Genomic DNA, 125754 nt, shown 5'->3' on the forward strand with positions numbered 1-125754 from the left:
TATTTTTAGCTGGTCCTTTTAGAAATACTACGGTTCTCACCACCATCTGAATAAATAATATTATTACTGTATTTCATTTGTAGGACAAATCTATTTTGATGTGTTCTAATCTAAGACATTAGTCTTTACGAGGGAAACAAGGTGTTCATTTCGGTTTATCACATGACTTTGTATATTTTGTACATGCACAGTATATGCAAATGATATTGTTAAACGTATATACTTACCAAAATCTACACTGGAGCTTCTCATAACCTGTATAAAGCATATACATTATGTTTCCATGGGCCATTAATAGTACATAGTTAATGACTTCAATATTTACAATATAGATTTCCCGAAAACAAAGAAAGATTAATTTTAACATGTTGATGGATATTGACTACTTTGATTTCAAATAATAAGCTTTTGAAAGACTGTTCTCTAATGATAGTATATAAATGAACAATCTGAAAAACGAAGGGTTCGTTTGCTTGTTTTTGAGACATAAGACATTGAAAAACCGGCGGGAAATGATTCTTTCTCGACTTTTTATACGTATATTATCATGAGAATAAAAGTAGGGGTTAGCGGACTGAAGGGGAAGGTTCACGAAGGGTTAAAAATATATGTTTTTTTTATTTCGGGCCAAAATATTACAAAATTCACATAGAAATACTTGTGATAATACTAGTAAGATATTTTTTTGGCACATTCCATTATACTTTATGAACCTATGATCCCTTAGATAAACAGTAATTGAATTTTAAGGTTAACTTTTGGAAATTTTTTTCAATAATTTAAATTGATTTTGGCATAATTAACCTTGGCCGCCATCCACGATTCAAATAGTTTCTATATTGATGACTTCTATATAAAAATTGGAATCTTTTAGTTATATTTTAGATCGAAGGTGGCGGCCAAGGTGTTTCTAATGCTTTTAGATCTGAAAATTGCACAAAATCATCTTTTGACAAAATGTCCAATATGGGCTTACTTTTCTGAAAAGAACTGATTAATTTAGCATTAAGGCTTTTGAATTAGATCCCTGTATGGCAGTGCATGGCTAGAACCAGAATACTTCGAAAATCTAGCAAACATTTGAAAACAAGAGAAGCAACTATCCTTAATCAATCTTGACATTATAAAGTCGTGTATTAGCCACAGGATGGCGAAATGATCTAGTCTTATATATTTTGTTCTTATATCGATCCCAGCAGTTCATAATCAATTTCAGATTCTCTTAATTGTATCGCGATCAAATTCTTCTACTGACGATATTTTCAAGACAGATAGTTATATTCCTGCAATTGTATTCTGATTATTTGCTAAAAGATTTTTTTCAACCATATCTTGATACGACAGATTAATCTAGATACACTAAATACTTATTATATTCAATAATGTAGCTAACACATTACCCCGCATTTTGTAGTCACATATATCTAGAAACACTATTCAGTATGATTGTGTCCAGTGTAATGTTTGATTTTCGCTGCACTTTTATTTACACTGTGTTAACTTTGAAATTATAGATGCGAGTTTAAACAATACCATGCCAGTAAGGAAGTTGAGATTTATACTTCTATATGCTTTGATAATTTACAGAAAATATTTCAAAATGATTTTACAAAACAAACACAGTTGTCCTTTTCTTTTGAAAAAAAAGAAGAAAGGATTGTCTGTCAGAACATGCAGAAGTATAGAAATGTCCATGAAAACAATATTTTTAAAACATTTCTAAAATCTTGACATTTGACAGAAGTACACAAAGGTATATGTGTTATCACATGTTTGCGTTATCTAGGTAAAAAATAGCTATTATTCAAATTTAACAAATCATCTCGGCATTTAAACTGTACTGTATGCCGTAAACGGAATATCTTGATTTGGCCTATTTAACATTTTTCATTCGAGCGTCAATGATGAGTCTTTCTTCAGACATAAAACGAGTCTGATGTACTAAATTTTAAACAATTATCTACGAGGAGCTAAATAATACCAATATGTTGATGCTGGAGGAGGTTTCTCCCCGGTTGGATCATAACCCAAGTAGTTAACACTTCTGTATTGACATGTATTATCACTGATATGATTAGAATTGTAAAATATTATTTTTAAAAAAACATTCAATTTTTCAAAATACCTAAGACTTTTTGAACACAAGAAAAGATGACCTGTATTTAAAAAATCTTTTAGAATGTACTGTTCTCAATACTATAATCAAACATGTTTTTGAGGATAATTTATTTCACTTTTAGTCTTTTCTGACCCAATTCGCCGAGATATAGTTTTATAATTTTCAAATTTAGTTAATGAAGTCAGACAAAGAAAACCTAGATCTAAGTCGCAAACATTAACAACTTGTGACAATAAAAGAGGGACGAAAGAAACCAGAGGGACAGTCAAACTCATAAATCGAAAATAAACTGACAACTGCATGGCTAAAAATGAAAACGACAAACAGACACATAATAGTACATATGACACAACATAAAATAAAGAATAAACAACACGAACCCTACCAAAAACTAGGGGTTATCTTAGGTGCTCCGGAAGGGTAAGCAGATCCTGCTCCAAATGTGGCACCCGTCGTGTTGCTTATGCGATAAGTGTAAGCTGGTTAACAGTTTTCGTTAAATTTGTACTTTAGTTGCCTTTCATCCTTCTTTCGGGTGTCCTTTAGTCTTTAAAGAAAGAACGCGCGTACGAAATTGAACGACTGGTATATACGATGACAAGGACACTGCTGGCTTAGATATTCTCACGAAGGGTATCACCAGCTCAGTATCCATCACTTGTAGGTGGACATACATTATCATCGAAATGGTAAGTTTTATAAATGAACTGTTTACAAATTTTGAATTATTCTAAATATTAAAGATTGTCCATCTAAGGAATACATGACCTGTTTTTTGCAAAACCTTTCAACATGTTTGGTTTTTAATTGCAGCTACTTCGATGACTTCTTTGTCTGCCTCTGATGTACTCAATATTAATTTTGGTATCTACGGTGATATTTGTAAGCAGTATGAATCTACATGAATGCAATTTGTTGAACAAAGACTACCTGAAATGTTTGGTTTTTTTTTTTTTCATTTTCGGCATCAGCAATGACACCGCATGTTACGAAATTATTCCTATATGATTCACATTGTTACACCAACATTAGCCACCGAAAGAGTTATTTTATACACCTTAAGAGAAAGAAATTGATGCCTGTTTTATTTTTTGTATTTTTAAGTATAAGCAGTTCAATAACATCTTTGAGACGTGTAAATCAGATTGTTGTATTAAATACATTTACCTGTCACAGAGTGTGGGGATTTTGTATCTTCCATTCCTTTACCGCTTTTTTAAGTTTCCTGAATGTGAGTGTTGATTGCTCGTGACAGAGGCATAATGCCTTGAATTTTAGTAGTTGTGGTTCAGTTTCTAAAGTAAAGAGGTCGTCCCATTCGGTGTATGGTAGGTGAAGATATCCTACCAATTGTCGAATCTCATTTACATTGGACAGTATTGAAAGCCGACGCAAGTGAAGTGCTGACAAATCTTCACTTAGAAAATCTTCATTCGTTACTGTAATAAAGGAATAAAACAAGGTATGTTTCAACATAGAAAGCAATTAATGTGATGATGACTCGTATTTCATCAAATGTTAATATAATGAAATATGCCATTGATGTTCAAAAATTATAATTGTATTTTCTCTTGCAATTTAAAATATTTTGCGTTTCAGGTCTCTATATTCAAAATGATTACGCCTTAAATGTCTTGAATCGAAGGATGCTAAAGAGAATTATTTACATGGTATGTGTTGGTGATGAAGAGCATGTGCAACCAGGTTGATGCTACTGTAAATAGATGTTTCATTACTCAGCAGCTGGGCACCACTAACTGACACCTCATTTTTAGTGTATTCATTATTCATTTATGTTTTAAAATTATTCAATGCATGTAAAATTTTATATTTGGTGCAAAATGTTTCAATTATATGCGTTCTTCAGTGCTTTTCAACTTCATAATGAATTCCCTTCAAACTGTTTTCGGTCGAGCGCAATTGAAAAGTCTTTTGTTAAACAAAATGTGCGTCTGGTGTAATGAACTTTCAGTTCGGTATATTTGATGTTTGTTTTCAATCACTGGAGCAATGCCGCTGTTGGTGGGTGTTTCATAGTCGCTGAGGTTTTCACATGTCATTTAGTAAGCATATTTGTGTCGACATCAAATATCATTGACACTTTCCTTTTTGTAATGAACTATCTTTTAATATTTCAAAATTATTCGAAATACTCAGATTATTTTCTTATGAATATCAGTTGTCCATGTCTTTTGTCAAAATTAAACTATTAACTAAGTAGCATGCAGACACATTTATTTCACCTCAAACTTATTTTTAAAAATACTACAGATTTTTGGTCATGAATACATGAAGTAGATTACTCGGAATGTAAACATTGATTATGTGGTAATCCGAGTGTAAGTTAAAAGAATAAGCATACTTATACATCTATGAGGAAAATGCAATTTAAAACAGAACAGTTTATTGCATACAGGAACACAACAGGAAAATTATTGATTAAAAAATTTAAGAAAGATTAGAATTGAACAAAATACTTTAAAATAATGTTAAACGTTAAAAGTGAAAACAAACGAAGACTTTGTTTCTTCCTTTCGCTTCCCTGAACAACTAGCAAATACATATTTTGTCAGATTAATTCCATTTGTATACATAAATTGATTTAGGAAAACAAATAAAACCATATCAAAGCAACATTAAATACTTGAATTCAAATGTAAACAAATACCATACGGATTTCCCATATCGCTTATTGCTTTTGACAAATTAAAAAGAACTTTTGAAAGTTCCGATAGAACAAATTCGACACTGTTAATGATACCAAATTAATGATAGAATCCTACCTGGACAGTTTTTTTCACACTTCGTCATTGTTTCCTTAAAACAAATATGCAAGTTATATAGTAATTTATTTATTTACTCAAAACAATACAAAAGATTGGAAACCCATCACAAAACTTTAAAGATGTGAAAATATTACACACAAGTCATAAGGCTTCCACCGAGCGTCATTAATTAGAATTATCAAAAATGTCTTTCATTTTCAAGAATCACCGTTTCTTGAGGAATAACGAATAGGGGGCAATGTTTACAGATACGATAACTCTCTATATACAAAACTACAGTCGATTTTATCAAAACACAGACAGTTGTGTTATGCTCTAGCAACTTTACCTGACCATATAGGAAAATAGGTATTTAGTCGGATCTTAACACGTACTTGTGATTTGGTTAAAACCGGTTTTGTTCAAAATATACGAAGAAATGTCGAAATGTTCAGGACTTAATTAAATCCGTATTTCGGTAGGATGGTGCAAGCATACGATTTTTATTGCGTCTTACACTTTGAGAAGCGAATAATCTTCAACTACTTTATTCAAATATTGTGTAAAAACGTTAATTTTCAGTGGCGGATCCAGAAATTTTCATAAGTGGGGGCCCACTGACTGACCTAAGAGGGGGCCCGCTCCAGTCACGCTTCAATGATTCCCTATATAAGCAACCAAATTTTTTCCCAAAAAGGGGGGCCCGGGCCCCCTGGGCCCCCCCTCTAAATCCGCCTCTGATTTTGAGCTATGAAAGTCAAGTGGTTCGAGTATTTTTCTGAGGAAGTTTTAAAAAATTGCAAAGAAATATTTTTACATTGGGTTAGCTTTCATTAGTCTTAACTATCTATAGATTAACAACTTTTGGTTATATTTATAATTTAGAATCATCATTGAAGGTGGGGGACGATTTCGCAGATAATTATTTATATTGATGTGCCATTTGTATGCAAGAGTGACACTACGTTGTATTATGTGCCAATTCGAAAAAGTTATGCGAGTATTCTCTCCCCTTAACAGGTTCATTATTTTATAATTAAGTTTAGGTTTCTGATATAATTTTGAATAATTACAAAATGTATCAATTCAATATATTTCAGTTTTTGTTATTGGTGTATCAAAAACATTGATGTACGAATATAATTTCATAAATTTGAAACGTTTAAAATGATTACGTACCAATATAAAGAACCGTTCATCATTTTTGAAAAAGACTATGAACGAAAATCGATTTATTTATCTTCCCTTGGTGACAGATTGATTGGGAAATGAACCAGCGTAATATAATGGTAATCACAGAGAAGGACCAGCAAGCAATTTTTAATTGTAGCTTATTCAACGTTAAAACAATTTTCCACTGTAAACGAATGTTACTTTATACAAATATAAGGACTTTGTTAGCTAAATCTGCAAATTTTATTAGATATTATGATTTTTTATTGCAATAGATTAATATGCTATATGTTCACAAAATAAACCGTTTCCAGTATTGTATTTTAATGATTATATAGTTATATAGGACACAAAAGTAAACAAATCCTCTAAAATATCTTTGATAAAAAAATACAGGTGTACAGATAAAGCAAAGAGATTCACCAATACGGTCGTCATGTTGCTGTTCGAGCACATTGTTATCCATGTATTCGATCAAATGTAAACGTCACAGTTATTTTTTTGTATTTTCAATTTAGGTTCTTAATATATAAAATACGATAGGGATGTTAACACAGCATACAGGTAAATGTGCAATTGCTGGATAAACTGAGCAATATTCGTACATTAAAGACAAATTACTGACTCATTGTATTTGCTTCGAAACAAGGGGAAATATCGGAGTCACGTTTGTCTTCTTTGCTCTAAAATTTGTACTAACCAACTTTTTTTTAAATGTACTAAATAGTTGCATAAAAATAATCAAAACAAAGAAAAAATGAAAGTGGGCAATATCTGTACAATAATCAAACACATTCCAATTATCAATCGACACTGGACATGTTCTTTATATGGGAGACAACTATAAGAAATCAGAAACGTTAGATATATTGTATAGAAATAATTCCTTTCAGGCTTGATCCACTCCAACGTTTGGGTTGTAACGTTTGAAATCAAATTTTATAATTCAATGTTTTTCAATCATATGATTCAAATTAAACACAAACGGAAAGGACGTGTGTTAATAAAACTCCTACGAAAAATGGTAAACATTGAGTTGCAGGACCACAAAAGAGTACTGAACCAACATACCAGTCAAAAAGATTGGATGCCTTATAACAATGAACGATCATCACTTTCTTATTGGACTTGAATTAAGACTTACACACAAAGATAGTATGCTCCTCGTGGGTGGGGAGGAGTAGTATCACGCTTGTTAGCACTCATTCCTCACAAAAACCTCCGACGCTGAATACTAACCCATTGAAATGAACTTTAATATATAGTCAGAAAATTCACTGTTATAATCTTAGACTTATTGCGGTTATTGCAAGATAGTTCAATGCTACAATTTAGGAATACACGTGTAAAGAATTGCGCTAATATTAACGTATACCTTTTTGCTGTACGGCCACTATTTTTGTGACGTCGCGTAATTATGATACTTTATGTTGTATTGAATAGAAACGTATAATTGCAGACGTAGTTCTATCTTTAACGCCTTAGTTAGCTTACGATCAAATACACAACGCAACGCAATAATCTACATTGGTGCCGTGACTTCAAACGGAGAGAATGGACATCAGCCGACTAAAATCCTTGAGAGAGGGGGATTTTGTGAGTAAAGGCAAACCACGAATTCAAATGTCCAACGAAATAAAAATAATCTATAGGCTAGGACGCAGACTTAGGCAAAACCACGAAAATGAAATGTTTACTTACTCCACGAAAATAAATAAATCCGATTAAAATTGATACAATCTGATCAAACAGATCATTTGTTTGCTTAATTAATTGAGATTTGAACGTAATTAAAGTTAGGAACTAGCGATCAACAAAATACACCTACCTATACAATTTCCAGGGGTCACCTTTCGAATATATTGCACCAATTATATTGCAAATTAAAACAATGAACTAAAGGCAATAACCCGGAGGGGAGTACCCTGTGGGAGCCTCTATCATAGGTGCTTGAGGACAGGATCCTGTTATGAGCCCCCCCCCCCATATATATATTATACCATATATATACTAATATACCATATTTTTACTCTAAATATGCATGTTTACTATCAACGTCGTGAATCTCGACTATAGAGCGAACTCGCAATCTCGTGATATTCCTTAAACAATTGCATTACACAATGCAACTTATCATTCAATAAAGTGCACAGGTAAATTAAATAAAATCTTGATAAAAGACGTGTTTTCATGATCCTAGCTAAATAATGTAATTATAAGTATTGAATGCTTTTTTTTGTAACTTTATAGGGTTGTAAAAGCGTTGACCGTGCGTACATTTTTATTATGAAGCGTAGAAGCGCTTCATACAAAATGTACTTCGGTCAACACTTTTACACCCCAAATGAGTTTCAAAAAGAAGCATTCAATTCTTAAATGCATGCAATAATTTTTGAAAAGTTGGACCATCATCCACAATCACAAACTCCCTGATCTTATTTGCTATTGTTCTATTATTTGTTTATTTGTCTTTTTTTTTTTTTTGGCCATGGCTGGTCAGTTTATTTTCGATCTATGATTCTGACAGTCCCTTTGGTATTGTTTGCCCCACTTCCAGCTAAGTGTAAATTTTTTCTGCATTATTCAAAAGTTTAACAGATTCAATCAATGTGAAACTTCATCCTCTGGTTTTCTCTATCCATTCTGGTTAAATTCCATAGAATGTATCATGTGAAAGTTCATTTATAGAGTTAATCTATATGTTTTTAGTGCTCGATCATTAATTAAGTTTTTTATTATCGAGGTAGTTTTGTGTACCTCTATTCCGCACAGTATTAAAGTTTGCATCAAATTATACCATACGTGGTGTAAACATCTATCTATTACACACTATATACAGGTTGTTTCAATCACGAGTCAGATGATAACTCTTCCTGACAGTAGGCAACCACAATGAAGTACAATTATGGCAAGTCTTATATCTGTCCTTGGCTTCCCAAAGTTATTCCATTGTTGTAAAGTTAGAAAGCCAAGTCAGGTTCTACATTGGTTGATACCGTAAATTCAGAAATTATTGCTATGTTTTTATTATTGCAAAAAATGCGACAGGGCTATAATCCCAACAATTTAAACTCGCAGTTTGAATTTTTTTTATATGAATTAAACAGGATTTTTCACAATATCTCAAATATTTAAGATTGCATTTCAGTTCAAAATGACAAAATTCAATAATAAATAATTACATTAGATGTATGTTTCATTATAATACATTATTCTGATTGGCTAACTAGCAATCTTGTGATATTCCTTAAACAATTGCATTACACAATGCACCTTATCATTCATGATGACACGAGGTCCCACAATAAAGTGCAGAGGTAAATTAAATAAAATCTTGATAAAAGTCACGTTTATGATCCTAGCTAAAATAATGTAATTATTGAATGCTTTTTTTTGTAACTTTATAGGGTTGTAAAAGCATTGACAGTGCGTACATTTTTATTATGAAGCGCTTATACAAAATGTACTTCGGTCAACGCTTTTACACCCCAATAAAGTTTCAAAAAGAAAAATTTTTGAATTAACAGTAGTCTAACATTTGATTTTTTTTCAGTTTTTTTAGTTCCCCTTTTGAATTTACCTCATGGTTCACTTTTTTTTTATATGCCAAGCATCACACTTAGGGTGGTATGGGTGTCTTTCCCCAACTTAATAACTAATGTGAATTTGCTTTTAAAATAATAAATTTATAAGATTTTAACTTTATGGATATTAATTTTTTTACAAGTGTTGGTTATTGCTGCTTGATTTTTAGTATTTTTAAATTGGCATTTTAAAGGGAGTTAACTCTGAAATAGTACATTTTTTGAAGGCATCTACATGGAATTTTTCTATTTTGTATTTTAGCCGGAAAAAAGGACAGTGACCCTATTTTTTCTTCTGATATTATCAAAGTATTTTTAAAAAGCTGTCTTCTGGTATTTTATTTTACAATTCTATCATTTGGTTTAGCTTCTCATCAAATAATGATGCTTTTTCCTGCATAATCAATACAAAATGTGTCATTTTGTCACAACCTGTAGTGTGAGAATATGCTCAATGACCATCATTTTATTATATTTTTGAACATGTATCAATATATACTACGTTTTGGCAAAGTATGAACAAATTCTATCCTTTTTAATTTAGACTTCTATACCACCTTAAAGTAGGTGGTTAACTTTGTTTGTTCCAATATTTCAACAGGTGCAATAGCAGGTTTCTATGATTGTCATCTTGTATCTGGAATATATCACCAGCCATTCAAGATGCAGTAGCATTAAAACCTGCTTTGAAACCTCAGGACTGACTTGATATTTCAATGACTGAGGTTAATATTCATTTACGTTGGTCTATGATGGACAGTTTTCTCATTAACAACCATACAGTGGCGGATCCAGGGGGGTTCCGGGGGTTAGAACCCCCTTTTTTTTGCCAATCAATGCATTTGAATGGGGACATATAGTTGGACCCCCCCCTTTTGTCCTGGGTTGGGAACCCCCCTTTTTAAAATGGCTGGATCCGCCACTGACCATACCACATTTCCCTATTTTATATCAAGCTTAGATGACATATCTAGCTTACAATATTTAATCATAAACAACCACCTTAGGGACGACATCAAAAGTTCAATGAAGGATAAAAAACTTAATTCACATAGTTTTTTTCACTGACCCCACCCCCCTCTTAACTTAATTTGGGAAAAATTGATTGACCCATATGGATATATGTAAAAATTAATGTCAGATAACCAAATCTTGCAGCCATTCAATTCCCCCACCCCCAAACTATTTGAATGAAGTTTTTTATCTTACATTGATCTTTTGATGTCGTCCCTTACAATAGACATGATAGAGGTGGAAGGTATCAAAACAATAGTCAAATTTGTAAGTGGAAAAAACAAATAACAATCCCATGGCAAAAATGACAAGCAACCAAAAGAGAAACAAGTCTACAAAGAAGGATAACAGTTTTACAACATGGACAAGAAATACTAAACTTCCAGCTTTGACAGTTTAACCCAAAGAAAACTATAGCTATGTACTGTACTGTAGAAACATTAATTTTCGTGGTTTTTTCCATCTATAAGGTTTCATGGGGATTTAATTTCGTGGTTTCCTTAAATGTAAGTGGTATTATATTGAGGTTAAATTTTCATGGAGGTTTTCATTTCGTGGATATATTCTTTCCAAAATAAATGAAATTAAAACCATCACGAAAATTTCTGCTTTTACAGCATATGCCTTAGGACATAGTTACTATATATGCTTTGTACATTGTTATGAAATGTTTCTGAATTATGAATAGTTTCACTTAATATTCAACAAAACTAATGAAAACATTTGCTATTGTAATTATGTTTTATTTGCTTTTGATGAGGATGCCTCTTGTGCATGTTGTGACTTGACCACATGGAAAGATTTTGGTTCCACAGAGTTAGCTGTCATTGTAACTTCATGTTCTATTTTGGCATTAATGGACTTTTCTAATCCCTGAAAAACAACAAAATAATTTATAGATATGATATTTTGATTTAAAATCAAACACTTCCTCTTCATCTCATTAATTTTACGAAATGGATTTTTTTCTACTAACTTTTGAAATCAAGGTTTAATTCTTTCTAGGTTCTTAAAATTTTGTCTGAATGATTTTTCTTAAAGATAAAATTGGTAATTTAAAATCATAAATATGCTGTTATAATTTTTTTGCATATCATTTTAAACAAGTGAAACTGCGAGCTACTGCTCACTGATGATACCCCCGCCGCAAGTGGATAATATTAATAGTGTAAAAATATGCAAGTGTTCGGTAAACAGGAAGTTGTCGAGTGATGAATCTGAAAACGCATCACACGGCATAGCTGACTTATATAAATCCTGAAACCAAATTTCAGAAATCCTTGTATTGTAGTTCCTGAGAAAAATGTGACGAAAATTTTCAACTTGGCTATCATGTGTAAAATCATACAAGTGTTCGGTAAACAGGAAGTTGTCGAGTGATGAATCTGAAAACGCATCACACGGTATAGCTGACTTATATAAATCCTGAAACCAAATTTCAGAAATCCTTGTATTGTAGTTCCTGAGAAAAATGTGACGAAAATTTTCAACTTGGCTATAATGTGTAAAATCAGACAAGTGTTCGGTAAACAGGAAGTTGTCAAGTGATGAATCTGAAAACGCATCACACGGTATGGCTGACATATATAAATGTTGATACCAAATTACAGAAAGGGTGGATGTGTAGTTCCTGAGAAAAATGTGACGAAAGTTTCGTGGGACGGACTGACTGACGGACGGACGGACTGACGGACTGATGGACGGACTGACGGACGGACTGACGGACAGACAGAGGTAAAACAGTATACCCCCCCTTTTTTAAAGCGGGGGTATAATAAAACAGTATACCCCCCCTTTTTTAAAGCGGGGGTATAATTAAAGATCTATATCTCTTTCATAAATAGCTCTGATTCTGCGTCCCTGTTTGGCTATACTTTTGATCCTTTTTAGTTCTGTCAACTTATTAACTTTTGTACTAAGTTTTGGATTTTGAATATTTAGGTCTCCAGGATCAGTGAAAAGACATTAATTGTATGAATCCGCATCTCGTCTTTTCACTTAAGTTCTTTGTTTAGGTTGTTGTCTTTTTGACACATTCCCCATTTCCATTCTCAATTTTATCATTAACTTTTACATACATGACATATATGTAAATTTCATAAAATTCCATAAAGCCAAAGGTTAGACAAAGTTGTTGATGTCCATAAAAACTTTCACCTCAGACAACCAAAATGTTGACCATACTGCCAACAAAGTCTAAGATTGCTATGTCTCGCTTTCGTAACTGGCACCTCAACTGATATGTTTCTTATGATGAAACTTATTCCTAAACTTTTCTTTATACCTTTTTCAGTTTTGCTGCTTCTAAGTGTCTTTTCTTTTTTGGAGCAATCACTTGTCCTGAAAAAAAGAACATGAAGAAGGTTAAAATTATGATCAATTTCTTGCATACAGATACATATTTATTCATAGATATGTTTGTATTCTCATTCATGCAAAGCTTTGATTTGTTGTCTATATTGTTGGTCCTTTTAGGTCATCAAATTGTATTAGCTATGGGTTATGAATGTTCAAATATTTTGGCCTTGAGTAATACATGTACTAAGAAATATTAATCATGTTAATTGTTAAAATATGCATCAAGTGCAGTAATTTAGTTAAAAACAAGATTAAAATATTTTCAACATGTTACAACATGTACAATATATATACCAGTGTATACCAGTATTTAAAATGGTGTTTTTGTATGTAAGCAATGGTAAGTGTTCATTCATTTCAGCATTAGTCAATATGGCAGCTATAAAACTCTTTGGATACAACTACAATGTAGGTCAATATATAGGACTGGTTTAGGTTGACACAATTTTAATAATATTTAAGGAGTACAACCATTTTACTTAAAGAGGGGGTGGGGGTGTTATGGTTTTTTGTCTGAGTCGACGCTAACATGTAACACTACATATACATGTAACACTCAGAAACGTGTCCTTCCCCCAAAACGTGTCCGATACTCCCAAACGTGTCCACATCGACGTCACTGAACTGCAAAACATGTCTAGTTGTAAAAAGGGCGTCAAAGCGTGTCATTTGTATTATTTAAACTCCTAAAAGTGTCAATTTTTAATAAACACCAAAACGTGCCCAATCCGTCAAACATGCCCAATCCCCCAAACTTGTCCTATGATATAAAGGGAACTAAAAGATTTTTACACTGATATTCCATAAAAATAAAGCTGTCCTTTTCCGCTCCAAAAAATATAATTTAATTCCGAGTTACAAGTTACGATTAGTGTAGATTCCTAAAAACCGTAAAGTGTAAATTCCTAATAACTGTTCACAATTCATTTAGGCCTAACGACAAATTCCCTGAATAATTAAGGTACAATCCAAGAGTTCCGGCAAATATTCTTCCGCATCTCATTATATAACTTATCCAAAGTATGTTGTCGTCCTGTCCATGCATGAAATATTTGCCACTGGACGTAATGTCTCCAGTTTGCATGTATTTAAGTGATGCCCGAAACTAAAAGTTCATAATATAAAACCTTACTACCAGTGTTAATAATTTTTAGAGCTTTTTTTCCATTTTTTGAGAGAATCAAATAGTTTCTTAGTGAAGTTATAAAAAAAAATCGGTCTTTTAATACTGGCTCTTTAGATTTTTAAGTTTAACTAATGTTTATCCCGAATAATTGTAAACAAATTTAGGCCCAATCCTTAATCACCTGTATGATAATAAAACTTATGTAAAGTATTTATTGTTAATATGATATCGTTCAAATAATGCATGAAATATTTGGCACTGGACTTCTGACTCTTGTTTGTATGTCTTCACTTTAGTAGTGATTCTGGAAATCTAAAATTTATTAAAATACCTGATAACCAGTTTATGATTGAATATCTTATCAGAACTGTTGAAAAAAGGAAGTCAATTCTTTTAAAATCCTACCGTGCAGTATTCTCAGATTACAGCTGATTTCCTAATGCTTGCGAAGTAAAACTTTGTTTGGCTTGCTTGCTTTGTTTGTGTAATTGTTAATACAAGCTTTGTAAATAAGATTGACATCTTTAAACAATATATATAGGCATAGTTTAACCTGAATATATTATATTTGAATTTAATTGGGTGTTACATTGTATCTTATGGTAAACGCTTAATGCAACTGAACAAAAATTGTTTGTACATGTTTGTGTGCTCTAAACTAGCATAATACTTGCAAGTGGACTATAAGCAATTTTTGTCAAAAGTCGATTTATAAATTATATGTTACAGATTAAATTTGCAATAACAACAGGCATTGGACCAACTAATACTAATAAATTACCACTTCATCAACTGTGTCCCCATAATAGAATTGCTGTAAACGTTATTGATTTTATTCATGTATTAGCGCTAAATACTTGAGACGTTTGGGCACGTTTGGGGGTTATAAAATCAGACATGTTTTGGGAATATTGGATGTTATGGACACGTTTAGGGAGAATAGACACATTTGGGGGAATCGGACACGTTTGGGGGACAGGACACGTTTGGGAGTGTTACATACATGATATAAGATATGGGGAAACCTAGTCCAAGATTACTGTGACGTCCAACAGCCAACGTAAGTCCCCTGACTGTGTAAAAGTTGCCAATATGTGCTATTGACATTTCAGGTGCCATTTGGTCAGTCTATGTGATATTCAGTTTTAGGGGGTACCGTGGGAAAGATGGAACAGTCATTGAGATAACAAAAATTAAAAACAAAAACAAAAACACATGAACACCCCCTTTTTTTCGATGGTTCCTAACTCAGTAACTGTCTGTGATCACCTCGGACCAAAGAACCTGGTAATTGCCGTAATACCTCCTTTTTTCAGCCCCAATGGTTTGTTCTGCTTTTTGTTCTTTGTCTTAATGCCATTTGGAAGTTTTTTTAATTTCGATTTCCCTTGCACCATCGTGAAAAATAATAACAACAATATTACTTTTTTGACGAAACGAATTTGAGTGTTTTCTTCTTCGTATTTAATTTTACTTGAACTAATTCTTCGAAAAATAAAATAAACTTTAACAAAAGAAAGCTGCTATTTTCATTATTTTAGATTTGCATTTCTTCAGGAGAACAAAATAGTAAATTTTCGTTTTGTATAATATTCCGTATTAATGTTGATGAAGGAAGAAGATATGAGGGTCATTCAGTCAAGTTTCTAGGGTAGAAATTAAGGTTTATATTACAAACATCAGTCAAATTAAAGCCATAACCATACAATGTCTAATATAACACAGTTGACAAATGTGTCAAGCCTAAAACTGTCAATATATATGTTAGACTCAGATCGACGTCCGGCCTCTAATCGACGTCCATTCCTCAAATCGACGTCCAATCCTCAAATCGACGTCTAAATTTGACGTCACATTCTGAAATCGACGTTCAATATGTTGATACTCTAATCGACGTCCAATGTGACTTCATGTAGTGTCAAAACGTTCGATTGAGCGTAGTCGTCTCTAATCGATGTCCAATATCAATAAGGACTTACACTAATACATAATTTCATGCTTGCATCACATCTGAAGATTGACCAATCAGATAATTAGATTGTGTTTATTTATTTGAATATTGGAGTTGAAGCGGTGGCAAATCCTCGGGTTTTACCATATATAGGTACACAAACTTAAAACTCAATTTATTTTTTGTTGAATCATTAAAATAAAATTTGAGATCGTTTTTTCAAATCTCCTTATCATACTAGACATGTGTTTTAAAAATCTTTGTGATATCTTTTACCGTTTGGTTTTAAATTGGAATTAAAAATTGTATTTTTCCATAGAGTTTGAGGTAAAATCCCGAGAATTTCACCTCCTAGAAATTTCAAGTGCCAGGATGTTCGAAAATATGTATAAACATGTTATGTAAGGTTCTTATGTCAACTTTTTCTACATTTATACATACTTTCCTTATAGATTTTTTCAACCCGAAAAAGGTAACATGCATATTAATATTTATCTTGATAAAAAGTTAAGCCAAGATCTACAATCTTTCCTATTCATATTAATAAATGACATGCATGCCAATGAGAAAACAACCCAACGACAAAGAAAACCAAATGACATCTAGAGAGCATAAGTCAGTCTTCAACAATACACAAAATAAAAAACTACAGCCAATTGTTTTGAGAGTATTACAAGTCGGACCTGTAGTGAAACATATACGCAAGAAATTGGCATTATGTTTTTATGTTGTGCTGTTACACAGCTGTTACAGATCTGTCTAGAAGGGTTAAGTGCGCACACGCATGTTTATCCCCGCCATAATCAATGCGTGTCTGTAGTCCAGTGGTTGTCGTTGGTTTATGTATGTCATATTTGTTTTTTCAAAATTGTTTTGTTGTAAATTAGACCGTATGTTTTCTAATTTGAATTTACATAACTCATGTCGTGGTCTTTTATAGCCTTTGCCGTATGGGTTTTTATCATTGTTGAAAGCTGTACGATTGCCTTAAATTGCTCACATTCACCTTATTTTAACTCTGTTGGGTAGTTATCCCATGGGAAACCATATCCTATCTCCTTATTTTTATGTAATCTTTAAAATCTAAAAAGTAATATCAAAACCTGTTTACATATACTTATAGTTAATGAAAATTTAACAAATATTTTTTAAATATATTTTATTTGTCACACATAATACATTTAAAAGTTTTAAGGTCTCAGCCAATATCGGTTTAAGGTCAATTCTGTATTCTGTTTTACCGGCAAAACGGACGTCAAAAGCTAAAAATTGGACGTCGATTAGAGAAGCCAAAAATTGGCCGTCGATTTGGAATGTTATTTTATTTTGACGTCCGATTTGGACGTCGATTTGATGAATGGACGTCGATTAGAGACCGGACGTCGATCTGAGTCTTACATATATTTTGAGGTTTCTACTGAGTACTGTCTGTTCATCACTGACATCAGATCATCTGGTTCATGAGCCTCCACTGGCACTGCAGGCACTCAGAATTGTATCTATCCACAGGGGCAGTAACAGCCAAAATAAAAAAGGTAGTTCCAACCATATGTCCCCATTCTAATGCATTGGTTGTTCAGAAATAATGGGGGGTTCTAACCCAACCCTAGATAAAAAAAAAAGGGGGGTCAACAATCATGACAATATATTCCCATTCAAATTCATTGATCGTCAAAAAAACCCAACCTTCTTGGATCTATGGCAAGCCAAAGTGGACAAAAAGGGCTATTTTCTAATATTAGAAAATCATTTTTTAATATTAAAAAATCATTTTCTAATATTAAAAAATCATTTTTGAATATTAAAAAATCATTTTTTAATATTAAAAAATCATTTTCTAATATTAAAAAAGAAAAACACTATTTATTAATATTAAAAAATGAATTTTTAATATTAAAAAATCATTTATTAATATTAGAAATTCCTTTTTTAATATTAGAAATTCCTTTTATAATATTAGAAATTCCTTTTTTAATATTAGAAAATCGAAAGTAATTTCTTATATTAGAAATTCATTTTCTAATATTAATAAATGATTTTTTAATATTAGAAATTCATTTTTTAATATTAAGAAATCATTTTTTAATATTAGAAAATCATTTTTTAATATTAGAAAATCATTTTTTAATATTAAGAAATCATTTTTTAATATTAGAAAATCATTTTTTAATATTAAAAATTAAAATCTTCATCATCAAAAAGTTTTGACTTGTTTTATATTCAATAACCCCTCATTGTTTACAAACGGAATTAAGACAATAATGTCCGAATGAACTGAAACAGATTTTGCTAAATGATACAAATGACAATAAATTTAAATGCCAAATATCATTGACCTAACATTAGCTGTTCATCTTAAACCGATCTAGTGAACTACTAGGGGACATTTTAGTGCCGACATTAAAACCCATTTCAACGTACGTTCTCTTAAGTTTTTGGTCGAGGTAGTTTTTGATGAAGTTGAAGTCCAATCGACTTGAAACTTAGTAAACATGTTCCCTGTGATATGATCTTTCTAATTTTAATGCCAAATTAAGATTTTATCCCATTTTCATGGTCCACTGAACATAGAAAATGATAGTGTGGATGGGGCATCCGTGTACTGGGGACACATTCGGATTTATATATTTTGTTAGAATGGGTTAAAAATGTTTCTCTAAAATGGGCATTGACAATTTTAATTTTCGATCGCTTGAATGGGTTTAAAATCTGTCCCTAAAATGGGTTTTACTTTGGCGCTTAAATGTCCATTTTTTCCGCTAAAATGTCTTCCGCCGAATAGTTCCCCCTAAACTGAACTAATTACAAGATCTTACAAGCTAATACATGTAAAATAAGCAAAAGTTTCAAATTCAGTAGACATGACTGAGGGGGTAGGGCCAAATAATCAGGCTCTATTTTTGAAGGACATTTTAAACCTAAAAAATTGTATCTAATGGATGTATTAAAGTCTTCGAACTATTGGCGGAAAGGAAAAGAAACAACAAATTTATTTTAGTGGAAAATTTTACAGTTACGCTGGTAGGAATCTGATCCCAACTAGTTTTGTAGGCAGATTCAGTTTACCGTTACGGAAGATGACCTTAAATGACAGGGCTTTGAGAGAGCAGAGAGCAACTTTTTATCCAATTGCTTAACAGAAAGGGGGTCGCCCCGATATTTCGGCACCCATTAGTCCGACACCCCAATAGTCCAACTTCAGCAGGGTGTGAATGGAGGTTTACAGAACAAGAGAATAATGGCAAAAGTATAAGAATAGAAAAATGGGCCAAAAAATGAGGTGCTAAAATAGTAAATTTATATTATGGAGGGAGTAATGGACAAAATGTACAAAGAATAGGAAAAATGGATGCAATTATACCCCCTTCCCTCCCGCCCTAATTCAGGCACTCATTTGTAGAATCGTTGACGAGTTATTTGAACTACTCTTTCTTTTGAGTATATTACAGAAACAGATAATACTAAATAGGAAATGTCATCAGCAGGGCAGTCTCTCATCATAAAGAATAATGTTCACGTAATTAGGTTTCGGATACAATCAAATTAAACTGTAAAAAGTGTCATATTTACCATACAGAAAGACTATTATTTCCATTCATCTATACTATACATACGAACTTTAAGATCGAAAACCTAAAAACAAAAAAAAACATTTTTTATGTTTATTTCGAATAGACAGAAAAAATATTACAGTCATTTCTTATAATAATTTAATTCTAAAATCCATTTTAAACCGTGGATAACCATGAAAAAACGTTGATGTCGTCATGGTCACATGACTAAATTATGTCCATTGGCTGATAACAAAATAACGTCAACCAATCAGAAGACGCGTTACATCCAAAAGTAGATTATTTAATAATACATGTAATTACATTAGACATTAAAATTTTGTTAGATGTATGTATCATTATTTTTTTATTTTTTATTTATTTTTTCAATAGTCAGGATTTAACATCACCCTTACAGCACCACCTGACTAAGGTGATACAGGGTTTCAACTATATAACAACAAAAGACTATTGTTTTATCAAGATTTACACAAACTGAAAAATAAATATTTTGAAAATCTTTTTTTTTCTCTCTCTCTCCTTCTTTCTCACTCTCTCTTTCTCTCTTTTTTCACAATCTCTTCATATAGAAATATCTATAGATTATTTTAAAATAGAAGAAAAAAAAAAGAAGGTTTACATGTGCTATGCATATATTACATGTTGTTTGCTCTGTTCCATAAATAGGTCAAAAAGATATATATTGATATAAATTTGGTTGTTAGATTACCATTCAGGATAAATAATTAGCATAGGGGCCCAAAGTTTTTCAAGTTCAAAAACTTTGTTGTATTTTCTTGCTGTATATAACTCTAAGTTATAAAAGTTTCTCAGTCTATTTTTTAATTCAATTGCATTTGGAAGCTTTTCTTCTAGCTTGCATTTATATATGTATTTTTTGGCAAAAATTACAAGAAAATTTAAAAATAAGCTTTCTTCTACAAAACCAAGAAAAAAGTTTTTTTTGTTAAAATCAATGTTAACATAGAAATTTTTCAGGCAAGCACAAAACAAATATAAAAAATTTGATGTCACTTGACAATCATAAAATAAATGTCCAATAGTTTCATCTTCACATCTACAAAAAGAACATAACTTTGTATCTTTGATTTTAATCTTATATAAAAATGTATTTGTAGGAATAGTCCTATGTAAAAACTTATATTGGAAATTATACAAATATGTATCTACAACATTTCTGAAGTATACAAAAGTATTTCTTCCAGTCTTCAAAGTTAGAATGCAGCTCATCCTCCCATTTTGAAAATTTTACAACTGGAGGATGTGCACATTTTACAATAAGATTATTATATATGAATTTGATATTTTTACTGCTAGTAATTTTCTCCAAAATTTTTTCCTGCGGAGTAAAATTTTCTAAGTCAGTATCAGTGTTTTCCCTAATACACTGTTTTACCTCCATAGGGATATTTGATATTAAACTGTAATAGTGCATATAATTATTTGTCTGAACTTTTTGTTTAATCTGATCAAATGTGAAAAAATCTCTTCTTTGATGGTCAAAAATGTGACAGAGGTTTTGCACACCGGCAACTCCCCATCTGTTATATAATGGGAAATCTTCTGTTTTCACAAAATTCAAGATATCCATCGAGAGACACTCCTTGACATCAGTTTTAACATGTGGTTTAGATGAGTGTAAAGCTTGAAAAACATCTTTCCAAAAAGGATTGCTAAGTTGATTTCCAATCTCTAACAATTTGAAGTTTTGTAAAGAAAAAGATCTTGCACCCCCAAATTTTTTCAATATCAACTTAAGAATATTTTGCCAGTCCCCATTCAAATTTGAAAAAAATCGCCTCACCCAACCGACTTTAAGATAAAAGTTGAAAGATTGTAAATGAACCATTTTCAAACCTCCCTCCTTTTTATCTGCAATCAGTGTATCACGTTTGATTTTTTCTGTTTTTCCATACCATATAAAATTAAAGAATAATCTGTTGGATTGACATATATTAGGTAAAGATGTAAGCAAATGAATCAATTTCGGAAGTGCAAGAGTCTTAACAGTAACCTTGCCAAGTAGTGTTAGCTTCCTATGCTGCCAACTTTTCAATAATTTTGAAATATCAATGATTTTTGCTCTGAAATTCAAACTGGGCATACACTCTAGATCCAAAGAGAAATTTAATCCTAAAACCTTAAAGTTTGAACAGGACCAGCTTAGATGTATCAGTATGTATCATTATAATACGTTATTCTGATTGGCTAAACTGCAATCTCGCGGTATTCTTTAAACAACTTCATTGACACAATAAAATGTACCACTCATGACACGAGATCCCACAATAAAGTGCATAATTTAATTAAATACAAACTTGAGAAAAATCATGTTTTCAGGATCCTAGCTCAAAATTTCTTTCGCGCTTCATACAAAATGCATTTCGCTCAACGCTTTTACACCCCAATGAAGTTACAAAAAGAAGCATTCATTTCTTAAATAAACTCGAACATTGGCGAGTTTAAGTTTATAACAATCGGTGATAATTTTTCTATGTAAAAAAGACTTTTGTAAGTTTTAAACTTCGATAAAAATGGACAAAATGTGCTGTAAGAATGAACTTGAACATTCTAAGTTCGATATCATTCTGGTGGTACATTTCATTCATTTGCATCGAAGTTTCCACCTTAATAAAGTCATGAAACATTTGCCACTGGACATAATACAAACAAATAACTACCAATCATTTAAAAATAGCCATGTGTATGTTCAATTAGTATGGCGTTCATTATCACTGGACTAGTATATATTTGTTTAGGGGCCAGCTGAAGGACGCCTCCGGGTGCGGGAATTTCTCGCTACATTGAAGACCTGTTGGTGACCCTCTGCTGTTGTTTTTTATTTGGTCGGGTTGTTGTCTCTTTGACACATTCCCCATTTCCATTCTCAATTTTATCTATTTAAATAAGCGATAATATGTCATCATCATATATATGTAATTGCAGATTCATGATACAACAAAATTTGTTTCTGTATTAAAGTATTTTCATTTGTGTTCTTTTATCTCTTAAACACAACTTATGGGTAGGACTCAAGCAAACAGGTCCGACTCCTCTTGACATTGACACTGTCACACGAATGTACCTGTATTCATTTTTTCTATTTACTAGCACATTTGCTGTTGTCGTAAACTCGTACACTCAAACAGGTTTCTTAGGGAGAACGCGCCAAACTTTACAAAGTTCTATTTGGTTTACCAGTTTTCCCACTATATATATCTTAAGAGTTGAATGTGTTAACTTTAAATAATTCACTATTGAATTAAGTACAAACACAGTTGCTTAAAGTCAAACCAAACTTATGTTCTTCTTACAATAATTCTGTACACTGAACCAAGCATACAAATCGAGTTAAAAGCATAATTGAAATCTGAACTTTCTTAATTCTCTACTTTGGGTGAGATACAAATTAAGCTGCGTATCATCATTTTAGTTATTTGACAAAACTTCACAAATGTAATTGAGAATGGAAATGGGGAATGTGTCAAAGAGACAACAACCCAACAAAATGCAGAAAACAACCAAAGACCAACAATGGGTCATCTTAAAAAAAACTGCACCCGGAGGAGGTCTTCAGTTTGCCCCTAAACGTAAATGTGTACTAGTTCAGTGAAAATGGACGTCATGTTTAACTTCAAAACATTTTTATAATTGGACTAAAATTAACAATCATGTATATATATATATATATATATATTTAGCGAAGCAGAGGTGGTCGTGTGGTCTAGCGGGACGGCTACAGTGCAGGCGATTTGGTGTCACGATATCTCAGTAGCATGGGTTCAAATCCCGGCGAGGGAAAAACAAGGAATTTGCGAAAGCAAATTTACAGATCTCACATTGTTGGGTTGATGTTTAGACGAGCTACTCAGTGTATATATATGAAACTTTCAAAGGCCAGAGGCTCCCGACTTGGGGTAGGCCATAAATGCGGTGAAGTTAAACGTGTATATTTAGTAAACATGCATTTGTTGATCTTGCGTGTTTTTTTAAAATTTCAGTTCATCTACGTTATAACGACAACAGACAATAAATGCCGGAGATAAATAAACTATTGTAAAAAAACAAAGAGGAAACATAACCATACAGCTGTTACACGTTTACTAATATTCTGAAATGAAAAGGCTATGTTTTGCACTGACCGCAACCCTAGATACAAAAGGTAAAACGGCACGTTGCAACTCATCTTAATTTCATGCAGCATTTCCTGAAATAGAAATAATTGATCTTGTATTCTTGATATTTGTGTACTTTATTAAACAATTGCAATACTGTGGATTCATTTATTTTCCAAGGCACCAATTTACATGGATTTTGGAAAACTTACGTATTCCCTGATGTCTATAATTTTGTGATTTTGCCGAAGTCTGCATACTAGCCTATAGAATATTTGCTTATTGTAATTTGTTGATCATTCAATTTCATGGTTCACCTCTACCAACGAAATACACGAAAATTGGAATCCAACGAAAAATAATGAATCCATAGTACTATTACTGACTATCTACATGATCTAAGGAAGCAAAAAATTCTCAATTTTAACTATATATTTTTTTCAGACTAAATCTTCATTATGGAGAATCTGGAAGGCAAAGGGACTGTAAGAAGGATTCAGTCGGAGGCTAAGTTCTCTGGACTTCCAACTGATCCATATAAAGCTCTAGAAAGATCACAATCGGCCAGAACACTTCTCCACGACATAGAGGATGAGGAGGAGATGACGGAGAAAAATCAGGAGTCACCACATCATAATGTGTCAGAATGTTCTAAAGTTTATTTGGATCTGTCACAACCAGAAAATTCAGAACAACGTCTCGCCAACAACATAGATCAGCATCATCTTAAGAATGGAAATGAAAAATGTGTATTTTTATCAGGAAATGAAGATTTAAACAATTACACATTGAAACACTCAGAATCTGATGATCAGTCTACAACAGAAAATTGTGATTGGTCTTCCAGTCTACAACATCTTACAGGTCAACTTAAGGTCAAAATTGAGGTCATCAAACAATGTGCAGGTGATTCTCTTATCCAAGCATTACGTGACATCAGTTTATTAGTGGAACAAGCTTGGGCCATTCCCACTTATGGTAGGGATGTAGCATATAGTTTATGTGACACTCTTCGTGAAGAACACGCTCTAGACATTGTGATAGGAAACTGTGCCTCTCAAAACAAAGAACTGATGAAGACTTCAGGAAGATTACTTGACAAAATTTTAACAACAAGAAATCGACAGAGAGTAGCACACTATGGACTAGAAATAGTGGTTAAAATGACCGTGGATGCGAAGGGAGAGTTTGATATGGCCAGATTTTGTACAGGAATATTGGAGAGTCTCTTCAAGACATCGGAAGAAACTTGTAGAAAGTTGACCGTCCTGGGGGGACTTGATGTTTTACTTTATTGGTGTAGAAGTAATGATCGTCTGACATTACGTCACTGTGCAATAGGTTTGTCAAATATGGCTTTGTATGGTGGCCCTGAAAACCAAGAAGAGATGGCAAAACACAAAGTCCCAGAATGGCTCTTCCCTCTGGCATTTAATGATGACGATAGTGTAAGATATTATGCCTGCTTAGCAATTTCTGTACTGGTTGCCAATAAAGAAATTGAATCTGCTGTATTACAATCTGGTACCCTAGATCTTGTTCTTCCATTCATTGCTAGTCACTCTCCCAGTGAGTTTGGGAGGATGGACCTGTCTCATCGTCATGGTAGATCTAGGGGATGGTTGAAACGTCTGGTTCCCTTATTATCCAGTAAAAGGGAGGAATCTGAAGCATTAGCAGCATTTCATTTTGCCATGGAGGCAGGAATTAAATCTCTCCAGAAAAAGACAGAAGTAAGTTATGTCTATATCATGTATATAAGGCCAAATAAAAATATATGTGTGGTTCCAGTAACTCTACCGTCCCTACATTTTCAGCTTAAAAATAGCCTACCCTAAAGATTTTATTGTCATTTTTCATTAAGCACTGTTAAAGTTAGAATGTTGCTCCCATAGACTCAATGTAAAAAAAAAACATAAAATAAAAAAAGATCCCTACCTACCCTAACTTTTTTTCAGATGTAACTTGAACCACACATACTTTTTTATTTGGCCTAATATGAATTGTGTTGAATAGAAATCGACCTCATGTCGTGTTATGTACATGAATGAGTCTTTGATTGGAACATTCAAACTCGAGATAAAGATGCAGTTTGGACTGTTTTGTAGGGTTCTTATGGCAACTCAATTTTCAAAACAGTTTAAAATTTTGCCATGTTTGCATAGAGATTTTCTAACTCGAAATAGGTCAACAGATATACTGATATCCTTTTGCATTTATTTACAAGACTTTAGCTAGTCATGCTAGTTGGAAAATAAGATGAATATAAATAACTTTTGATTGTCATTCATATCAGTTTAATTAAAATCAAATCTCTCATTTTAGGAAAAAATGTGTTATGACCCTAGAAAATACATACATTGATGAACATTTAAATTTATAGTTAACCTATCTCCACGAAATACACCAACATTGGTACCACACTGATAAAAAATTTGATAATGGAAATGGGGAATGTGTCAAAGAGACAACAACCCAACCAAAGAGCAGAGAATAGCCCAAGGGTCACCAATGGGTCTTCAACATGAATACTTAATTCACAGTAACATTAGATTCGTTGTTAGAATTTTGAATTCTAATTGAATTATGAACCAATAATTTTCAATAATGTTTTTTTCCAGGTATTTCATGAAGTAGGCGCTATACGTCCATTAAAAAGGTTAGCTAGTAGTCCAAATGCTACAACCTCTAAATTAGCTTGTGAAGCTCTAAGAATTATTGGAGAGAATCTACCGCACAAACTGACTGCACAAGTTCCTGTGTGGACTGTTGAAGATGTGAAATTCTGGGTGTCACAGGTACGTATACAACTCCAGCACATATATATGACAAAGACATGATAGAGGATATTCGCTACTCTGGTTTTTATACGACCGCAAAAATTGAAAAGTTTTTGGTCGTATATTGGTATGTTGGCGTCGTCGTCGTCCGAATACTTTTAGTTTTCGCACTCTAACTTCAGTAAATGTGAAAAGAAATCTATGAAATTTTAACACAAGGTTTATTACCACAAAAAAGGAAGGTTGGGATTGATTTTGGAAGTTTTGGTCCCAACATTTTAGGAATTAGGGGCCAAAAAGGGCCCAAATAAGCATTTTCTTGGTTTTTCGCACTATAACTTTAGTTTAAGTAAATAGAAATCTATGAAATTTTGACACAAGGTTTATGACCACAAAAGGAAGGTTGGGATTGATTTTGGGAGTTTTGGTTTCAACAGTTTAGGAATTAGGGGCCAAAAAAGGGCCCAAATAAGCATTATTCTTGGTTTTCGCACAATAACTTTAGTATAAGTAAATAGAAATCAATGAAATTTAAACACAAGGTTTATGACCACAAAAGGAAGGTTGGGATAGATTTTGGGAGTTGAGGTCCCAACAGTTTAGGAATTAGGGGCCAAAAAGGGGCTGAAATAAGCATTTTTCTTGGTTTTCGCACCATAACTTTAGTATAAGTATATAAAAATCTATGAAATTTTGACACAAGGTTTATGACCACAAAAGGAAGGTTGGGATTGATTTTGGGAGTTTTGGTTTCAACAGTTTAGGAATTAGGGGCCAAAAAAGGGCCCAAATAAGCATTATTCTTGGTTTTCGCACAATAACTTTAGTATAAGTAAATAGAAATCAATGAAATTTAAACACAAGGTTTATGACCACAAAAGGAAGGTTGGGATAGATTTTGGGAATTGAGGTCCCAACAGTTTAGGAATTAGGGGCCAAAAAGGGGCTGAAATAAGCATTTTTCTTGGTTTTTGCACCATAACTTTAGTATAAGTATATAAAAATCTATGAAATTTAAACACAAGGTTTAAGACCATAAAAGGAAGGTTGGGATTGATTTTGGAAGTTTTGGTCCCAACAGTTTAGGAATAAGGGGCCCAAAGGGTCAATTAAACTTTGTTTGATTTCATCAAAAATTGAATAATTGGGGTTCCTTGATATGCTGAATCTAACTGTGTATATAGATTCTTAATTTTTGGTCCCGTTTTAAAATTGGTCTACATTAAGGTCCAAAGGGTCCATAATTAAACTTAGTTTGATTTTAACAAAAATTGAATCCTTGGGGTTCTTTGATATGCTGAATCTAAAAATGTACTTAGATTTTTGATTATTGGCCCAGTTTTCAAGTTGGTCCAAATCAGGGTCCAATTAAACTTTGTTTGATTTCATCAAAAATTGAATAATTGGGGTTCTTTGATATGCCAAATCTAACTGTGTATGTAGATTCTTAATTTTTGGTCCCTTTCAAATTGGTCTACATTAAAGTCCAAAGGGTCCAAAATTAAACTAAGTTTGATTTTAACAAAAATTGAATTCTTGGGCTTCTTTGATATGCTGAATCTAAACATGTGCTTAGGTTTTTGATTATGGGCCTAGTTTTCAAGTTGGTCCAAATCAGGATCCAAAATTATTATATTAAGTATTGTGCAATAGCAAGAAATTTTCAATTGGACAGTATTCAGCAATAGCAAGAAATCTTCAATTGCACAGTATTGTGCAATAGCAAGAAATTTTCAATTGCACAGTATTGCGCAATAGCAAGAAATCTTCAATTGCACAGTATTGTGCAATAGCAAATATTTTCAATTGCACAGTATTGCGCAATAGCAAGAAATATCTAATTGCACAATATTGTGCCAAAGCAAGAAATTTTCATATTTTCAATTGGAGTTATCTTTCTTTGTCCAGAATAGTAGTTGAATCAACTTAAATCATTGCTTTATACAATATAATTATACAATGTATATTCACTTTTACTACCAACTGATAAATTAAAACAATCTTTACCATTCAGTGATAACAAGCACTTTTTTTACATTTTAATATTTTATGATGTATTTAAATGAGTAGTTATTGTTTCAAACTCCATTAGAAATTTGAATTGAGATCAGTTTTGGAATAAGGGAAAGGGGATGTGAAAAAAAAATTGGGGGATGGGAATTTTTTTCATTTCAGATTTCATAAATAAAAAGAAAATTTCTTCAAACATTTTTTTGAGAGGATTAATATTCAACAGCATAGTGAATTGCTCAAAGGCAAAAAAAAATTTAAGTTCATTAGACCACATTCATTATGTGTCAGAAACCTATGCTGTGTCAACTATTTAATCACAATCCAAATTTAGAGCTGAATCCAGCTTGAATGTTGTGTCCATACTTGCCCCAACCGTTCAGGGTTCAACCTCTGCGGTCGTATAAAGCTGCGCCCTGCGGAGCATCTGGTTGAATTTTATACAAATATTCAGAACCATTCAATTTATACATGTATTGTGTCATTAAAAATTCTGCCTTCAACATAAAAGATGCAATGTAAATTTAGATACTATGCGTTTGTTTTATTAATGCAAAAATGTATTAAACAATGTTAAAATCAGGTTTACAATAATCATGATAATCATAATAATCAAAACTCCCATTCCTAATTTCAGTAGAGAGTTTTCCTTCACAAAAGGTTTGCAATCTCATTAATTGTATTTCACATTTTTCCATTAATCAGTGATTTCACTGATTTGCAATAAATATCAAATGCACACATTATTTTTTTAATTCACAGATTTACTAGCATAGACCATTATTTAATTTATTATGAAAACGTAATAACACTTTCATGATCATAATTACATGAATTATACTATTCATCATGAAGAAAAATTGATAAGGAACTTATTTTTGTAGAACAAACTGTCAGTTCTGTTGATTTTATGTTTATAATCTCCTTTAAATGTTAATCATGTTCCCAAGACTATTTATTTCACGATTTTTTTCAAATATCAAATTTACTAACATTTTTATCTACAGAATGGATTTGAGGAATTTGCTGTTAATTTTGAGAGATGTAAAGTAGATGGTGACCTGCTGTTAACATTAACAGAAGAGGACTTGTCAGGCAGTCTGCATATGAAATGTAGAATAGCACACAAAAGGTATATGATTGTTTCGTTAACAGACATGACGAAAAGGGTTGTTTTGTTTCCCTATCAAAGGTAAGTGGTTTTCTCTGGGCACTCTAGCTTCCTCCAAAAAAAAAAAAAAATGGCCACCACAAAATAGCCCCAAAAGTAGCACTTAAAAGTGGCATTAAACCACTAACAATTAATCAATCATTAACAGAAAATGGCCACAAATTAATTTGGGTATATTTTTACATTAACAGAAAATGGTTAAAAATATCAAAAATATCAAAAAGGAGATTAAAAATCAGTTCTGGAACTCTACACTGCTATATTATATTGAGATTAAGAGGACCATTAAAAAAAACGGTCATAAACAAGTAAATAAATACAATTTCAGTTTGAAATTTGTCAAGTGTTTGCACGTATTTTATATCCTTAAATACATATAAACAAATTTTAATTTGCACTATATTTTGACAGATTTATGAGAGAATTAAAGAGACTTAAGATAACAGCAGACTATGCGTCCTCAGATCCAACCAAACTGGATGATTTTTTGATGGAGTTGGGGTCAGAGTTCAGCCAATATACCTATTCCATGTTACAGGCCGGTGTAGACATGCTTTATCTACCTGACCTAACTGAGGAACAGTTGGCCAATGATTGTGGCATTTCTAGTGGCATACATAGGAGTAAAATATTACAGAAAATTAGAGGTAAGGCAATGATTGTGGCATCTATAGTGGCATACATAGTAGTAAAATATTACAGAAAATTAGCGGTATGCAGATAGGGCTTAATCATAAAATTGAGAATGGAAATGGGCAAAAAGAGACAACAACCCAGACCATAGAGTAGACAACAGATGAAGGCCTCCAATGGGTCTTCAATGCAACGAAAAACTCCTGCACCCGTTTATGTTTATACAGCTTCATTTTAGATACCAGGGTCAAAGTTCAACTGTTTAGTTTTTAGATCCCAGAAATGCAGGTTAATGCATGCATAACAAATCCCTTGTGTAAATGATTTATGAATTTACCTTGTGCTAACAACCTTTTTCGACAATTTACTGAACAGGGATCATTTGTCCCTTAAGCTTTCTTCTATACTTATAGATTATCATTGATCATCTCAACGAGATTAGTTTTCTCGTTTGAGCCTGTAAGGATTAAGAATCTTGAGGTGAAATTCAAGAAAAATGTTACTATCATTTTCGACTGAGAGAGAATTCAAAACATTATGTGTCAAATGTTGTTATTTTCTTTTTTTTTAATGTATAAAAACTCAAATAGGTGATACTGAAATCGCTTGTTAAAGTAGCACCCCTGACTGATTATGGAGGCAATAAAAAAACATTTGTTGAAAAAAGAACAATAAAACCATGGTTAAACAAAAAAAGACATGTAATCCTCCTTAAAACATAACACAGAAATAAAGATTTGAGTAAAGAAAGTACCCTACCAAAATCCTGGGGTAAACTCGTGAGAAGAGAAAATATCACAACAATCAAGGAAATACATGGGAATACATGCAAGAAACAGATCGAAATCAATTATTTGTGTTAACAATTTAATAAAGATGTTTTAATAAACAGTTTCAGAGGAACAAAAGACAGAAAGTGACAGTGGAGATATTATTGATGGGCGCAAAGTGACGGATGTTTTTATAAGTTACAGAAGGGTAAATGGGTCCATGTTAGCAAGGTAAAGTTATTCAAACATGTGCTCCTTAATCTTGATATTGCTTGAGCTTCAGAGCCTAATTTAATCAGTCATAGATTCCTTTGATCTGTAGGCACATTAACTCTCATGCAGTAAAAGGGGTTATGGTAATTTTCTGTAAAATAAGTTGAGCATTCAACCGATGTTGGCGCAAAGGTTGTCTTGATAAGCTTACAAAAATTGGAATTAATGGAGTTTTGTTACTTAAAGAAAGCAGCAAGTTGTTATTGTTGGGGAAATGTTTGTGCATGTATCAGTTAGGGTGCCCCAACGGTTATCTTGGGTCCCATTTTATTTCTAATATCTATAAATGACATAGTTGGTGATTTAAAATGTGATTTTAAACTTTTTGCTCTAACAAAAATTATGATGTTATTATGAATATAGATGGAAGTTTGATTAATCTTTAAAAAGGAATATTAATAAGGCTCTTCCCCAATTAGCCTTATTTGGAGCAAGCTTCACTTTTCGTCTGTTTTTAAAGATAATACAAATAAATTTGATATTTTCTGACAATGTACATATAACAGGCTATTATTTGAACTTGGAATTATTTTTAATTATGGAATTTGTTTGATTTCTTGTTATTAAATTTTTTAATAAATTCCATGTTTATTCTGTACTGAAATGTTCTGTGCTGCGCACAACACTTTCTATTACAAAGAAAATAGTATATTTTCAATAGAATGTACTGTGCCGCACACAACACTATCTTACCAAAATACATTGTATGAAAAGTGTTATTAACCGCTCAAAAGATTATAATACTAAATAAACATGGAATTTATTAAAAATTGTAAACACAAGAAATTATGCAAATTCCATAATTAAAAATAATTCCAAGTTCAAATAATAGCCTGTTATATATTTTATATTTAGAGTTGTTGTCATGTTTTTTTTTCAAAGAGGCATCATTTTATATAAGGAAAGATAACTCTTGTATATTTTATTAAGCATAACAATAGTTGGACAAAATGATGGACTAGTATTAGTACTATTACATTTTAAATATGACAGATAGACAAGTTAATCCATATCACATAACTATAACTTCAAATGGAGGGATAATTAATGTTTCAAAAGTGCTTAATCCTGCTTTGTATTCTAAGTCATTTATTATGAATACAGAATTCTCTATTTAACCAAGAACATTTTATTTTCAGTTTATTGAAGGTATTTCTGCAGCTGAGGGGATTTACAGTATTTTTAGATATAGAGAAATTAAATGCTGGTAAATTTGATGAGGGATTATTGAGTAGCGTGAGGTCATCACGTAATTTTATACTTGTACTGACACCAAATGCTCTCGATAGATGTGTAGGAGATAAAGACAAAAATGACTGGGTTCACAGGGTAATGTATTTTTTGTTTTTAAATGCATCATTTTGAACGCATTAATATATCTCCAAGAGTTCTTATCTGTTTTGTGTAGTTAGAGAGCTAGGATACCTGTAGTAATCCTTGCGCCCAACAGATTACCGTGTAGTTAGAGAGCTAGGATACCTGTAGTAATCCTTGCGCCCAACAGATTACCGTGTAGTTAGAGAGCTAGGATACCTGTAGTAATCCTTGCGCCCAACAGATTACCGTGTAGTTAGAGAGCTAGGATACCTGTAGTAATCCTTGCGCCCAACAGATTACCCTGTAGTTAGAGAGCTAGGATACCTGTAGTAATCCTTGCGCCCAACAGATTACCGTGTAGTTAGAGAGCTAGGATACCTGTAGTAATCCTTGCGCCCAACAGATTACCGTGTAGTTAGAGAGCTAGGATACCTGTAGTAATCCTTGCACCCAACAGATTACCATGTATTACTAGTTTGGTTTTCATTGCTATTTCATTCTTGATTGATATTGATTGTTGAACTATAATTTTATTTTATTTAATTTTGAAAACAAATTAATTCTCTTATCATTAGAAATGGATGAATACATAGTTTTTACTGACATCACATGATAAGGGGAATTCCTAGTTATCTGTCATCTTGTAGGTCATGCTTTTTATAGCGTGCCTTTGTTTATAAGTTGACCTGTCACCTTCATTTATTGATTTTTACTTGGTTGAAATGCAGAGATCCTAGAAATGTAAAAATAACAGTCATTTAAGTATAACTCAAATGGTTCACCATAGTTTATTTAATGCAAAATACTGGTAACTATGTGAGTATTTGACAGAAAAAAAGACGTTTAATTGTTAACCCTTACCATGCGGATCCCGTCTTTTGACGGGTTTGACGTCGTCGTTCTCAGTGCGGAACCCGTCTTTTGACGGGTTACACTGGCAATTTTCTGACCTTTCAAAAAACCTTCAAATCCTCGCATAATCACAAAACTCCGAGTTTAAATTTGAATGAGCCATCAGATCTATATCCATTATTCAATTTGAACCATTTTAAGTCTTTATAATAAACAAATATACACTTTAATTTTACTTTCAGGAAAATAAATTGTTTTTGGCATGACGTAAAAAATCTAAAAATACATCTAGGGAAATCCTTTTCGTCCTCGCTCAATTCTTGTTCATTTGATTATCAAAACTATATGTCTGGGTAAATAGAAGAATATTTTGACACGTGTAAAAGTTCTTTTGTGAAAAAAATGGAATTATTTAAGTAAAAATATGAAATAAAACAGTTTACGTGAAATATGAAATTCCCGCGCACATGCCCCGCCCTTTCCTGTATTATATAAATAGATTTCGTCTAAAACCGTAAGAATAAAATATTGTCTTAAAGGTGAATATTAATTTATCGTTGTTATTTGATTGATATTTTGCAAATTTAGAAGTTTGGTGGTAAAAATACATAAATTGTATGGAAATATCAACCGGAAGTTTACTCGCTTGAGAGACGTTCCGAAAGAGAAAATGAAAGTTGCCGCACAGTTTGTTACCAACAATTTATAGTTTTCTTCAGTAACTCTATCAGTGTCCATGCTTGAGGATACACATTTCCCATAAAATTAATAATGCCTGAACACAAATCCATCTTTCTAGGTGCTGTTAATACCTATATTCCTCGAAAATCTTTGAAAACTTGGAATTCTTTTCCGAAATAAAAGAAACGTGAATCAAAGAAACAAAATGTGAATCCGTTGTCAAATCTATTTATCGTCTGATATTTTCCCATATTTATGGGCTTTTCAGGTATATTCAAGAAAAATAAATTGATAAATATGAATGAGTTTTGTTGTTTTTCCAATGAGTTATCCAAAATATGCAGCTATTTTTTTCTATCTTTTCTTTTTCGCAAAATAAAATAAAAAGGGGGCGTTTCTGTGTTTACTTTCTGATAATGGCAGAAGCCAGCACATCTATTGCTGAAAATATATGTGAACTATTTGCTGACACTGATAGTGAAAATGAAGAATTTGAAGGATTTACTGAAAATGACTTTGCTGAGGATGACCTAAATATTGACAATGTTTCTGAAAGAGATGATTTGTTTGATATTGATAACTGGGTTATGGGTGAAAAAAATCCAGAACTTCTACCTTTTACGCAAACCCCAGGAATTAAGTGTGACCTCCCAGACAATGCGTCCGTTTCTGATTATTTCTATTTATATGTCAATGAAAATGATTTTGAGAACATTTCTGAGGAAACAAACAGATACGCAAAGCAATATCTTGATAAAAACAATAACTTGAGCAGATTTTCAAGGTTTAGAAAGTGGACAAACACTACTGCCACAGAAATGAAGCGTTTCATTGCTGTAGTTTTTGCAATGGGTATTCTGTCACAGTCAGACGTGACTGATTACTGGAGTAAAAACCCTGTCACTTCAACACCATTCTTTCCGTCAACTATGCCAAGAGACAGATTTCTCCTAATGTCATCTTTCTTCCATCTTGCCAACAATGATGAGTATGTTGCTAGAGGTCAACCAAACTACAACCCACTTTTTAAACTTGGAACTTTCTATGGTCGTATTGTAAACAGATTTCACTCAGTTTACACACCTGGTCAATCAATTTCATTAGATGAAGGAATGATTCCTTGGAGGGGTAATCTATCATTTCGAGTTTACAGTCCTGACAAGCCAGTTAAATATGGAATCAAAGCCTACATGATCAGTGACTCCAGTAACGGTTATGTTTCAAAATTTAAATTGTATACAGGAAAGTCGGGTATCGGTCCAAGCTCAAATGGCGCGACGTATGACTTAGTCATGGATATGTTACGAGGCATGTATGAAAAAGGTTATAATCTGTATTGTGACAATTACTACACATCACCCCAACTATTTTGGGATCTCTATGGTCTAGGTGTAGGAGCGACAGGCACTGTAAGGTCTAACCGTCGTGGTATTCCACAATTTTTGAAAGACAAAAAACTTACAAATAAAGGAGATCTTTCTGTAATGAGTAATGGTCCTTTAAATTGTGTCAAATTTCTTGATGGAAAGGCTGTTTTTATGCTTTCGACTATACATAAAACCAATTTGGTCAACACACGCCGTCGTGACCGTGAGACAAATGATTATATAAGAAAACCTAGTGTTGTGAACTACTATAATAAATATATGGGTGGTGTTGATCGGTCTGATCAAATGATTACTTACATTAATAGTGTTGTTAAATCATTTAAGTGGTGGAAAAAGGTAATTTTCCATGTTCTTGCTATTGCTGTTCTAGATGCATACACTTTGTATAAAGCTGACCACCCTAATATAACACATAAAGCGTTCAGAAGACAATTAATAACTGAACTTGTATCTAATAACCCAATAGAAAGTGATAAAGTAGGAAGGCCTTCAAATGCGAAATTAGAACGCCTAAGTGAAAGACATTTCATTTCTAGAATTGTAGGGGTGGGCAAAAAAAAAAACATTGCACGTTTATGCAAAGTCTGCAATGAGGCTGAAAAGAACAATGTAAATATGAACAACCTACAAAAACGCAAACGGCCAGGTCATGAGACTTGTTACGAATGTAGAGAATGTAATGTTTCTTTGTGCATTGAACCATGCTTTAAGATATGGCATACACAAAAGGAATATGTTGCTGCTACTATTTCCTTTTAAAAGAATTGCTGTACAGGAGAGAAAAATTATAAGATAAGTGTATTTGCTTTGGTTCCGAATGTAGTGTTATGCTTTATGTTCAACTTGTACTTAGATGTATTTTATCTTATAATAATGTAAATAATAAAAAAAAAAATTTGTCTATACAGAAGATTGTTTATAAGTATTGTTATCTATTTTTCAGGAAATAGTAGCAGCATTAGAAAGTAAGTGTAATATTATACCTATAATGGACAACTTCCGCTGGCCATCAGCTGACCAGCTACCTGAGGATATGAAACAGATCACATTCTTTAATGGTATAAGGTAAGAAGATTTTCTGAAGATACAATTTTCTTAGTTTAATAGTATCAAGTGGTATCAAATAGAGCATCTTAGGTTTTTTTTTACTAATGTATTGTATAACTGGTTTATTTCGCTTGGTAATGAAAAATGTTATGACAGGTTTCCTTTTGAACTCACCTGGCCCCTAAAATTTTGATTTCTATTGTAATTTTGGATTAAAATCTTTAGGGGTTAGATTCAAAGTGTGAATTGCAAAAAAGATCAGTACGACCAAAATAACTAGTATGTGCAATTAAATGTTCTTATTAGCAGTCTTTTACTGTTTGACTAGTCATGCTAGTAATGTGATATCTTTTAAAAAAAAAATCAAATATCACAAAATTTTAATTAACCCATTCATTATAGGCATTCGTTTAAACATATTTATTCGTCATCTGTTTAATCTTTTGAAGTTCGTATTTGAGCTCAAAATGAACATTAAAAGTAAGAATTATGATAAGCAATAGTGTAAGTATACCAATTTTTCAAGACGTTTCGGCCATTGGCCTTCTTCAGTTCTTTATTTCTCCTCTTAACTACATGGCTGACATTACATTTTTCAATCATTTAAAAGATGTTAACCATGTAGTTGTGAGTAGAACTGAATTGAAGAAGACCAATGGCCGAAACATCTTGAAAAATTGGTTTATTGATACAATTATATAAAGTATGTTCCCTATTGGAATTTTGAAAACAACAATAGTGTAAGATTGAGGAAATATGCATACACTTCTCATTAAATGGTTTTACAATAACCTCAAAATGTATTGAGCGCCATTGGTGCCAAATAATGGTGGTCTGGGTACGACCTCTGCGTGGTAAGGGTTAATCCGTTTCCTTCAAATACCAACTCCAATAAACGATTACATAAATATAGCATGCAATGTTACAATGAACAAGAATAAATAAGTAAATGTAGAACAAACAAAAAAGAAAGGGGAAAAAAAAATTGAAAATAATGAAAATACAACAAAAGAAGAAAAGAAAAACACTTAAAATACTGATGAAATGCAACTTTGTCAAAATAGTGAATAACAATTTAACTTGTAAAAAGTATAGGCCTTCGCCCAAACAACATGAAATATAAAGAGAGAGAAAATATTGAGCTTTTGGTTTTTTATATATAACATATATCAATCATCATACTTGAGATTTCACATTTCAAATTTTTACCAAAATTGCAAAACTTTAGATTTATAGAAAAAGAACTCCCTATTAACCTTTTGTTTTTTTAAGCAAATGTGTTTATTCCTGATATTGGGAATAGGTAAGATTTATATTTGATATCTCATGGATGGCGTCTTCTTCTGTAGATGGATACATGAATATCAGGATGCCTGTGTGGAGAAGTTAGAAAGATTTCTGAGAGGAGAAGTCAACATTAGCAGTAAAAGAGCAGGATTGTTCCAGATGGGGTCATCTTCAGAGTTGTTACAACAACAACACCAAGCCAAATATAGCTCTAGTTCTAGTGAAAATTCTCCCAACTCAGACTGTAGCTAGTTCCAGATATCACATCTCAGAATCTTGTTTGTCCAAATTCTCCCTACTTAATATGTGTATGAATCTCCTAACCTCAAATTGTATCTTGTCCCAGCTCTCACACGTCGTAGATTTGTTTGTTCAAATTCTCCTAACTTAATATGTGTATGAATCTCCTAACCTTTAATTGTAGCATGTCCCAGTTCTCACACCTCAGAGAGTTTTTTCCCAAATTCTTCCTACTTATATTTATGTGTATGAATCTCCCAACCTCCAATTGTAGTTTGTCCCGGCTCTCATACCTCAGATAATTGTTTTTCTAAATTCTCCCTACTTAATATGTATATGAATCTCCTAATCTCCAATAATTATTGTAGCTTGTCCCAGCTCTCATACATCAGATGATTGTTTTCCCAGATTCTCCCTACTTTATATGTATGTGAATCTGCTAACTTGCAATTGTATTTAATGTGTCTAGTGTCTTGTAAGATTATTATCGATGGAGATATTTTAACCTGTGACAAAATATGTACATTTGTCTGTTTTTACTTGATAAGGAAAGAGATGGCTAAACAGATAACTGACTTAAGATGCATTAAAAATGTTTCCTTGTAGTTAAAATCTCATTTAACTTTTTTGAAGTTCAAGAAAGATGCAAACCATTCTAATTTTTTAACTGAATCTCAAAAGTATGAAAATATATCTTCTATGAAAGGATCACATTTAATTTATAGAAGTTTATAAGATATAATAAAATGCTTAATTGAAAATTCATAAAAGTTTATTTATAGAAATCTTGATGGTATGAATGCTTTATAGGGCCATAAAAAAGAATAGGTTTGTTTGCCCAAACCCTACCTACCTAGAAAAAAGCTGCCTACTCAAATTCTTTTATTGTCCTGATTTGAAGAAGTTTTTTTTTTAATCAGATAGGCATGAAGACTAATAAACATCCGATATACGTACATTTCTTTAAAAAAAAAAAAAAAAAAAAAAATGCCTACCTACCTACCCACTGTCTCAACCTTGGGTAGCATTTGGGCAAACCAAAATATTTTTAATTGTGGCCTAGATATACTCGTAACATTCCATGTGTTCATTTGTACAATGTGGTTTCATTATTATTTGTTGCGACCATTTTTTTGGTGGATTTTAGGGTAATCAAAAATCTAATTTAAATGTTGAAAAGAATAATTACTTATTTTCAATGGGAATAAACACAGATTTTGTAAAACGAACTAACATATTTTTACAAAAATGCAAGGTTTCCTTGATCCACAAAATAGTACCCTGGAAAAGAAATGAATCCATAGCAACTGTGTTAATTTTGTTGTCCAGTTGTTTTATGATACATATGTTTGTAAAGAATTGTATAGACTATTGTAGAAATATATTGTTTTTTTATGCTCCTTTAAACATTTCTCAGAAAGAAGAGGCATTGCCATTTGAACCTTTTAATTTCTGAAATTTGGACATAAATTTGAGATCTATAATCAACAGTTTTCTTTAATATTCATTTATAAGGCATATATTATGTAGAGGATTTTGATACAAAATTAAGTATGATGGTACCCAAAAATGGAGACGGTATAACGTCGTATGTTAAGAGATAAATAGGTATTATAGGGCAAAATATTTTTCCTTGTATCGTATGGAAAAACACCAAGGAGTCCAAACATTTGACACTTATTCCAAAACCTCACATACGGTAAGTACATCTTTAAGCCTGAGAATAAGTTATGTTTTCCATTGATATAGGATATAGTTTTATGTCAGAAATATATTATAAAGTAGGTCCTCTGTCTCATCCTAATTCAAATATTATTCCTGAAAAGAGAAGGATTTATTTATTACAGCCTTATATTGACAATTTGATGTTTTTTTGAAGCCTTATAACTGAGAAATCTCAGTAATTATTAAACAGGGTAAATAAAAACGAAAATATTGTGTACAACAGATATTTGTTTGTAATTTATGTTTTTATTCTGAGAAGAATAGTAAAGTGGTGATATTGTAACATTGTATAATTATTCCCTCATTTTATTATTATAAAAAGTGATTTGAAGGTGCAAATGATGACACCATGAAATAAGATACCCTTTGATTAGCAATTTTTTTCATTCACCGTGAAAATTGATGCAAACATAAATAAATTCATCCATAGTTGTTCATGTTCCATAGACAAATAGATTAAATATGACATTGGAATGAGGGAATATAGATGATGTATTATAAATGGCATGTGGGGAAGAAATGTTTGAGATAGATAGTTTCCATTGACTGGAGTTATTTCCCTTCGTCTTCATAGAGGAAGGAATAAAGTAGTCGATTTTCACTACACGAATAAAACCAAATGATTCCAAATATCTGGCAAAAATTCAAATACAGGAGGAGGGAACATCCTTCATAGTTGTTAATTTTTTTTTTTAATTTGAAGTATCATATGACTTTAAACAAACAAAATATGTTCAGAAAACCTGTTTTCCTACTTTTTTTGTGTAACTAAAGTTTTTTATACGACCGCAAAAATTGAAAATTTTTTGTCGTATATTGGTGTCACGTTGGCGTTGTCGTCATCGTCCAAAGACATTTGGTTTTCGCACTCTAACTTTAGTAAAAGTAAATAGAAATGTATGAAATTTAAACACAAGGTTTATAATCATAAAAGGAAGGTTGGGATTGATTTTGGGTGTTTTGGTCCCAACAGTTTAGGAATAAGGGGCCAAAAAGGGCCCAAATAAGCATTCTTGGTTTTCACACAATAACTTTAGTATAAGTAAACAGAAATCTATGAAATTTCAACATAAGGTCTGTGACCACAAAAGGAAGGTTGGGATTGATTTTGGGAGTTTTAGTCCCAACAGTTTAGGAATTAGGGGCAAAAAACAGGTCCCAAATAAGCATTTTTCTTGGTTTTTGCTCAATAACTTTAGTATTAGTTTATAGAAATCTATGAAATTTTAACACAAGGTTTATGACAACAAAAGGGAGGTTTGGATTGATTTTGGGAGTTTTGGTCCAAACGAATTAGGGACCAAAAGTGTCCAAAATTAAACTTTGTTTGATTTCATCAAAAAATGAATTATTGGGGTTCTTTGATATGCCAAATCTAACTGTGTATTCAGATTCTTAATTTTTGGTCCTGTTTTCAAATTGGTCTACATTAAGGTCCAAAGGGTCCAAAATTAAACTTAGCTTGATTTTAACAAAAATTGAATTCTTGGGGTTCTTTGATATGCTGAATCTAAACATGTTTTTAGATTTTTGATTATGGGCCTAGTTTTCAAGTTGGTCCAAATTGGGGTCCAACATTATTATATTAAGTATTGTGCAATAGCAAGAAATCTTCAATTGCACAGTATTGCGCAATAGTAAGAAATATCTAATTCCAAAATATTGCGCTATAGCAAGAAATTTTCAATTGCACAGTTTTTATGAAATATTCTTTGAAAATTGGAGTTATCTTTCTTTGTCCACAATAGTAATTGAATCAACTTAAATCATTGTTTTATACAATATACAATGTATAATCACTTTTAATACCAACTATAGAATTAAAACAATCTTTACCATTCAGTGATTACAAACACTTTTTTTACATTTTATTATTTTATGATGTATTTAAATGTGTAGTTATTGTTGCAAACTCCATTAGAAATTTGAATTGAGATCAGTTTTTGGAATAAGGGCAAGGGGGGTGTGAGAAAAAAATTGGGGGGGGGGGGTCAATTTTTCTCATTTCAGATTTCATAAATAAAAAGAAAATTTCTTCAAACATTTTTTTGAGAGGATTAATATTCAACAGCATAGTGAATTGCTCAAAGGCAAATTACAAATTTGAAGTTTATTAGACCACATTCATTCTGTGTCAGAAACCTATGTTGTGTCAACTATTTAATCACAATCAAAATTTAGAGCTGAATCCAGCTTGAATGTTGTGTCCATACTTGCCCCAACTGTCCAGGGTTCAACTTCTGTGGTCATATAAAGCTGCACCCTGCAGAACATCTGGTTTCATTTTGGCAGCTATCAAGCAATATAAAGTACACAATTTTTCTAAACTTTACCAAAAGTTTGTCCACCTAATTTTTAGAGTTGATTTATAGAATTTTGCCCTCTAGCACATAGACAAAAAGAAATAACTTGATTCAAATTGCAACAATGGAAAACTGTCTATGGGAAAAGATAAAAAGAAAATAGTGCAATAGTAGATAAGAAGAGTAACAAGTTGCTAAGTTAGGAGGCTTTTGTCTGACCCCTGCATGAGTTGCATGGTAAAAAGGGGGCTTAACCCTAGCTGAATTATATTTAATGTTATAGCAGTTTGTGATATCATTTATTGTATAGTGTGATCTATTTGTTAGAATGATATTTTTAACCCATCAGCCCTTTTGGCTGCCATTTTGGATTTGATTTTTTAAGTTTTTCAGCCCTTTTGGCTGTATTCTTAGATTTGTAATCAACTTTTGCAATGTTATTGAACAATTGTTTAAGATATTATTTCTAATATATGAAAGAATGTAAGATATATACATGTAGTTATTAGCGTTGTGTAATAGGTAGGCATGATTTGTTTAACTATTTTAACAATGATTAACTTGTTTTGAATTCCTTTATAAAATTTTTATTCTTGAATATCAAATTAGTCATTGAAAAATTAAGATGGACAGTTAATTTATAAAATCACTAGTATAAACCACCTGCAATCTATATCTTGCCATTTTGAAATCATCAGTAGTTTACATTTGCAACATTAATCAATGTTCTTATAGTTCATTTTATTCTGCAATTTTGTAATAGTGACCATAAATCACAATTCGGTGTAGTAGATATTCATTCCATGAGTTATTTCCCTTTTTTTAGATTATTTTATCTCCTTGGTTGACCTTTTTCTTTACAATTATTTGTAAATATTTCTTCAAACTTTTCATTAATAAGTTATACACATTAACAAAGCTGTTTGTTATAATAAATAAATAAAAACTTAAATTAAAAACATTAAAAAAAATTTGCATTTGTACTGTGTTTTAACTATAGGTTCGTTGATCATTACAGCCTCTAGTACTACAGTTCAAAACTGTTATTTTAAAATTTACACATTAAGCTTTTCCTTAAGTAAAACAAATATTTCATGTCAATTTAAAAAATGGTTACATTTACTATCGCTTTATATGAATTAAGTATTAGATGGGTACCTTGGACTTTGTAAAGGGTAATTTATCTAAGTAGCATGACAAAGCATATTTCTTAAGGGTCATCCATAATTGTCAACCATTTTCCAAAGTGTACAAAACGTACACTTGGGGGGAGGGGGTTAAAAAATCAATATTTTTACCGTACACTTTTTTTTATTTCCGAAATTTATTTCGTTTCCGTAGGGAAGGTCGATGTATAAAATTGAGAATTGCCTTGGGTGTGTTTCTCTTCTTATTTCTTCTTTATTATTTTCACTTGATGATATTTATTTGGATATCATAATTCTCCTCAATCCGGATTGAACGATTAAAAAAGATCAAATCATATGAAAACTAAATCTTTCAAAAATGTGAACTAGTAAAATTATTTAAACAAAAACTTTGCAAGTATTTCTCAGTACCCCTGATTGTCAATTTCACCTGCTTTATTATAGATCGTTATCGTTTTACTCTGTTTAATAAACAAAATCGATGGAAACACTAAATTCTTTGAATGTTTGATTTTGACAAGATGCCATTTTGTGAAAAGATTTTAAACTGGTCCTTCGATTAATTTCCTTGTAATGCATTCCAAAATAGTAAACCAGTAAACCGGAAATAAACTTATTTACCTTAGTATAAGCCTCCTTTAATTAGGAGCACCTCCATATGAAGTTTAACTATCCAATATATGTGTACATTACAGTATATATACTTAAACAATAATAGTGCCATGAATGGCAAATTTACAGGGACCTTTTAAATAGAAATACAGGCGGGAAATTTAAAAACTTAAAATGTTTTGAAACATTACACTTTTATTGATTGCTGTCTTCAGCTCCGATTCCCTCAACAACTGTCAGTCCATACTTTACCAATGCAATATAACCATGCATTTACCTTTCTTTGATTCTTAGCATAATTTATGTGCCCTTTTGTTAATCTTTTGCTTGCTCTATGTGCCCTTGTCACTGGAGTTACCATTCCCACTGTGTGATAGGGGAAACACTAATCTTTGTACTCTTTATTCTGACAAAACACAAGCATCACAGATAGATGTCATCACATAAAAGTCAGATATGTTTTGTTTTTTTTTTTCAATGCAAATTTCTATATTAAACTAAAATATAATAAACAGGATCTTCTTTTTATGAAGAATGATTGATTCCTCTCTTGAAATCTGAAAATGGTTGATGTACACTTTTTAAGGGAGGGTGGGGGTGGGGACTGAAAATGTGTATGTTTTGTACACTTTGGAAAATGGTTGACAATTATGGATGACCCCTTACAAAGATTTTGTGCAATTGGAATAAACAAACATTGGGTATTTTTTTCTGCCTCATTATTATCTGGTGTGCTAGTCTAAACAATGCCAAAATATTTAAATAATTTATGGAACTTTTTACTCTCAAATAATTTGTAATACATCCACAACTATAAAATCATGAATTGATGTTGCTAAAAAGATTCAAGTACACCTTTATGTTTAATCAAACTTTTCTTAACCTTTTTCGGCATTTCATATGTTGTTTTTTTAGGTTTCATTAATTTATGTGCCATAAAATTTGTTTTTTTAAAGTTTATTTAATATATTAGTTCTGATTTTTCTATTATTATAGAGATATATTTTGTTAATTATTTTTGGTTTATTTTTACGATACTCAGATGTTAGATACTCGTTACAAGATCTATACTCAATTTATTAAAAACTAGTCAATCAATTATTCATATTTTTCTACAAATTAAAGACATTTCAACTATACATAGCAGTAGATATAAAAAGTACAGTGTAACCTGTATAATTGGAACTCTGCTAGTTTATGGTTCTAAACACATGTTAATAATAGAAGTCAGGTGTACACAGGTTAATTTTGTTGTAAAGGTGGCACTCCCTTACTTAATTATAAAAATATTTGATGCATATATTGTTATTTGGTACATAGGCAAATTGTTCTTGTAAAGGTTGCAGCCCTAGCATTGCTTTATTATAATTAACTAATGCCACTGTTATATATTGTTTGTTTTTATGTATTTAATATTATGTATTGGAATATTTTAATTTTGTTTTGTTGACTATTGTATTTCTAAATAAACGTACTAATTTCTATGTGCACAACTCATTCTTCTGAAATAACCTAATTCAGGCACACTCCAGGCAAATGTAAATCCATAATTTGTAACTTTTCATGGTACTCTGGAAAAACTACAGTAATAAAAATGGATCGCAATGATACAGCAAATATGACTAAAAGTAGAATTAAACACCAACAATAAAATTGAGAATGGAAATGGGGAATATGTCAAAGAGACAACCCTACCAATTCAAAGACCAGATCTATAACAGCGAGAAAATCCTGCACCTGGAGGTGGGCCTCAGCTGACCAATAAATAAAATTGTGTACTACATGTACTTAATTTAAATGAAAATGGACGTCAATGAACAATAAAGAAACTCACAGCAATAGTCAATACACACAGTAGATCTTGAACTTAAAAGAAGTTTGAGCCTGATGTCAGAATAGGTAACAAAAGAAGCTTAACAAAATTACAAATGACTACTAAACCAAAATAGCAAAACCAAAATTGAGAAAACTACTCAACAAAGACCGCTCACTAAATCAGGGAACTATTTTTGGGAGGCTTTATCTAAATTTTGCAGAATTATTGTTTTTTTTTTTAGGAAAATGTGTATTTTGTCCTTAGTCAGAGTCCATAGTAACATAGTAATGCTAATCAGAAAATAATGGGTAGCCAATACGAACATTAATTTATTGAATAATTTGTGTGCAATGCATTTTGGAGTACACCACTGATCAAACCCAGTTTTTGGTGCGGTTTGTGTTGCTCAGTCTTTTGTTTTTGTCTGGCCTGCAACAAAAGTCATAGAAAGACATAGCGGTTGCTTTAATGGCAACAACGGCGCCAGCTCCTGCTTTAACAATCATTAAGTTTTCTGCCTAAGTCAGTTTAATATAAACTATTTGTGATAGATCAATGATATTTTATATGAAGTCGCATTTCTATCAATACCTATCAGTTTATTAACTATTTTGAGTCCTTGACCCTTAGGACATGGTCCAGTGACTTTGACTTAATTAGCTATTTTCAATGTTAAGTTTTTTTATGAATGTAAAAATACAGCACGTAAAATGCTAATGTGAAGCTTGAAACCAAATTTCAGGAAGGTTTTAAACACAGTCCATGAGAAAACACAACCATTATTTCCTACATGCATATAGATATAAGAAGATGTGGTATGAGTGCCAATGAGACAACTCTCCATCCAAGTCACAATTATAAAAGTACACCATTATAGGTCATTCAATATGAAAAAGCAGGAACAAATCTCCAGCTTAATGTAACAAGAGTGCACACACTGAAATGTCTCGCCTTCTTTACTAATCATTGAAATTATGTTGATAGTCCTAAGAATAAAGCTTTATTACAACTGTCACATAAACTTAACATTAACCAAGATAACTAAACAAAGACCAACGAACCATGAAAATGAGGTCAAGGTCAGATGAACCATGCCAGGCAGACATGTACAGCTAACAAAGCTTCCATACAACAAATATAGTTGACCTATTACTTATAGTTTAAGAAAAATAGACCAAAACACAAAAACTTAACACTGTGCAATGAACCGTGAAAATGAGGTCACGGTCAAATAAAACCTGCGCGACTGACATAAAGATCATAAAATATTTCCATACACTAAATATAGTTGACCTATGGCATATAGTATTAGATAAAAAGACCAAAACTCAAAAACTTAACTTTTGACCACTGAACCATGAAAATGAGGTCAGGGTCACTTGACATCTGCCCGCTAGACATGTACACCTTACAATCATTCCATACAACAAATATAGTAGACCTATTGCATATAGTATGAGAAAAACAGACCAAAACACAAAAATTTAACTATAACCACTGAACCATGAAAATGAGGTCAAGGTCAGATGACACCTGCCAGTTGGACATGTACACCTTACAGTCCTTCCATACACCGAATATACTAGCCCTATTGCTTATAGTATCTGAGATATGAACTTGACCACCAAAACTTAACCTTGTTCACTGATCCATGAAATGAGGTCGAGGTCAAGTGAAAACTGTCTGACAGACATGAGGACCTTGCAAGGTACGCACATATCAAATATATTTATCCTATTACTTATAATAAGAGAGAATTCAACATTACAAAAAATTTGAACTTTTTTTTCAAGTAGTCACTGAACCATGAAAATGAGGTCAAGGACATTGGACATGTGACTGACGGAAACTTCGTAACATGAAGCATCTATATACAAAGTATGAAGCATCCAGGTCTTCCACCTTCTAAAATATAAAGCTTTTGAGAAGTGAGCTAACGCCGCCGTAGCCGCCGCCGGATCACTATCCCTATGTCGAGCTTTCTGCAACAAAAGTTGCAGGCTCGACAAAAATTGTTTTCTTCCTCAAAAGTTTCTTTACTCACACTGTGATATTCATCTTGCATATAGTTGTCACATGGTAATTTCTGAACTTTCACTATTATACTAATTTAAGACGACACTAAATTTGTACATATTGTATTTAACTGTATGAACACTTTAAATAATTTATAGTCAAATAATGATCACTGATGGCTGAAATCATAATATTTTGTACAGCATTTATTAAATTAAAACAATAATCATTCATTAAATATCCCAAGATGGTGTCCTACGTCTCTTTAGTTTACTACGCAAGTCTAACCCAGTAGAGGGCGCTTTCCCTATTATTAAACTTCTTGCATCGTCTTGAGATCTGTTGTCTGCTACTATAGTTAGGCCCCCTTGTCTTTTTAACCTGGAATATATATACATACTTTAGATCAAATACAATGTTTATACTTAATGACTCTTCCAAACAAACATATAAACACACTTTATACTCATACCTGCCAACCTTTGAAACCTTCAGACTCCCCTTCAGCTATATATGACAGCAGAAAGGAGATTTTGCATGATCATCATTTTCATAGTTTAATATATTTGACATGTAAAGTATAATCTACAAAAACCAATAAGAGTAAAATAATGTCCTTTACTTCTTTAATTAAGGGTTATAATCTAAATCTACACAAGGTGTTTTTTTTAGCCTTTTTCAATACCTTTGAGTCTCGTAATTCATAACATTCCATATTTTGATTTTGTTGTGATTCTCACACTAAGCATGCATTTTAACTTTGTAGTTAAGTTTAAACATATTTATTTGTAGTGGATTGGTAAACAAGATATTACAACTTCTATTAATCCCTTTCACCTTTGAGGGTGCATGTGCTGCCTTGTATAGTGGCATATGCCTGCTCTTTTTTCAAAATCTACAAGGGTGTTTTTTTTTAAGTGCAAGATATATAGCTCTGTTTTAACACAGGCCACATATTTATCATCCCCTTCTGACGGACAATCAATCATCCTTTCTCAAGACCATACTCGCAAATGGTGTCGAAGGAGAGCTGAAAATACAGTCCCAGACCACCAGAAGAAAACCATTTTTTTCATATAAATAAGGCCGTTAGTTTTCTCGCTTGAATTGTTTTACATTATCTTAACGGGGCCTTTTATAGCTGACTATGCGGTATGGGCTTTGCTCATTGTTGAAGGTCGAACGGTGACCTATAGTTGTTAATGTCTGTGTCATTTTGGTCTCTTTTGGACAGTTGTCTCATTGGCAATCATACCACATCTTCTTTTTTATATAAAGGTGATTGAACATGATGTGAAAAAAGATTCATTGCCAAGTTAACTTGGTCGTAAAAATTGCAATTATCTATTTGGTCTTTTTTACATTGCTGCTTGGTCCAGACAAAGACCTCTTTCTTGTTGGAGTTGACATGATATAGCAGAACTGAATCTCGATCACTTATATAAAAACATAAGAACATAAAAACTACTGATCAAAGTTTTCAAATGATCTCCGATTGTTTATTCATTTCTTTTGAGATTAATGAAAGAGCCAAAGAATAACAAATGTGGGTTATTCTATGTCAAAATATCATAAAGAGGGAACTTTTATACTCCTGTGCGTAGACAGACCTGCCAGCAGGGTTTTTTTTTTTTTTAAATTTTATTAAACATTGACTAAACAGTAAAGGTTATAAAATATATACAAGAACAAAACAAAGAAACTTAAATATGATATAAGGATAAGATGATAAACAATGTCAGTACCTAGTATCTAAACCATCCATGAAGCCTTAACTACCATTGACAAACTTACTTTTTAGCTTGAATTTCTTCCTCTAATTCATCAGCATACATTTTCATTGCTGGTCTCTTTTTAGGTGGAGATTTCAATAAAACTTCTAATTCTTTCTCCATTTCTATTGCTTCCTGATCAACAGGTTTGTCCTCAAATAAACGTTTATCAGATCTCATGTAATCATGATAATCATTGTCATCAACTTCCTCCTCAGAACTTGCCCCTAATTCTCCATCCTCCATCATGTCCATATCCTGTAGTGGTTTGATATTCCCTAACCTTTCCTCCACTGTCTTCTGATCAGTCACAGATATACCTGGTGTTAGTGAGAAATATTTTTAAGATAAAATTTCATATAAATAATTTATAATGCAAAAAATAACACTTGCAATACATAGGTTTCGCTCAATAATATCTAATAATAACATTAGATGTATGTTTCATAAGAATACGTTATTCTGATTGGCTAATTGTACATCACGTGTTATTCCTTAAGCAATTGAATTACTCAATAAAACTTATCATTCAAGATAACATGAGGTCCAACAATAAAGTGCACAAAAAAATATAAAATTCGTGTTTTCATTATCCTAGCTAAAAAATGTAATTATAAGTATTGAATGCTTCTTTTTGTAACTTTATAGGGTTGTAAAAGCATTGAGCGTGCATCCATTTTTAGAATGAAGCGCTTCAGCGCTTCATACAAAATGTACTTCGGTCAACGCTTTTACACCCCAATAAAGTTACAAAAAGAAGCATTCAATTCTTAAATATATGCATAAAAAGGAGAACTACTTGCTCCTTTCATGAATATGTATCACTCATTGTTTGTAGATTTTGTTATTTAGACCTTCATCCTTGACAATCAACTCTCATCCACTCAAATGTAATCTCATATTTTGTAAAATATTGAATAGAACAAGCATTCTGAGAGTATTGCAGGCTAATACAAAGTCCCTGTCCAGTTTTATATTCATTGTACTGGAACAAATAGCTACCTTGATCTATAACTTGTCATGGTGTAAACTATATAACAAATATCAAAGCAATGTCTTCAAACATGACAGAAAAAAAGTGTTGAAACTGATTATTTGAGTCAATTTTTTCAAAGTCCTAGGACCATCACTCTGCACATAATCATCAGACTGGAACAAAACTCAAACTTGATCTGTAATTGTCATGATTAACATATACTGACCATTAAATCAATATGTTCAAGCATGACGAAAAAAGTGCGGAAAAACTGAATATTTGTGTTTTTATGTCCAAGGACCATACACAACTCTGCACAAAATTATCAGACGGTACAACATTCGATCTTGAACTTCTAAGATGATGCATTATAATTTATGGGATTAGCAAATTTATCTGACTGTATCAATTTTTATGTTTTAGAAAGAATATTTCAAAGCTTAATTTACTAAAACAGTTTCCAATATTTACCAAAATCAGTTTCTGCAGTGTCTATTTTCAGATCATCTCCAAATATATCAACATCATCATAAGTGATTGCATCCCTCTTGGCCCTCACAGCTTCCCTGGCCTCTTGGATCTCCTCCTTATACTGTACGGCCTTTAATCTACGTTTTCTATAAATATAATATATATATTTTAATATTTGTTAGAAAACAGATGTCATATAATATACAAAAGATTCAATTCAAGGAATTGTTGTTGAACATTCAATGTGAAATATTTTATGAAGTAGGTTATGGAAACTATTTATTTGATATCGAGATGGACAAGTTGTGTCTAGTTTATAATGTATACCCATTGTTTAGCAGAGACGTAGCTAGTGTTGTTTTCAGTTTGACCTTGCCACAATATAGATGCATGACTTTTAACACTGAGAGCAAGCTACAAGGCAGTTCTTGAAGAAGGATAATTATTGTCTAGTGGTTGTTGTTATCCCAATGTTCAGTCCTAATTCTGTCTTGACTAATTATCAATCTTGATTTAAATGTTCAAAAGTTATCAAATATTTTTTCTTGACACAAAACATAAAGGGTGTCTCTTAGTAAACGAAACAAGAAAATATGTTCAGTACTAGTGTGTATAATATAACTTTGAATACAATCAAACAACCAGATGCTCCACAGTTTATACGACCACAGAGGTTGAACCCTGAAAGTTGGTGCAAGTATGGACACAACATTCAAGCTTGAATCAGCTCTGAATTTGGATTGTGATTAAATAGTTGACACAGCATAGGTTTCTGACACAGAATGAATGTGGTCTAATGAATTTAAAAAATTATAAATTTACCTATTATGGTCCAATATCCAAAATCTAAATACATGGCCATGGATTGATTCAGCATATCAAAGAATACAAAGAATTCAATTTTTGATGATATCAAACAAAGTTTTATTTTTTACCCTCTTGACCTCAATTTGGATCAATTTGATAACAGGGCCCAAAAATCAAAAATCTAAATACATGGTTAGATTTAGCATATAGAACCCCATACACTGTGGATTCATAATTATTAGTTGGACACCAATTGTTGTGGGTTTCGTGGGTACAGGTTAACCACGAATTTAAATGTTCAACGAATTGCACATTTTATATAGACTTTGTGTACACAGATTGGCAAACCCACGAATCAAATATCCAAGAAAATGCAAAGTTTCTTCAATCTACGAAAATTGATACCCACGAAAATAAATAAATCAACAGTATTCAATTATTGTTGAAATCAAACACAGCTTGATTTTGGATCCCAATTTGGACCAACTTGAAAACTGGGCCCATAATTAAAAATCTAAATACATGTTTAGATTTAGCATATCAATGAACTCCAAGAATTCAATTTTTGTTAAATCAAACTAAACTTTATTTTGGACCCTTTGGACCATAGTGTACACCAATTTGAAAATGGGACACAAAATTAAAAATCTAAATGCACGGTTAGTTTCAGCATATAAAAGAACCTCAATAATTTTTTATGAGATCAAACAAAAGTTTAATTTTGGACCCTTTGGACCTCATGTGGACCAATTGGACCAATTTAAAAACAGGGACCAAATTCCATAAAACACGGTTAGATTCAGCATTTTTAAGTACCCCAAGAATTCAAAAATAAAACCTCATTGAAATTGGTCAAGAAATAAGCAATTTCTACAAAGTTTTGTTTTTGGCCCCTTTTTGGTCCCTAATTCCTAAACAGTTTGGGCCATAACCCCCAAAATCAATTCCATTCTTTCTTTTTTGGAATGGATAGACACTTACAAGCAATTTATTGTCTGGAAACTAGAATAATACTTATTTTGATCCCTTTTGGTGCCCTTGTTCTTTAACTATTGGGACCAAAACCACCCAAATCAATTCCAACCTTCCTTTAGTGGTTATAAACCTTGTGTTTAAATTTTATTGATTTCTATTTACTCATACTAAAGTTATTATCTGAAAATCATCTGTCTTCGGAAAAACGCTGACGACGACAACGCAGTGATACCAATATACAACCAAAAATAAATGTTTTTGCAGTCGTATAAAAAGTGATAGCACTGCAGATCTATAACTTGTAAATAGTTTTTGAAACATTAGTAACTTACTTTGAACTGCTAATGATTCCTTTCATACCTGTTAAAATATAAAGTTTATAGATTATATAAATCAATATGTCAGTTTTAACTTGATTAATTAAATTTGTTGGTCTATTTAACATGTATAAATTGATTTAAAACTCAAATACTAGTTTTGATCTGAGATGATCATTATAAAGTCTGAGTGATTAATAAATGAGAGAATACTATTACAGCTGATTTCATTAAATGTGTAGCCTAAGGTAATATCTTTGGTTAGTTTGCTTGCTTGCTGAACAATGAAGTCATTGTAAGGTTAGGTAAACTACTTTAAGAGTAGATTAGTTTGACAGATAACCAATCTATCTGTCTGTTAGACTAGGCTACTTCAAAAGGAGGGTAGTATACCTGACCTATTAGGCCAAAAATAAAATATTGTTTGTTTCCCCTTCCACCACCGACCCGGTAAAATCGCCGTGACTCGAAAATTTTTATTGGCCATTCTTGTCCAAAATTTGTTTTTTTGCTATGTTGGTTTTTGGAGATATCTTTCCGATGCTGTAGTAAACGTGTGTTGGTTTTTTGTCATACCTTTCTGATACTGTAGTCAACAAGCGTTTTAAATCAAGGCATTTTTGCATTGAAGCGCCTATATGATATGTAATCAAGGAAGCACAAACATCACACGATTTGTGTTGTGTGCAAGGGTGATATTTGAAAATAAAAAATCTGAAGAATCTTTCAACCCACTGAGTGCACCTTGATTGGCTTTGTCTTTTACCTCTGTTCCTGTTTAAGGGATAAAATCTTTAAGTAAAAATGATCTGAATCGTGTTTTGAAATCAATATACTTTGTCTTTACTTCGAACAGGTTGGGCACAAGTCAGAAAATGTTGGATACGTGAATTCCCTGCTTTCAGGGAACCTCCCTGATTTCTGGTGTAAACAAGACCAGTTTAAATGTGTTTTTATTTTTCAATTTATGGCATGAAATTTACAAAAGGGCACGTTTTACGTTATAACTGCAATCAGTTGAATTTGTAAATACTCAAAGTATTCTAGGAACAACAAAACATGAATAAGTGAAGCCTTGTTTTTTCTAGAATTCGAAAAAACATACAAATCTTTTGTTTAGGAATTAATTGACCAAGCTGCATGATCCAGGCATGCCAGGTGTTACTGAACATAACTGAATTATGTTCACCTCTATTGAAAATTTTTATTAACATATATCTTTTTGTCATCTCATATTTGATGATCAAGGTATGAATTGGTGAACACAGGTATTATTTTGTTGTGAGTTTAGTTATGCATCAAATTAGACTTGAAATAAGCTTGATTTTTAACTAATTAAACACTTGCTTTCATTAAACATTGTTATCACATGAAGAATGTGTGCTTTTGTAGATTTCATACCATAAAATAAATAGGAAAAAAAAGGAGTCCCTGTATACAGATTTTAACACCAGAAAACTGGGATGTACACTGAAATCAGGGAAGACCCCACTTTTCTTGACTTATCTTACCTTTTGTAAAAATTCAATATAGAAAAAATTATATCAAGAAATAAAATAAAATAATTTGCCTACCTACCTACCCATACCCTGATAAACTCAGTCGGGGAGGGGAAACAAAGATATTTTTAATGTTGGTCTTAGTGACTATTAACAGTTCAACTAACAAGCAAAGTTACCAAAGATATTACCTTTGCCTACACTCCCAATGGAATCGGCTGTAATGTCTGAAAAAAGCTTAACAAGGCTATTATAAATTTTTCAAACAATTGATTACAACCTCCAGGAGGAAAATGTATTTTGTGTAAGGGCTATTCCAGAAAAAAATGTATGGGGGGGGTTGGAAGGCAGTTTTTTTCAGCACCCGCCACCCAGACAATTGTAATTGAGAATTATAGTGCATTATAGTGTGAAAAGTTGCTCTGATACCCATCACCCATGTATTATAAAAAAACATAATGTGCCTTCCAACCCCCCCCCCCATACATTTTTTTCTGGAATAGCCCTAAATAATATTTTATTTGAAAACAATAATGTAAACATAAAAATAAGACAGTTTTATTAAGATTGGAAAACAAGAGAATTTTCACTTTTACAAACTCCTCTTCCAAAATGTTAATGTAAATTTGTATGTGAGCAGTGTAATGTACCACTTACCACTATAATTAGGATTCCCATACTTCACATAATATTTACTCCTCTTTTCAGCACCAGGAAGTTTTTTATCAGCTAAAAATAAATAAATAACATTAGAATTATACTGTTAAATCTTTTCCCTACTAAGATCAAACAAACCACACGTTGATTAAATTTTTTTTTATACAATGGGTGCTGAAAGGGATAACTTTTAACCCTTTTTATCATTCAGTCATTTTGGACAGAGTTACCTCCCATTATTGTCAATGCTCTCATTTTATAAAATTAGGTCAACATTACATAATTCCTCTTAATGATCTGATTGGGTAATTCAGAAATGATTGTGAGGTTTTAATTGACAAGAATTATGCGACTTCATGAGTAATGCAGTAAGAAGTACTTGCATTCTGATATCTGTATGTAGCTTATTATGATATCGCTATAATAAATCTCACATATGGGTCCGTTCTTAAAAAAATCAGCAATTTTTCAGTTTGTAATGGAGCATAGCTGTATAACAGTAAAAGTGATGCCAACAAAACTCACTTGATCTGGGTTTTTTTTATAATAAGCATTGTACATAAGTTTCATAACATATGGTTGATGCAAAATAAAGTTAGAGAGCAGAAAAGAAAAATTCACCAATACCTTTTGTAGCATATCGTAAAAATAGAAATTTGTTTCGCTGGTACGGCTCCCCTAATCTCCATTTCCCAGGAGGCCATGGAATATCTGGCGGTGTATGACCAGACAGAGGTTTTCTGACTTTTTTTGACTTTGTCTCTTTTTTATCCACCTCCATTTTTTCTTCCTTATTTTTGGAATCTGTTTTCTTTGCTGCTTTCTTTGACTTTGTTGTCTCTTTTTTACTATCTGTTTTGTCTTTAGATGATGTATCCATTTCCTGTTCAAATCAAAAAGGTTATAGTCACATTTTCAAATCTATTGCAAAAGTTTATATTCAACTTGAACAAATAAAAAACCTACAATAAGAAAGCTCACATTTGTTAATGGCTATTCCAGAAAAAAAATGTATGGGGGGTTGGAAGGCAGTTTTTGTCAGCACCCGCCACCCAGACAATTGTAATTGAGAATTATAGTGCATTATAGTGTGAAAAGTTGCTCTGATACCCATCACCCATGTATTATTAATATAATGTGCCTTCCAACCCCCCCAACCCCCATACATTTTTTTCTGGAATAGCCCTAATAATAATTTGCAGTGAGGTTTCAATTCCAAATGTAATATTTGATTTAGCATGGATTCCATAAAAATCTTGTTCACATCATAAGGTCATCATAAATCAAAATTAAATGAGGCCATGTATCTTAGTTTCCATTCCTGTTCAAGTACATGATTAAGCATCCAGACAAAACTTATGATTTAAATTTTAGTAACTTGACCTTGACCTTTGAAGAGTTGACCTCAAAATGAATAGGGATCTCATTGTATGTGACCATATATCAATAGAGGTTGCAATCCTAGTAGTATTTGATTCAAGAAAATTAAAGACAGACAGACAGAGAGACAATATTTCTGTAATGCTTTAAAACAAATAACAATGCATTCTCACATGAACACCTGTCTGAGGTAAATCTGAGTATTTGATTAGGTATCCAGAAACAACTTTTCTGTACAAATCATGGTTTAGATTTTTAAGTAATTTTGACCTTGATCTTTGCAGAAGTGACCTCAAAAACAACAAGGATCTTCCTCTCATTGTGTGTATATACACATGTAGCATTTGATTCAAGAAACATTAACAGTAGACAGACAGACAGATGGACAATATTTCTGAAATGCTTTAATAATATTAACAATGCATTTTCAGAGCAACACTTAAACAACTGCCTGAGGTAAATCTGAGGTTCATCTATCTGATTTATATCTTACCTCTTCTGAATGAGACGAAGAACTAGATGAACTACCAGATGATGAAGACGATGAAGATGAAGATCCATCAGAAGATGATGATGACCCTGAAGATGACGACGACCCTGATGAAGACGATGAGCTGGACGATGACGATGAACTAGAAGACTGTGACTTTTTCTTAGTCTTTGTTTTGACTTGTGATTTCTGTTTAGATGATTTAGGCGCAGGTGGTTTGGGTATTTCTTCTTTCTTTTTATTTTCAGGTTGGTCTTTTTTGGTTTTATCACTGGTATTACCTGAAAAAACACAATGGAAAAACATCTCAGGGCTATTCCAGAAAAAAATGTATGGGGGGGTTGGAAGGCACATTGTATTAATAATACATGGGCGATGGGTATCAGAGCAACTTTTCACACTATAATGCACTATTATTCTCAATTACAATTGTCTGGGTGGCGGGTGCCGACAAAAACTGCCTTCCAACCCCCCCATACATTTTTTTCTGGAATAGCCCTCAGTGCAAACTAGAACTGTGCTAGAGTCTTACTCCCTTTGGAAATGTTGAAAATTGATTAGTATTGTTTAATTGCATTTACAATTTTTGTTAATTCAATTTTGTTTATGTAACTTTTATAAGCCATACAAGGGGAGATAACACAGATAATATAGTTTTATAAAGGAATGTGTTGTAAATTTTACTTTTTTGTTATGTAGCAAAATTCTTGTTGCTCCAATTTTTACTTTTCAACATTGACCAAAAAGTATTGTACAATTAAGCTTATTTTGATTTGAAAATCATCCTAAAAATACAATAAGACCATTCTTACCATTGACTTGACCAGTAAGCTTGATTGTATCTGTATCATCCAAAAGATCTAAAATATCATCATCGTCATTATTCTTCTGCTTTTCATTTTCTTTTTTCTTCTGTTTTTCATGATCTTTCATCTTTTGGTTTTCATCATCTTCATCTGATGAGGAAGAGGATGATGAAGATGAAGATGATGACTTCTTTTTCTTTTTCTTCTTCACTTTGTTCCTTTTTTCCTTGTCTTTCTTTATTTCTAAAACAAATTTTACCATTTTTACTATTATCATTACATGTACATGTATGTACATATGTAATGAAGCAATTAAAAAAAAAAATTAACCAAAACAGATAACCATGACAATGACATCATATGAGTTCTAATGTGACAAAACTTGTTGATTATACTTGTTAGATTGTTCAACATATCAATTGTCATCTGACGATTTTTACTATCACAGCATAATTAAATATATGTGAATTATACGACCATTATTGACCCTTCATGAACCTACTCCTTTATACTGTACATAAAATACAAAATTATTAATGACATCTGAATTAAGATTAACTGCAGAACATTTTTTTTTTTTTTAAGTTCAAATGTTTCTCATGACCTTAACTGACCTTTAACTTGCTCTTCCATGTCATCACTCTCATCAGCTTCATACGGTCTCATGACTTCATCATAACTTCTAGTTAGTTTCAGCAAGGCTCTGGCTGCCGTTAGAGCATCCATCCAAACAACATTACCTACAATGTGTTACATTAATTATGATTATGAATTATGAACTGCCACTTTGAACAAAATTTAATTGCATGTAAATATTGTGTATACTATAAATTCAGAAATAATTGTGAGCATTTGTCATTGTGATTTTAATATGAAGAATAGACATAAATGCACTATTCATGCATATTTTTTTCATGGATTTTCCAAAAGTCTGTACACAAGCCTTTAGAAAATGTGTATTTCATTAAACATTCAAAGGAGTAGGTCCAGTATGACCCCTTTTTGGCCCTAAAATATAGCAGTTTTACAAAATTGTTAAAATGTAAACTGTTAGTTATTTATTGTACAGTAGAATGCTTATGCTACATAAATATGGGCTGTTTTTGACAATACAATGCACATATATCAGGTATTAGCACCATTAAGTCATGCTAAATTACTAAAATCTTCACAATTCTAGCATTTTAGTTAAATTTTAGACGGTTTTCGTGTGAAACAAAAGTGGCCGCATTCGTGTTTATCCTTGATATTAAAATGTAAGTTTTATTTTATGATAATACATTACATATATAAAGATTGAGGATGAACACGGATGCGGCCACTTTCATTTTTGAAAAGTGACATTTTTCGTCATATTTGGTAGATTTTTCATATTTGAGCTTGAATCGGGTCGTTTTTAATGACTAAATCAGTTAAAATCTTTCACATAAACTAATTGATTCAATGAAATAGACACTTAGGTGTTTAAAAAGTGGTCAAAATCTTTCGTCAGATGAACCTACTCCTTTGTGGTTAACCTATATTCATAAAATCAATGGAAATTGGTATACCATGAATAATAATGAATCCACAGAAATTGGTATACCATGAATAATAATGAATCCACAGAAATTGGTATACCATGAATAATAATGAATCCACAGAAATTGGTATACCATGAATAATAATGAATCGACAGAAATTGGTATACCATGAATAATAATGAATCCACAGAAATTGACCAATTAATTCCATAAAGTGTGCAAATTTAACACACCAAAATATAACTGTAATCTTTATGGTAGTTTATCAAGATACCATTAAAATATATCTACTCTGAAATTACCATATTAACTGATTAATAGGTATTTTTCAGATGCATTCTATACAAATCTGAAATCCCGAAATATAACTAACTTACATGAGGCATCATCTATCCATTCAACTCCACCTGGTCCAAACTCTCCAAAATATTTAAATATATCCTTTGTGTGAAGGTCATTTACCCCACGAAAATGTACAGCTTCGAGTCTGATACCACGGTGGTCACGGCTGATATCTTCTGCTCGGAATCCAAAGCTGTCAATAGAAAAAAATTAGTCCATTCTATTACATGATCAACACTCTTTTGTACAGGTAAAAAAAAGCTTTTTATGACCACAAAGAAAGCAAGTGTACAGTTCTATAAAACCTTATTTTTGTCCAAAAATACCTTAAAAATATTTTACTTTTTTTTTTAAATTAATTGTAAATATATAAAGGTTTTTTTTTTGTTGCCTTTTCCTTTTTGAATAATGTTTTCATTGTTTTTATTCGCAAAAGCAGGAATAGCTATAAGTCAGTTAGACATGTACTTTTTATGTTTATTTTAAGCTCAATAGTCTCCAAACTGATATAAAATTTCCTACACTTAACAGTAACTTGAAGTTACATGATTGATATACAATATTCTGTACATTTATCAAACATCATTATAGAATATTGTGGTCATCTCAACGAGATTGATTTTCTTGCTTGAGCCGGAAAGGCAAAAATGAGAAAAGCAATCGAGTTGAGATGACCAAGGATAATCGGTTTATCGCTATTTTACCTATGAAGAAGTTGACAACGCACATGCTCCCTTAGTTTCTAGCGACAATTTTTCAAATCACTCGACTATGCTGAGAAAGGAAATTATCAGTCAGTAAGATCAAAGAAAATTTCGAAAAATAGTGATAAAATAACATATAGAAAATCTTAGTAATACACAATTGCATACTCATTTACACCTGGGACCAATATACAATACTGTGGATTCATTTATTTTCGTGGGTACCAATTTTTTGTGGTTTTGGCAAAGTCTACATACATTCCTTTAGAAATATGCAATTTGTTGAATATTTCAATTCGTGGTTCTCTTGTACCCATGTAATTCATGAACAAGAGTGCACACGCTGAAATGTCTCGCCTTCTATACTAATCATTGATATTATGTTGATAGTCCTAAGTATAAAGCTAAGCTTTAATACAACTGTCACATAAACTAAACATTAACCAAGATAACTAAACAAAGACCAATGAACCTTGAAAATGAGGTCAAGGTCAGATGAACCATGCCAGGCAGACATGTACAGCTAACAATGCTTCTATACAACATATATAGTTGACCTATTACTTATAGTTTAAGAAAAATAGACCAAAACACAAAAACTTAACACTGTGCAATGAACTGTGAAAATGAGGTCACAGTCAAATAAAACCTGCGCAACTGACATAAAGATCATAAAATATTTCCATACACCAAATATAGATGACCTATGGCATATAGTATTAGATAAAAAGACCAAAACTCAAAAACTTAACTTTGACCACTGAACTATGAAAATGAGGTCAAGTTCACATGACATCTGCCCGCTAGATAGGTACACCTTACAATAATTCCATACAACAAATATAGTAGACCTATTGCATATAGTATGAGAAAAACAGACCAAAACACAAAAATTTAACTATAACCACTGAACCATGAAAATGAGGTCAAGGTCAGATGACACCTGCCAGTTGGACATGTACACCTTACAGTCCTTCCATACACCGAATATACTAGCCCTATTGCTTGTAGTATCTGAGATATGGACTTGACCACCAAAACTTAACCTAGTTCACTGATCCATGAAATGAGGTCGAGGTCAAGTGAAAACTGTCTGACAGACATGAGGACCTTTCAAGGTACGCACATATCAAATATAGTTATCCTATTACTTATAATAAGAGAGAATTCAACATTACAAAAAATCTGAACTTTTTTTTCAAGTGGTCACTGAACCATGAAAATGAGGTCAAGGACATTGGACATGTGACTGACGGAAACTTCGTAACATGAGGCATCTATATACAAAGTATGAAGCATCCAGGTCTTCCACCTTCTAAAATATAAAGCTTTTAAGAAGTTAGCTAACACCGCCGCCGCCGCCGTAGCCGCCGCCGGATCACTATCCCTATGTCGAGCTTTCTGCAACAAAAGTTGCAGGCTCGACAAAAATTGGTATCCAACCACAGTAGACCATTTTCATAATATAGACTTTTGACTCTGGATTATATAACTTTTCCACAGGTAACCTAATCTGCGGTTGGACATCATGGTACTCAGTCAAATAAGAGCGACCAAAAAAAATCAAATAAATAATCAGTGCATTTTGGAGGGAAAGTTTACTGCTTTCTGATGATTTTGTCATGTATAGAGTTAATACAGTTAATTTCCCCAAAAATTGTACTGATCGTAAGCTTGATTTTGCTTCTTTAGATTGCTTTTACTTAACCAAGTACCAAGATGTCCTACCAAAGAAAAGGTAACCTGTCGAAAAAAATTATAATCCAGAGTCAAAATTCCGTAATATGAAAAATAGTCTATTGTACAAATCTCAGTCATAGTAAGTTAAAACGCCTTAATCAACAAGAAACATGCGACAATGGTTCAATTAAAGGAAGTTTTCCTAAGGTTTTGTATTAAGATTCAGAATTGTTTCAATAACATTTCATATCAAAAGAAAGAGAAAACAACCAATGAATTGATCTTTTACTTGGTGTCAATTAGCCACTGATTTAATTCAATGGCTATGAGTCTATCGATGTAGACCGAAAGTGAGTCTGGTGTACCAAATTATAAGCCTAGTATCATTGATGTAGACCGAATGTGAGTCTGGTGTACGAAATTATAAGCCTAGTATCATCGATGTAGACCGAATGTGAGTCTGGTGTACCAAATTATAAGCCTAGTATCATCGATGTAGACCGAATGTGAGTCTGGTGTACCAAATTATAAGCCTAGTATCATCGATGTAGACCGAATGTGAGTCTGGTGTACCAAATTATAAGCCTAGTATCATCTATGTAGCCTGAAAGTGAGTCTGGTGTACCAAATTATAAGACTAGTATGATGTAGACCGAATGTGAGTCTGGTGTACAAAATTATAAACCTAGTATCATTGATGTAGACCAAATGTGAGTCTGGTGTACCAAATTATAAGCCTAGTATCATCGATATAGACCGAATGTGAGTCTGGTGTACAAAATTATAAGCCTAGTATCATTGATGTAGACCGAATGTGAGTCTGGTGTACCAAATTATAAGCCTAGTATCATCGATATAGACCGAATGTGAGTCTGGTGTACAAAATTATAAGCCTAGTATCATTGATGTAGACCGAATGGTAGTCTGGTGTACCAAATTATAAGACTAGTATAATTGATGTAGACCGAATGTGAGTCTGGTGTACAAAATTATAAACCTAGTATCATTGATGTAGACCAAATGTGAGTCTGGTGTACCAAATTATAAGCCTAGTATCATCGATATAGACCGAATGTGAGTCTGGTGTACAAAATTATAAGCCTAGTATCATTGATGTAGACCGAAAGTGAGTCTGGTGTACCAAATTATAAGCCTAGTATCATTGATAAAGACCAAATGTGAGTCTGGTGTACCAAATTATAAGCCTAGTATCAATACCGCAACCCGATCTTGATCCAGATAATGCTAAGGGCACATGGCGTCAGGCAAAAAGGGCATGGCATCGTGCCATGCTAAATTGCTTTTGATAAAACACTATGATCCAGCTGTCCATATTGTGTGCCATTATAAGTTATATGGTTTGCTACTGACTCCATACGGATCCATAGATCCATAGGCCTCACCCCCTATGGATTTTATTCACCCTCTATGGTCCGTAGGGGGTCAGTAGTTAACCATATAACGAATTTATCGCACGCTGGACTTTTTCTGCTACGTTATATTGAAAAATAAACAATGAAACACAACAACATCGACAGATGACGTCACCATTAACGCGTCATGAACCCCCTATGAAATCTACTAACCCCATACGGTCTCATAGGTGGTCACCACGTGACAGCGTTAAACCAATCACAACTTGATATTTTACCCGCGGTGCGATAACTTTTATTTATGGTTCAGGTTAGTCGTTATTCTGTTGGTAGCTGTTCAGTGCATCTTTTTATTTGGTTTTTACTTTAACAAGTTAACTATATGATTTTTAGCTAGATATAGACCGAGGAGAAAGTGTATGAGCAGGTACTTAACTACATGTAGTTTACCTTTTATAAAGTCCATCTAGGTCAACAGAATGCTTTGTTTTCTTGGATTCTATCCTAAATCTTTTAGCTCTTTCTGATTTCTTTTTTATCTCATCCTAGAAGTGATGAACATTATTCATAAAAATTTCTTAGTATTTGTTAGTACTAAATTATTAAAATCTTTCATGTATCTTTAAAATGAGTTACATTATTATTGTTTTACCAAATTTTTCCCCATTTGTTTGAGTAAAATGTTTCTCTCATAACATTTAAATTGGAAAATGATTGGCTTTTTTTTTTCATTTCACATAAATAAATCAAGAAGCAAAATTGTCAGTTTTAAGTAGATATCATACAATTTGCCAAAAAATAAATCTTTTATATAAGACGTTCGGCCATTAGAAAAATAAAGAAACTGAAGAAGGCCAATGGCCGATATGTTTTATGTAATGGTTTATTACTACAATAATGTAATAACTATATGTTCCCTATTGGAATTTTTGAAACAAAACAAAAAATAAAACTATTAACAGAGATCATATATCTGACAAACTTCCACATATGAGAGCACAACATGCTGTAAACCACAACTCTACATGCTTTATATATCTTTGTGAACAAAACAAGTCAATCATTTTCGGATTAACACGATTAATCATACTTTTTCTGTAATGTCTATTCCTGTTACAAACTCTCCTGATCTGTTCTCGTACACTTTTGAAGGCTGAAAATAAAAGGAATAACTAAAGGTCAACACTAACACCTGAACTGGTGTATACAGATGTACTGGCATAAACGAATAATGGTGATGTTGATTGTTGCCAGACAGACCCAGTTTCAAATAAATACAGAAATCAACAAATAAAATATTTCTGAGATTTTTATCACTTTTTCTTTGAATGTAGCTAATATATTTCACAGCATAAGTTAGCCATTGGTGTCTTTGATGTATGTTTTTCACACTTACGATGCAGTCTGGTGAATCCCCCCACCAAGGACTTTGATCAAATATATTTCTTTTTTATTATGTTATAATAGCATCAAATTTGATTTGAATTATTCAACTGAAAACTCAATTTTTAGTGTATTATCTTATTTCCGCAAAAATATCTGAAATGATTTAGAAAGTCTGTGCAGTATTTAGTGGTTTTAATATAACCCACAATTTTATTTCAGTCAATATATATATATATATATATATATATATATATATATATATATATATATAACTCGTCTAAACATCACCCCAACAATGTTAGATCTGTAAATTTGCTTTCATATATATCATTTTTTTTTGAATTCATTAAAAAAACACCAAGATGCAGAAAGCTTGTGCCAAACTTTATTGAAGATCATGAAGATACAGGAACTTTAAGAAAAAAAACCATCTTAATTCATTGGTCTAACATCCACAGTACGTTTATTTGCAGACGACACAATAGTTTATTTGGCAATAAAATCAAATTCCGATGCATCAACATTACAAAAAGATCTTGACAAACTGGCATCGTGGGAAACTACATGGAAAATGGCATTCCACCCAGATAAGTGTAATGTAATTTCAGTCACCAGAAATAAAAAAAAACAATCACATTTAACTACACATTACACAATCATTCATTAGAACATGTAACAACAGCAAAATATCTGGGGGTCACCATCAGTTCTAACCTTAAATGGAATGTGCATACATGTTTTAACAACATATGCAAGAAAGCTAATAGCACACTAGGCTTTCCAAGGAGGAACCTGAACATAAGTTCAACACCCAATAAAGAGCAAGCATATAAGTCCCTAGTAAGACCATCACTAGAGTATGCTTGCTCTGTTTGGGATCCATACTTACAACAAGACATAGATAGCATTGAAAAAGTTCAAAGGAGGGCTGCATGTTTTATTACCAACAAATACAGAAACACCTCAAGCGTTGGTAACATGTTACAACATCTTGAATGGCACAGTCTCTCTGACAGAAGAAAAGACTCCAGATTGGTAATGGCTAATGCTTTACAAAATTGAACACGAAAAGGTTGCAATACCTAAAAATAATAAATTAATTCCACAAACAAGACAAACAAGACATTCTAATTCGAACAGTTTCCAAATTCCATCCTGCAAAACACAGTACAGAAAAAAATCCTATTTTCCAAGATCTATTACCGACTGGAACAAACTACCGGATAACATTGTAAATTGCACTTCAGTAGACTCTTTCAAATCTTCTATTTCAAAGCATCAATATTAACTCAAAACATCTTACTTAATCATGTTAATTATACAAAACATGTTATTTTTTAAACTTTTTCGTATTTTTTTAAAAAATTGTACATTTTTCAATCTATGTCTTGTTGTAAGTTTCCTCCTGTGACATAATCTTCAATTTGTTGAAGGCGGTCACTAAATGGTAGAATATATGTAATTTTGTGAAATTGGCTTTCCATAGTTTTTATAAATGCATTGTCTGCTTTTGATTTGAACTTGACAACATGGTTGACGTTAACAAATGGTTCTCTTCAAAGTTAATATAATACATGTAATATATACATGATATAGCAGACGAAACATTTTTGGAAGAGAAGAAAATAGAAGTACTAGCTGCGGAACCGTAGCTCTTAGGTCCTTATGTTATTTTTTTACTATAAATTTGCGGACTATGGTCCGCAAATAGTCAAAAAATAACATAAGGACCTAAGAGCTGCGGAACATGCGGAACCGTAGCTCTTAGGCATAGTCCGCAAATAGTCAAAAAATAACATAAGGACCCAAGAGCTACTGTTCCGCAGCTATAGAAGTACGGTGCAGTCCGGTGTATCCGCGCACATAAGACTTATGACTTCACTTCATTCAACTGATAAAACCAATAATTGGATAATTTTGTGTGAACACATTCATAATATACTTTTATTTCATAAAATCTTCTGTTTGTATGGTTTCATCCTCTAGATTTTGTGTAATGTGTGTCCAAAATTAGGGAAACCCCTGTTCTGAGAGTTCCTCCAATGTCCGGTGATTTCGCGCATGCCTTCCAAAAATAGCTTATTTGGAATAAAGGAAAGATTTTACACTACGAAATATAGCTGAGTTTGTACCAAACACACTTCCAAGGATGCAGAGCAAAAATTATTTCAATCTGATATTAATTTGAATTAAATAAAACCAATTTTATCTGATGATGTAATTTTTTTAATGGAAATTGGCCAAATATGGTAAATCACAGGATTTCAGTTATTAATTAATTCTTGAACTTATCAATTTTATTCTTTTTTATCCCTTCGGAAGGCTAAAACATTAACAAGAACGATTTTGTATGTGTTACTGTGTTGATATGACGAAATCAGCTAATGTGCGATAACACGGGCCGCGCGGACACCGGGGACTCCACTGTACAGGCTGAGGTACCAGAAAAGCAGAATTATCAGACACTACTACTGTATGTTTGTTATTATGGAACAAATATTTAAATGATCATTGATTCAACTTGTTTACGGAATGGGTATTCTTCCTTTTATTCACAAATGACATATTGTTTTTGTTTATTCTATTCTCTGTTGTTTAATCAATACATGTTGATATTAAAGCAAATTTTAAATACATCAATCATTATGTTAAATATTAAAACAATATGAAAAAGTGCGGCAGAATCGACTGATATTGAACTGTAACTGTGGCCGAACTGGCTGTGTGGCCGAAACGTCTCTCAAGAGAAATTATAAACCTGTCTATAAGTCCTATTTTCGTTTCTTGTTTGGCCAATCTTCCCTATTCGCACGTTGAACTCTACGTTCCTCTCATTTTCTTCCTCGGATTCGTTAGGGCTACTCTGGAGTTCGTCTGCACCGTGAATAGAAACAACATCTTCTTGTTCCTTATCTGATTCTGTGTTGTCAATACAAATTTTTAAATTTGGCAACTGTTCGTCTCTGTTAGCCATTGAAATAAGTATGTGCTAAATTCCAACAGTCGTGTCCCGGACGAACACTATTTTTTTTTATTATCAAGTGATTTCAAGATTTATTTTGAATATTATTCCCTTTTTTAAAGGTATTATATGTCTTTGCTATTATGAAAGAAATAATGTCAAAAACTAAAGGCTTAAAATTAATCCAATCAGTATAAGAAGAAGCAAGAGAAAATATTCAATTTCCATAAATTAGCATTTTCCTTGGGTTACACTAAAGACCTGAAAGTGGACCTGAAAAGACCTGAAAGAATACGACTAAAATTATTCAAATTGCATAACTTGTTTTATTATTGGATCGAATTTCTTCAAGTTGGAATTTTATTAATTGTAAATGTCCATTTTTCATTATAATTTAAATGTTTTAAATAAAAAACAAATTTTTGATGCCAAAAGTTGGACTTGAACGGAGAAAAGAAAAGACCTGAAGGGACCTGAAAATCTATGGTCGGACTAATTCTAACTCCAATAACTTTTTTAATATTCAATGGTTATCTTTCAACTTTAGATTTTGTGAAACTTAAAGTTCAGTATAATGATAAAATAAAAATTAAATTATATGAAAAATATCGTTGGGGTGTGAAAACTCGGACCTAAACGGAAAATTTAATAACATAAAAAAAATTGCTTGAAAAGACTGCGGTCAGATTTATTCAAGATCTTTAACTGTTTTCAATCAATCTCCTTGAAATATGAATTGTGTTATAGGAAAGGTATAATATGTCATTAAAATGATAAATAATTTTATCGAAAATATAATGGTTGAGTTACAAAATTCGGACCTTGTCGGGGAAATAAAAGACATGAATGGATCATAGGGGTAGATGTATTTAAACTCGCATTGTTTTTTTATATTTGTTTTTACTTTAGACAAAAGTCAGTCTATTGAAGAGAACGAATGACTCTATATTTATACAAGAACATATTTGGATACAAAATACCTTGTTGATGATGAATCTTGGTCTGACATAAAGAAAAAAAAAAAGATTGCCCGTTGAAATTATTCAAACTAATTCAATTAACTTGCTTAAACTGCATTAAAATATATTAAAGCAGGTCTTACACTTTTTTATTTATAAAATGAAAATAATAGTATTGCCTCCCCATAAGGGAGCTACCATTTGATTTTTATGGGGGGGGGGGGGGGCTAGGATGAAAAATTGTGTCCTGCCTAATTTTTTATTTGTAATCTCTGTCCTGCCTTTTTATTTTTCAGTCTATTCGGTCCTGCCTTTTTTTTTCTTAGCTTATCCTGACTTTTTTACAACAATTGTCATCCTGCCTTTTTTTTTGCCAATTAAGTTACTCATCCTGCCTTTTTTTTTTTACTCAAAATCCTGTCCTGCCTTTTTTTCAAATTTCATCCTAGCCAATTACTGTTTTTTTTTTCAGGGGTATCATTTGCGCCAAATCTTGTTTTCCAAATGCATCAATTGCGCACCCGAACGATATTTTTCATATAATTTTATTTTTATTTTATCATTATACTGAACTTTTTGTTTCACAAAATCAAAAGTTGAAAAATATCCACTGAATATTAAAAAAGTTTTTGAAGTTAAAATTAGTCCGACCATAGATTTTCAGGTCCCTTCAGGTCCAACTTTTGGCATCAAACATTTGTTTTTAATTTAAAACATTTAAATTTTACTGAAATATGGACATTTACAATTAATAAAATCCCAACTTGAAGAAATTCCATCCTATAATAAAAAAGTTAGATTGCAATTTGAATAATTTTAGTCGTATATTTTCAGGTCTTTTCAGGTCCACTTTCAGGTCTTTAGTGGGAAGAAGCACTAATGACAGGACGATTGCCCGGATAGTGACAGGACGGTTGACCGGACGAGATATAAATAGTCATAACTTTTTTGTTATTCAGTAGATTTGTTTAATATTTGTAGACCTTAAAGATATTAAAATATATTTTATGAAAATCAAACAAAATAAGTGAAAAAAATATTTTTGAGTATATAAAGTTGACCGGACGGTATTCACACTCGCCGTTAAACGCTATACATATATTCAACTGGTCGGCAACAAGTGTTAATATCTCTTTTGTTTTACAATATTTGTCAACAAAATTCCGGAATCTGTGAAAATAATAAATATTAGATACGAAAATATAAATTTCAAAGTAAAAAAATAAAAAAAAATGTTTTTCTCCATAAAAAGTTGACCGGACGGTATTCACATTCGCCGATGTACGCGTTAATTATATTGAACTGATAAAAAAAAGCGTTATGTCTTATTTGTTTTACAATATTTTTACACCAAACTAAGAAATCTAAGAGATCAATAAATACTTGATATGAAAATATAAACTTTATAGTACATAAAAATGTTTTTCTTCAAAAAGAGTTGACCGGACGGAATTCACATTCGCCGATATATATGCTTTAAATATATTGAAATGATCGACAAAAATGTTAATATCTCTTTTGTTTTACCATATTTGTCCATGAAATCAGAGACATATAATGTCTCTGATGAAATTAAGAAATTTTGGAGATTTATAAATATGTTATAAGAAAATATTAAATTTATAGTAAAAAAAATATTTTTGAGCAAATAAAGTTGACCAGACGGAATTCACATTTGCCCATATATATGCTTTAAATATATTGTACTGATCGACACATGTTAAATATCTATCCATGAAATTAAGGAATCTGTGAACTCTATAAATATACACTTTATAATAAAAACTTTGAGCCCAAAATGTTGACCTGAGTAAGTTCACCAGCACACTAGAAGACCTGATATTTAAAATATTTATTATTAAATTAAGATTATTATCTAATTTTGACACCTGTCGTAATCACCAATCAAGCCAATAATCATGTCATTTAAGTTTTCACACCTGAGACATTAATTGAATTAACTTATATAATCAAGTTGGCAATTAGAATCCAATCAAAGATTACAGTGAATTGCATGCACATTTTATTAAACAATACAAAATCTCAGATAAAACTAGATAGCTGTCTGACATGGATTAAATTAAAAGTGAGATCACCAATCTCCTGGTATCAAATCATTTGAAAAAATAACAACAATGTATTGCAATAAGACCTATAACATTGAAGGAGTAAACTTGTATTAAGTCGTGTTCTGACCCTTTATGATAGAAAATAAAAGACACAGATTACCTTGCACGGGCATCGAACACAAAGTTACTTTAGTATAATACTGCACTGTCACTAACTAGTCTGTCACTATATTTAAATTCAGTTATAAAAAAAAAATCACCTTATAGTCTTTCATTTTCTCTTCGAAAGCATTCGAAATTTGATTACTATAGAATTCGTTGCTACTGTATCCAGGGGCTTAACTAGATTCTTTTAAAAGTGAGGCAAGATATATTCGCCATTTGGTGAGGGATCTGGCGGCCGTCAAGACCCCGACCCAGAAGCTATGAACAAATATTACGCAAAATCGTGAATCCTGAGAGTTTCGCGGACTCTTAGGAGGCACAATTATTTGAATGTCCCTACCCTTGGAACCTCAGTCCGGTCATTTTTTTTTTCAAGAAAGTTTATATTTACATATCATATATTTATTGATGTCGCAGATTTCTCCAGTTTCATGACTTAAATCAGCTGCTTAAATATTGTTAATCCTTAATTTTTTTTTTATTAACATACATCAAGGAATTGTATATTTAAAAGGAATGGAAACGCGGCTCGAGATCAATCGGGATACCCGTAGGGCACCCGCAGAGCTATAATCCATGTCTGGCTCAGGCGGAAGTATGATGAATAATATGAAAAGTCATGACGGTGGTCCATTTCCTGTCATATAGATCGGTCTTTAAATTCACGGGGTCATCTTGCTTGAGACGATATAAATGAGAGATAAAGCCGAAATCAAGAATAAACTTTTATTCCTTGAAAAAGGAAAGGCCTTAGGTATCATTTTAATGCCTCATTAAACATAGGTTTGTAATATTGTATTGAGTAAATTCTCATTAGAATAGACCTCTGTCTTCAAACTTGAGGGAGTTTCATCCGGATTACAAAACAAAAAATACGGTGTTTTGATTTTTTTCTAAAAACTCGACAACTACGAAGCGCAAAACAAAACAGTTGATATCATTATGAAGCTGAAACCTTATTCTATCGTTAAGCTCTTTTTAAAGTTTCTTGTTACTTTTCTGAGTTTTCTACGATTTTTCGAAATTTCTGTTTTGAGTTTCATTATTCTGTCAAAATATGTCTATCAAACTGGGAGTGCACTACGATTTCTTTATATTATTGAAAAGTAGAAAGAAAAAAGTGAGAAAATGAGATATCACTTTAAAGAAGAAATATTTTCCTACAGTTTGGTCTAAATTATGAATGCTAAATATAATTGGTACTATGTAAATTATTTTATATCGAAACATGTTGAAAATTTGAAGTTGTGCGTCAACAAATACATCGACACTTTGTATTTTGGTATGAGTTAAATAACTGCGTGAAATAGATGTGACATTGACATACAATTTTAAAGCTTAATCTTTTTTCTATCAAATAGTGTTGGTTTTATGAAAATGGTGATAACAACGAATTTGCTATGATTTTTCAAAATCCCATATTTATAGTTCACATTGACGCCATTTTGTTCAGTCAAGTTCGACACCGACGAAGTTGGAAATAACAGACAAGAAATATATACAAAGACTTACGATTGGGATTGATTGTGCCTTTTTATATACATATCCGATGTTATTCATTTATTTTTTGGTAAATACTTTTTTTTATACTAAATCGTTGTTTGGTAATGCAGTTTGCCATTATTAAGCGTTGCCGCAAATTACCATACGCAACAGCAAAACTGTTCCTTCCTTTTTTCTCGAAGAGCAGTAGTCTATAGGTCGCAAAAGTATTCCTTTGGTGTTAAAATACATAAAGTGCGAATGTGGGAAAGTTTTAACTGTTTCTAATTAGAAAATTTATTGCATCTCTGCATAATTTAGCATTAATTAACAGGTGAGCTCGGCGTTTTTAATTTTTAACATCTTAAGTATGTAAGACACAAATTAGCTTATCATTAATACATGAAATATTATACCTGCAAATTGGAACACCCCGCATGCCATTGTTTATTATAACACCTGTAATCTAAGTTATGTTATCTAGATAATATACTGCAGTTGTTTACTTTTTTCTTCCCTTCATAATGATTTGTTAACTTCTTTCTTTATCAGTCATATTTCACAATTGAAAAGTCATTTAACTACATTTTTAAAATTTCCTGTATTTTGCATGAAAACTATTTAAAACTCGTAAAATGTCCGATATCATCTGATTGTGACATACCTTCGTGAAATATCAAGATAAAAAAATCTAGAATAAAAAGTTTTTTTATAAGTAACTTTGCATGTGGTTGTATTGTTATATTTTTTTCTTGGATTAATTTATTTTTGGTTTCATGATTTATCACCTACTATACCGCGTTCGTACTTGCACAACGCAACTTGCACAATGTAAGTACCATTACTCTACAATAAAATAGGTATTTCGAATCATCTTCTAAAAAAAAACAATTATGATTTATTTTACACCATGAAAAAGAATGCCCCTCAGAAGGATTTTAGTTTATTATTTTTTATTACAGAAACATGCCTAAGAAGAAAATAATATCATTGTCAAGTTAGATAACTAGTGTCAGATTAAATGATAGCCTGGGGTCCTGGCTAATCTTGTCAGTATACGACGCGCAGCTAGATTGGGCCGGATCCCAGGCTAATTAAATGACCACGTTCGATAACTTCTACCAGATAAGTAATGAGCCAGTTAGAGCGATGGGGTGTAATCAACACCCGGTCAAAGCAAGAGATGCATCATAATATTTTCTTTGAAGACGGCCGCGTTTCCATTCCTTTTAAATATACAATTCCTTGCATACATGTATAATCAACGTGTACATCGGCGAATGTCACACACAACACCGTCCGGTTATTTTTTTTGGCAGAAAAACATTTTTGTTTATCATAAAGTTTATATTTTCGTATAAAATATTTATAAATCTCATAGATTCCAGAATTTCATGAACGAATATTGTAAAACAAAAGAGATATTAACATTTGTGTTGATCATTTCAATATATTTAAAACATATATTGGCGAATGTGAATACCGTCCGGTCAACTTTTTATGGAGAAAAACATTTTTTTTTACTATCTTTTCGTATCTAATATTTATTATTCTCACAGATTCCAGAATTTTTGTGACAAATATTGTAACCAACAAAAGAGATATTAACACTTGTTGCCGACCAGTTGAATATATGTATAGCGTTTAACGGCGAGTGTGAATACCGTCCGATCAACTTTATTTACTTAAACGCTATACATATATTCAACTGGTCGGCAACAAGTCCTGTCACTATCCGGGCAATCGTCCTGTCATTAGTGCAACCCGTCTTTAGTGTAACCCATTTTCCTTTGATTACCTCCCTTGACCTGGACAAAAAACATATAAATTGAAAATTGAGGGAATTGACAACTACTGGCAACTCTGTCTTGGTTAGTTTTTAGTTGTGTTTTGAAATCAGACCCAGTCTGTTTTGTTAAGCCTGCATATTTCTTTTTTTCTGTGTTTAGGTGATATTCAATTCAATATTTATTGGAAAGAGCACAAATTTTACACCTTATCGCTATTACTTTATGTTGAACGTAGGCGACCCGTGTCAAAGGTCGAGAGGCCGCGGAATCGGTATCGTAAGTGGCCATTGTATTATATGTTTTGCTTAGAAACGTCTTTGTTGTTTATCGTCTGCTTCCGGTTTAAACGTACTGCCGGTTTGTTTTTCTACTTTCACTTTAAAATATTTATTATACTTTACTATGGATCCTGATTACCAAAATACATCGTTGAAAGAATTTAAAACATGGAAAACAGACAATTTACGACATTATTTAACAATGAGGGGACTAACAGAAGAAGGGACCAAAGAAGAGCTGGTTGCTCTATGTTTTTCTGCTGCCAAGTTGGGTTTGCCGGTCAAACCCAACCAGAGTGAAGTATTGCTGGACAACGTTAATTGTTACAAACATATTTTATGATAGAGGCGTGATTCAAATACAGACACCTACAGAATACTTGTTGACAATAATTAATAATATTAAACTAACAACATATAAATTTATGATATATACAGATGCATGTAACAACAAGTCATAAGTAAATTCCATGGATATCATAACATTCTAAGTATAATCTATGAATACCATTACATAGACATATTTACACTTGTAATGAAGTTGTATGCAAATTTGTCCGCCATTACGTAAAATCACACAAGTTCCCGTAAACTTTAACATCACAATTTAAAAAATTTGATGTCACAATTAAAAAGTGATTGTTGTTTGATGTCAGAAGGTTATTCGGAGCAGATCTAAGGTCATTCGGAGACAAAATTCAGCTAAATACCAAAAGTGTAAATACATTTATTCTAAATTCATATTGATACCATACCTGTTACCTTCTGTAAATCCCTCCTCTATCAGGAGAACCTGGAGTTCATCCAGTAAAATTTTGTTTCACTATATTTACAGTCTGTTTCCAGTCACTATACATTATTTTTAAACAATTTTATCTATTTACACGTACTTATGAGTTTGGTAAACCTTACAACTTTTAAATGTTTTGGGACATTTTTAAAAAAATGAGGCAAAAGTGTGACATGGGGGGTCCAATTTCAAACTCAATATTTTGTATTTCTTTTTGTCTTACCCTATTACCGATACTTTAAATTTTATAATTCCAAAGTTTCAGGCAGAATGAAACAGACACATTGAATAATCTTAAATTTTAATAACATACATCTCAAAAAATTTGAACAGAAACCATACTACTTATAAACAAGTTTGGTAATAAAACAGTTAAAAAAACATTGCTCAAACCTTTTCCAAATGAAAGTCAATAGAAAAAGAAAAATTTTAAAACCAAAATTTCCATCTTTTCTGCTAAATCATATAATAACAATCAAATTGAATAGCTTAATTTGAAAAAAATAATAATAACTAGTGATTGAAGTTTTTGCCAATAAAAAGAATCTTAATATATTTCAGTTAGAATAGTAAACTTTGAAAGCCCTGAGTTTTTGTGATCATTTGCAAAAAAAAAATGTCATTTCATTGTACCGTTTATATGCAATTGTATGTAGAAAAAGCCTTCTATTTTCAGTATTTTGTCACACTCCTGACATATGTTACAAAGATTGAAAAATGCTTTAAACTTTCACAAAAATTCACTTAACACATTGCTATATCATTGATTTCAATTACTGATATCTTTTGCCACAGAACAGGACTTTCTTTTTAGGGCCATTTAAAAAAAAATACAAAGAGAGGCACCCAAAAATGTCAGGAGTGTGACAACTGTCTTTAAACATCTACCAAAGAATAGATAGGACTTAAATATTTTCTTCTTCTTTATTTTTCAGAAGTGGCTATTCCAAAGAGAAGAAAAAAAATTATTACAACTGTGATATGTTTATATCATACATGTGGGAGTGCCTTATATATGTCAGGAGTGTGACGCTTTTTTTAAGACATTTTCTGTCAATTCATAATTTCACAAGGACAAGTCCAACAAGTTTCTTTGTGTTAGAAATGTTGAAACCAAGTTATATTCCTATCATTTACCTCTTAAATGTGTTATTTATCATAATTGTTTTGTCACAATGAGTTTTAATTAGTTATTTTTCTATTTTTTGTGCACAGTAATGCAAATTTATCAAAGGAAATAAGTGTGTACAACTATAATATCATATAGGAAAGTGAGGAAATGAATTTTGTACAAAATAGAACAATTATTTTGATTTAAAATGGTATTGTCGAGCCTGCAACTTTTGTTGCAGAAAGCTCGACATAGGGATAGTGATCCGACGGCGGCGGCGGCGGCTACGGCGGCGGCGTTAGCTAACTTCTTAAAAGGTTTATATTTTAGAAGGTGAAAGACCTGGATGCTTCATACTTTGTATATAGATGCCTCATGTTACGAAGTTTCCGTCAGTCACATGTTCAATGTCCTTGACCTAATTTTCATGGTTCAGTGACCACTTGAAAAAAAAGTTCAGATTTTTTGTAATGTTGAATTCTCTCTTATTATAAGTAATAGGATAACTATATTTGATATGTGCGTACCTTGCAAGGTCCTCACGACTGTCAGACAGTTTTCACTTGACCTCGACCTCATTTCATGGATCAGTGAACAAGGTTAAGTTTTGGTGGTCAAGTCCGTATCTCAGATACTATAAGCAATAGGCCTTGTATATTCGGTGTATGGAAGGACTGTAAGGTGTACATGTCCAACTGGCAGGTGTCATCTGACCTTGACCTCATTTTCATGGTTCAGTGGTTATAGTTAAATTTTTGTGTTTTGGTCTGTTTTTTCATACTATATGCAATAGGTCTACTGTATTTGTTGTATGGAATGATTGTAAGGTGTACATGTCTAGCGGGCAGATGTCATGTGACCTTGACCTCATTTTCATGGTTCAGTGGTTATAGTTAAATTTTTGTGTTTTGGTCTGGTTTTTTTCATACTATATGCAATAGGTCTACTATATTTGTTGTATGGAATGATTGTAAGGTGTACATGTCTAGCGGGCAGATGTCATGTGACCTTGACTTCATTTTCATGGTTCAGTGGTCAAAGTTAAGTTTTTGAGTTTTGGTCTATTTATCTAATACTATATGCCATAGGTCAACTATATTTGGTGTATGGAAATATTTTATGATCTTTATGTCAGTAGCGCAGGTTTCTTTTGACCATGAATTCATTTTCACGGTTCATTGCACAGTGTTAATTTTTTGTGTTTTGGTCTATTTTTCTTAAACTATAAGTAATAGGTCAACTATATATATTGTATAGAAGCATTGTTAGCTGTACATTCTGCCTGGCATGGTTCATCTGACCTTGACCTCATTTTCATGGTTCATTGGTCTTTGTTTAGTTATCTTGGTTAATGTTAAGTTTATGAGACAGTTGTAATAAAGCTTTATACTTAGGGCTATCAACATAATATCAATGATTAGTAAAGAAGGCGAGACATTTCAGCGTGTGCACTCTTGTATTTAAAGATGTTTCAAGGATTAACCATTCAGATGTAATTCGTCACACTCCTGACATGAATTTAACAATTTAAGAAAAATATAAAAATTAGCTTTATTTTTAGGACAGATAGTTGAAAGACAGCTAGTAAAATGAAAAAACTTTTGGTAAAACTTCCATTCCTTAAAACATCCACTAGACTTGCTGACATAAGCCAGGCAAAATTCTCTAGAAGAAATGATTCAAAGAAAGAGACTTGGAAAGAGAGAACCCGCTAATACTGGCTGAATATAAAATTGAAAAATGATCAGAGGAAGTTGGACAATCTTAAACAAAATAAAAAACTACAAAACCAAGCTAACAAAAAAAGGCTTAAAGAAAGAAGAACTTTGAATTCCAAATTTTATAAACAATATAAAGAAAAACAAAGGCAGTGGCAGAGAAACAGTAGAAAAAAAGGAAGAAAGATAAAAAAGAAGTTGGGTTGAATAAGGACTTAGAATCGAACAAAAACAACTCAAAAATTCAAATGAGAACAGATCTGTGACTGTGTCAGATTCCAGATCTACAGTGAGAAAACCTGCACAACACACAAGAAAACAACTGCCACAAAACCCAAATGCTTGGACGAGTACTTTGAAACACATCATAAAAAATGCTACACCAAGAAGAAAGGGCCTTCAGACGAGATCATTCATAAGCATTTGGGTTTTGTGGCAGTTGTTTTCTTGTGTGTTGTGCAGGTTTTCTCACTGTAGATCTGGAATCTGACACAGTCACAGATCTGTTCTCATTTGAATTTTTGAGCTGTTTTTGTTCGATTCTAAGTCCTTATTCAACCCAACTTCTTTTTTATCTTTCTTCCTTTTTTTCTACTGTTTCTCTGCCACTGCCTTTGTTTTTCTTTATATTGTTTATCAAATTTGGAATTCAAAGTTCTTCTTTCTTTAAGCCTTTTTTTGTTAGCTTGGTTTTATAGGTTTTTATTTTGTTAAAGATGGTCCAACTTCCTCTGATCATCTTTTAATTTCAGATTCAGCCAGTATTTGGGGGTTCTCTCTTTCGAAGTCTCTTTCTTTGATTGATTTCTTCTAGAGAATTTTGCCCTGCTTATTTCGGCAAATCTAGTAGATGTTTTAAGGAATGGAAGTTTTACCAAAAGTTTCTTCATTTTACTAGCTGTCTTTCAATTATCTGTCCTAAAAATAAAGCTCATTTTCATATTTTTCTTAAATTGTTAAATTCATGTCAGGAGTGTGACGAATTACATCTGAATGGTTAATCCTTGAAACATCTTTAAATATACCATTTTAAATCAAAATAATTGTTCTATTTTGTACAAAATTCATCTCCTCACTTTCCTATATGATATTATAGTTGTACACACTTATTTTCTTTGATAAATTTGCATTACTGTGCACAAAAAATAGAAAAATGACTAATTAAAACTCATTGTGCCAAAACAATCATGATAAATAACACATTTAAGAGGTAAATGATAGGAATATAACTTGGTTTCAACATTTCTAACACAAAGAAACTTGTGGAACTTGTCCTTGTGAAATTATGAATTGACAGAAAATGCCTTAAAAAAAGCGTCACACTCCTGACATATATAATGCACTCCCACATCTATGATATAAACATATCCCAGTTGTAATAAATTTTTTTCTTCTCTTTGGAATAGCCACTTCTGAAAAATAAAGAAAAAGAAAATATTTAAGTCCTATGTATCCTTTGGTAGATGTTTAAAGACAGTTGTCACACTCCTGACATTTTTGGGTGCCTCTCTTTGGTGTCCATTAAAACAATAAAATATGTGATTTAGAGCACCAACATACCCTTAATTATAGTGCTAATATACCAATACAAACTTATTTCACATACTGACATTATTGGACTTTAAAACATGGTTACAAGGAAGCTTTAATTTTAAAAGTGTCATTTTTTGAAAGACTTTATTTTTTGTACATGCCTTCACAATAAAGGTCAGTGTTTACTTATTTTAAAATTTTATTGGACAAAATTACAAAAATATTTAAGACTAATAATGTAGCAACTACCAGAAATATTTCAGTTTAGCATAAAAACGATCCACTTTTTTCAATACTACTTTGAAAATTTCTAATTTTTTAAATGTCACGCTAAAAGCGTCACACTCCTGACAAAAATGGCCTGTTTTTAAAACATTTCTCTGAAGTGGTTTGAGATATCTTCATGAAACTTGGCAGCAAGCTAGTCCTGACTATCCTTCATTTTATAACACCTGTGTTATAATTCTAAACTTAACTAATATAAAAATATACCACAAAAAGTAAAAATCCTCATTGTTTTTGAAATGGCCCTTTTATTTACTTTCAAGGAGAGCACTATGTTTTTCATGGAGAGTGTAACACAGACTTCTTGTAATCGATTCCACCAAATTAATGTCATTTTTCTCTAACACGTAGTACCAATCGAAAAATCTACAGTTCAAGATTAATTTTATCATTTTTGAGTTGCTAACGCATATGTCAGACCATGCAGCAGTTCCAATCTTTGGTACAACGACTGTATAAAGTTTTGAGATAAAAATGTCTCTAATACTTGTTAAGCTAGAGCACACAAAAAGAAAATGTTCCTTGTTTTCAGTTCCTTCCTCACACAGTGGACAAATTGAAGTTTTTTGACCATTTGAAAATTTTGAGCAGTTGTACTGTAGAACATGTAGATTGAATGTATCCAAAAGCATTTTGGTCTTATTTAACAGGCTTTACATATACACATTTGTTCCGAACCTGCACTCTTCCATATAGAATTAACAGCACCAATTTTACAGTTTTTGATATTCAGGTACCCTAATGACGGTTTTGATTTGGCTTCAATAAATAGTTTTTCGGACTAAAAGCCATCAACAGACTTCTTTACTTTCATTTTCCACTTGTATTTTGTCTCTGGTTTAAGTAAAACCTCTGAGGCACACTGTAAATTATATTGTTTCAAAATCCTGTCAGCCCTTATAAACCAGCTTTTTGAATTTTTTCCTTTTGTAGACAGTTGACGTTTAGCAAGATCATTTTCAACATAGTCGCTTCTAGCTATGGTACCAAATGTTATCAGGATCTTTTTATGTAGAAGTGCAATGATAGGTAATTGACCTAGAAGTAGATAAGCTCCTGCGTTGGAGGCTCTAGCGGGAAGATTTTGAATTTATTTCAGAAAGTTATTACAGAAGATATCTAAATGGGAAATATCTTTAGCACTAAGATTTACTATTTCAAGTCCAAATAACAAACGTGGAACCACATACGTTGACCAGAGTTTACATGACACCTCTGGGTTAAGTCCATTTTTAACCATGCAGTCCTGAGCCCATAAGTGCGTAAGACGTCTGTCTTGCAGTTTTTAGATGGTTTCCAATAATTGTCCTTGTTGCCTCTACTTCACGAGAGTCTCTATCAATTCCTATATGTTTATAATTTTCTACAGTTTCTAATGCTTCTGCATGTTCTGAGCCAATGTGGAACTTTTCCATTTGATTTCAAAGGTTGCAATTTTCAAGATGAGTTCCATATCATAACTTTTGTTTTTTCCTTACTTATGGGCTATTTCAAAAAAAATGATGACAAAGTGTGACAAACATGGTAAAAAATAAGTCATTGCTAATCTTTTTTCTATCATTTTTCTTTAATCCAGCGACATTCAAGTTTACAAAACTACCAAGGGTTAATGCAAAATAATAAAAACAAAAATTTTAACAACATTTTACTCATAAGAATTCATCCACTTTTCAAAGGAAACAACAAAATAATAATATCAACTGACAAACATAAATAAGAATATAAACATCAATGTAATTTTTTTGTTTGTTGCAATAAAGGTACTAAATGATTTTCCTGCAATTTTTTTTTACTTATAAACAGTTTTTTTTTTTAAATATGTAAATTTCACCAATTTTTAGTGTATTCTTTAATAACTTATTTCAAAAGTTTTTATATCTCTTTGCAAAAGCTTTAATTTTATATAAAAAGTATGAGGAAGCAAACATATATGATCTAATTACATCCTCTGAAAATTTCACAACAATTGCTTCAGTCAATTCTAAGTTTTCTTCATTTAAAAAATACAAACATGTGTTTTTTATCCTTTTGTTACACTCCTGACATATTTTTTCAGTAACTGTAAGACTGTTTTTTAATGGAATGTTTAGAAAATCAGTAATGATATCTATTTTAGATTTACAATCTCACAAATAAATAAATTTATTAGATATTTGATTACATATTTTTTTAATTTCTGAGCAAAGAGCAAACTTTTAACATGTTTAATGAGAATTACACTTTAATTTTTAAGAATCTTTGGTGAATAGTGTGCAGAAAAATCACTTTTACAAGACAGATCGGCTTTCTCATTACATTGTAAAGATGTTACAATTATTTTAATAAAGAATCATATTGAATTTTGTTATAGATAAGCTACATCAGAAACTTGTCAGGAGTGTAACAAATGTTACACTCCTGACAATAATTTATTGCTACCATATTTTAACCTGAAACTGACCTGAAATCATGTAGAGTCTTTATATTTCACATATTATTTTAGTGCAAATTAAGAACAGGTTAAAAAAAATTATATACTTCTTACATATTTACAAATTTTGCTAATTGTCTATTTAAAAAAAAAAGATGGCTTTCCTTTACACCTTGTTCAGTCTCTTGTTTGATACTATATATATGCTGTTTTTATGTCAGATAATGTGTTATGATAAGTTTGTTCGTACTACCAAAGATGGTAGCAGTATGTGCTCTGTATATTAAAAATTGTCCAAAAATGTACCCAAAAATGTCAGGAGTGTAACGCTTTAAAATGTTTAAGTGTAACATTCATGTTGTTTTTTATAGAAACAATGTTGTTATTATTGGTTTTCTTTTCTGGAATTTGAGTGTGAACACCATCTGTTGCATATTTTCAGTAACAAACATGCCATTATTATGGCCTTTATTGCTTGTTTATGCTCAATACTTGTATGTCAGGACTGTAACACATTTAAACAAGCTAGTTCAATTGCAATTTTAGTTCAAAAATTTCAAAAGTAATGATGTAGACTTGTATTCTGTGTTAAGCTGAGGTGTAGTAATGTCATTTTATAATAATTGTCAGCTTGTTTTTCTTCCAATAACTTACCTTTGCTTATAAGATTGAAATAAGGCATTTTTTTGTGTTACACTCCTGACATTGAATTATTGAGCATACAAAAGCAATGAAGGCCATAATAATGGCATGTTTGTTACTGATAAACTGTAACAGGTAATGTTCACTGAAATTCAAGAAAAAACAACAACTATAACAACATTGTTTCTAAAAAAAATACATCTTAACCCAGTTGTTACACTCCTGACAGACCTGGGTAGTCCTCTTATTGTAACCATAATATTCCAGTAGTAGAACTTCAGGGTCAACTGGTTGCACCTGTGCCAAGCTATGATACTAAACAAAAAAAATAAACCGTGCAAGATGTACAGAAACATGTTATTTCACCTACAAAGACATTTTCTGGCAGCATATTGACTTTTACTAACATTTTGTTTTTTACACAAACTTATTTGACTTACCTTATGAGGCTCATAAAAATGTAAATATATGGAAGAATTTAACAAGAAATCATAGTCAAGATATAATAGTTGGATGAAAGATATTGTTTGGTATTGTATCTGCCCTTATTTATTCTATATCATCAATGGATGGACATGCTCTCTTCTAAATGTCACACTAAAAGCGTTACACTCCTGACATTTTGAGGTACAATTTTGGACAATATTTTTTGAACAGAGCACATACTGCTATTATCTTTGGTAGTTAGGACCAACTAATCATAATACATTATCTGACCTAAAACATTACAGATATAGTATCATACAAGAGACTGACAAAGGTTTAAAGGAAAGGCATCATTTTTTTTGAAATAGCCCTTATCTTATATTCTTCTGTCTTTGCAAAATGGGAAGTATATAGTTTATCATAGTCTGGAGTTCATCAGGTTTGGAAGAGACAAGTAGCAGATCGTCTGCGCACATTGGAGTACACAAATACAGCACGATTATTCTAAATTTTCGTAATTTTACTTTTTTGTCTACGTTTCTGTGTGTATCTTTCTTGGCTTTTTATCACAAGTTCACATTGTTTTTTTTTACTGTATATATGTTGACAATAAAGATGCATATGTTGTTGATTTGATTATTTATTCTATAAAATTTGCATTAGAAAAATCATCTTGTTAGATTCAAGCATAACAATTAACTCTGAACAAGAATTTTTTTTAAATCAGAACTTTTATTAAATTCAAAACTATTTTCCATAGCTTTTTAAAGATTCCTTTGAACTACAATAAAATTAGTAATAAAAACTTCTAAGTCTCATCATACAGACTGGAATTTTTCTAATTCGACTTCCAATTAAACTAAACTTTTTTTGCAAAACAAAACATGTTTAATACTGACCAAATGTGAAGCCCTTTAGACTGATAGCCATCTTATACTACCTATTTAATATAAAATGTCCCGGCATGACCATGATGACTAAAAGTATAATTATCAAAAATAATTTGCAATATATTTTTTTTGTATTTTCAAAGAAAGTTTTGATCCTAAAGGTAACATTTTTATATAATTTTGTATTCAATTTCTACTTTATTCCTTTTTTCAATGATAGATGCTATTTTAGGAGCACACATTTGTAATAAGCTAAAACAGGGGAAGTAACTCCAAAATTAATTCCCAACACATTTAGTTTAATTAAAATACGGAAATTATTAATGAGTTTGGCCATGTTTTTTTTTTTAAAGGCGTCAGGGCAGAAGGGCGCGGCTGAGGGCACCTATGAACAGCGTCCTTCTATTTTGGGCTAACGAGACCACTGACCTATATAAGATTTATGTGTATATGCACAAACTACTATCAAGGATTATTATCCGATGAAACAGTATGGTGGTCTCTCAAATAAAAAGCTTCTTCAGTATACATACAAATAGATTTAAGTTCTTTTTCAGACATAGGATTTAACATTTTGGTAAAATTTTCATCCAAATTATTTGAATTAATATCATTGATTTTATATTTAGATCTAATTTTGTTATATTGAGGACATTCAATCAAGAAATGTATCTCATTTTCAATTTTTCCTGTGCAAAATTTACAAAATCTCTCATCAGAGTGTATCATTGGTCTTGCATACCTACCAGTTTCTATTGCTTATGAGTGTGCACCTTTACATAGTCCGAGATTACTCTGACGTCCAACGTTGGACGTCAGAGTAATCTCGGACTAACTTTTACATAGCCTAGGGTTCTCTTTATTATGTCTATGAATATGAGTCAAGCAGGTTGGGAACACTCATGCACAAACTATGGACATTTTAAACCTGCGAAGGAGGATGGCCATTGAGAAAATGCTGTCTTTATGTTTTTTAAATCCCTGTATAAAATGTCTTAAAATTTGTATATCGCTTTCCTAGTCCGAGATTACTCTGACGTCCAAAATTATGGCTGTTTTGCCGGACAAGCTGGGCTGTGGGACATCAGAGCTCGTCCCATATAAAAAGGTGGATATTTGCTCGCCAAAATGGATTTGATGCTTCGTTGCTTCTGGAGCAGACTGACATCCTTGGATGCTTCAATTTGTTAATTTTTCATATTTACTGTAAAAATTCATTTGAAATTTATTGGATGTTCTTATTAGGAGAAAAGGGGGTGAATCTGTGATTTAAATTTTAATATGAAAATCTGCAAAGGGGGTCTTTTTTATATAATTAAAAAGGCACAGCCACCTGAATTTTTATCATTAAATTAATTGAAAATATGCTAAAATAAAAAATAAGCCCTACACTCATGACACTATACATGTTATTCATCATGTTCATTGTAGTCAAATTATGTCATTACCAGCTATCAACCTCAAATTCCAACAAAGTCTAGTATACATGTCATGCTTGTTTTGAACAAATTATACAGAGATGTAACAACAGATCTAAATACATACAAGAAACACTTACCAAATATTAAACTTTACATCTAACATGTCTAATAACTGATCCACATGTGTTAAAACTAAAGTATCTTCTGTTATAGTCTAGACTACAGTTGGCCTATTCCAGACCTTTACTATACCAAATATTAAACTTTACATCTAACATGTCTAATTACTGATCCACATGTGTTAAAACTAAAGTGTTTTCTGTTATAGTCTAGACTACAGTTGGCCTACTCCAGACCTTTACTACAGAGATGCAATGAGATAGAGAACATTATAGATTCAGCAGGAACACAGGTACTAATTTTTGTCAAAAGATAAGCAAAATGTATACAATACATGCTATATATTTTAATGCAGAATGGGAATTCTCTGGTGCACAGTAGCCATCAAATTTGAATTGGGCTAAGAATTTTTAATGCTTGATTGACTGGTCACACAAGTTTGCTATCATTTCATAGAAAGAGATTTAAAATGTCAATTCCTTGCTCTGGTTTGTCATGTTTGTCACAGAGAGTTGGATAATAATTATATATATATAGCAAAAAAAAAAAATTCTTTGTCTGAATCACAATTGCCAAAAATTATGAGTCCCTGGACTAGCCTTCAAAAGTCCTTAGTGAGAACGCTGTATCTAAAAGATGTACACAAATTTAAAGGTATATAATTATATATACATGAAATTCATGTTAAAAAAAGTGATTGAATGATTGTTATTTGCTTAAATCATGAATGAAAATAAACCAGTTGCCAATATTTTCATGCATATTTTCAAGCCAAGAAAATTTAACAATTTATTTTTGGCAGTTTAAGAATTTGTTGATCAATGTAGTCTTTGAAGGGAGTTCACTAGTTTGACATATTTGCGACAACTTATATTCAAAATTAATTTTTCTATGCACAAAAGTGGCCAAAGTTAATCTCTCAGAAGCATAAGTTGGTTTATTGTATAGTCTTCGTTGTTGAAAAAAAATGGGATATACTGTTTTACCTCTATCTGTCTGTCGTTGTTTTAAAAAGTGGGGATATACTGTTTTACCTCTATCTGTCTGTTCATCCCATGAATATTGTTCATCTAATCTGTCTAAGGAACTACTTATAAGGTTTTCTGAAATTTGGTTTCAGGGTTCATATGGGTCAGCTTTACCATTTGGTGTGTTTTCAGATTCATCACTTAACAACTTCCTGTTTACCGAACACTTACATATTTTTACACTATTAAAATTATCTAGTTGTGTCGGGATATCATCAGTGAGCAGTATTACGCAGTTTCACTTGTTTGATTTCTTGTATTTTGGTTTTGATTTTAGGAATTAAAGAATGCCTTGCCATCAATATTATCCAATATATTTGGTTTTGATTTTAGGAATTAAAGAATGCCTTGCCATCAATATTATCTAATATATTTGGTTTTGATTTTAGGAATTAAAGAATGCCTTGCCATCAATATTATCTAATATATTTGGTTTTGATTTTAGGAATTAAAGAATGCCTTGCCATCAATATTATCTTATATTTTTGGTTTTGATTTTAGGAATTAAAGAATGCCTTGCCATCAATATTATCTAATATATTTGGTTTTGGATCAGAGGTGGGATGGCAGCTTCACTCCATTAGTCGTGGAAACAACCTAGAAGAGTTTGAATGTGCCAGAGAATTCCTTGGTTCAGAAGGTCCATTGCTGACACTTGTATATAATCTTCAAACAGATGTCAGTCTGTTGTATGAATTTCCTCTACATCATATACCGGTAAGTTCTATTGTAGGGAAGATGTGTGTATGAATTTCCTCTACATCATATACCGGTAAGTTCTATGGTAGGAAAAATGTGTGTATGAATTTCCTCTACATCATATACCAGTAAGTTCTATTGTAGGGAAGATGAGTGTATGAATTTCCTCTACATCATATACCGGTAAGTTCTATTGTAGGGAAGATGTGTGTATGAATTTCCTCTACATCATATACCGGTAAGTTCTATTGTAGGGAAGATGTGTGTATGAATTTTCTCTACATCATATACCGGTAAGTTCTATTGTAGGGAAGATGTGTGTATGAATTTTCTCTACATCATATACCGGTAAGTTCTATTGTAGGGAAGATGTGTGTATGAATTTTCTCTACATCATATACCGGTAAGTTCTATTGTAGGGAAGATGTGTGTATGAATTTCCTCTACATCATATACCGGTAAGTTCTATTGTAGGGAAGATGTGTGTATGAATTTTCTCTACATCATATACCGGTAAGTTCTATTGTAGGGAAGATGTGTGTATGAATTTCCTCTACATCATATACCGGTAAGTTCTATTGTAGGGAAGATGTGTGTATGACCAATACAGACAACAATACATAATACTCACTAATATGTACTGTGCTTTGCATGGCATTGGCCCTGCTTACATTTAGGAACAAGTCAATTAAAACGTGCCAAACCGATCTCTGTTTAAGCTCTACACAACTATTTAACATTCAAAAACTGCAGACAATGATGTAAGGCGAAAGCCATTTTGATTGGGCATAGGCATCATTGGAACAATCTTCTGAAAAGCATATTTGTTACATGAGACTTTTACCTCGGTTATTGACACTCACAATAAAGATCAATAAAGGTGATGTCTGCCTTTTTCTCTTCTTGGTATTGATTGCCTCTTGGAATCTTGCAACTTGTTTTTACTATAAAGAGAATCTCCTGTGAATTTAATATTGACCTGCCATTGCCAATATTCAATTTATATTCTTATTTATTTCTATTTTTCTGATTTCAGGGACCATCAAGACAGATAATAGAAGAAGGAAACATACCATATTTCTACATCAATAAGTTACAGACACAGGGATATGGCTCACATCTTATACTCCTTTGTATCCTTTATATACCAATGTTTACAGTGACTTGTATTTTGGTAGTAACAGCACGTTTTTTTGTCAGAAATATTGTGTTTGAAATGCTTTGGAGTAAAGGTTATGTATCATCTTAAGTAATTTGATAAGAATTTTGTTGTTGCATGCCTTTAGCTATTTATTCAATAAAGAAACAAGAACATCAATGTTAAGTTGATGAATAAAAAAATGCTTTTTATAAATTAAGTTATGGAAATTCTTAATTTCGTTCTTTCATTTGTATACACAGTTCTTTATTCACAGGGGTCAAAATTAACTTTTTAAGGCCTGTAGCTAGTGGCTACTAGACTTGAAAATCAGTAAGCCCAGACAAAAAGTTAGTAGCCCACTTTATTTTACTATCAGCGGTGAAGCCCCAAATGTGGGCTGAACTTGCTAGTGGGGGTTTGACTTTCTTCGCTTTCTTAGAGCCAAAACCGAACAGATATTTGATGATCTTTGATCGCATTATATTGTTAATGACCATCGGAACGTCTCTCTTGTTATCCTTGCAAACACGAAACATATGATACTCTCCGACTTAAAATTGACGACCAATCAGTGAACTGCATTAACGTGAACTATATTTAGTCAAAGGTACACACTGATTTTACATCCTTGTTTATTGCGACTGCCACTTTGCGACAATACGACTCCAGACACTTGCCTGTATACATTTTAAAAAGGTTTTTTTCTTTTTGAGTTTATATATTTGTCAGTGAAGAACTTCATTGTACTTGGAGCCACGGTAAATGGCGGATTTCCGTCAGTCGAGCACTTTTTTCAATTCCCCACCTGGGATACCACAACTGAATAAAAAGATCGCCCAGGTCAATTTCTGGTCGCCATGGGCGACTAGGTGACCGTTAATTTTTTTCCCTGATTCAAATAAAAACTTTGAGTCATTTTAATCAATATGTACATGATGTATGAAATTATTTAATAGTAGTGAATATCTGTGAATTTCTCATGGTTACTTCATTGGACGAGAATAAACTATGGTTGTTTAATGTATATTGGTCTCTCTTTTTTCACCCCTTCACTATTAAAAGGCCAACTTTGAAAAATATCTCCTCAGGTAAATTTCCTTTGAAAATCGTAAATGCATTGGATTTTTGCAGGTCTTATATTGTCATTGAATATAGTTAAGAGATTTAAACAAATGTTGTTTTTACAGTTCTTAAGGTGGTACCCAACACCTTGACTAATATTAATTTGGCTCGTTTAATTTTCATAAAATTTTAACAAAATGTTTACTTTGACCCTTTGACAAAAACATAAAAATTTCAAAAAATTTGAACCAACCACTTTATCAGAAACATTTCGTTGGTTATATAGCAGTTTGACAAACACTAATTTTCATCATTAAGAAGCTTAATATTTCCTCAACAAAAATAACGTGATTTAAACATTTAGCTGATTTTTACAAAGTTATCTCCCTGTAGTGTTAGGTACCACCTTAAGAAAGAAATATTGTTTTTTTTTCATTTTTATGCCTTAACATATTAACAGCAGCATTTGAATATTACATGTTCTATTTTGCCCATTGTTTGTTAAACTGGCAGAATTTAGCCTGGAAAAACTTGACAGACAACTTGTTTCCGTGTTTACTAGATGATTATCTCAACTACTTCCTGCCACTCAATAAATCCACCCTGCCACCTGTGCCACATCAACAGTCACCAATCAGAAGCCCTGTGATACATTCAAAGATGTACAGGTAAGAGAGATCACTTAAGCTTACCACTAAAAAGTAAAATAACAAAAAAAAGACTCTGAGGAAAATTAAAAATGGAAAATCTGTAATCAAATGGCTAAATCAAAAGCTCAAATACATCAAACGAATGGTTAACAACTGTCATATTCCTGACTTGGTACAGGCATTTTCTTATGAAGAAAATGGTGGATCAAACCAGGTTTTATAGCTATCTAAATCTCTCACTTGTATGACAGCCGCAAATTAAAAATTCCATTATATTGACAACGATGTGTGAACAAAACAAACAGACATAATAGGTAAAAATGTCAAAAATTGGGGTACAGAAGTCAACATTGTGTTATAATCTTAATCACTATAAAACAAAAAAAATATGAAACAAAGAAACACAAAAAGGCATATAGACAAAGTGCATGAGCAAAAATGAAAAACAAGAAATTGTAAATGTGCTGCTTTAAACGATAGATGCTGCCACAATCGATCAAATGATGTATAGATGTTTATACTGTACATTATATTTCAGTCCTGGAAGTAAAACCAATACAAGTCCAAGAACATTTGGATTATTAAAAGCTAGTTTTATTGCATCACAGAAACAGCATTCCCAGAATTCATCAGTTTTAGGTCAGAGTGAGGCTGAAGTATGGAGGTCAGAAACATTGCTACAGGTAAGTTTTACCATGATCAAAGATCAGTAGATAATTTGTAGTGAAGCATTTAGTTTTGAATTTTATATTTTTGATATTGAATAAAAATTACATATTAATATGGATTAGGTAAATTTATTAGTTTTGAAAATGATAAGAGTGCCCTCTAAAATTTCAGTAACGATTCAAACATGGCAGAATGTAAACAAACCTTGCAAAATCATATTTTTATTCTCTTATTTCTTGCATTTAGTCTGCACCCCTGTCTCATGTGTCTGGCAGATTAAATTTTGGAGAATAAAACCGCAGACTATACAAACCTGTAATTGGAAATGGCAAATATCCACTAGTAATCCATTGCTTAATGTTTCAGCATTTTCAACTAAATAACTTTTATAGTCAAGTTAATAGCTTTTTCAAAACCATGTTTGTATTGTTTATTTCAGATATTTATAGAATTTTGGTTGAATCAGAATGCTATAGACAGTGAAAAAAGTATGATTAGTCCAATACACATGGTAGGTAGTAAAGGAGGAAGAGTAATCTACCCATTATAATTTTGTTATGCCCCACCTACGATAAAAGAGGGACATTGTGTCAGTTCGTTCGTCCGTTGCTCCGTCAGTCTCGCTTCAGGATAAAGTTTTTGGTCGAGGCAGTTTTTGATGAAGTTGAAGTCCAATCAATTTAAAACTTAGTACACATTTTCCCTATGATATATTTTTCTAATTTTAATGCAAAATTAGAGTTTTTACCCCAATTTCACTGACCACCGAACATAGAAAATGATAGTGCAAGTGGGGCATTCATGTACTATAGACACATTCTTGTTATATAATAATTTATCTACTTTTATATTGGTAAAGTTTAGTAAAGACAGTTACTTTCTTTTTATTGTGGTTGTTCACAATATATAAGGGCTGAGAAGTAAATGTTTGTTGAATCTAAAGGCACTTCTTATTTTCCATTCTTGATTGCATTGAATTTGATGATGTTTAAAGGGGATGGGGTATACCTGAATGAGACAGCAACCTATCTACATGTACAAAATAAGGTTCCTTATTTTTGACAGGCACATGAAGATGTAGTGGGGTTAGACTACTTTTTGAATACATATTATAAAGACGGCATGATTTCAAGAAAATCTTGATAATACATGTCAAAGGTTTCTTGCATTAATTTTTTTAATACTGTGGATTCATTTTTATTTGTTGGATACCAATTTTGGTGGATTTCATGGGTACATGGAAACCACAAATTTAAATGGTCACCGAATTGCAAATTTGTTGTATGATTAAATGCAGACTTTTGGAAAACAACGAAATCCAACATCCACGAATTGCAAGTTTTCCTCAATCCACGAAAATTGGTCACCACGAAAATAAATGAATCCACAGTATCAGGTTCAAGGGTCAAATAATTATATTACTTTCTTTTCCAAGGTTAAGCAGGAAAGGTGTAAGTTTATCAGTTTAATGATTTGCCTCATGGCTAATCTATTTTTTTCATCTTTACTCTCTCTTAAAAACTAAAATATATTTACTAATAGCTTCTATATTGGATTGGTATCCCCTGGTTAAAATTAAAGTAATCAGTAATATGTCTGAAAAAATTTTAATGGCATTGTATTCTAAGAAATTTTAAGTTGTTAACAATGAAAATCAATTTTTGTAAGACCTGTAGATTTTATCAAACATTAGAAATTGTATGTAAGAGGCTGGGATCTCCATTGAGAAGAATTTCCTTCGCCTTTAGGATAAGTGTAGAAAAAGTGAAATATGAGTATCTGTTTTTGTCTCGCTTGACGGAGTAAAAAAGTGAGACATAGGTATGCTGTTTCCGGTGTTGGCGATGGCTGCGGCGGCGTCATCAATGTATTAGTTTGTGATTACCGGTAGGTCTTGTTTATGGTGAACCACTAGTGGTAAGTCAAAGATATTTGGTATGCAGTTGTATTAGTTTTGGCACATCTCATTACCATTGAGATTATTTGGCCCTGCCCCCTCAGTTATGCTCTATTGACTTTGAAACTTTTGCTTAGTTATCATGTATTAGTTTGTGATTAGGTCAGTTTATGGGGAACCACTAGTACTAGTGGTAAGTTAATGATAATTGGTATGCAGTTGTATAAGCATTGATATATTTCTTTTCTATGGAGATTATTTTGCCCGCCTCCTCAGTCATGGTCTATTGACTATGAAACTTTTGCTTAGTTTTCATGTATTAGTTTGTGATTAGGTAGGTTTATGGCATGGAGAACCACTAGTGGTAGGTCATTGATATTTGGTATGCAGTTGTATTAGCATTGGCACATCTCATTACCATGGAGATTATTTGACCCCGCCTGCTCAGTTATGGTTTATTGACTTTGAAATTTTGCTTAGTTTACATGTATTAGTTTGTGTTTAGGTTTGTTTAAAGGGAACTACTTATGATAATTCAATGGTATTTGGTATGCAGTTGTATTAGCATTGGCACATCTCATTTCCATGGAGATTTTTTAGTCATGTTAATTCAGTCATGGTTATTTGACCTTGGATATTTGCAAAACTTACATGTTAAAGTGTTGCTTTTTTAGTCCCCTACTGACAAAGTCGAAGGGGACTTTAGGTTTGCACTCTGTCCGTCTGTCCATCCGTCTGTCCGGCAAATCAGTTTTCCAGACTTTTTTCTTCATGCTTGAACTTTGAAGATATTGATTTGATATTTGGTGTATTGTTTTATCATGACAAGTTACAGGTCAAGTTTGATTTTCATGATTTTAGCTTTTCTCCTTGTTCAGTTAAAGCTCTTTCCCTAGAATTAAATTTTTGTTGAAATACTTATTTTAAAATTACTAGATTTCTGTTCAAAGGGAAATAACTTTCTTTTTTTTTAAATTTGTAAAAGACATTGTATTAAGATAAATGACATTTGGAATTTTTTCCTTTTCTTTAGTAAATTTTTTGAAGAAATTACTGGTAGGTTTGTTTGTTATTTTATGTAGTTTACACCATGACAAGTTATAGATCAAGTTAGAATTTAGTTCCATTACAATGAATTTTTAACCGGTAGGGGACTATGCATTGCCATGCAATACTCACAGAATGCTTGTTATTTTCAACATTTGCATTATCGAAATTACAGAAAAGCCAGACATATGATCCAGGGGCGTAGCTTACGTTGAGGCAAACGAGGCAGTTCCTCGGTAAAAAAAAAAAAAAAATTTCCTTCACTGCATTTTCTTTTAAATGATTAATGCAGCAAACTGGCTCCTAAACAATAATGTAGCAACTTGTTATGTCTTGTTGGTGCGGTTATTGATTCATACCCTTTACAAATTATTCAAGACTTATGGGAACATTTAAATTAATTATCCCTCCTCTACTTGGAAATACCCTTTACGGTAGTTTTCTGTAATTCAAGTTTGTCATAGTAAAAGGAAATCGACAACAGATTTATTTTGTCCTACCCCATTGCAAGCGAAAACAGTGAGTAGAATAGATGAGGATGCAACTCACGAGTCACCCAATCAAATCACTTTACCATTGAATTAGGTCAATTAGTCAATTTTGTGTCAGAATAATTTCTAGTATATGAGGGCCTGGGTGAGGTTTTTTTTAAAGAAAACAGAAAAATCGGCCCTGAAATTAATTTAAATTTAAAAGAATATGGATTTAAAATGGTGCTAAATTATAAAATAAAGGAAAATCAAATTATGGGCGACAATGATTAAAAAATAAATATTTGATAATCCCATTCTAAGCATTCAAACCCTCATTTATAACTGTTGACATGTTCCCCTACGACTATGTTCATTGACTTTGGTACTAAACAAAACAAAATATGTATTTATATATTATAGTGCACAGAAAATAATTTATATGTTGTGGTTCTCAAGTTTTATTCTCGCTATTTTAAATTCATAGTACGTTTTCACAAGCAGGGAATTTAAAATATTTAAAGGAATCACTAATTCCAGAGAAATATGTCTGTTAGTTAATACACAATGTCAGTTTATATATAAAAAAAAATCAACCAAATACTGTTCATTTATAATGAAGACTTCAGAATAAAGTAAATGTTAGTTATTCGCCGGTTGTTCATCGTGAATGAAAAAAAAAGTTAAAAATCATTCAATATATAATTACAAGACCTTCGAAGGAATACACCACTAAAACAAGTGCGGTGCTGCACTTTACATGTAGCATATGTTTTTCTCCTAGGTTATCCTGAAATTCGTTTGTTCAATCCAGCTGTCATTTTGTGGTGATTATCTATAATTCGTTGATTCGTGACCTACGACCAAATAAATGATCATCACAAAACTTATTACAAATAAACCTTAATATTTGCGTTTTTTTTCTTTCTGTATTGAACATTTTGTACAGGTTTCTTCTATCCACCGAGCAAGGTCATGATTTCTTGTGATATGACGTGTGAGGTACAGCCAACTATATTAGAGTGTACTACGGCTTGGAAATATATTGGGAGCCATTAGGCATTTGAGCTGGCTTTCTGTTGGGAACAGTATGTCAATATATATATGTTCCTGCTTTCTGTAAATGCTAGCAAGTCAGGAAACTGACTTTTCATTGGTTGTCTAATGTGATACCTTCAGGTATTTTGTTATTTTTATAGCTTTGAGTATAGATAGTAAGGCATATAATTAACATTATTATGATGAAATAACATTGAACAGCAACTATTTTTAACGATTTTCTTCTTGTTCAAATTGTAAAGACCTCTATAGCTTAAGGGGCGCAGCCCCTGACCCCCTGCCTCGGTATAAACAGGAGGCAAGCTATGCCACTGATATCTCTGTGATAACAGTTTATTACTTTTATAAGTTTATATTTATGGGATTGTTAGGTCTACTGCAATAAATACAAGAAGAGGTGGAAAGATACCAGAGGAACATTCAAACTCATGTGTCGAAAATAAACAGACAACGACATTGCTAGAAAAGAGGTGGAAAGATACCAGAGGAGCATTCAAACTCATGTGTCCAAAATAAACAGACAACAACAACATTGCTAGAAAAGAGGTGGAAAGATACCAGAGGAACATTCAAACTCATGTGTCCAAAATAAACAGACAGCGCCATTGCTAGAAAAGAGGTGGAAAGATACCGGAGGAACATTCAAACTCATGTGTCCAAAATAAGGACAACGCCATTGCTAGAAAAGAAAAAGTCCAATAGACAAACAATAGTACACAAAACACAACATAGAAAACTAAAGACTTAGCAACAAGAACCTCACCAAAAACTATGATTAACAAATTAAGCATGTGATGTTTTTATGCTTTGTCTAAGAAGGCCTAATGCATCATGTTTTCTGATCTGTGTATCTGCAATTTTGTCTGTTGTCTGTCCATCAGTCTATGGGGAGCCTTCCTTTTTAGCTCACCTGGCCTAAAAGGCCAAGTGAGCTTTTCTCATCACTTGGCGTCCGTCGTCCGGCGTCCGTCGTCCGTCGTCCGTCGTCGTCGTTAACTTTTACAAAAATCTTCTCCTCTGAAACTACTGGGCCAAATTAAACCAAACTTGGCCACAATCATCATTGGGGTATCTAGTTTAAAAAATGTGTCCGGTGACCCGGCCAACCATCCAAGATGGCCGCCATGGCTAAAAATAGAACATAGGGGTAAAATGCAGTTTTTGGCTTATAACTCAAAAACCAAAGCATTTAGAGCAAATCTGACATGGGGTAGAATTGTTAAATAGGTGAAGATCTATCTGCCCTGAAATTTTCAGATGAATCCGATAACCCGTTGTTGGGTTGCTGCCCCTGAATTAGTAATTTTAAGAAAATTTTGCTGTTTTTGGTTATTATCTTGAATATTATTATAGATAGAGATAAACAGTAAACAGCAATAATGTTCAGCAAAGTAAGATTTACAAATAAGTCAACATGACTGAAATGGTCAGTTGACCCCTTTAGGAGTTATTGCCCTTTATAGTCAATTTTTAACCATTTTTCGTAAATCTTAGTAATATTTTACAAAAATCTTCTCCTCTGAAACTACTGGGCCAAATTAATCCAAACTTGGCCACAATCATCTTTTAGATTAGTAGTTTGAAAAATGTGTCCGGTGACCCGGCCATCAAACCAAGATGGCCGCCATGGCTAAAAATAGAACATGGGGTAAAATGCAGTTTTTGGCTTATAACTCAAAACCCAAAGCATTTAGAGCAAATCTGACAGGGGTAAAATTGTTTATCAGTTCAAGATCTATCTGCCCTGAAATTTCCAGATGAATTGGACAACCCGTTGATGGGTTGCTGGCCCTGAATTAGTAATTTTAAGGAAATTTTGCTCTTTTTGGTTATTATCTTGAATATTATTATAGATAGAGATAAACTATAAACAGCAATAATGTTCACCAAAGTAAGATTTACAAATAAGTCAACATGACTGAAATGGTCAGTTGACCCCTTTAGGATTTATTGCCCTTTATAGTCAATTTTTAACCATTTTTCGTAAATCTTAGTAATCTTTTACAAAAATCTTCTCCTCTGAAACTACTTGGCCAAATTAATCCAAACTTGGCCACAATCATCTTTTGGGTTAGTAGTTTGAAAAAATGTGTCCGGTGACCCGGCCATCCAACCAAGATGGCCGACATGGCTAAAAATAGAACATGGGGTAAAATGCAGTTTTTGGCTTATAACTCAAAACCCAAAGCATTTAGAGCAAATCTGACATGGGGTAAAATTGTTTAACAGGTTTAATATTTATCTGCTCTGAAATTTTTAGATGAATCGGACAACCCGTTGTTGGGTTGCTGACCCTGAATTGTTAGTTTGAAGGAAATTTTGCTGTTTTTGGTCATTATCTTGAATATTATTATAGATAGAGATAAACTGTAAACAACAATAATGTTCAGCAAAGTGCTTTATAGTCAATTTTTAATAATTTTCATAAAATTTGTAAATGTTTACTAACATTTCCACTGAAACTAATGGGCCAAGTTCATTATAGATAGAGACAATTTTAAGCAGCAAGAATGTTCAGTAAAGTAAGATGTACAAACACATCACCATCACCAAAACACAATTTTGTCATGAATCCATCTGCTTCCTTTAATATTCACATAGACCAAGGTGAGCGACACAGGCTCTTTAGAGCCTCTAGTTAATTTTTTTAATTTTTAGTTTGTAAGGTAGTTTACCATGAAGTTGTATTCACTTTAAACTAAGTACACATGTTCAATATAAATATATATAATCAGGAACATGTATTTCAGTATATGAGCCATCAGTATATATTTAGTCATTTTACTGTAAGTAAAGCATGTATATATACAGCTTTTCTTAGCACAGTTATTTACCATTGTTGTGGCTTATTTATTATTGATTATGTTGATAAATAGATGTTTGTTAAATGTGAAATGCTTGAATATATATATATGTGTCTGAGATATAAATGATTTATTATTTATAGATTGCTGTAAATTTTAAGGTGGAAATTTAAGGCTATTCTAGAAAGAGGTGTCACTAGGGGGCAGAATGCCATTGATTAATAATTATGTTGATGGGGGGTAGAATTTCAAAATTTTCTATGTAAAACAAATCTTTTACCTTAATTTTAATGTGTATGGGGAATCCCTTAATTTCATGGGCATACTGCCCTCTACATGACGCCTTTTTCTTGAATAGCCCTTAGTTATTAGATTGAATTTTAGTTTAGATTTTTAAATTTCAATGAATAAATTCCTTGGGCATTTTTTCGTATTTATAAAGAAGGATTTTTCATATCTGTATATTTGTTTTGTCATCTACTATTTATTTTTTAACTTTCCTGTTATTATTATTCTTTTGAAATTTTTTTTTCAAATGAGTGTGTATGCATGATATTTGTTTAATTATTTGAATATATTGAAACTCAGAATACCCACCCACTCTAATTATTTTATACAGGGTTTTTCTGTGGTTGAATGATTTTAGGGATTTAGGCAACTGTCCAAAAAAACAGTGTAAAAAGAAGAATTCTTCATTTCTCCTATGAACCTATATTTTCAATGTCAGACAAGTCAATTTAAAGAAAATGTTACATATCAAGAATGGTCTGCTTAAAAATTTACCCTCCACCATTTTGTGCCATATTACTTTAATTGTCGAGCCTGCAACTTTTGTTGCAGAAAGCTCGACATAGGGATAGTGATCCGGCGGCGGCGGCGGCGGCGTTAGCTAACTTCTTAAAAGCTTTATATTTTAGAAGTTAGAAGACCTGTATGCTTCCTACTTTGTATATAGATGCCTCATGTTACGAACTTTCCGTCAGTCACATGTCCAATGTCCTTGACCTCATTTTCATGGTTCAGTGACTACTTGAAAAAAAAGTTCAGATTTTTTGTAATGTTAATTTCTCTCTTATTATAAGTAATTGGATAACTATATTTGGTATGTGCGTACCTTGCAAGGTCCTCATGCCCGTCAGACAGTTTTCACTTGACCTCAACCTCATTTCATGGATCAGTGAACAAGGTTAAGTTTTGGTGGTCAAGTCCATATCTCAGATACTATAAGCAATAGGGCTAGTATATTCGGTGTATGGAAGGACTGTAAGGTGTACATGTCCAAATGGCAGGTGTCATTTGACCTTGACCTCATTTTCATGGTTCAGTGGTTATAGTTAAGTTTTTGTGTTTTGGTCTGTTTTTCTTATACTTTATGCAATAGGTCTTCTATATTTGGTGTATGGAATGATTGTAAGGTGTACATGTCTAACTGACAGGTGTCATCTGACCTTGACCTCATTTTCATGGTTCAGTGGTCAAAGTTAAGTTTTTGAGTTTTGGTCTATTTTTCAAATACTTTATGCATTAGGTCAACTATATTTGGTGTATGGAAATATTTCATGATCTATATGTCTGTTACGCAGGTTTTATTTGACCTTGACCTCATTTTCACGGTTCATTGCTAAGTGATAAGTGTTTGTGTTTTGGTCTGTTTTTCTTAATTTATAAGCAATAAGTCAACTATATTTGTTGTATTGAAGAATTGTTAGCTGTACATGTCTGCCTGGCATGGTTCATCTGACCTTGACCTCATTTTCATGGTTCATTGATCAATGTTTTGTTTTCTTGGTTAATGTTGAGTTTATGTGACAGTTGTAATAAAGCTTTATATTTAGGTCTATCAACATAATATCAATGATTAGTAAAGAAGGCGAGACATTTCAGCGTGTGCACTCTTGTTAGATATAAGTATGGTATTGTGCCAATGAGACAACTCTCCATCCAAGTCACAATTTATAAAAGTAAACCATTATAGGTCAAAGTACGGTCTTCAACACGGAGCCTTGGCTCACACCGAACAGCAAGCTATAAAGGGCCCCAAAAATGACTAGTGTAAAACCATTTAAACAGGAAAACCAACAGTCTTATCTATATAAATAAACTTGTGAAAATTGGACTTGACCTGTAACTTGTCATGATAAAACATTATACACCAAATATCAAATCAATATCTTCAAGCATGAAGAAAAAAAGTCTGGAAAACTGATTTGCCTGACTGACTGATGGACAGACAGACAGACAGACGGACAGAGTGCAAACCTAAAGTCCCCTTCGACTTTGTCGGTAGGGGACCAAAAACGAGAAACACTTTAATCATCATTAATGTATGTTTTATAATGTACTGGTAAGAGTAAACATACTTGTGATGAATTATGATTAAACATGTCATGTGACTTTTAAATTTTACAGGAGCACTTCATGCCAAGTTTGGAGCATGTCAGACTAGTTAGGATGATGATAAAACATGTCCACCATTTTGTTAACACAGCATCACATGATGTCATCCCTTCACCGAACCAGACACACCCCATGTCTCCATTGGATGAGTTTAAAAGGTAATCAATATAACAGTTCTAGTGTCCTAAATTAACTCAAAATAAAATTGAGAATGGAAACAAGGAATGGTTCAAAGAGACAACAACCCGACCATAGAGCAGAAAACAGGTCAAGGTCACAATGGGTTTTCAACACAGCGAGAAAACCTTGCACCCAGAGTCGGGCCTCAGCTGATATATTCAACATTATGAAAATTAATCTTTTTTAAAAACTGATTTAAAGTAAAATTGAAATCTTTTGATAAAACTGTGGTAAATAGACCTTGATCTTTCTTTAAAAAAAACCAGAATACAATTTTTGTAATGTTGTTATCTATTTTATAAAGGATAAGTTATTAGGTACCGTAGATACTCGAGTATAAGTCGATCCGCTTATAAGTCGGATGCCCTTTTCAGATTTAAAATCTAAAGATTCAGTCTTGACCCCCCTATAAGTCCGTTTAAATTGGTACTTTTTTTTTGCAGCAGACAGTAACTGATCATCGGTAAAATCAAGAAATTAAATTGAGTTTCATGCATTGAATGCATGTTTGTTACCTTGATATTATAAACATTTTTTTTTTATTCCGCAGTAAAATATGTTCACTTACAAATATGTATGCACATGATGAAAAGCACATAACAGAAAATTTACTGTCCGTGAAATTATGTACTGTATGTTTTAACTGTTTAATAACATAAGGTTTCAATTTCCAACAGGCAAAGTTAACCTTGTACAATTTTGGAGATTCTTTTTTAGGCTCTTTGGGACATGGTTTAATATAGACATATATTATTGTTACACATATGATTAATACAAAGTTAACAGCACTTTTTGTTATATTATTTTTGTTTGAACTTTGTACATATTATTTCCGTAGGTCAATTATACCCAATATGTTACAGAAAAACATGTATGCCTTCCTAAGACACAGTTTTGACAGATGGCCTCTAGACAACTCATTTAGAATGGTAAGATTTAACACGTGCTCAGAAAGTCAGCATTGATTCTTACAAGTTCTGTGTTTATCCAGCATATTTGTTTTTGGGGTGTTTTTGTAAATGTTGTAATAAAACAAAGTTAAATCATGAATGCATCAACTAGTCAACATAAAATATGCATTATTGCTAGGAAATAGTTAATTTGGTTTCCCCAACACAAAGAAAGTACAAAAGAATGTCTTAAGGATGTTCGCTTGTCATGTTTTGGAATTTTTGTCACATTTTCGGAATCCTCTGGTTTTATCCATTTGAATGCCTTAAAAAATTTTGCCCATTGACCCCAATTTTTCTTATTATAAATCTTTTGCATGTATAATTATAAGCCATTTGTAAAAGTCTTATAAAATCTTATTTATTTTTTTCAATGGCTAATATCTCGAAAAAAAGAGCATTGACCTCTATATATTTTTTGATTTTTTGATTCCTATATTAATCCCCTATAAATATGTACTAGTTTTATGAAAAGCTATTATATTGAAACTGAGTATTGAACATCCTTAAACTAAAAGTGAAGCAAACCATTACATATTTTTTTTTAATGTTATCCACTTGATCAATGTGTACCATGTCATTCTGTAGGTTCTAGAGACCTGGTTAACCTACATACAGCCGTGGAGATACACAAGTAGATTACCATCAACAGGAAAAGACAGCGAAGGAGATACAAAACTGGTGGAAAAAAAACGGTATGCTTTATAAAATAAAATCTTCAATAGTCATACCAGAATAATAATACCTTGAGTGCTCACAAACATGTTTAACCCTGCTAAGTACTTTTATGCCTGTCCCAAGTCTTGAGCTTGTAGTTCAGTGGTTGTCTTTGGTTCATGTCTGTTATATTTGTTTTTCATTCATTGTTTTGTACATTTTACAGGCCATTAGTTTTCTAATTTGAATTTTTTCACATTTTTCATATAGAGGCCTATATAGCTGAATATACCGCATGGGTTTTCCCCATTATTAAAGGCTGTAAGGTTGTCTATAATTGCTAACATCCACTTCATTTTAACTCAGGTGGATAGTTATCTCATTGGCAATCATCCCACATCTTCTAATTTTTAAAATGTCCAAATATGTTGATAATTATCCATTCTGAGAGAAGAGGCAATAAACATTTTACCAAATTTTAAAAAAGGAAGTACATTAAGTGTAACGCCGTTTTTTATGTTTAGAAATTGTGTATGCAACTAGAAATAGATGCACATATTAAAATTTTTTAGTAACATCTTGGAAACGTTTAGTGACATCATTTGTTTTTATGAAAAACATCAAAAATTCACATGGTCTGAACGAAAACATTTTGACACTGCTATATATAAATATAAAAGATGATTAAAATTTATAACTTGTGGAATTTTACAGATAAAATACATATTTCAATCCTATCCTTTATTTGTACATACAATTTATATAAATATAAAAAAAAGATAGTTAAAAAAAAATTGAAGGACCTTGGGACACTTAAGTATTTATAATCAGTAGAAAGGTATGGATTATGGATTATTTTTACTTTAATTTCAGGTTTACATTCATAGAAGACAACCTTTTGTTTTATTCTGTACTGCTGCAAGAATTCTTCAACAGAGTAAAAAGAATGGATCTGATGAACCTAGCAAACAGTCACATGTTGTATAGAGTGGCCAAAGTAAGTACAGTATTTCCTTTCATGGTGGGATTGGGGGGGGGGGGGGGGGGGGGAGAGAAAGCCTAGGCGGCAGAGTGGTCTAATCAGTCCATGATCATCTACAGTGATCATTAGCATGTGTGTTTGTGTATAAACCTTAATTGTCGAGGAATGCCAGATTTTCTGCTAAAGGCAGATGATTCTCTCCTTAATGCATTCTGGCTTCCTGCAACATTAAATAACTGACACTAGTCTTAGATATAACAAAGCGTGTTTAAAGTGACATTTAACACCTAATTAAGCAATCCTTTTATTTCTGAGATTCTAAGGAACAAATTCTTTTTGACAGCAAACTGATCTAAAAGTTTAGTAATATGAAAGGGATGTGGACAATGATGAAGACAATAGAATAAAGGAGGAGGGAGAATGATAGCTAAATCTAGGAGCAAATGTTTTATGCATATTCAGGATAAACTTAAATATTGGATACATTTTATTTTATTTCTGTTAATTCTTCTGAAATTTTTGCAATGACTTATTATTGCGAAAAATTACAATAAAAAATGGGTTTTTTTTTAAATTATAACATTTTTTAAACATTTTTTTAAGTCATTATTTGTATACCACATTTCCTGAAATCCCAATAATTTTACTCAAGTGTTCATCTATTTTTTAACAATGACAATGATAAGATCATGCAAAAAATACTAAATTTTAAATTTGAAGTTAAATAGTATGTTTTTAATCTAATCATATTCATTAATTGCTTTGGAATGTTTTGAAATAGTTAACTTTTTTCATATTGATGTTGTTTAATTTATACCACATCCTCTGCTTTCCAATAATTGTGTGTGTGTTGTATGCTATAAATAACTTATAAATTAAAGAAAATTGATCTTTTTAAGGTTTTCAGGCTTGAAAATTTAAACAGCATGTTAAGACAAGGTAAGATATGTGCACAGAAAGAAATCAAACATTTTAGTTGACAAATAAAAAAAAATGTCTCTTGTGAACTATTTGACAGCAAAAAAAAAGAGAAATTTCCAGGACTGGTCTGCTATATATAGCTATTTACATACATTTGTCTCCCAAAATCAATCCAAATAGATGGGCTGACAGCACATGGTCAGCAGGAAAAAAGAAAAATAACAAATAACATATAACCTTGACCTATAATGGTTTACTTTTGCAAATTGTGACTTGGATGGAGAGTTGTCTATCTTGCACTCATACCACATCTTCTTATATATATAAACAACAGTAAAAGAAACAATACACTGTAAACTAAAGATTATGTAACATAAACCTTATAATATATTCTAATTGAGGCTGTTTCTTTCGTTTCTTTAGTCCTGAAAGCCAAACAAAGGTTTATATCAGCAGGTCTCGGACGATTTAAATGAATAATGCTGATCACAATCTTTTAAAAACTTCTTTTTTAGCCAGTTGCTTGACAGAGATAATTTGTTACCTACGTATGCTGTAATGATCTGTCAGACACCTATTTCATGTTTTCTGATACTTTGAAATTATGCTTTGTGGAATACATGTACTTGGCACAACAATACATGCATTCTTGTTCTAATTTACAGCTGAGCAGAAAATGTGTACATCTATATATAGATCATCTGGTCACATGACACGTGCCTTGGGAGGGAGTTATCTGTCACCTGAGTCCAGTCTCATGTTCCACTCACAGATTTCAGACTTAGAGAAGCCAGGATTTCAGTACACTCTCATGTTTGGAGAGAAGACTCTTTATTCAGTATGTATTATAGAACTTTATTTAAGAAAATAAGATATATTGTTTTGGGCAAGTATTCGGGAAAATATATATGCTACTTTTGCACACTGTATTAATCTTGAACTTCTGAAACATAATCAATACTTGTGTGATATAACTGGGTACCTGTTGAGCTTATAGTTATGGAAGATTCATTTTTCTTTTTATTGAATACACATTTTCATTGATTTCATGAGTATAAGATATGATCACTTGCTTGAAATAGTTCAATAGGAATGTACTCTCTGTACTTAACACTTAGCAAATTTTAGGGGGAAAAAATTACATACAATCATAATCATGAAAATGAACAAGCAACCAGTTCCATCTCAGGAACCAGTCCAATGTGATGCAGTAGAAGCTGAACTGTACTTGTCTAAACCATGAAATTGGACAAGCGACCAGTTCAATCAGAGAACAAGTCTTATTGAAGGTAGAACTATCTGAACTTTACATGCTACGGTCTAGAAAACAGGAATGCTTGAAACTGATAGCAAGGGAGCTGAGAGATAAAAGTGTTTGGAAGTAAAGAAATTGTGATCCAAAGTATGAGGTGCTAGTAAGAGGAGAGAAGTTGGATAATTGTTCAAATATAAATGGAAATCAAGGCCCCTATCTCCTCCCATTGATATGTTAAAGTCATAACAGGTATTGCACTAGATGAAGAGATGGGTCAAGTGTAATCAGAACATACAGTGAACCTGCTGACACAGCTGGGGCGGATCCAGCCATTTTAAAAAGGGGGGGGTTCCTAACCCAGGACAAAGGGGGGGTTCCAATTACATGTCCCCATTCAAATGCATTGATCGTCCAAAAAAAAGGGGGGGTTCCAACCCCTGGAACCCCCCCTCTGGATCCGCGCCTGCACAGGGACAGGTTTAATAATTTCTTTAGTCACTGTATCTGTCTTTTTGTAGGTAAAACAAGTATTACAACAGTTACAACAGGTTAAAACACAGATCCAGTATCAGCTGGACAGTAAACCAGTCAAATCCGGTCTTGCAGGATTTTTCTCTGGTTTGTTCGATGATAATTTTGTTGGTATTGGCGATCTCACTCCAAATGATGTCAAGAAACAACATAAATTCCTTGATGAGTGTATTAAGAATCTCTGCGTTATTTATAAGGTAAAGACAGTTTTATATATATTTATTGGGAAGTTTATGAGTGTGTCTAATTTTTCATGGTTGACATTTTAACGTGGAATTTAACCATATCACAAATAAGAAGCGTAATTATAAAAAAATACTTCAATTACATAATCTGATGATATAAAATTCTTACATTGTTATATCAGCTATAAACTGTACATAAAAGTAGATTTCTTACATTGACTTGATAACAGTGAATGGAAGCACAATTTGTTAAGATGTTCTATGGGCTGTTCTAAAATTGAATGCATTGGGGAGATGGGAGACACTTTTTTAAGACTACCCATAAAATAAAAATTTCCATTTTACTAATAATTCTTACAAAATTCTAAATGAAATGCAACCACTCATATTTAATTAATTTGAGTGCCTCCCATCCCTCCACCTTATAAATATTGGAACAGCCCTAAGTAAATTTGTGTACACAATCTCTAAAGAGCAATGAAAATGAAGGAAATATTCAAATTTTAAATAATTGATTCCTCATTAATCCCCAGAAAAACAAGATATTTGTACAATGATTTTACAGTCGTTGTATAACAATTACCTGTAGCAATAAGTGTTTTGAGCCAATAGGAAAAAAGTTTGTTTAATTTGTCTTAATAAAAATAGTGTAGATAGTGCAAGGTAAAAATTTCAGTGATTTGAATTTTATAAATATATCCAATATGCTTTTTTCAGAAATTCTTATGAGCTATTAGAAAATTTGTGTTCAGTTGCATAGAATCATATTAAAGTATTTCATTGTATATAACAGTTCAATTCTATGATAAGAAATTATAAAGAAGATGAGAGTTTATTGAACATACATGGTCATGATGGTATAATCCAAATAAAAATCATCATTGTCTAAATATTTATACTACATGTAATTCTGCAATTTCAGTTACTAGAGTCAAAGTATACTATAACCACAAACACTGTACCCGACATATCATATAATACAGATTTAGATGACACTTGTCCAGATATAACAGAAACATGTAATAGAGTATCCCTAACAGATATTGGTAGATATCAGGTAAATGATGGTTCATATTTGTCTCCCCTGCCACTCTTGGGTGTGCCATTTCCAGTTTTGACAATGTCTGCAATTGTTAAATGTTATGATTAGGTGGGTGTGCTGATTCAAGTGCAATAATTGTGAATGTTTATGATTTATAGGTTTGGGCAAAGACAACAATAGTTTACCTGTTTTTGTACTGTTATGAATCACAGTGTATGACCAAACTCAGTAAAGACCTGTCTAAATAGCATTTAATTGATAAATTCAACAACACTTACTGTTATCTTGATGATATTTTTTCATTAAATAATCAAGAATTTTCTAAATATACTGCCCAAATTTACCCAAAGGAACTTAGAGCTGTTCCAAAAATAAATGTAGGGGGGAAGGAAGGCACTTTTTATTTGACCCCACCATGCATACATTTTAAATTGGATATTTCATTTAAATGTTCAAGCAATTTTTCTTAAATAACCACCACCTATCAAATTTTAATAAAAGTGCCTTCCTTCCCCCACCCCCCATACAATTAATTCTGGAAAAGCCCTTACTTTAAATAAATCAAATGTAAACGGTAATAACTGTCCTTTCCTAGATTTAGATATTTCAGTTTTACACTGAAAACTCCACACTAAAATTTACGACAAAAGTGATGATTTTTCGTTCCTTATTGTTAATTTACCTTTTTATACGCCCGTTTACGGGACGTATTATGGTATGCTGTTGACCGTCTGTCCGTCCATTATCAACATGTCAGACATTAACTAAAAAACGCTTTAACCAATATGCATGAAACTTTGGTGAATTGTTTATATCTATTGACGTGAGCTCCCTTTCGTTTTTTATAAATTTTGGATTTACGGTTTCCGAATTTTAGAGTTTTATTCATTAAAAAAGGGGGGATTTTCCAGTTTTCGGACAATAACTCAAAAACAATTTCACCAATTTGCAAGAAACTTTGTTGAATTGTTTAATTCTATCGACATCAGCTCCCTTTTGATTTTTATAAATTTTAGACTATAAGTTTCCGATTTGTGGGGTTTTATTCCTTACAAAAAGGGGGATTTTCCAGTTTTTGGACAATTACTCAAAAATGCTTTCAGCATTTTTTATGAAACTTTGGTAAATTGTTTATATCTATTGTTGTAAGCTCCCTTTTGATTTTTATAAATTTTGGATTTTACGTTTCTGAGTTATAAGATTTTATTCATAAAAAATGGGGTGATTTTCACTATTCATTTTGTTATATATATATACATGTATAGGGATTGCCATGGAGGAAAATTTAACCATAATGTATATGTTATTTTAACTAGGTTATAAACAAAATGAAAAGATTTGAAGTGATGTACTCTGGTGACCCTGATCTACAGCCAATCAGAAGCTTTGAAAATGCTACAACAGTTAGACTGCTTCATCAGTTTTGCTCTTATATTAATACACAGGTAATTATGCTTCACAGATTATACTCGGGTGTAAAAATAAATGGTGTAAGATGCTAAGAAATCATTCAAAATTCAAAATTGAATAGAAACTGACAATGCAATAAAAAAATAGAAACAAGTCCTCAAAATATGTGTGACTTATGTTTTAAAAAATGAAATATGTTAAGTATCTTAAAAAAAATACTGTTACTTATTAATCAATCTTAAGGTGGTACCTAACACTACAGGGAGATAACTCTGTAAAGTCAGCTAAACGTTTTAATTACATTGTGTTGTAAAGGGAATATTAAGCTTCTCAATGATCAAAATTGGTGTTTGTCAAACTGCTATATAACCAGTGTAATTTTTCTGACAAAACAGTTGGTTCAAAATTTTTGAAATTTTATATTTTTGTTAAAGGGTCAAAGTAAATACGTTGTCAAAATTTTATGAAAATTAAACGAGCCAAATTAATTTTAGTGAAAGTGTTGGGTACCACCTTAAGGAGACTAATACAACAATGAATATGGTATATTGTTTTTTTAAATTTTTAACCGGATTTTTGTGACAAAAATGTCGGTTATTGATTTGGGGATGTACGGCGGGCGGCCGGGCGGCAATCAAATGTTGTCCGTGCATTAACTCATGAACCGTTCAACCAAAGCTTTTAAAATTTTAATATGTTATTACTGACAACTATACGAAGGTCAAGTTCAATAATGGCGATTTTGACTTTTACCGTTCAGGAGTTATGGTTCTTGAAAGATTGAAAAATGGAGTTTCCAGTCGTGTCCGTGCATTTACGCATGAACTGTTCTACCAAAGCTTCCCAAATTTTAATATGTTGTTACTGATGACAGAATGGAGGTCAAGTTCAATAATGACGATTTTGATTTTTACCGTTCAGGAGTTATGGTTCTTGAAAGATTGAAAAATGGAGTTTCCAGTCGTGTCCGTGTATTTATGCATGAACTGTTCTACCAAAGCTTCTGAAATTTTAATATGCTGTTACTGATGACAAAATGGAGGTCAAGTTCAATAATGACGATTTTGACTTTTACCGTTCAGGAGTTATGGTTCTTGAACGATTGAAAAATGGTGTTTCCCGTCGTGTCCGTGCATTTTCTCATGAACCATTCAACCAAAGCTTTTGAAATTTTAATATGTTGTTACTGAAATGGCGTTTCCATTCACGTTGTTGCATTTACTCATGAACCATTCAATCTAAGCTTTTCAAATTTTAATATGTTGATACTGATGACAAAATGGAGGTCAAATTTGATATTGACGATTTTCACTTTCACCATTCATCAGTAATGGTTCTTGTGATATTGCCAGGACACAAATAAATGTTAATAAATCCGGTTTGCTGGCGTTGTGACAGCCTCTTGTTATAAGGTTGAGTTTTAAAATGAATCTCATTGCATTTATCTAATTGTCATACTGTTAAGTTGATGAAAAGGTGATTACATTGAAGAAGAAGAAAAAACAGGGAGAAATCTGAAAAAGACAATATTAACAAATACAAGATTACAAAAAAATAGACACCTGATGTTCACCTCATAGCCTTCAACAATAGACAAGTGCATAAACTACAGGATAATTGCCAAAACAAAAGTAGAATCTTAGAAGAGGACAAGCTCTTTTTATAACTTGTCCTCTTCTAAGATTCTACTTGTCATGTCAAATTGAGAATGAATTCAAAATAGGCAACCAATTTTCTGACATAAAAAGACAGTAACTAGAGCATTTCCAATTAGATTCGCTTGTTGTATAGTGAATGATGCAGCTTTGATATTACCTGTATAATACAAATAGTAATGATTTGTAGATTTTATTGCATGTTTTGTTTATTTTGACAAAAGTCATTATAAATATTAGCTTTCAATTATAAGAATTTATTATCTTGATTTAAAAGAAAATGAAAGTATTCTTTTTGTTTTAGTTTTCAAATGAGATCCAAACAGTTTATGAAAGAACAGATTTGATTGGCAGATTAGCTCAAGTGTATTTTGCACCTGTCATACCAAGAGATAAAAAACCAAGTTCTCCAATATCTGGCAAAAATTTAGATGAACTAAGAAGACCAAAACTCAGATTAAGATTTTTAGCAAGTTATTCGACAATGTTATATTTAGCTATATTGTTTGTGTTTTTAAATGTGTGGTTAGGTGTTGGACCATTACAGTATGTATTATTGTTACTTGCCTGTACATTGTTCTTTGGCTTATTAAGGGCATTAGTTACAGCATTAGTTACATCTTCATAACATCAGACATTTTATGTACGTTAATTTAAACAAGTAGATTCTGGCTTTAGTTTCATATAATATTACAATATAAGATTTCTTATAATCAGGGTATTAAACTTGGTCAAAATATCACTCTCCTGAATACCATTTTGTTACTGTTAATTCAGAAAATACAATATGAATTGTGGAGTATTGCAGTACATGTAATAAGAATGTGCATTCTGATATCTGATACATATATCTGTATGCCAAATTTTCCCAAAAATCACAATAACAAATGTATGCAATATTTTCTAAACAGTATTATCATGTTCAAAAGAAAATTCTACTTTTGTAAGTGACTTTTTCTTATGAAAAGAAAACAAAACAATTAATTGTGATTTAAACTAATGAGCTTGGGTGTGTATAAAGTAAGGATTATGACTTTCTTGTCTCGCTGTTGTTTAGTTAATTTTGAAGATTTTCGTCAAATAAACTTTGTCTGCATGAATTTTCCTTCAAATTCATAAATGTGTATATATTAAAGAAGCATAGCAGATGTAGTTTAGCATTAGGAATTATACTAGTTAGGAAAATGACATATCTTGAATAAAAATTAGATATGTGTATGTTTCCCACAAAATGTCCCTGAAATTTTTTTATTATTTTTTTTTGTACAGTTGTTTTTTTATTTCATGGTAATGATTGTTTATTGGCTGCTTGAACTATTATCCATATTATTAAGGATCAACATAATCAGTGAGGTGAATATTTCAACAATAACATGAGTAAGATAGTATGTATTTAAATATTCCCTTAAAATACCTGTTACAACATTGACATGTTTTATTCTGACTGAGCAAAATACCATGGATAGGACTTGATACTATACACTCTTGGTAATCTGATGGTTGCAACGTTAGGTTAGGGTTAGCCAAAAATGAGAGACATCTCTAGAGATAAGTTTTTCTTTTCTGATTTTCGTTCAATATAAGGTTCACTTCAGGCAAACCGCTTATTTCTAACACACTTATCATTAGTACAATGGTAGTAAGCAAAAAATTGATCTATAAATTCATTTGAGTTTTTGTAAATAGTCATTCAAAAATTCGAAGCTGATGTCATAACTTTAATGGTTGTAAGGTTTATTATTAAAAATTTGACTATAGATGGTTGTCACTTTTGAAAGATGATAGTATCTCAAGTATTCTATTGAAACGAACTTTTAAAATATTTATAAGCCGATCCCTGGGGGGGGACCTGCACACCCCCACCCCACCTTTCCTTATGAAAAGTTCTGGATCCGCCACTGATATTTTAAAAGAACTGAACATAACCATGTTAATAAACTCATATTAATGGTTCACTGCAAAAAACATTTTAGGAAAATGACGCTTTCAGCGACTTGTTCCAATACTGTTGACCAGAACTTCCATTACATTTCTCTGCCTACCGCGCTTGGTTCGTATTTACTTCCCATTACATTTCTCTGTCTACTGTGATTGGTTTCGTATTTACTATTTTACATACAAACTGGATTCTGCTTGTATTATCATTTTTTATGCCCCATTTAGGGGCATTATGTTTTCTGGTCTGTGCGTCCGTCCGTCTGTCTGTTCGTTCGTTCGTCCGTTCGTCCGTTCGTCCGTCTGTCCCGCTTCAGGTCAAAGTTTTTGGTCGAGGTAGTTTTTGATGAAGTTGAAGTCTAATCAACTTGAAACTTAGTATATATGTTCTGTATGATATGATCTTTCTAATTTTAATTCCAAATTAGAGATTTAACCCCATTTTCATGGTCCACTGAACATAGAAAATGATAGTGCGGATGGGGCATCCGTGTACTGGGGACACATTCTTGTTGTGTAGTAATCAACCGGGAACCAGTTTACATACCTCCGGTCCTTCTTATTACCAAAAAGATTGAAGTGTACCAACCAATGTTGTTAAGATACTCATAAATATATTTTTATACCTTTATTGATTATGTGAAGTAAAACTAAAACATTGTTAAAACATTAAAGATATATAATTAATTGGGGAAAACTTGATAGTCTTTTCGTTTTACAAACAACTGCTTTTTTTTATAAGAAAATATAATGTGTCCGTGTTGGTCCACTTTCTACTGGTTATAAGACAGATCGGTGTCCCGGAAATCTGACTCAATCTTTTTTTACAATACAAATTTATAGAGTCTGTAACAGACTGTATCTGAATGACATGTGAATAAATTGTCGATATCGATGCTGGCTTTAATACAACGGTTTGTGAGAGCGCAGCCGATTTATTGGCTGGGCGGGAGAACAGATTTGAAGCTCTCTACGTTTGATGCGTGCATAACAGATTAGGCGCGATCACGGTCTTACAAAGTTTGAATATTGTACGGTGTTTTACTTGGTGGAATGTCAATACACTCACAGTTAGAGTTATTCTTTACTTGATTTTCACAATAATTCTAGCGTAGTATTTTTTAAATTTCTCGGCAGTTATTGTTCTCTTCGGACATGCTTTTTAGAGGAATTCGTCTGGTTCATTAGCGTGAATCAGCCCCTCAACTACTTTTTACATAAATAATAACTTTGGCTTCAATGCCTTGTTCGTCCTTGTCTGGAGATCTTGTTGTAGTTCCAGTTTGGCAAGCATTTTGGAGACTTATCCATCCTCTCTTCACTTGTAATCTCTGGTGATAAATTTTGCCGCTTGACATGTTTATTTTTGTTACCGGGTAGGGGTAGCATACTATGGCTCCATATTAAATTATGAGATCAATTCCTAAAGGTCTAGTTCATTATCCAATCTGACACAAATTTCAATAACTGGAATGCCACCCAAGTTGAATATATGGTGACCCACTATAACAGCATAATTACTTGGAATTGTGTTTAATACCAATTGGTTCAATGGCATAAACTTAAATGGAGACAGAAATTTGACATGAAAGATTGTGGATTAGTGTAAAATAAAAAAACTAGCTTACTACGATATATGGTTAAAGAATGAATATCAAATTATATGGGTCATGGGCCGAGTTGTTATATAATATCAATATGGCAGAAAAGTGGTTTCAAGTTTTATATAACATGTATAAAGGGACCTGACTGACATGAAATAAAAATCAAAGGAGTATCACTATTTGTCTAATCTTCAAGGTAAAATAAAACAAGTATAACAATATTATGCTATTGTGTAAATCTACAGGAATAGAATTTGCTTCAAGTAACAACTATGTCACTAGTAACTTATTTAACGAGTATGTGGGTAATTAGTCCTATAACATATGACCTCAGGAGCATTATTTACTATTTCTATTTACTGTTCTCATATTTTTTTTTACTATCAATGTGTCACACTTCGCATTCAAAATTAAAAAAAAATATGAAAATATCAGTATAAAAAAGTTAAAAATTGAATAAGAATGCAAAGTTATATGTTATAGGACTAGTGGGATATAAGAGCTCGTTACAACAGGCTCTTCATAATCATTTGGTATGAAAGGATACTAGTAGTCTGTATTCTTGATTTAGAAAAATGTAATTGCAAGAAAAAAATTACACATTTATTTACTTAGAATACTTAAGATAATTCGGGTAATCTTTATTTAGCATGTACAAAAGAACAGCCAGTAGTCATTGGATATTGTAGATCATAGTCTTGACATATTTATTAGTACAAAAAACCAGCTAGTAATCATAGGATATTGTAGATAATTCCAGTATTCTTGACCTATTTATTTGTACCATAAACACAGCCAGTATAGTCATTGGATACTGTAGATCATTCAGGTAGTCTTGTCAGTTGTCATCTTTACTTCACACACACATATACGAATATAAATTATATGCTTACGAGACATGTTGCAATGTTAAACTTATTACGGTTTGTGAAAATCAAGATTTGCATAAAAAATATCCCAATACTAGAGGCAGTGGCGTCATTTTTTCTCAGAGCTTTCAGCTCTTTGATTTGTGAAATTATTTGATATGCAGACATCAAGTTACAAAAATAAATATTCACTCTTTGGTTAAAGTTTTTGAAATTTTAATAACTTTCTTAAACTATACTGGATTTCTACCAAGCTTGGAATTTCGAAAGAAGCTTGTTTATGATCATAAGATAGTATCCAGAAGTAAATTTTGTAAAAATAAAATTCCATTTTTTCCGTATTTTACTTATAAATGGACTTAGTTGTTCTGCGGGGAAACATTACATTCACTCTGTGGTTAAAGTTTTTAAAAGGAGTAGGTTCAGTAAGACCCCTTTTTGGCCCCCAAATATAGCTGTTTTACAAAATTGTTACAATGTAAACTATTAGTTATTTATTGGACATTAGAATGCTTCTGCTACATAAATATGGGTTGTTTTTAACCATACAAAGCACATCTATCGGGTACTAGCACCATTAAGTCATGCTAAATTACTGAAATCTTCACAATTCTAGCATTTTAGTTAAATTTTAGACAGTTTTCGTGTTAAACGAAAGTGGCCGCATTCGTGTTCATCCTTAATATTGAAATGTAAGTTGTATTTGATGATAATACATAACATATATAAAGGTTGAGGATGAACACGTCCGTCTGTGCGTCCGTTCAGGTTAAAGTTTTTGGTCAAGGAAGTTTTTGATGAAGCTGAAGTCCAATCAACTTGAAACTTAGTACACTTGTTGCTTATGATATGATCTTTTTAATTTTAAAGCCAAATTAGACTTTTGACCCCAATTTCACGGTCCACTGAACATAGAAAATGAAAGGGGGAGTTTCAGGTTAAAGTTTTTGGTCAAGGTAGTTTTTGATGAAGCTGAAGTCCAATCAACTTGAAACTTAGTACACTTGTTGCTTATGATATGATCTTTCTAATTTTAAAGCCAAATTAGACTTTTGACCCCAATTTCATGGTTCACTAAACATAGAAAATGAAAATGGGAGTTTCAGGTTAAAGTTTTTGGTCAAGGTAGTTTTTGATGAAATTGAAGTCCAATCAACTTGAAACTTAGTACATATGTTCCCTATAGTATAATCTTTCTAATTTTAATGCCAAATTAGATTATTACCCAATTTTCACAGTCCATGGAACATGGAAAAGGATAGTGCAAGTGGGGCATCCGTGTACTTTGGACACATTCTTGTTAAAATATTTATTAGATTCAAAAACTATCCTGGATTTTTACCGAACTTGGACAGAAGCTTCTTACAATCAAAAGATAGTATCGAGAGGAATATTTTTATTGATTTTTTTCCTCACTTTTGTTGAGCCTGCGATTTACAGCAAAAGTAGGCGAGACACCGGGTTCCGTGGAACCCTTACAAATTTTTTAGTAAACTAATCATACCAATGATGCCTTTTTAACTCACCTGGCCCAAAGGGCCAAGTGAGCTTTTCTCATCACTTGGCGTCCGTCTTCTGTTGTCGTTGTTAACTTTTACAAAAATCTTCTCCTCTGAAACAACTGGGCCAAATTTAACCAAACTTGGTCACAATCATCATTGAGGTATTTAATTTTAAAGATGTGTCGGATGACCCGGTCAACTAACCAAGACGGCAGCCATGGCTAAACTAGAGGCTCTAAAGAGCCTGTGTCGCTCACCTTGGTCTATGTGAATATTAAACAAAGGAAGCAGATGGATTCATGAAAAAAATTGTGTTTTGGTGATGATGATGTGTTTGTACATCTTACTTTACTGAACATTCTTGCTGCTTACAATTATCTCTATCTATAATGAACTTGCCCCAGTAGTTTCAGTGGAAAATGTTAGTTAAAATTTACAAATTTTATGAAAATTGTTAAAAATTTACTATAAAGGACAATAAACTCCTTAGCGGGTCAATTGACCATTTCGGTCATGTTGACTTATTTGTAAATCTTACTTTGCTGAACATTATTGCTGTTAACAGTTTATCTCTATCTATAATAATATTTCAGATAATAACCAAAAACAGAACAACGGGTTGTCCGATTCATCTGAAAATTTCAGGGCAGATAGATCTTGACCTGGGGCCGGTAACAAGAAGCATTCTTATGTCTTACGAACATTTAAAGAGTGTCTTAAGATTTAAGAGTGTAACAAGACCCAACCTCAGACCTATCTTAGAATGATTGACAGCACTTAATGTAATGAAAAAATGCATGATTTAAGAACGATTCTTAGGTCTAACTTAAAGCGATCTTACTAATTCCGGTAACACGAAATCATTCTTAAATTTTAGTCAGTTATTAAGTGTTCTTAAAACAAACCGTTAAATTTATTAGCAACTTAGGGGTGTACCAAGAACAATTCGCAACAGCTTCTCTTGATATTTTTTATAAGAGTGGTCCCGACTACTCTTAGCTGCACATTCACTTGTTAATCTAACAAGTTGCTTTTTGAAAAAAAGACAAAACGTGAACCTTGGAACTTTTTATTCTAATGATTAAAACAACTAAATAAGAAATTATATATAAGTGTTATCTTTCGGTCCTACTAAAAAGCACCCGGGAGCGCCCGGGAAAAGAAAAAGCGCCCGGGGAAAAGAAAAAGCGCCCAGAGAAGGAAAATTAGCGCCCGGGAGAAGAAAATAATAATATTTTATAACAATATTTTTTTTCCTTAAAAAATAACTAATCATTGCTTGTTTTGTCCTTAATATAAATGGGGAAATGTACGATGCTACATCTAAAGTGTTGTTGTACTTTAACATTTTAGATTTCAAAATTGTATATAAGTATGTAAATAAATATAAATAATAGTATATAGAAGAATCCTTAAAGACATTGTCCTCGATCAAAATGTATATTTTGTTACTAAAAATAATCGGTGCCTGAGGTCTGATCACTTTTTTATACAGATGCTGAGATAGATTTATTATATCTTTTTATAAAACTAAAACTGTTTCAATGGCTATGGTTATCAGGGTTTTAATGCTAAGACTTAAATTTAAACATAACATCTGCTTTTTATCACCTTGTTTTAACTACGGTACATGTATAGTACTGCTTTTTTTGCTGATTTATTGTGTGTACCTCTTTTAATTTTGATTAAGTTAATATTTATCTGTGAAATTTGAGTTGTCTTATACATTTTCATTTTGATATCGTTTTTCAAAAACATGTCTTTTGATGTCTTACATGTTATAAATTTGCCTCAATAACTGTGATCCATTATTATCAGTCTTTCGAAATAGAATTCATATATTATTGTTAAAATTGAAATAGTCATACTTGTTTTTGTGTTTTATTACAAATGTCTATTATCTGAATTTGCAAATTACTTGTCTAAAATAAAAATAAATCAATGTCCGTAACTTAACAAAGTTGTATCATGCCAATAAAATATCTATATATTTTTCCCGGGCGCTTTTTCTGTTCCCCGGGCGCTATATTTTCTTCTCCGGGCGCTTTTTCTTCACCCGTGCGCTCCCGAGCGCATTTTAGTAGGACCCTTATCTTGGGCATGTGTGTAGAGGATAATCTTTTCTATAAATTATAACAATTTTGACATCATAGTCCCAAAACATTGATAGACAATCGATGACAAACTATTTAGAAGACCTTAATCTAAATAAATTAACAGAAGAAGATAAAACAAACTTTGATACCTTTATAACACAAGATCAATGTCTTAAATTATTAAAGGAATTCAAAAATAACAAATCTCCAGGAGTTGATGGAATAGGAAAGTCTTTTTACTTAAAATTCTGGAACATAATAGGGGAAGACCTGGTGGAAGTTTTGAACAATGTGTATTTAAATGAAGAACTCACGGAAACAATGAAGACAGGACTGATCTCACTAATATATAAAAATAAGGGTAATAGAAAAGACATGAAACAATGGCGACCGATTAGTCTACTATGTGTTGATTACAAAATTCTTACCAAATTCTTAAGTAAAAACTTGTCAAAAATATTAAACAAATTAAATTATTAGATAAAAATCAAACAGGTGCAGGACCAGAAAAATTAATATCAGACAATCTTTTTAATATCTATAGAAAGTATATTGGAGTATATGGACTTGAATGGCATAAGTGGTATATTAATTTCATTTGACCAGGAAAAGGCTTTTGATCGGGTGGAGCATGAATTTATCATACACGTGTTAAGAGCGATGAATTTTCCGTCAAACTTTATAAGATGGATTGAAATCATTTACACTAACATATCAAGTAAGGTTATTATAAATGGAGCACTTATTGACAAGATTGAAATTACAAGATCCATAAGACAAGGATGCCCAATAAGTATGAGTATCTATGCTGTCATAATAGAAGCATTAGCCTGTAAAGTTCGCAGAAACAATAATATACAGGGAATACAAATTCCTAAGCATAACACAAATGTAAAACTTTTTCAACACGCAGATGATTGTTCTATTATATCGACGTATCTAACGGACTATTAAAAATTACTCGAAGAATTTAAACAATTTGGTTTGGTATCTGGCTCGAAAATTAATGAAAACAAAACCGAAATTTAAAAAATTGGAAATCCTAATACAAAAAACTTTGGCAGTATAAACAAACTAATCAAAGACGAAATTAAAGTCCTTGGAAAATGGTTTGGGGAAAATGCAGTTGAAATTAACTGGAAAAAGAAATATTATGGACTGATACAACAGATAGACAAATGGAAAAAAAGAAAATTCCGATATAAACATAAAGTTTTAGTTTTAAACACTTATATAATTAGTAAATTCTTGTATACTGCAAGAATATATCCACCTAGTGAATTTTATATAAAGAAAATAAATAAAGTGATTTATGATTTTTTTCTGGGACAACATTGAGCTGTTAAACAGAACAAAATTACCAAACAATATAAAGATGGTGGACAACAAGTTCCAGATATCAAAATGAAATGTGAAGCCTTACTTTTATACAGAATATCTCAAGTTTTAACCGAAATTCATCTGTATGGACATCATTATTCATTTATTTCATAGGAATCACTACAAGAGCCATACTTCCAAAATTAGCAGAAAATATGTATAGACATTCTGTGGTCACTATAGGGCAATATGAAAGATTAAAATGCATATATCTTAAATATCAAAGTAATATTATACTTAATAAGAAAAGTTTTAAAGACGTTTATCTACAGCTGTTAGAATTGAACAATGTTATAAACAAGATTGAAATATTATACCCAAATGTAAATTTCCAACATAGATATAGGAAGATGTGGTGTGAGTGCCAATGAGACAACTCTCCATACAAATAACAATTTAAAAAGTAAACCATTATAGGTTAACTTACAAAGGGTGAACAATATGTAAATAAGAGATTTTATTTATAAAGTTGTACATATGATATTGCCAACAGGAGCGTGGCTCTCAAGGAGAAAAATTTACAGGCAAACATATAAATGTAGCTATTGTAATAAACATGTTGAGACATTAGAACATCTATTTACAAAATGTGTAAATTTGACATATTTCAGAACCTTAGTTTGTAGTATTATACAAAATGAAAAAAATTATCAAAATTTTAGTATGAATACAGTTACATGTACTGTTTAATATTGATATAGACTTGTTTCCGTATATTTATGGATATGTACATAGTATTTGGGCTTGTAGATATATGCCAATAGAAGAACACTTATCAGAAATACTTATGTTAAAATACTATAATGATGAACTTTTATACAAACAATTAAATAATATTGTACAGTAGTTTCTTTTTGTTAAAAATAAAATTTAAATAAAAAAAAGCACAATGATGAGAAAGTTGACAAAAAAACATCAGTATCGACCCTAATATAGGTGATTGAAATGATGTTTGAAATGTGTTTTTGCTATAGGAATTTTATTACATTTAAGTTGTAATCTATTTTTGACTCTATCCTTTGACTTCCTTCTTAGCATATGTATGCACAACTAAACTAAACTCAAATCTTTTATAACCTGCTACTTTTTATATTTTGTTTTGTTAAATTGTGTGCTATTGTTTTACATATGATCGTTATTTTTCTATAAAGTCAACAACAATCTGAGTGCTATAAAAAAAAAAAAAAAAGACTAGTGTTATCTCAAATTTCGATATTTTCATATTTAATTTAATAATTTGTTTGTACTTTGTGTATATAATAGTGTATATATTTTCACAGTGCTCTTTTCATTTAAATTTTAGTGCTTAATTTGTCAACGTCATGGCTAAGGCAGCAACCATTTGATTTTCTGGGGGGGCTATGGTTTTTTTTGGAAAAAAAAGTTTGTTTCCAGGTTTTGGTGAAAAAAATAATTTGTTTTGGACCCTGAGAAAAAAAAATTGTTTGTTTCACCCTCAGCTCCCACTATATGTAATGCTAATATTGAAAGAAAAAAATTGTTTTCGGTTTGTCGCTAAAAAAATAGATTGTTCTTCGCCGAAGGCGAAAAAAAAAGTTTGCACAGAAAAAAAAAACCATAGCCCCCCCCAGAAAATCAAATGGTTGCTGCCTAAACAGGTTTTGATTGCAGGTCATTCTCAAGTTAAATATTTTGATCATTATATAAAGTTGTCTAATGTAGATGTTGTTTCTTTTTCAGGATACCGCATAGAACAGATGTGGGCCGTGTCATAGGGCACAGGGTCCCCGACTACAGGATTGTTGTACTTCACATCGGAGCCAACAACCTGTGGAATGACACCCCAGCTGATGTTCTGACTCATTACCAGAGTCTGGTTGAGAGTATACTAAGACTCAACCCAACTTGCCAGATCCTGCTTTTTGGGTTACTACCCCGTGGTCAGGTCATGTTCCCTGGTAAGATAGAGTCCAAGAGCTTTCTCTCTTTGGTCAACAGGAAGGTGTCTTACATCAACAACAAGTTGTGCATCATAGTTCAATCTGTTCTCAGAGTGACATATGTTGCACATCATTCCTTTGTTGTTGATGGCAAGCTTCAGCGCCTACTGTTGAGTAAAGACGGCCTTCATCTTACCAGGGATGGTGCTACCACTGTGGTTAGAAACCTTGAGGCAGAGATCCGTCGGCTCCGTAGACCACCTACTTCAATACCGTTCATCAGATTACCAAGTATGAGACCATACTCAGTCCACTACAAGTAAGAGTCATTTTCGTTGTCGTGTTTCACCAGATGTACACGATCGTGTCGTATCTCCAGCTCGTGATTCTGTACGCTCTCGTATGTCAGTTCACTCTCTCGACGCATCTCATTCTCGTGTGGCATCTCCGCCTCGTGTTCCAGTGCATTCTCGTGGTCGTGTTGCTACACCGCCTGATTCCCCAGTACGCGATCGTGACTTTTCACCTCCGACCGCGGCTAGTCGTACATTTACAGAGCCTCCGATTTACATTGTCGCCTTTGTCTAATTTTTTTCCATGTACCTTGGTATTTAGAGGGATGTCTTTCCCATCGTCTGAACATGTGTATCAGTATGCTAAAGCTGTCGAGCATTCACATTTTACTTTGGCAGAACAAATTCGGCATTCAAAGACAGCTGAAGATGCAAAACATCTTTCAAAATCTTGTCATAAGATCTCATCAAATTGGCGTATGTTTAGAGGTGTTTTTATGTATAACCTCTTCTGGCTAAAATATCTGCAGTGTGAAAAATTTGCAACTTGCCTTATAGGTTCTGTAAAAAATCTGAACTGATACACATGGTTAATGACAATTATTGGGATACTGTATAAGTATGGTGATGGTAAGGGCATGTTTTGCCAACACCTCATGGCTCTTTGGAGTTTGATGTACAAGGGGTTAATTTCGGAGGCTACTCCTTTTTTCCATTACCTTAATTCGTTCATCTCTGAGACTGATCCTTTAGGCAATTTAAATTCACAGGAAATCATACATAAAACAAACAAACTCTGATGAGAACACTAGTACTAATCAGGTCAAATTAGAAATTCTAATGCAACAACGTTTGTAACGTTCATTTTGATTGGATAACGTCACTTTCTTACATGGCATCAATACGTAAGATTCAGATTATCCGTTCCGTATTTGAGGTTACCGTTAGTCTCGCCCTAGTGATAACGTTTACTGCGAGATTTTGCGTTATTATGGGCATGTTTTGTGTCAAAACATGTATAAAATGTTCCATAAAATGTACGTCATGTAAAATTATTATGATAGTTTTTGAGCGGTAAAGCTTCGAAAAGAAGCATGGTGAATTTTCACTGCATAGCGGAGGGTTGCTCCAACGATTCACGAAAGAAACATAATGCTGTAAAGTATCCTGATATGATTTTAAATGGATGTATCGTCGACTTTCATGTACTTCCTTCAGTCATAAGACAATTGATGCTATGGGACGTACGCGCAAGCGCAGACGGCATATGACAGATTTTAAATACATGTTTTAACGTTGTTTTCTGTCAGTTTCATTAGAATGGAGATAACAATATTGTATTTTAAGCTCCGACGGCATCAATTTGGGAGTTGATGGTCGCAAATACCCGTTAACTTTACTGTCTCCGCTAACGCGTCGCCAGTAAACTTAATTTGCGACCATCAAATCCCCAATTGATGCCGTCGGAGCTTAAAATACAATACAGTTATCTCCTAAATAATGAGGTAATAGTTAATCAACAACCTGTCATAGAATACCCGACAATTAATACTGATAGCAGTCAACAAAGTTTGGCACGGTTTATTGTTGACAATAATTTAATTACTTTGGTTCCACAACAAGGTACGCTTATTGTAAATGGCAGGAAAGGAATATACTGTGTAACTCTTTTTCCAAAAGAAACATGTCAATAGCAAGAAAAAAAATTGACAAAAAAAATCAGGAAGAAAACAACCAAGAGCAAATGGTTATGGAATTGAATTCGAACCTGCGCCAGATTCACAATTTTCTATAAATACTCCTTTAAAGCAAAAATTGATGACAACACCTTCCACGAATGGTAGCATAAAACCTAATAAAACGCCTAAAATATCAACCGAATTTTCAACTCCTAAATAGAAAAAAAAACTTGAACTAAGTGTAATCGAAGAAGATGCGGAGGAAATTGACAAATATTAAAATGAGGAAAAAAATCGACAGAAATTAATAAATCACTCCCTGTGAAAAAAGAAAGATAGACGATATCAACTTAGATGAAATGGAAACCCCGACTAAAAAAACAAAAACTCTATCAGATCTCCCGTGGATAGGGTAATTGCAGTCAACAGCACAAACAAAATATTTTAAATAATCAGTATCAATCGGTCACGCGTTGTCTTATTTTTGATATTCAAATACGGCGATTAGTTATACTATAATTAATCTATGTTCTGATATCATTATTTCAACGCAAAATCTTCTGAAATTTGAGTTTCAAGAAATAAATGGGTTCCAGGAAACAACGTTAGCGCCTGTTAAGGTAAATGGGTAAGTGAAACAGGTTTTCAATCTCAAGAGTCACCAAGTGTACAAATACACCATAATGGTAATGCTCATTGGGTTTTGTCTCTTCAAACTAGAGATGGAAACATCTATCTTCTAGACAGCTTATCATTAAATTTAACAACTTCATTAGAATATCAGTTAACCCAAATCTACGGTAAAGACAAGAAAAAATTAATAATAAGAATACCCGATGTCCAAAAACAACAAAACAGCATATATATTGTGGACTTTTTGCAATTGCAAATGCTCATGTTTGTCAATCTGGGTTTAAAGGAGGTACTCATATCACATACGAGCAAAACTATATGAGAGAACATTTAATTCATTGCCTTGAAAGTGGTAAATTCACACATTTTCCAAAAAATTATTTCGGTAAAGCTCCAAAAAATCTGAAAACTAAAACCCACATTATCTCAATAAATGTGACTGGAAAACCGGATACAATAGAGGATATGGTAGGTTGTGAAGGAAAAACAGGGCGTAAAATGTGTGATGTCTGGACACATCGGTCTTGTGCTAAAAAAATATGATGAGAGGAAACAGCTGGTTCTGCGAAGTACATAGATAGTTTAACTGAAATTTTATAGCAATTTACAGGCCCCGATTTGCAGTTTTGATAAATTTGAAATAAATTTTAAAAATGTTAACAATACCTATTCTTGAAATAAATTTGAACATGAAATAGTTAACAAATAGATAAATTAATACCACTGAGTGTAGTGTATCAATAAATAATTAAGCGAAATAAGGAAAAAACTGAAACAAAAACAATAACTCTGCCAACGCCGGTCCCAAGCCCGGGTGAAAAAGGAGGAGGATTGTTAATTTTTTCTTCTTCTTTCGTAATTCCCTCCTGTTTAGGAGCACTCGGATGAGACCGATAAATGTTAACAGTATATGTACATTAAAACACACAATAAATCCTCTGTAAAATATGAATGAACAGCATCCTCCACCATAAAAACCAGTGTATTTACAACAAGTCGTGAATTTATATAGAAGCATTAATATAGGGACTTTTAAAGTAATGTAGTATTAAATTGGCAAGAGATATACTAAATAAATTACATGTTCGCAGACTCATAAATTTAAACAGGTGCTTT

At 32.2% G+C, this 125754-nt stretch overlaps 4 protein-coding genes and 1 long non-coding RNA gene across 8 annotated transcripts; 3 read left to right on the forward strand and 2 right to left on the reverse strand.

The window, feature by feature from the left end:
* Window positions 1-11377: 11377 nt before the first annotated feature.
* Window positions 11378-15596, reverse strand: LOC143076473 (UPF0390 protein zgc136864-like). Its single transcript, XM_076252262.1, has 3 exons — window positions 15443-15596; window positions 12940-12995; window positions 11378-11528 (listed from the first exon to the last, which is right to left on the reverse strand). The coding sequence occupies exons 1-3, from the start codon at window positions 15534-15536 to the stop codon at window positions 11391-11393; spliced, it is 288 nt and encodes a 95-aa protein (XP_076108377.1). The 5' UTR covers window positions 15537-15596; the 3' UTR covers window positions 11378-11390.
* Window positions 15597-15726: 130 nt separating this feature from the next.
* On the forward strand, window positions 15727-41930 carry LOC143076472 (NAD(+) hydrolase sarm1-like). 2 transcript variants are annotated; one of them, XM_076252259.1, is made up of 9 exons: window positions 15727-15790; window positions 24222-25510; window positions 26399-26575; window positions 29575-29699; window positions 30150-30385; window positions 31264-31372; window positions 32554-32743; window positions 36596-36717; window positions 38049-41930. In XM_076252259.1, the coding sequence occupies exons 2-9, from the start codon at window positions 24236-24238 to the stop codon at window positions 38236-38238; spliced, it is 2424 nt and encodes an 807-aa protein (XP_076108374.1). In that variant the 5' UTR covers window positions 15727-15790; window positions 24222-24235; the 3' UTR covers window positions 38239-41930. The 2 variants fall into 2 exon arrangements, with proteins under 2 accessions (XP_076108374.1, XP_076108375.1); XM_076252260.1 differs by having other exon boundaries at window positions 15734-15802.
* Window positions 41931-48037: 6107 nt separating this feature from the next.
* Window positions 48038-68001, reverse strand: LOC143076474 (uncharacterized). 2 transcript variants are annotated; one of them, XM_076252264.1, is made up of 13 exons: window positions 67763-68001; window positions 64709-64771; window positions 64069-64163; window positions 59897-60054; window positions 58611-58736; window positions 58003-58236; window positions 57194-57471; window positions 55948-56203; window positions 55321-55392; window positions 53180-53207; window positions 51066-51211; window positions 49641-49938; window positions 48038-48227 (listed from the first exon to the last, which is right to left on the reverse strand). In XM_076252264.1, the coding sequence occupies exons 1-13, from the start codon at window positions 67976-67978 to the stop codon at window positions 48080-48082; spliced, it is 2118 nt and encodes a 705-aa protein (XP_076108379.1). In that variant the 5' UTR covers window positions 67979-68001; the 3' UTR covers window positions 48038-48079. The 2 variants fall into 2 exon arrangements, with proteins under 2 accessions (XP_076108379.1, XP_076108378.1); XM_076252263.1 differs by having other exon boundaries at window positions 58003-58239.
* A 6793-nt stretch (window positions 68002-74794) lies between these two features.
* Window positions 74795-112503, forward strand: LOC143076475 (sphingomyelin phosphodiesterase 4-like). 2 transcript variants are annotated; one of them, XM_076252265.1, is made up of 18 exons: window positions 74795-75010; window positions 86264-86347; window positions 87585-87800; window positions 88819-88915; window positions 90446-90653; window positions 91174-91318; window positions 91744-91815; window positions 98528-98563; window positions 100991-101136; window positions 101997-102087; window positions 102697-102803; window positions 103639-103762; window positions 104647-104686; window positions 105334-105506; window positions 106442-106651; window positions 107562-107696; window positions 108998-109126; window positions 111051-112503. In XM_076252265.1, the coding sequence occupies exons 1-18, from the start codon at window positions 74834-74836 to the stop codon at window positions 111372-111374; spliced, it is 2514 nt and encodes an 837-aa protein (XP_076108380.1). In that variant the 5' UTR covers window positions 74795-74833; the 3' UTR covers window positions 111375-112503. The 2 variants fall into 2 exon arrangements, with proteins under 2 accessions (XP_076108380.1, XP_076108381.1); XM_076252266.1 differs by lacking the exon at window positions 98528-98563.
* Window positions 95817-96883, forward strand: LOC143076477 (uncharacterized). Its single transcript, XR_012978667.1, has 2 exons — window positions 95817-96247; window positions 96324-96883. It is a non-coding gene; the product is annotated as an uncharacterized LOC143076477 (long non-coding RNA).
* Window positions 112504-125754: the final 13251 nt, after the last annotated feature.

Source organism: Mytilus galloprovincialis, chromosome 5 (assembly GCF_965363235.1).
Source record: "Mytilus galloprovincialis chromosome 5, xbMytGall1.hap1.1, whole genome shotgun sequence".
Classification (NCBI taxonomy): domain Eukaryota; kingdom Metazoa; phylum Mollusca; class Bivalvia; order Mytilida; family Mytilidae; genus Mytilus; species Mytilus galloprovincialis.

Coding starts and splice junctions, on each gene's coding strand:
- LOC143076473 (XM_076252262.1), bottom strand. CDS start 15,536: ATGGTGCAAGGGAAATCGAAATTAAAAAAACTTCCAAATGGCATTAAG. Junction 12,996..15,442: donor ATTGGGGCTGAAAAAAGGAG/GTATTACGGCAA, acceptor TCTTTTTTTCAG/GACAAGTGATTGCTCCAAAA. Junction 11,529..12,939: donor AAGCAGCAAAACTGAAAAAG/GTATAAAGAAAA, acceptor GTTGTTTTTCAG/GGATTAGAAAAGTCCATTAA.
- LOC143076472 (XM_076252259.1), top strand. CDS start 24,236: ATGGAGAATCTGGAAGGCAAAGGGACTGTAAGAAGGATTCAGTCGGAG. Junction 30,386..31,263: donor AATATTACAGAAAATTAGAG/GTAAGGCAATGA, acceptor TTTAATAAACAG/TTTCAGAGGAACAAAAGACA. Junction 31,373..32,553: donor AATGGGTCCATGTTAGCAAG/GTAAAGTTATTC, acceptor TTTTATTTTCAG/TTTATTGAAGGTATTTCTGC.
- LOC143076474 (XM_076252263.1), bottom strand. CDS start 67,978: ATGGCTAACAGAGACGAACAGTTGCCAAATTTAAAAATTTGTATTGAC. Junction 56,204..57,193: donor CTTCGTCTCATTCAGAAGAG/GTAAGATATAAA, acceptor TGATTTGAACAG/GAAATGGATACATCATCTAA. Junction 55,393..55,947: donor TTTACGATATGCTACAAAAG/GTATTGGTGAAT, acceptor ATTTATTTTTAG/CTGATAAAAAACTTCCTGGT.
- LOC143076475 (XM_076252265.1), top strand. CDS start 74,834: ATGGATCCTGATTACCAAAATACATCGTTGAAAGAATTTAAAACATGG. Junction 98,564..100,990: donor ATATATTTAGTCATTTTACT/GTAAGTAAAGCA, acceptor TAAATTTTACAG/GAGCACTTCATGCCAAGTTT. Junction 104,687..105,333: donor AAACAGCATGTTAAGACAAG/GTAAGATATGTG, acceptor TCTAATTTACAG/CTGAGCAGAAAATGTGTACA.